Source organism: Vipera berus (assembly GCF_964194415.1).
Source record: "Vipera berus genome assembly, chromosome: 11".
In the NCBI taxonomy this organism is placed as follows: Eukaryota; Metazoa; Chordata; class Lepidosauria; order Squamata; family Viperidae; genus Vipera; species Vipera berus.
Window position 1 is genome coordinate 16,723,761 of NC_138214.1, and position 143,132 is coordinate 16,866,892.

The window sequence follows — 143,132 nt, forward strand, 5'->3', positions numbered from 1 at the left end:
TAAGTACTCTGCCTCAGTTTCCCAACCTCCTTTTTTAAAACAAGCCAGTTCCCTGGTAACCAGAATCCGTTTGCCCATTACTCTCGGTTCATTCGCTGTTTCAGACGTATTGTCTTATTTATTTATTCCTATAGAAAGAAATATTGCTTCAGTCTGAAGACATCAAGTTGGGGAAACCTGTTGAGAATCATGGCTCAATTGTTGTTCCCGTTTCAGATCTGCAAGCTACCACACAGTAGTAGTTGGCAATTGGCACGCAATCCTGAAATTACAGACACTCATACCTAGCAGAATAACAGAGTTGGAAGGGACCTCGGAGGTCTTCTAGTCCAACCCCTTCCTCAAGCAGGAGATGCTGTGCCACATCAGAGTTGTCCAATTGGTTGTCCAGTCTCTTCTTAAAAACCTTCAGTGTTGGGCCACCCACAACTTCTGGAGGCCAGTTGTTCCACTGGCTAATTATCCTCACTGTCAGGAAATTGCTCCTTGGTTCTAGGTTGCTTCTCTCCTTGATGAGTTTCCATCCGTTGCTTCTTGTCCTGCCTTCAGCTGCTTTGGAGAATAGTTTGACTCCCTCTTCTTTGGGGCAGCCCCCTTAGATATTGGCTGTAATGGTTTACTCAGCAGAAGGCTGGTGTCTTCACCACAATTTTGCTTCTATCACTGAAGTTCAAGCAAAGCTACGGGCGTATAGGGGATCAAAGGTAGGAAAGAGCTGAACATTATTCATTTAGGACTGAGGACACACTTCATGCCCACAATCCAGTACAGAAATGCATTCATTACTTCTGATACAGGTAATAGCAACAGCCTTTAGACTTATACACCTCCTCACAGTGCTTTACAGCCCTTCCTAAAGCGGTTTACAGAGTCAGCATGTTGCCTCCAACAATCTGGCTCCTCCTTTTTACCCACCTGGGAAGGATGGAGCTTACGAACACAATTGGGACTAGAAAGGTCATTGTTAAATGGTGAGGCATCCCATGACCGCACCAATTTTTATGACCTTTTTGATCACAGTTAAAAGAATCGCCAGTCATTAAGTGAGACATCATGAGATTCTGATTCGCAACCTTTCCCGCTGGCTTCCCCAGTGACTTTGCGTATGGGGAAGCCAGCTGGGACGGTTGCAAATGAAGGTCACGTGATCCCAAGACGCTGCAACCGCCATAAACGCGCCACAGTTGCCAAGCACCGGAGCGCACAATCCTGGGGGCTGGGGGGACGGCCGCTGGGACAAGGTGGGTCTGAGGTCGCTCTTTTTCAGTGCTGTCATAAGTTCAAACGGTCACTAAACAAACAGCTGTAAATTGAGGACTACCTGTTGTTTCCATATGCTCAAACCAGATTTCATTCATTCCGTTCATGAACAACAAAACTACAGATCGTTTGTAACATTTATGAGGTCAACTGTAATGCTAAACAAGTCATTCATTTCAAGTGTTTGGATGGCCACAGATAAACTATGGATTAGTCCTCAGAAGTAATCCATTGTGAAATAAGGGAAAGAAAATAATGTGTTTTTTTCCTCTTCTCTACCGTTAAAAAGTTGTGCTGGTTGTTGGTATGGGGAAAGAGGGAGGGAGGGAGGAGGAAGGAAGGGAGGGAGGGAGGGAGGGAGGGAGGAAGAAGAAGGAAGGAAAGAAGGAAGGGAGGGAGGAAAGAAGGAAGTAAGTTTTTCTCTTCTACTCTTAGAAAGTTGTGCTGGTTGTTGATATGGTGAAAGAAGAAGCCAGAAGTTTCTTCTGCAGCAGGAACTGATTGTCCAGTGGCGAGACCACCAACCATCTCTCCTCTTGTCTGGCCAGTTCCATAACCATGATTAGACATTTATATGTGCGGCTATTTTTTGCCTTTAAGGGCCATGCATAAACATACATTTGGCACCTGAACGTTAGAGAAGATCGTTGTCTGACATATGGGGAAAGAAGCAAGATGATGACTGAAGCCAAATTGGAGGGGGACAGATACAGGTATTCATTCACCTGTTTGTCTGGTGCAGGTGAAGAAGCTGAAAATAATCCTGAGAATGAAGGCACCCTTTTTCTTTTGACCCTCTTGGTCATCATCTACTGCAGGGGTCTCCAAACCTGGCAACTGTAAGGCTTGTGGACTTCAACTCCCAGAATTCCATGCTGGCTGGGGAATTCTGGGAGTTGAAGTCCACAAGTCTTAAAGTTGCCAGGTTTGGAGACCCCTGGTCTAGCGAAAGGGCTTAAATCCCCAAATCCCCAGCCATCCTAGTCTCATTTCTGGAAAGGGATTCTTTCACTACCACCCCAACAGGCCCACATGGCTTTTCTTGGCCCAGCCCAAACGGCCACTCCGAAATCCATCAGAGCATGGTGGCGGTTTTGCCTTTCGAAGACAAGGCTTGCTTCAGCCTCCTTTTCAGTTCTTGCATGTTGGGCGATTTGGGTCGGACGAGATGGAGGCCCCTCCGTTTCTCCCCGTTGCAATTCCCGATGATCCGACTCAGCTCCTGGCACAGCTGCTGAAAAGCCTCGTGCACCCCTTCGCAGTTCTCCCGCGCGGAGACCTCCGAGTACGGGCAGCCCAGCTCGTTGGCAAGTTGGTGGCCTTCCTTTGTGGACACCTGCCTGGCCCGGAGCAGGTCGCCTTTGTTGGCCATCAGCAGCAAAGGGATGTTGGCGTTGGGGTGAATCTTCCGGATGTGCTGGTGCAGCGGGCGGATGACGCGGTAGCTTTCATAGTCCGTGATGGAGTAGACGAAGACGAAGCCGTCAGCCCAATAAATGGACCGGTTTATCTGCTCCTGGCAACAGATGGCGTCATTCTCATCCTGTCATCGAAAAGCAGGGGGGAAGAGTTAAGTTCCACTTGACAAAAGATCAAAAGCAGACTCACACATTGAGCTAGGCCAGAGGTTGTTAAAGACACCAATTGCTGAGTTAGTACAGATAGTCCTCCACTTACAACAGTCCATTTGGTAACCGTTCAAAGTTACAACGGCCCTGAAAAATGCGACTTAGTACCGTTTTTCACACTGACGATCATTCCAGCATGCACGGTATCACCTGATCAAAATTCAGATGCTTGGCAACTGGCTCCTCTTTAGGATGGGATCCCAGGATCATGTGGTCCCCCTTTGCAACCTTCTGACAAGTCAATGGGGAAGTCAGATTCACTTAACAACCGGGTTACTACCTTATCAAATGCAATGATTCACTTAACAACTGTGGGAAGAAAGATGACAAAATGGGGCAAAACTCACTTCACCAATGTCTCACTTAACCACAGGAAATTTGGGCTCAATTGTGGCCGTAAGTCAAAGACAACCTGTATCACACAGTAATCCGCAAACTATGGTTGACAACCACAACTCACAGAACAAACTTAAGCCACAGGAAACAAATCACAGCGTAGAGCAGGGGGCCTTCAAACTCGGGCCTTTTATGACTTGTGAACTTCAACTCCCAGAATTCCTCAGCCAGACACGCTGGCTCAGGAATTCTGGGAGTTGAAGTCCACAAGTCATAAAAGGGCCAAGGTTTCCCACCCCTGACCTAGCTCAAATATCTTTCCTCTGACAGCTGTGAGAATCTATGTGCTGAGAGTTTATCCTATTCCCACAAAGTTCAGATTATGCTTTGACCACATTTGACTTGGGTTTTTTAAAAAAAAATTTCTCAGCTTTATATTTTTAACCCTATAGTCAACGGCAGCCCCTAAGGCAGTGTTTCTCAACCTTGGCAACTTCGAATCGTGTGGATTGCAGCCAGACCAGTTGCAGTCCTCTGAAACTCAGATGCTGAGTCAACATCTACAGCAGGGGCCTTCAAACTTGGCCCTTTGATGACTTGTGGACTTCAACTGAGGAATTCTGGGAGTTGAAATCCACAAGTCATCAAAGGCCCAAGTGAGGAGGTTAAATCAATGGCGACAGGAAGCATCAACCTGGGTGGAAGCTCAAACAGGGGAGTGATGAGCTTGCTAAACAATTCAAAATGTCACCAAGGCAAGATCTCTTTCCAGCCTGCCATCAGACTCAATCTAAACACTTTGTGTAATCTCACAAACTCATAGGCCGGAAGGGACCTTGGAGGTCTTCTAGTCCAACCCCCTGGCCAAGGCAGGAAACCTTATTTTATCCCGGAGAAATGGCTGTTCAATCTTTTCCTGAAAATCTCCCGTGATGCAGCACCCACAGCTCCCACCTAATTGGTCTCTTTGATAGGCTAGCCCAGGGGTCTTCAAACCTGGCCCTTTGATGACTTGTGGACTTCAACTCCCAGAATTCCTCAGCCAGCGGCTGAGGAATTCTGGGAGTTGAAGTCCACAAATCATCAAAGGGCCAGGTTTGAAGACCCCTGGGCTAGACATACCTGGGTCCCTTAACTGTTCATTATACGGTTTAGCCTCCAGCCCCCCCCCCCCCGATCATCTATGTTGCTCTACAGGTAGTCCTCATCTTATGACCACAGCTGAGCCCAAAGCGTCTGTTACTAAGTGAGACATTTGTTCATTCTTCCTCTTTGACAATGTTGGTATTTCTACCTTAATTATCGTTGTGTTTTGTTCTTTTTCTTTTATTATTATTAATTTTTTAAAAAAAAATGTTTTAAGAAGTGGTGGGAGAGACCTGCTGCTGATTTTTAGAGCTGATTTCTCTATTTCTTCCTGGCAAACTAGGGCTGAAACTGGGTTTCTCTGGGACATGCAACTACCTGCTTGCAAAACCCTTGCCTGCAAATTATTGTTTTCAACAGAGCTGAAAACAGCCTGACAGGTGAGGCTCAGCTTACCTGCCGGGGACTCCTTTGCAAAAGGACAAGATGCCCATTTGCTTAATCCATAAATCATGGCTCTAAAAGCTTCAATATCAAGAAAGAGGCACAAGGTAAGAGGCTCACAAGCACTTCCCACCATGGTCTACCCCTTTTTTTCCCTTCTTTGAAATCAGCAATTATGCCATTATCCCTGCTACTGAAAATTAATCTTGGGACGGAGCCAGTTACGATGCTGGAATTGGGTGGCCTAGAAATTTGGAATGTAAATCAACAAATAAATAAATCTTTCACTGCATGGGTACAAGCCAAGTTCACATCCAGCATCAAGCCCTAACAAAGATCCTTCCTTCTTCTCCTCTTCCCTTCCTTCTTTCCTCTTTTGCATTGTTTCCCCAACCGGGATGTATGGTCCAGATTTCAGGGATGTCCATAGGACTGGGTCAGAAAGGTCAAGATGGTGGTCACGATGCTGGAGAGACAGTTCTGCCCATATTCAAGGGCATCACAGAGAGCTTTCACTGCAGCTTTGTGGCCACGACAGGTAAGTCCTTGAATTACGACCACAATTGAGCTCAGAATTTATGTTGCTAAGTGAGAAATTTGTTAAGTGAATTCTGCCCTTTTATGACTTTTCCTGCCACATTTGTTAAGTGAATCACTGCAGTTGCTAAATTAGTAACACAGTTGTTAAGCGAATCTGGATTCCCCCTGGACTTTGCTTGTCAGAAAGGTCGCAAAAGGGGACCACGTGACCCACCCACCCCCCCGGGACGCTGTGACCGTCATAAATATGAAGCGTCTGTCAAGCATCCAAATGTAAATCACATGACCATGGGGATGCTGCAGTGGTCATAAGTGTGAAAACCGGTCATAACTCAACATTTTTCAGCACTGTTGTAACTTTGCTCACTAAATGAACTGTTGTTGAGGACACCCTGTATTTTGACCACATCCTGTGGATACCTTGGCTGCATTTCTTAAGAGATCAAATTTTATTTGGAATAACTCTTTATACCTCCAGAGAAACAAACGGGGTATCCTGGACTTGTAAGGAAATCTGCTCTCCATCAATGGTGAATTTTCTGGAGTATAAAGCACCTAAGGAAAAAAAAAAAGAAAAGTAAGAAGATAATTAATAGATCGGAGATAGCATGCATTTATTTGACTTTCTGCCAGTTTTGCCCCAAAGAGTCCCCTCACTTTTCTTGGTTCTAATGCAAGAACGTTGGGAGTCGGGAAGCACATTGGTTTAATACGTCATTATTAATTATTATTGTATAATTATTAATGTGGTATTATTAATACATTATTATTAATATAGGTAGGCCTCGACTTACGATCACAATGATGAGCCCAAAATTACCGTTGCTCAGCACGAGAGTTGAGTTTTGCCCCGTTTTATGACCTTTCTTGCCAGAGTTGTTAAGTGAGTCACTGCAATTGTTAAGTGAATCTGGCTTCACGTGACCTTGGGACATTGCGACCGTCAAAAGAATGAGTCAGTTGCCGAGCGCCCGAATTTTGATCGCGTGACCCTGGGGATGCGGCCGCGGTCATAAGTGTGGAAAATGGTCATAAGTCCCTTTTTTTTCTGCACCGTTGTAACTTGGGTCACTAAATGAACGGTTGTTGTAAGTACTAGTGGTAGTAATTTTCCCTTCCCGATATTTTCTCCTAAACCCAGTCTGAATCTCCTTCCAGGGAATTTCAGTCCGTAATTCAGGTCCTGCCTTGGGGTTGGAGAGCACAACCCAACCCCAGCCACTGTCTGAGTATCTTTTAAACTTCTTTTTAATTTGTTTCCTTTTCACACTGGACCAATTATTATTTTTAACTTAAACTTATTCCTGCCACAGCCTGACTATCTTTGCCCCAGGAGAGCCAAAGAGGCTTTTTCCTACCAAAATCAGCCAACCAGACTCTGATTTTGGCTGCTTAACTAATTTATCATCACGAAACTTTTTATGGATGACCGTGCAAATGTTTTAACTCCAGTCAGTCTACTGTTGCTAACAATAAAATACCCAAAAGCAGAGCGGGGGGGAGGGGGGAGTATTTGAATGATGACATTTCATAAAGTGAAACTAGGTAAAAGGTTTTTAGAGATGCTGTTATGAAATATTAAATAAGCCAGAGTGTAGACTTTTACCCAACTGCGTTAAAAGACAGTTTCCAGTCTGATTTAGGGAGCTTCCTGCAGGAATATGACAAACTGTGGACTTCAACTCCCAGAATTCCCCAGCCAACATGGCTGTCTGGGGGAATCTGGGAGTTTTTTATTTTAATTCCATTTATATCCCGCCCTTCTCCGAAGACTCAGGGCGGCTTACAAGCTTAGCAGTAGCCTTCATTCTATGTATATGCCTGCTTATTAGGGCTTTCGGGGGGGCCCACGTGGCATTATTACAAAGTCAGCTTAATTGCCCCCAACAATCTGGGTCCTCATTTTACCTACCTCAGAAGGATGGAAGGCTGAGTCAACCTTGAGCCTGGTGGGACTCGAACCTGCACTAATTGCAGGCAGCTGGTGTTACCTAGGGAGGCATTAGCCCACTGCTCCACCAAGGCCCAAGAGTTGAGGTCCACAATGGCTGGCTGGGGAATTCTGGGAGTTGAGGTCCACAATGGCTGGCTGGGGAATTCTGGGAGTTGAGGTCCACAATGGCTGGCTAGGGAATTCTGGGAGTTGAGATCCACACATAGCTGGCTGGGGAATGTTGGGAGTTGAGATCCACACATAGCTGGCTGGGGAATTCTGGGAGTTGAGGTCCACAATGGCTGGCTGGGGGATTCTGGGAGTTGAGGTCCACACATGGCTGGGATTCTGGGAATTGAGGTCCACACATCTGAAAGTCACCAAAGCTGAGAAACACTGATCTAAACTCAAGTCCTTAAAAACTAACTGAAGTCTTTGCAAAACTGGGTTGCGCAAACTGCCTCTATTGTGGTTTGTTGAAAAATCTCTGCTCAACTGGGTGGCCAGGAATGGGAACAAATGCACCGAAATGTTTAGAGGGAGGCAACCTCTGGAGCCGAGTTTCCATTGTGTCACAAGGCCATGCCAAAAATACTCATGATAAAGAGCTTCGCACAAGAGCCTCTGTGTGTAGAACGCACCGCCCGGCAAAATTGCAGTTCGGCTAACTAACTTTGAAAGATCCCATCCAGTGGTTCCTAGATCACATCTGCCAGCACCTTTTGAACCCTGGGAAGTAATCCATCTGGTCCTGGTGATTTCAACTTATTTAGAATGGGTGTAGGAAGTCCTCAACTTACGGCCATTCATTTAGTGACTGTTCAGAGTTACAACGGCACCAGAAAAAGGGACTTACGATCATTGCAGCATGTCCCACGGTCACCTGATCAAAATTCGGATATTTGGCAACTGGTTCGTACTTATGACGGTTGCCGCATCCCGGGGTCACACGATCCCCTTTTGCGACCTTCTGACAAGCAAAGCCAATGGGGAAGCTGGATTCGCTTAACAGCCATGGTGCTCACTTATGAACTGCAGTGATTCACTTTACCACCGTGGCAAGAAAGGTCGTAAGAGCAGGAGAAATTTTGGGCTTGCTGTGGTCCTAACTTGAGGACTACTGAAGGTATTCTGTCCGTTCTACGCTGGCTGGGGAATTCTGGGAGTTGAAGTCCACTCCCTCTTAAAGTTACCAGGGTTGAGAAACTAGGAGTGACCTGGGCACTTTGTGCCCCCCCCCCCAGCCACATTCGACCCTTGGGCTGTCCGTGTCCAGCCTGTGTGAGGTCACTCAGAAATTAGAAGTCAACTGTAAATACGTAGCTGAGGAATTCTGGGAGCTGAAGTCCACAAGTCTTAAAGTTGTCAAGGTTACAGACCCCTCAGCTAGTGTAAACATCTGTCAGCCCTTGGAGACAGATGAAAAACAGAGCAGGTCTTCTGCACCCTTAATAGTTGCTAAGAGCGGAAACTTCAACAGACACAAGGATGTTAGGCAGCCCTAAAATAAATAGGTTCTGGGGCAGCATGGTTAAAAAAAAAATCACGCCCACAGTATGGTATTCCTTTGCATCAAAGTAATCTAAAAGATCACAATTAGAAGCAGAATTTCTGTTGCTAAGCAAGTCTGATCTTAAGATGTTACACAGATGTTACACAAATCACAGCAGTTGTAAAGGGAATCACACAGTCGAGCAGATCCAGCTTCCGGCAACCTCCCCTTCTCGGAAGGAGGCTACCATAAATACAGGCCTGAATTTTGATGGTGTGACCGTAAGGGTGCTTGTAAGGACCAGTTAGTTCCAAGTCACACTTTTGTCAGTGCCACTGTAACATCCAACGGTCTAAAACGAATGGTTGTAAGCGGAGGACTGCATACATTTTGATGGGAGTCCCTATGCCAATTTCCTATGTCAGTTTCAACCAGTGGTGGGATTCAGCCAATTCTCACCACTTTGGCAGAACCGGTAGCTAATTTTTTGTTGCCTGGGCCCAGAATGGACTTCCAGAAGCGGCATCCACAACAGAGAACCGGTTGTTCACATATCTGATCCCACCACTGGTTTCAATCCATAGGCCCCAGGGAATGCTGCGGATCCCCACCTGCTGGAGGTGAAACCATGGGATCAGCGGTGGGATTCAAATATGTGAACAACCAGTTCTCCACTTCCGGAAGTCCGTTCTGGGCCCGGGCAACAAAAAAAGTAGCTACCGGTTCTGCCGAACTGGTGTGAACTGGCTGAATCCCACCACTGCATGGGATGAGCAGTGAAGGCAGGGGGGGTCTTCAAACTTGGCCCTTTTATGACTAGTGGACTTCAACTCCCAGAATTCCTCAGGCTGGTTGGCTGAGGAATTCTGGGAGTTGAAGTCCACAAGTCATAAAAGGGCCAAGTTTGAAGACCCCTGAGTTAAGGGAACTAGTTATTTCTAGCCTAACAAAGGGAAAGATTAGGAGTGATGTGATAGCTGTCTTCCAGTACTTAAGGGGCTGTAATAGAGAAGAGGGGGTCCACCTGTTCTCCAAAGCACCTGAGAGTAGGACAAGAAGTACCGGGTGAAAGACCATTAAAAAGAGACCTAACCTAGAAGTAAAGTAAAATAACTAACATTCCCATTTACTATAGAATCGTTCCTCAACCTCAGCAACTTTAAGATGGGGAATTCTGGGAGTTGACATCCACCCATCTTTAAGTTGCTGAGGTTGAGAAACATTGCCTTAAGGTAGTGGTGAAAGCAGTTGCCTTTTTTTCAGATTTACATTGAAGACTGAAGGCCTCTTCCAGCTGTGTTTGTGTAAGCTGCAAAACACTTCTCCCCAATCCTCTCTGAGTGGTGCGTTTTCCTCAAGTATTTTCTGACTGCGAACAGTTTTACAGATCTTCGTTCTTAACGTTGAATTTACAAGCATTAACAAGCAATTACTTTACTCTTAGGAAAGCTGGATTTTTCTATTGCAAGAAGATCAAGCTGTTGCTTACTGCCCAGAGATACACAGATTGGATTTGGGGCAATTCAGATGACAAAAAAAACCCCTTCCCTCTTAAAACCCAGAGCCCACCCACCCACCCCCCTTCTCCCCTTTTCATACCACTAGAAGCAAACAGAAGCCTCTCTTTGAAGCTGCTCTTTTGAACAGGGCTTTCAGTCCCATTCTCCGGCCGGAAAGCCGAACAGAGATGGCCTCTGTTTGTTCAGTGGGTGCATGGCAGGATCGTTTCATCTTTTCTTTTTCTTTTTCTTTTTTTATTAAAACTGGGTCTGGGGAAAGTCATCTCTCAGCTCCCTCCCCATGGAGGCGATGCTGGCTTTAAAAAACCAGGTCCCTCCTCTACGGAGGGAACAGGCTGTAAATCACAGAGCTTTGATTTACGACCATCATTGCTTGAAGCGATGATCGATGATCGGAAAGCAGAATAATTTGAAAATGGGATCTCTGGATCCAGTCAGACACAGACCCCATAGGTTGCCATCAAACCCCACAAGGCAGCAGCCGTACCCGTGTTGGCTTCGTAGTCGCCGATGAACCTCTTGGTGAGAAACCGCACAACAAGGGCTGCAAAACAAGAGAAAAGGCAGAGATGTTTAATGGGCCCAGAAACTGCCACGGCAGGAAAAAAAAGGGGCAATTAAATGTGCCCCTTCTGCCTCGTTATCCCATGAACCTCATTATTCATGTGTGTGTGGGCAGCTGATTCAGTAGATTGTCCCACCGTTTCGCAAATGCAAACATTAAGATGCCTGTTCTTATAAACCATCCATGGCATATTTAAAAAGAAAAACTTAATTAGGATTATTTAGAACTCTTATATCGATCAGGAGCCAGCCTTGCAGGGAAAGTAAGCAAAAAAAAAAAATGTCAAGATGGTGGAATTGAAGCCCCACCCATTGTTCTGTGTACAGGTAGTCCTTGACTTACGGCCACAATTGAGCCCAAAATTTCTGTTGCTAAGTGAAACAGTTAAGTGAGTTTTGCCCCGTTTTACGACCTTTCTTGCCACAGTTGTTCAGTGAATCCCTGCAGTCATTAAGTTCCCTCTTGACTTTGCTTGTCAGAAGGTCGCAAAAGGTGTTCACAGGATCCCTCCCGTGACTGTCATAAATATGAGTCACTTGCCAAGTATCTGAATTTTGCTCATGAGACCAGGGGGATGCTGCAACGGTCATAAGTATGGAAAATGGTCCTTACTCACTTTTTCCAGCGCCATTGTAACTTCGAACAGACTACCTGTATTTTACACGTGTTCTAGCTTCAGTCGCACCACTGTGATGGCCATCTTGACTTTTTTGACCTGCCCTGCAACACCCCTGAAATCATGCCACACCAGCCAGCACATAGTTAACCAGATCTATGCTCTCTGTGGCACACAATGGATGCTCTCTAAGGCCTACATTACACCATGCACATTCCTGCAGATCTGAGTTGTAATACAACACACACATTGTATTCAACAGAATAAAAATAGTTCGGGATTGAACTGTGGAGTCCTTCAGCTTGAGAATGAGAGAGAGAATGGAAAAAAAAAATGAGAGAATGAGAGAGAATAAGAGAGAGGGAAGGAGAGAGAGAGAAAGAATGAGAGAGGGGGAATCAGAGAGAATAAGAAAATGAGAGAGAGAGAGAAGCAGCTTCTATGGCTAAGGGGAGACTAAAATTTACCCACTTCTGCTTTCTAGCCAGCATCTTCACCGCTACACCAACTAAATTCTCCTGCATTTTTTTTAAACAGATGCAAAAGTAAAACGCTATGGCCAAGAGCAGCATGACCATTTTTACAGGCAGTCCTCAACATACATCCAAAATGGAGTCTTCCCATTACAGTCAAATGTTGTAACAGTCGTAAAATAGTTTGGTCATGTGACTTAGCTGATTTTACAACCCTTTTTGCAGTGGTCATTAAAACCAAGCTGTGTTGCTGAGTGCTTGAAGTTCAGCCATAATGGCTGCGGAGTCTTAAGTCGCCCTTCTGAGTCGTAAGTCCCCCTTTTTGGGGTGGTTGTGATTTTGAATGGTCACTACACAATCCGTCATAAGCTGAGGACTTCCTGTACATCCTTAAAAGGTACCATAACTGGTAAATATAATAAAATATAGGGAATCCTCAACTCATGACCACAGTTGAGCCCAAAATTTCTGCTGCTAAGTGAAACATTTGGTAAGTGAGTTTTGCCTTATTTTACGACCTACCTTGCCACAGTTGTTCAGTGAATCATGGCAGGTCTTAAGTTAGTAGCACGGTTATTAAGTGAATCTGTCTTCCCCATTGACTTGCTTGTCAGAAGGTTGCCAAAGGGATCACATCACCCGAAGACACTGCGACCGTCACAAATATGAGTCAGTTGCCAAGTGTCTGAATTTTGATATTATGATCTTGGGGATGCTGTAATGCTTGTAAGCGTGAAAAAGGACCGTAAGTTACTTTTTTCAGTGACGTCATAACTTTAAACGATTACTAAACAAGCTATTGTAAGTCACAGACTACCTGTAGCTGCAAACCTACATACATCCTAGCCCAAGGGTGGGGAACCTTGGCTCTTTTATGACTTGTGGACTTCAACTCCCAGAATTCCTGAGCCAGCATGGGGGAACTATGGCCCCCTCATGACTCGTGGACTTCAACTCCCAGAATTCCTGAGCCAACATGGGGGAACTATGGCCCCCCTCATGACTCGTGGACTTCAACTCCCAGAATTCCTGAGCCAACATGGGGGAACTATGGCCCCCCTCATGACTCGTGGACTTCAACTCCCAGAATTCCTGAGCCAGCATGGGGGAACTATGGCCCCCTTGATGACTTGTGGACTTCAACTCCCAGAATTCTGTTGAAGTCCACAAGTCATAAAAGAGCCAAGGTTGCCTACCCCTGTCCTACACCAAAAAAAAGCAGAATTATTTTTTTTTTTTTGGGGGGGGGGGAAGACTCTAATGCCGGGAAAGATAAAAAGTAAGGGAAGAATGGAATGAACAGCCATTAAATGGATGGGCTCCTCTGGAGCAACAACACGTCCATCATTCAAAGACCTGAAGGACCAGGCTGGACACAGATGCACATGGAGAACGTCCATTGATGTGGTCACTCAGAGTCGACACTGACTTGGCGGCACAAACGCAGTAACCCACCAATCAATTTTAGAAGATCCGTGATTAAATAATTGAGTAGCGGGACTTGCAATACGGGTAGTCCTCAGCTTACAACAGTTTTGTTTAGTGACCATTCAAAGATACAATTGCACTGAAAAAAGGGCCTTTTCACACCCATAACCATTGCAGCATCTCCATGGTCACGTGATCAGAATGCAGGCACTTTGTTACTAACCTAAGAACAGTGATTCACTTAACAACTGTGGCAAGAAAGGTCATAAAATAGGGCAAAATCCACTTAACGACTGTCTCACTTACTAACAGAAATTTTGGGCTCTATTGTGGTTGTAATTTGAGGACTACCTGTACAGAAAGGTTTAAAATGCGACTTTAAATCCCCTCTGTAAAAATGAGCAAACGTAATTATGGTTTTTTCATGACATAAAAGAAGGCAGGGATTATGTGACTCTGGTTGCCTATTTTGACTTTTTTTAATCCCTTCCTCCTTTTCCTTCCCCATCTCTTTCCCCTTCTCCTCCTCCTTTTCCATCCCCTTTTTCCTCCTCCTCCTCCTCCTCCTTCCCCATCCCCTTCCCCTTTTTCTTCTTCTTCCCCATCCCCTTCCCCTCCTTTTTCTTCTTCCCCATCCCCTTCCCCTCCTCCTTTTCCCCATCCCCATCCCCTTCTTCTTCTTCCCCATCCCTTTCTCCTCTTTTCCCCAACCCCATCCCCTTCCCCTCCTTTTTCTTCTTCCCCATCCCCTTCCCCTTTTTCTTCTTCTTCCCCATCCCCTTCTTGTTCTTCTTCCCCATCCCCTCCTCCTACTCCTTTTTCTTCTTCTTCCCCATCCCTTTCTCTGTTCCCCATCCCCTTCCCCTCCTTTTTCTTCTTCCCCATCCCCTTCCCCTCCTCCTTCCCCCATCCCCTTCTCCTCCTCCTCCTCCTCCTTCTTCCCCTCCTCCTTCCCTTCTTCCATCTCCTTCTCCTTCCCATTATCTCTTTTCATCAAACTAAACATCTCCCCGACATTTCACCTCTGCCTGAAGTTCCATCCCCGTTAAGGAATGCAGGGGGTCCCTTGAACCCCTGGCCAAAGGCTCTCGGGGAAGATGCCTTTACAATTACACAGGCAGCCCCAGCAAAACCCACAGTCCCATCGGAGCGTCCCATCCCAGTCGGGGGCCACTGGATGTTACTGGAGGTTAGGCCAGGAGAGCCTTGTGCTATAAATTTCCTATTGCAGTTTTCACGCTTTGAAAAGGCCCCCATTTTTTTTTATTATTTTTGCCTGGCTTTCTCACATTCTTTCACGGGGTGGCTGGGAAAGGGTGAGCCTCCCCCACGGTGAGGTGTCACCCTCGTCACAACTCATTGTACTTCCTTGACTAAATGGAATTTCTTCCAGCAGAGTTTTGTTTTTCTTTTGTTTTTTTCTTTTCTGCCCAGCTTATTCCTTTGAGGAAATGGGTCACGTGAGAACCACGCAGTTCAAGCAAAAGCCAAGCCAGAAACAGACCAGCTCCAGTTTCATACCACTTTTGTGTGGGTGGGTAGAGAGAGGTGAAACCATCTGGTGGAAGCCCAGTCTACATGGGAAGATCCAGGCACGCGTACAAAGCTTCAGAAACATGATGTTCCCTTCACTTTGCTTGTGTGAAAGATTATGACGTTCCCTGGGAAGAAGAAGGGAGGAAGAAGGGGGCGGTTAACCCTTAAGCCCCCCCCCCAATTTTCCCATGCAACTGCTCCCAACCGGAAATGTAGCTTGTCTGGATAAACGTTCCTCAACCTTGGTATCTTTAAGGTGAGTGGACTTCAAGTCCCAGAATTCCCCAGCCAACATGCTGGCTAAGGAATTCTGGGAACTGAAATTCACCCATTTTAAAGTTGCTAGGCGTGAGCTTAAATGGACTCCAGAAGATGGTAGAGGACAGGAAGGCCTGGAGGAATGTTGTCCACGGGGTCGCGATGGGTCGGACACAACTTCGCAACTAACAAAAACAACAACAACAACAACAACAGTAGAGACACACTGGTTTAGATCTCCTGCCAGACTCTGAGATCAGAACAAAACTCCAGTAATAAACTGGCTGGGAAAACAGACTCTTAAAAGGGATTCTAGCAGTTAAAAATCAGCCTGCATGGAAGGATCTGTGACCTTTACCTGGTCTCTTTGTCGCATTCCCACATAAACCACACATCCCTTGGCAAATGGGAATGCATGAGCTACCTCTAGTGAGGTTTATCACAGGGACACCTTGGTTAATGAGTTTTGTTTTCCCCAGATTACATTCCCAAAGTATCCAAGAAGCCCTGCCAAGATGACCAGTCATGAAGACCAAACTGGCCACCTCAGACCTGGATTGGGGAATGTGGCCACCTCAGACATGGATTGGGGAATGTTCATGGTTCACACCAGATGAAGGTAAATCCTGGTGTCTATGGAGATTCTCCACCATCCAGGTCATGCTTGTTCCAAAGCTGCTTTTCCAAAAGGTAACTGGACTTTCTTAACCTTTTCTTTAAAAACATTTCACTTTTCATCCAAGAAACATCTTCCGTTTGAACTCAGTTAGAAATTCAGTTAGAACTGAAGAAGCTTCCTGGATGAGAAGCTAAAGGTTTTCAAAGAAAAACCCCCCAAGAAAATCCACTTGTCTTTTGGAAAAGCACTTTTGGGGTAGATCCTGTTGATTGCTGAGGGAAGCTGGTGTCCTGTTTTAAGGAGGACTTTGAAAGTCTGTCAAAGTCCAGATCTAGGCTCCAAAAGAAGACCAAGAAGAAAGAGCAGAACAAGGCAAGGCCTTGTCTTCCCTACAGGTAGCAGCGCCTGGGGATCAGATGGAGAAATCTCATAACCCACTTGGTCACTCTCTTCCCCACTCTGGCAAGAAATCCAGCACGCCTTTTAAAATGACAGTAACAATCCATGTTTGTATTTGTTCTTCTGAAAGATCCCGACACTGACCTCTGTCTTCTTGGTCAGAGATATTTAAGGGCCCTTCTTCCCAAGATCTCAGGACACAATGCAGAATTCTTCACCCTGAGCAAGGTGAAAACTCTCCACTTCGTGAAACGCTCTGTGGATGTTGAGACAGCTTTTCCACCATTGCTACTTGTGCCCACCACCTGCCCAAAGGAGCGGTTTGAGGAATCTGGCCCAAACAGACCTTCTCCCTTTGGTGCCTGCTGGACTTTCCTACCTTTCACCAGTCACTTTTTCTTCCTTAATCAGTAGATCACTTCCTCGGGCATGGCCATCATATGCCCTGGTAGCCAATCCGCAGCTTGGAAATTGGGAGCCCTGGGTCCCTCCTAACCTACTGCCAACGTGCTAAAGTTCACCAATTAACATGCACAATTTCTGCACGCAGGGGTCCCTTTTCTCACTTCCAGAGAACTCTCAAGAGGCCTGCGTTTCTGGTGGTCAGCCGTACTAGGTAAACCAGATAGTATACACAGCCAGATAATGTCATCCTACTTGCAAGAGAATCTACACCACCTAGCTAGAAAATCTAGCTCAGGGGTAGGCAACCTTGGCTCTTTTATGACTCGTGGACTTCAACTCCCAGAATTCCTCAGCCAGCCACGCTGAGGGGAAAGGGAGAGGTTTCCAAGCTGAGCCAGGCTGGCTCAGGAATTCTGGGAGTTGAAGTCCACAAGTCACAAAAGAGCCAAGGTTGCCTACCCCTGGTCTAGCTAGAGAAAGCTAGAGAATCTAGCAAGTCTGCAAGTATAAAATCTTCCCCTGTCTCCTTTACAGCTTGAGACACTATGCAGGGTCTCTTCTGAATCTCCTTCTCCCCCCCCCATTATCCAGCTGTGGGCTCTGCTGTCTCTTATCTCACCCTTCCCTAGTCAGCATCTCCTCATCTTGTCACCCAAGGTCTTTCCCGCATACCGTATCACTGGTTCAACGGTTGCCCCAACACTTTGGTTGCTGATTCTCAGTTGGCATCTTCTAAGATGAGGCAATGTGGAGTAAGATTAAGCGATGACCTGGTACCGCAGAGGCCAGGTCCAAACTTACCTTCAGCCACAGGACCTACTTTAGACCAGTAATGCACTGCCTCTCAGCCCAGCCTACCTCTCAGGGTTGCTATTGGGGAAATGGGAGGAGGAGACCCAACTTGCATCACCTTCCATTTCCAGAACAGAAGCAGGACAGCAACTTAACTGATGAACCGATAAGTAAGCCAGACGTTGGGGGGTTGTGGCAGCAAAAGTATTGCCAGCAGAAAGATGCAGGATGAATTTTGCATCAGAAATTGGGACTGGGTTTCACATAACATAAAAGAACAGAGTTGGAAGGGACCTTGGAGGTCTTCTAGGTCTGCTCAAGCTGAAGAGCCTGTAACATTTTAGACAAGCGGCTTTTCCAGTCTCTTCATGTTTAAAGCATTTCTCACACTGCCATTATTTCAGCCCTGGGAAACAAGTTACTTGCACGCTGATTTCTCGCTGTAAGTGACCTAAAACAATTTGCGCTCTATAAATCAATGTTGCCAATCTGAGCAATGTCTTTAAACGGGTGGACCTCAACTCCCAGAATTCCCCAGCCAATAGGCTGGGGAATTCTGGGAGTTGAAGTCCATCCCTCTTAACATTGCTGAGGTTGGAAACGCTGCCATCAATTGTCTCTCAAGGGACCAATTAAAGGAGCAAAAAAAAAAAAAAAAAGAAAATGTTCTTTCCGTGCTCTTTTTAAAACAACCTTGCCCTTCACTGTGCAGGCCGGGAAACTCAGCACATGATCCAGGTCCATCTGCTCAAAAGTAAAAAAATAAAGTGCTTCAAATGGGGGTGCTGGTGGGGGATGGGCCCAGAATCCGGGCAAAGGTCCAATTATCATCTTCCACAGTTACTTTCTAGCACTGCAATCAAAAATGGATATATATATATATATTTGCCATGTCTGCCATTATGCAGCTGGACAGGAGCTAAGCAGTTCAGCCATCCCATGATAGAATACAGAATAACAAAGTTGGAAGGGAGGTCCTCCAGTCCATCCCCCTGCTCAAGCAGGAGACCCCCCCTATCATTTCAGACAGATGGTTGTCCAATCTCTTCGTAAAAGCCTCCAACGATGGAGCATCCACAAGTTCTGGAGGCAAGCAGTTCCACTGGTTAATGGCTCCTATTGTTACGAATTTTCTCCTTAGTTCTAGCTTGCTTCTCTCCTTGATTAGTTTCCATCTATCGCTTCTTGTCCTGCCTTCTGGTGCTTTAAAGAATAGGTTGACCCCCTCTTCTTTGGGGCAGCCCTTCAAATATTGGAAGAGTGCTGTCATCTCACCCCTAGTCCTTCTCTTCATTAGATTAGACCAGGGGTAGGCAACCTTGGCTCTTTGATGACTCGTGGACTTCAACTCCCAGAATGCCTGAGCCAGCATGGCTCAGCTTGGAAACCTCTCCCTTTCCCCTCAGCGTGGCTGGCTCAGGCATTCTGGGAGTTGAAGTCCACGAGTCATCAAAGAGCCAAGGTTGCCTACCCCTGGATTAGACCTTACCCAGTTCCCACAACCGTTCATCGTATGTTTTATCTCCCAATCCCCTGATCACCGTTGTTGCTCTTTTCTGCATTCGTCTCTAGAGTCTCACCTCTTTTTCCAACAAGTAGTTGGAAGGCCAGAGGATCCTCTGCCAGGCTAGAAGCGATGCCAAGCTTTTGCTCGGAGGAATCCTAAAAGACTTCCATGTGCCTGCCGGTCAAAGCCGGCTGACTCACCGATTCAGACAGATTTTGCTCTACCCCAAAGTCTGCTTCCTTCTGAGTGCCTTCGGCTTGAAACGATTTACAAATATGTCAAGGGGGTCTTTCCTTTTTAGAAGCACGCTTGCTGTTCGCATCCTTTCCCCAAGCAAGAATTACTGCTGCTTTTACACAGAATGGGGGCAAACTGTTTTCTCCCAAAATGAAAGCATCTGACAGATTCTTTTCATGAATGGATGCACATGAGTTTGTTTTAGTGACCCTCTGAAGTCATGAAAAAAAGTGACTCGCGATCGTTTTTCACACTTACAACTGTTGCAGCATCCCCATGGTTACAGGGTGAAAAATCATGGGTTCTTGGCTTCTGACTTGTATTTACGTCGGTTGCAGTGTCCTGGGATTAAGGGATCAGCTTTTGCAACCTTCTGACAAGCAAGTGGGGGAAGCCAGATTCACTTAACTGCCACGTTCCTAACTTAACACCTGCAGTGATTCACTTAACAACTGTGGCCAGAAAGGTCATCAAATGGGGCGAAGCTCACTTAACAACTGTTTCGCTTAGCAACAAAAAATGTGGGCTCAGTTGTGACGGTAAGTCGAGGACTACTAGAATGAGTAAGGAGGAACGAGAGGCAAAGTAAGCCGTCTTTGGAGCTTGGAGGGCTGTTTCTCTGAATTTCCTTTTGCTGCTTTTAACCTGAATGTGTACTTTGTCCTGAGTTACTATGGTGACTAAGGGGACCTACAAGCTGACCGGAAAAAAGAAACAAAATGCAAAATCACAAGGCTTGCCCACTACCCAGTTACAGGAATTGGGTATGTCTAGGCCAGGGGTAGGCAAACTTGGCTCTTTTATGACTTGTGGACTTCAACTCCCAGAATTCCTGAGCCAGTTGGCCTAGTCCAATGAAAAGAAGGACTAGGGTGGCATGATAGCAGTCTTCCAATATTTGAGAGGCTCCTACAAGGACAAGGGGCACAGCAAAAAGTCACTTATGACCATTTTTTCACACTTACGACCACTGCAGCCTCCCCATGGTCATGTGATTTACATTTGAAGGCTTTGACCACCGGTTCATCTTTATGACGCCGAGCGTCCCAAGGTCACGTGATCCTCTTTGGATACCTTCTGACAAGGAAAGTGGATGGGAAAGCCGGTTTCACTTCACAACCGTGTTACTAATTTAAAAAAAAAAACTGCAGCGATTCACTGAACAAAGGTAGCAAAGAGATGGGACCAAAACTCACTTAACAAATGTCTCACTTAGCAACAATAAATTCCGGGCTCAATTGTGGTCGAGGACTTCTTATATTTTCCAAAGCACAAAAAAAAGGAAAGATGAGAAGAAATGGCTGGAAACTAACCAAGGAGTGAAGCAACCTAAAACTAAAGAGAAATTTCCTAAGGGTGAGGACAATTAACCAGTGGAACAGCCGGCCTCCAGAAGTTGTGGGTGCTCCATCACTGGAGGCTTTCGAGAAGAGACCGGACAGCCATTTGTCTGAAATGCTGTAGGGTCTCCTGCTCAAGCAGGGGGGCTGGACTAGACGACCTCCAAGGTCCCTTCCAAGTCTACGTTCTACGAGAAGGATCACTCAGGTCTCGCCACCGTCTGACCAACCATCAGCCCTCCTTTGCAGCTTCAGCCTGTGGTCAATCAAGCCGCAGGGCAGGGCGGCTCCATCTCATTGTCCACCCTGGGGACTTCTCACTGACCAGTCCGGGACAATGACCTTCTGGAGAAACCCAGCCGTGCCTCTTCCAAACCTGACCTTTCTCCTGCTCGCCCTGCCCCAGATGGCGCTTCTTTCACTGGAAACGCAAAAAAAACCCCCCAAAACCTTCGCTGTCCCTCAAAAGCAGGGGTCTTCAAACTTGGCCCTTTGATGACTTGTGGACTTCAACACCCAGAATTCCTCAGCCAGCATGGCTGGCTGAGGAATTCTGGGAGTTGAAGTCCACAAGTCATCAAAGGGCCAAGTTTGAAGACCCCTGCTCAAAAGGAAGGCGAGCTCCGGAATCCCATCAAACATTAACAGAGAAGCGGCTGAAAGCGCAGCGGGTGGAAAGAAGGGAGAGGTGGAGGAGCGGGGAGGGAAGGAAAGCACCCCCACCCCACTTCTTGGCCAGGGGGTGGGAATGCAGAGAGGGGGTGGTGGTGGTGGGGGGACTCCCCCAGGCACTTACCGGTCTTTCCCACGCCGCTTCCCCCCAGGACCACCAGCTTGATGATTTTGTTGGGCGCGCACTCCAGGAGCGGGTATTCCGGGATGGGCAGCAGGAGGAAATTCATGGGGTACTGGGACATAGTAACCCAATCGGGCAGGCCAGAGGGAGAGGGAGAGGAGGGAGCCCAGGAAAGACCCCCAGGCGCTGGCGGGAGAGTCCCGGGAAAGGGGGGGCAGCCTCAAGGGGACTTCGGGCTTCCCTGCTGCCCTGCGGCCCGGCATGGTCAGGCAAGCGGCATCGCCGTAGGAAGGACCCCGGCCGGGCAGCCCCTTCCCCAAAGCTGCTGCTCCGGCCAGCAGGGGAAAGTTTGCAGCGCTGCGGACTCCAGGGAAAGCTGATCGCCGCCGCTCCGCAGCCAATCAAACCGGCCGGGCCGGCATTCCAGCAAAGCGGGGGGGGCGGAGTGGGGGGGGGCAGACGGACCGGGCCTCCTGCTCGCTCGCTCGCCCACCCAGCCCTGCCTCCGGCTCGGCTCGGCTCGGCTCGGCAGCTCCCGGCTTTGCGGACGGCGCCTCGGAGGGGAGGCGGAGGAGGCGGCGGCGTCCCTGGACCTGGGACGGGCAGGGAGGGTATGGCTTGCTTGGGGAGGGGGGAGTGGGGGGGGGGCTGTCGCAGATGAAAAGCCCCCGCTGGCACCTCTGCAGGGGAGGGGGTCCAGTAAGCCCCCCACCACCACCGCCCGTAAGCCCAGGTCCCGGTTGCAAACGCCCCTTCCTCTTTCCCTGCGAGGGACGGGCTGAAGGAGGGGTCGTGGAGTAGAAGGTCACACCCACACCCACCCATTGCCTTGCCCCTCCATAGACAGACAGAGACAGACACACAGACACAGACACAGACACACACACAACACACACACACGCACGCACGCACGCACTTGCCCCTCCAGAGCAGTGTTCCTCACCCTGAGCAACTTTGAAGCCGGATGGACTTCAGCTCCCAGAATTCCCCAGCCAGCACAGATGACTCATGAATTCTGGGAGTTGAAGTCTAGATATTATTATTATTATTATTATTATTATTATTATTATTATTATTATTATTATTATTATTATTATTATTATTATTATTATTATTATTATTATTATTATTTATTTATTTATTTATTTGATTTGTATACCGCCCTTCTCCCCAAGGACTCAGGGCGGTGAACAGTGACATAAATATCAAAAATGTACAAATACAGAAATTGAAAATAAGTTAAACCCTAATGCCTTAATATATCTTAATATAAGGATGAGGAACACTGCGGCAGGGACACCATCCAGAAGAAGCCTCTTGGAGGGGAAGGGAAAGGTCTTCCCAAAAACCCAGAAAGTCCAGTTGCCTCCTGAAAAAAGCACCTTTGGGACTGCAGCCGGGAGTAAGTAACTCCGCTTCAGAGGGGTGGGGGTGGTGGGGGATCTGGGAAAAGGGGGTCTGATTAGGCTCTGCCACTCTTGAAGACACTGAGGAATCTTGTAAGGAGGTCTCTCCGAAACCATGACCCAACCGATCACGTCGTCTAGTATACAGGCAGTCCTTGACTTACATCAATTCATTTAGTGACCATTGTAAAATGGCACTGAAGAAAGAGACTTATGACTGCTTTTCACACTTATGACCGTTGCAGCATCCCCATGGTCATACGATCAAAATTCAGATGTTTGGCAACTGACTCACATTTATGACCGGCGCAGTGTCCCCCGGGGGGGGTCACATGATCCCCTTTTGCGACCTTCGGACGAGCAAAGTCAATGGGGAAGCCAGATTCACTTAGCAACCGCGTTACTAACTTAGCAGCTGCAGTGATTCACTTAACAACTGTGGCAAGAAAGGACGTAAAATGGGGCAAAACTCACGGAATAATTGTCTTGCTTAGCAACAGAAATGCTGAGCTCAATTGTCATAAGTCGAGGGATATCTCTATTATATCATTTTAAAAGACTGAAAGTTGCTATGAAGCTCCAAGCTTACACAGTAATATTTATTTATTAAATGTATATGCTGCCCATCTTGTGATTCAAGGCGACTCTGGGAGGCTTACAGTGTAAGTATCAAGAACCGTGGAGAACAGAATATAAAGGAAAGCTCTAAAAGGAAAATGATTTTGTTGCTGGAATTCTTTCAGTCCCATCACTCACCTCATTAAGCTTCCTTAATGAGAATTTTCTGAAAATCAGGCTTGGAAAGGAACCACTTTCAAATTAGGGTAGCTGCTAAAAAGCCAGAGAGCAAGGGACAAAATGTGTATTGTGAGCAGACAACACAAAGTACTTTGAGTTAAGTCCTTGTATCTGACATCAAACGTGAAAGGCTAGAGTTTGCATTGTGCTACAATGACCCACATTTTGTCTCTTTCATACCATTGTAATTTCTACCATCTGCCTATTCTATTTCTGTGCTCAGCCCTCAAGGCACCCTTCAGATAAACACCACAACAAAAGTGGGCGCTTTGCAACAGAGCAGGCCGAAATTTCATGTTGGTTAACCGATTTACTCCATTTATATGCTTGCCCTCCTGCAGTTAACTTCGGTTTAAAAATGATTCCAAACATCAGCTCTGCACAATTAACTTCAGGTTAAAAATAGATAAACCAAGACATAGCAGAAACAAATACATCCCAGGACAAACACAGTCATTGTCAATCCTTATACAACACACTCATCTACACCTCTGTCCAAGGTAAAGTCAGGTTTTAAAACCTTGAAGGATAACAAGATTTTAATTAACTTCCTAATTAAAATTTAAAGTGTAAAGTTTCAAATATTGCTTGGGATAACGAATGTGGAGCGTACGCACTGAGAGGGTCAATTTGCTCTAGTGGTTAAATGCCAGGCTAAAAACCAGGAGACGGTGAGTCTTCCCTTAGGCATGAAGCTGGTTGGGGTACTTTGGGCCAATCACCAGGAGACAGAGAGTTCTAGTCCCACCTTAGGCATGAAGCAGCTGGGTGACCTTAAGACCTCATTCTCTCTCAACACAACCCACCTGGCAGGGTTGTGGTTGTGAGGAAATTAAGAAGACGAAGTATTACCGGTAGTTATGTTTGTTACTTTGAGTTATTTATAAAGTAATAAAGGTAGGATAAATAAATACCGGTACTGAAGACCTGAAGACCTGAAGACTTGGCTCTTTGAGCTCTCTGACCCAGGCTGAGAATTTTAACTGGGGTTTTATTTTCAGGGATAATTTAATCTTTTATTTGTCTTTTAACTTGTATTTTGTATTGGTATGATTTTAAAATGCCCTGTAAACCGCCCTGAGTCCTCCGGGAAAGGGCGGTATATAAATCTAATAAAATAAAATAAATAAATAAATAAATAAATCTAATAAATCTAGCTCTGAAGACACTGTAGGAGAGAGAGATTGGAAGATACTCTATCTGGTAGCACTTTTTCCAATAAGCACAGTCAAGAGATTCATAGAAAAGATGGATTTGGGGAAAGATTTGAAGTGGCAACTCTCTTGCAGGTGTCTGGAGAGGAATTTCCAAGTGTCAGGGATAGCAAAGAAACAAAAATCAGCTTCAAAGTGAACAGGTGGCCTAAACAGATTAGACAGAACACACACCAATCTTTCCCCTTGGTAAGACATTGTTGACACAATCTGAAGAAAGAGTTTGAAGAAGGTCAGAGAGATAAGAAGACTTGCTAGACAGTAGTTCCTTTACAAGAGATTGTTTCTTCAGAGGCAGGAGAGAGTTCAGGGACCCTTATCTTGTTTGCTTACATATTGCAAGACCATCCGGAGGTGACTTTCTTGATTTATCTCACCTTTCCCTTTGACAGCCAGGTGCTAATCTCTCACAAATATTCCCGGAGAGGAACAGGACTGGCAAGCATTCCCAGAGAAGTGAGGGAACTTCTTAATTTAGGTCAACGATTCTCAACCTTGGGAACTTTTAAGACATGTGAACTTCAAGCCCCCAAATTCTCAGCAATATCTAAGCTGGCTGTGGAATTCTGGGAGTTGGAGTCCATATGCCTGGAAAACCCTGATCTAGATTGGCTACACATTAGTTTGTTCAGACCACCGTAGTGTCCTGGCTCACATACCTAATTCTAAACCGTAAACCATTACGCAAGCTTTGACCCTCTTCTGATCTTTTCCAAGTCACAGATTTGATGAAATAGCTTTGAGGGAGCCCGGCGGTTTAGAAACATGAAATATAAACAAACTAATCAGTAGTGTGGGTGCAGCTCACTTCAAAATGGGAGGATTTAAACTGGGAGGAGGCGGCGGAAAGAGAGCCGATGGGAAGCTGGGTTGTGTGTGAGGCTGATACAGGGTGTTTCTTTTGACTGCACCCATTTTTAAGATGGGTGAACTTCAGTTCCCAGGATTCTCTAGCTAGCATGCTTGAGAAACACAAGCAAGGGAACTCAGGCTGGGTCCTGAAATGGAGAGGAGAATTACGAAATGGAGTGGAACGAATTCTCCCGAAACTTTTTGAGTTGTGAAATTCATGAGAAAATGGATAATGGTGAGGAGCAGGGGCAAGAAAATATCGCCTCGATTTCTGCTGCTCCTTAAGGAGAATAACAGAATAGAATAACAGTTGGAAGGGTCCCTGGGAGGTCTCCTAGGCCAGGGGTAGGCAACCTTGGCTCTTTTATGACTGGTGGACTTCAACTCCCAGAATTCCTGAACCAGCCATGCTGAGGGGAAAGGGAGAGGTTTCCAAGCTGAGCCATGCTGGGTCAGGAATTCTGGGAGTTGAAGTCCACGAGTCATAAAAGAGCCAAGGTTGCCTACCCCTGTCCTAGTCCAACCCCCTGCTCAGGTACTACTCAGGTATTAATGATACTGCAAACTATTTAAACCTAGGAAGGAGGATGTTCATTCAAGTCAGAAGAGTAGACTCAGCAACTAGAACAGGGATGTCCAACCTTGGCAACTTGGCTGCTTGAGGAATTCTGGGAGGTGGCATCCACAAGTTGCCAAGGTCATCCTAAACTAGAGCCTTCAGCTCCAGGGCTGAATATTACTTTGAAGTGCTCAGCGTCTCCCGAGCACCAGGGCTTCACCGGCCAGATAAAAATTGCTCCACAGTTCATCCTTCCCAGGTTCTAGAGCACTGTGGCTCAACCTTGGCAATTTTAATGTTACTGAAATATATGCTCCAGAGAATTCTGGGAGTTGCAGTCCACCCACCTTAAAGCATGCTGGCCAGGGAATTTTGGAAACCAAAGTCTATACGTCCTCAAGTTGCCACGGTTGAAAAGATCAGATGTTAAGGACCCATCAGGTTTGCTGGAACCTTCAAATTACAGGTAATGCCCAACTTCCTTTGGTGACTTCAAATTTACAACAATGACCCAACGGATCACAAGTTGTCCACTATACAGATAGTCCTTAACTTCAACAGTTCACACAGTGACCATTCAAAGTTACAGTGGCACTGAAAAAAGTGGCTTATGGCCATTTTTCACTTACAACTCTTGCAGCATCCTCAGGGTCACACACTGAAGATTTAGACACTTGGCAACTGACTCATATTTTTGAGGGTTGCAGCGTCCAGTGTCCATTAAGCACTCAATGGGGAGGCCAGAATCACTTTACAATCCTCTTAACTCACTTAACGGCTGCAGTGATTCACTTACCAAGTGAAGGTTATAAACCGGGACAAAATTTACTTGATTGTTTTTCAGACTTACGATCCTTGCAGCGTCCCTGTGGTCACCTGATCAAAATTCAGACGCTGGCACAAATGGCTCATATTTATGACGGTCGCAGCGTCCTGGGCTCACGTGACCCCCTTTTGGGACCTCCTGAGAAGCAAAGTCCACGGGGAAGCCAGGTTCACTGAACAGCCGTGTTGCTAACTTAACAACCGCAGTGATTCCCTTAACAACTGGGTCAAGAAAGGTTGTAAAATGGGGCAAAATGTACTTCGCCACTTACTTGTCTCACTTAATAACAGAAATCTTGGACTCGATGGTGGTCGTTCAGGACTACCTGCAATCCCTCTAAGCACGAGACTTTCCGAAAAACTGGGGGGGGGGCCGCGGGAAAAGCCTCCCCGAGGCTCCCCCGCCCGGACCTTTTGCAACCCGCCTCCCCCCTTGCAGGAATCGCAGCCCCCTCCCCGCTTTCCCGCCCCGTTTTGCACCAGTCGCGCCTCGCGCTGGGCGAGCCCGGAAAGGGGCGGAACGGAGGACGGGCGGAACTTTCCTTCCGAGGCTGCGCGGGCAGGCCGGAGCCGAGCGCGAGTGACACGCCGCCGCCGCCGCCTCCTCCTGCTGCTGCTGCTGCTCCAGCCGGAGCGCTTTCTCGGTGGCGCCAGCTGCGGCGGCGGCGGCGGCTCCGGCGGCGGCGGCGCTCCCTCGGGCGGCGGGCGGCCAACATGGCGGCGAGGACGGGCTGCGGGTGGCCGCGCGGATGGCAACGCTGATGACCGTCCGGAGACTCGCCTCCATCTGTACCATGGTGAGTGGGGCGGGGGACGCCCCGCAGCATCCCCCCCACACCCCGCGGGGCTTCCCTTTTTTGGGGGGAGGGGAGAGGGAAATGAGGAGGGGTCTTTGCCCGGGCGAGGAGGAGGCAGGCGGGAAGCCTCTCCCCTGGGCCGGTTCTGGGGGCAGCGCTCTGAGCACGTGCAGAGGGCTTTCTCCCGCAGGAGAGAAGGGGGAGGAAAAGCCGCCCCTTTGGCAAGGAAGCCTTTAAGGAACGGGGGGGGGGGAACGGAGCTGCCTTTTGGGGGGTGGGTCTTTTTTTCTCCTCTGTTTTTATTTATGGGTTAAAGGCACATCGCGGGCCCACCCCCCGGGCCTTGTGACCCTGCGGGGTGCCTGGAATTCCATAGACAAAGCCCATCATCCACACCCTCTGCCCATGCGGGGGTGGCTCAGGAGAAGCCTCACACACACACACACACACACACTCCCGCTGCTCCCTCTATCCCAGGGGTAGGCAACCTCGGCTCTTTTATGACTCATGGACTTCAACTCCCAGAATTCCTGAGCCAGCTTGGCTGGCTCAGGAATTCTGGGAGTTGAAGTCCATGAGTCATAAAAGAGCCAAGGTTGCCTACCCCTGCTCTATCCGGACCTTCCTGGAATCCAAATGTCCGGGCAGAGTTTCTCTTTCCTGCTCCTTTTTTCCCCCAGATAAGGATTCAAAAACACCCACCCCGTTTGGGGCCACTTCTGGACCCTTTCCCTGCCCCTGTTCACTAAGATGGGGCATTTTTTTAATTCCATTTATATTTGTTCGTCCATCACTTTTTATGATGGTATGTTTATGACAGGTGTTCTTGAGACTGCATACTCCTTTGTTTTTCTCTTTTCTGTAGCGAGACGTGTATGCAACGGTTCTGTCTTAATGCATCAGGCCTTGGATTCTAACCTTATTAACACGCAACTAAACAGCTAAAAAGAGCTGTCATGAGAGAGAAAAAATGAGGGGAGAGTGCATTCTACGTTTACACACGATGCAAAAAGGGCTCTCCCTCCATTCCTTAATAAGGTTTTAGTTGATTTTTATTCCGCTTTTTTTGTTTATAAGTAATGCAAGGCAGTGATCGTCCCGAATACACTTCCTCCTGTTTTTTGCGCAACAGCCTTGGGTTGGGCTGAGACTTGACTTTCCCCCCTACTTTCTTGTTCCTCTTTGGCCCCTTCTGCTTCAGCTGCTTTAGTTATTTTTCTCCTTGGTGTGTTTTGTCACAGAAAACGAACTTCCGGGTGGAAGTGGCGTGAAATGCATGCACGCATTGTGAGGGGCACAGATGGGTCATGCATGCATGTGCTGTGTGGACCCGAGTAGCCTGTTGGGGAATGCGTGACAAAGGGCAGCTTCCCAGAGTTCAGTTAATTAAAGTGAATAGGATATTATTTCCACATTTTTAATGTAATTTCATGTCATATTTTCCTGCATAGAAGTGGCCCAGATAGGTGAAATAAGAAACGATACAGGTAGTCCTCAGCTTATGACCACAATCAAGCCCAACATTTCTGTTGTTAAGTAAGACATTTGTTAAGTGAGTTTTGTCCCATTTTATCTTTCTCGCCACAGTTCTTAAGTGAATCACTGCAGTTGATAGGTTAGTAACACGGTTGTTAAATGAAACTGGCTTCCCCATTGATTTTGCCTGTCAGCAGATTGTAGTTGGGGATCACATGACCTTGGGACACAGCAACAGTCATAAATACGAACCACTTGCCAAACATCTCAGTTTTGATCGCACGATCATGGGGATGCTACAAAGGTCATAAGTGTGAAAAACGGTCATGTAACCTTTTTCAGTGCCGTAACTTTGCATGGTCACTAAATGAACTGTTGTAAGTTGAGGACTACCTGTATTTAACAATATGGAGAGATTAAAATGCCTATAAATAGTAATAATATATTAAATGTATATGCCACCCGACTCTCAGTAACTGTGGGTAGTTGTTATATGTCGAAGCCTTGAGAAGATGTTTTGGCCCCCTTTGACTCCTTCATTTTTATTGAGCCAGGAAATTGCGTTAGATCAGGGGTGTCAAACTCGCAACGTCACATGATGTGTTGCGACGTATCACTACTTTTTTCCCATTGCTGGCAACGAGGTGGGTGCGGTTTCGCTATGTTGCATCTGGCCTGTGGGCCGGCATTTTGACAGCCCTGCGTTAGATGCTCTTATAAAGTGGTGTATCCTTAAAGTAACACAATGGTGTGTTGCAGTGCAGGTCATTTCCAGCCAGCAAACATGAGATTTCTCCCTCTCACAGTTGTCAAGAGCAGAAAGGAAGGCAGACTTCTGCAAATGAGGTCCTTTCCCCATGGAGCTCTTGCAAGCAATTCCTTCTCTCCTGCAGGATTTATGCTTGTACAGCATTTCAATTTCAGCAACGACTATCTAGAATTCTCATTGCTTTCTCTTGGGGAAGATTTCTTGACATTTTGTATATTTCATCTTTTAGCTTCCTTCTATCATCATGAAACTCGTCATGGGATAGTTTTGGCTTGCAGGAGGGAATGCAATTGAAACTTCATCCAGATGAGAACTGTGCCTTGTGGTTGAGAATAATCTGTTAATCTGATTGGGAATACACAACTGAGTGATTTGCATTCTCCCTGAATGCCTCTGTTGTTGATTTGCGTCTCCCAGCACTACAGCTGCTGGAAATTGTGTTCAAAAAAATACCTGGAAGGAATGTGTTGTACAACGGTGCCCTTAAGACTGAGGGATGGCGTTGAGATGTCAGCAATGTGGCATTTTGTTAAACCGCAATTGTGTCAGTGGTTGGGCGTATCATTTAACAGTGTTGGCTTGTTTATCAACAGGGATCTAAAGGAAACTGATTTTGCCTCCATTAAACGGGATCTGTTTACATGCTTTATTGCGGCTGATGTGGCTGAGGGCTTGGAAACTACATCTGTAGCTCAAACCCTTGCCAGGAGCTAGATGTTTGGATCGCGTAACGTCCTCTCAGGCATGTTATGATGTTGGCTCCTTATTTCCAGTTTGTGAAGTTTTGGTATTCGTGCTGAAGGCATTAAATGGTGCCATTGTGACTGCAGGTTTGCCTTCATAATCCGGGCCTGCTTATGGTCAAAGACCACTTTCCAAGTGGCTGGAGATTCCCAGCCATCCAGGTCATGGTTGTCCCAAAGGTGCATTTTCAAAAGAGAAGGCTCTGTCTCTGGTGGGCCAGACAGTGGAACATTAGAAGCTTCTTGGATGAGAAGCAAAACGTCTTCAAGGAAAAACAGAGAAAGTCCAGCTGCCTTTTCAAAATGCACCTTTGGGATCAGTTTCTTAGGTTGGGTGTCTCCCAAATCCTTTGAATCGTCTCCCACATAACAAAGTTTCCAATTTTTCTTTGCCAGCTAGTTGTACTATATCAGCGATTCTCAAATCTTAACCGGTTTAAGATTTATGGACTTCAACTCCCAGAATACTCCAGCCAGCAATCTTGTGACTGGGGGTATTTTGGGGAGTTGAAGTCCATGTAATTTTAAATGGCTACAGTTGAGAAACACTGCTGTATTAAGCTTTTAAATAGGCTGTTTAATGCAATTGTCCTTCTTGTTCTGCTGATCACTTAGGTGTCTAATTTTGTGGTTTGATTTTTATGTTTAAAAGTGATCTGTTTTTGAGGGGTTTTGCTCTGAAAAATGGGCTAAAAACAACAACATGGGAATAACGATAATGTACAGGCATTTCCCATCTTATCTTCTCCCTGGATGCTTGAGCTCATATATTTTGAATCATGTTTTCTCCTAGGCCAGTGGTGTCAAACTGCCGGCCGGTGGGCCAGACACGTCATCAGGAAACCGCAACCACCCCATTGCCGGCAATGGAGAAAAGGCTCCGATATGTCGCGCAATGCCACATGACGTTGCAAGTTTGACATGTCTGTCCTAGGCAAATTAAAACCCTTTCTGAGATTAATCAAGTCTAATCAGTTTGTCTCCTTATACCTCAAAGGGTTTACCTCCTCCCCATATCCAAGAAGGCCATTGGCATTAAGTTCATGCCCAGATAGTTCCAATTTCTCCTGCCAAACCACACCTCGCTCTGCAGAGATCTGTGGTGTTTATGGCCATTTACCCATTAAGAGATTTGGACGGTGTGTGTCAATCTTGGCAATTTTAAGATAGGTGGACGTGGCTGTCTGGGGAATTCTGGGAGTTGAAGTCCACCTTTCTTAAAGTTACCGAGGTTGAAAAACCCTAGTCTTGGATGAAAACATGCTCAGTGGAGGAAAAGCAACCACTTGACCTTTCCAGGGCAGCCTCTTTGTCCATCAGTATTTATTTATTCATCTCATTGTGTTAGTTTCTAATGCATTAACATGAATAAGGCACTTGTAGCAGTTTTGGTCCATGGGGGAAAATAAACAGTCCGTAAGTAGATAATACAAGTGAAACTTGAAAAATTAGAATATTGTGCAAAAGTTCATTTATTTCAGTAATGCAACTTAAAAGGGGAAACTTAATATATGAGATAGACTCATTACATGCAAAGCAAGGTAGTTCAAGCCGTGATTTGTCATAATTGTGATGATTATGGTGTACAGCTCATGAAAACCCCAAATCCACAATCTCAGAAAATTAGAATATTGTGAAAAGGGGCAATATTCTAGGCTCAAAGTGTCCCACTCTAATCAGCTAATTAAGCCATAACACCTGCAAAGGGTTCCTGAACCTTTAAATCAGGGGTGTCAAACTTAATTTCATGGAGGGCCGCATCAGCATTGCAGTTGCCCTCAGGGGGCCAGGTGGGTATGGCCTGGGTGGGCGTGGCTAGAGTGTGTATGGCCTACTGGGTGGGCATGGCCAGCTCTACATCATTCGCCTCAAGGGTGCCTATGGGGGCCTGGGCAGGAGCGGGACAAATCTGAGGGTCTCTGGTAGAAAGAGGGTCTCTGGCCCAGGGCCAAGGCAGTGGGGGCCGTTCCCTCACTGTTTCCAGGATGGCTTCGCGGGCCCCATGAAACCACTTTGCGGGCCGGATCTGGCCCCCGGGCCTTGTGTTTGACATGTCTGCTTTAAATGGTCTCTCAGTCTGGTTCAGTAGGAATCACAGTCATGGGAAAGACTGCTGACCTGACAGTTGTGCAGAAAACCATCATTGACACCCTCCATAAGGAGGGAAAGCCTCAAAAGGTAATTGCAAAAGAAGTTGGATGTTCCCAAAGTGCTGTATCAAAGCACATTAATAGAAAGTTATGTGGAAGGGAAAAGTGTGGAAGAAAAAGGTGCACAAGCAGCAGGGATGACCGCAGCCTGGAGAGGATTGTCAGGAAAAGGCCATTGAAAAGTGTTGGGGACTTTCACAAGGAGTGGACTGAGGCTGGAGTCAGTGCATTAAGAGCCACCACACACAGACGGATCCTGGACATGGGCTTCAAATGTCGTATTCCTCTTGTCAAGCCGCTCCTGAACAACAAACAACGTCAGAAGCGTCTTACCTGGGCTAAAGAAAAACAGACCTGGTCTGTTGCTCAGTGGTCCAAAGTCCTCTTTTCTGACGAGAGCAACTTTTGCATCTCATTTGGAAACCAAGGACCCAGAGTCTGGAGGAAGAATGGAGAGGCACACACTGCAAGATGCTTGAAGTCCAGTGTGAAGTTTCCACAGTCTGTGTTGATTTGGGGAGCCATGTCATCTGCTGGTGTTGCTCCACTGTGCTTCATTAAGTCCAGGGTCAACGCAGCCGTCTACCAGGAGATTTTGGAGCACTTCATGCTTCCTTCCACAGACGAGCTTTATGGGGATGCTGACTTCATTTTCCAGCAGGACTTCGCACCTGCCCACACTGCCCAAAGCACCAAAACCTGGTTCAGTGACCTTGGGATTACTGTGCTTGATTGGCCAGCAAACTCGCCTGACCTGAACCCCATAGAGAATCTATGGGGCATTGCCAAGAGACAGATGAGAGACATGAGACCGAACAATGCAGAAAAGCTGAAGGCCGCTATTGAAGCATCCTGGTCTTCCATAACACCTCAGCAGTGCCACAGGCTGATAGCTTCCATGCCACGCCGCTTTGAGGCAGTAATTGCTGCAAAAGGGGCCCAAACCAAGTACTGAGTACATATACATGCTTATACTTTTCAGAGGTCCGATATTGTTCTATGTACACTCCTTGTTTTATTGATTGCATGTAATATTCTAATTTTCTGAGATTGTGGATTTGGGGTTTTCATGAGCTGTAAGCCATAATCATCACAATTATGACAAATCACGGCTTGAACTATCTTGCTTTGCATGTAATGAGTCTATCTCATATATTAGTTTCCCTTTTAAGTTGCATTACTGAAATAAATGAACTTTTGCATGATATTCTAATTTTTGGAGTTTCACCTGTATTTACACAAAAACTACGGTACCAAAATGACATTGAAGCATGTCTCCTTTGGAATCCTCCAGAATCCTCTGTCAGCCTAGATGTTAATTCGGGGGTGGGGGAGGATGGGGCAGAAGAGGGGTAGGCAACCTCGGCTCTTTTATGACTCATGGACAGAGCCGAGGTTGCCTACCCCTGGGGCAGAAGAAAGAAAAAGCTGTTTACGGGTAGTCCTCAACTTACAATCAGTCATTTAGCAACCATTCGAATTTATAACGGATGTAGTACTTGGTTAGTACTTACGATCTGGATTCAGAGTTCTGACAGTCGGGCACTGACCCCACTCCTTGTGGTCACATGACTGCAGTTTCGGTAATCAGGCACCATTTATGGCTGTTTGCAGCATTCCACAGTCACACAACCTCTTCTGTTTATGACAGTTTTGCCAAAAGCCAGTGTTTACTTCCAGTTTTCGGCAAAACTAGCCCATAGCAAACCATGGGATTGCTTGATTGGGGTGTCTGCTTAATGAACCCCACAAAAAAGATCCCAAAATCAGGTTGGTAACATGACTGACCTGCATTATGTGATGAGTAGGCTCCATTACTGTCGCAATTCAAGGATTACCTGTACTTTGATCCTAAATTCCAGCTGAATATTAGATGAAAACTTTTAAAAACTCAGTGCAGTTCAACAGCAGAGCCTCAGACCAGGGGAGATGGAAGATTCTCTTTGTAGGAGGTGAATTCTGGGAGTTGAAGTCCACAGGGGCTTGGAAGGCCTCTGTCTGCTTTTATTTGGATTCCTGGACCCCCTAAAGCAGGGGTAGGCAACCTCGGCTCTTTTATGACTCATGGACTTCAACTCCCAGAATTCCTGAGTCAGCATAGCCGAGGTTGCCTACCCCTGCCCTAAAGTCTCCTTCCAATTTTCTGATTCTGTGTATACTGAAGTGAACAGCATCTAATATCAACTGTGTCTTAAGGTCCCCCATCTCTGTCTTAAAACCATAGACTTCAAGGCTTGAATATCCCAATCTTAATTTTTGCATTTACTTGCTGCTTCTCCTCCTCTTCCTCCTTTTTTTAAAAAAAACCATTTGAGACCTTCAGTAATTTTGAATTAAGAAATGAAAAAAGGTTGTAAAACTGGGCAAAACTCATTTAACCGATGTTTCATTTAGCAACACAAATTTGGGGCTGAATTGTCATAAGTCGAGGACTGCCTGTACTGTTTGCCATCTGGTTGTAGATTTTACATGAGAGCAAAGCTCTTTTTGGACAAGGAGATTCAGTGTCTGATTTTGGAAACGCTCTGAAGCTGTCCAGTTTTGCATTACTAAGTGCATTTACTTGAGACTTCTTTGTAATGGAGAAGGGGTCCATTTGCACGCTATAATATATAATTTTGGTCTCAGTCCTTTACTCTTCCTGCATATCCACTGTAAGTAGCCCTGTAATTATCTTACCCAAGCAGACTCGCATCTAGATGTAAATAAAAACCTGCCACATCTAAGCTAAATGGGAATTTTAAGAATCGCAACCCCAGAACAATCCGAGGGCAGGTTGAAAAATCTTGCTATCAGAATGCTTCTTCCAAGCTGATGCTGTTCTATTCTTCCAGCTCTTTCTCCAGCTGTGCAACGGGACTTCTTAGAGCTGGTATTTCTTTCTCTGCAAATCCAATTCATGATGCTAAATCACCCAGTTGTTTATTTATTTATTTATTTATTTTTGTAATCCTCCTCCTTTGGCTTGCTTCCACGAAATGTAGGTTTTTGCTGCAGCATGTCGAGAACAAGTATCTCTAGAACATAGATGCAGATTATAAAGGGACTTGTGAATGGTAAATAGGGATGTGTGTGTGTGTGTGTGTGTGTGAGAGAGAGAGAGAGAGAGAGAGAGAGAGAGAGAGAGAGAGAGAGAGAAAGGCTTTAGAATCTAGAGTGCCAAACAATGGTATACATCGGGGGGTCCTCAACCGTGGCAACTTTAAGACTTGTGGACTTCAACTCCCAGAATTCCTCAGCCAGCTCTGGGAGGTAAAGTCCACAAGTCTTAATGTTGCCAAGGTTGAGGGCCCCTGGTATACATGATAGGCATGGTAGCCTGAGATGAGGCTAAGGAACAATGCAGGAAGCAAAGAAATATACTTAAAATGATATTTTTGCTTGGCAGTAAAACATCAGGGTGATGCATTACTTCACCTTTTGCCAAATTTGGTGATGTGAGAAGATGGGGAAGATCTTAAACAGTTAAATCACTCACCTGGACAAGGAGATTGGGGCTTTTACCTGGGTAACTGGCAGTCTGGGAAGACCACACAGGATCCTAGCATTGGAAGGAACCAGCAGATAACCATCCAGTCTGAACTCACCTAACCTATTCCCGGCGGAAATGGAAACGGGATCGAATTAAATAATTAGGAGTTCTTAAAGCACATGCCGTTTTAGGTCAGTTCAATCCAGGATAAGGAAAGGAAAGTTACACTGATGAAAGATTAGAGCAGTCGGATTTTTTTACTTAGAAGAAGAAGAAGAAGAAGAAGAAGAAGAAGAAGAAGAAGAAGAAGAAGAAGAAGAAGAAGAAGAAGAAGAAGAAGAAGAAGAAGAAGAAGAAGAAGTAGTTGGAAGGGACCTTGGAAGTCATCTAGTCCAACCCCCTGCTAAGGCAGGAAACCTTATACCATTTCAGACAAATGGCTGTCCAGCCTTGTATTATTTTTACAAGTAACTCAAGACAGCGAACATATCCAGCAAACCTTCCTCCTCCTATTTTCTCCACCACAACAACCCTGTGAGGTGGGCTTGGCTGAGAGAGAGAGAGAGAGACTGGCCCAAAGTCAACCAGCCGGCTTTTGTGGCTAAGGCAAGACTTGGTCTCCTGCTTTCTAGCCTGGCGCTATAACCACTAGGCCAAACTGGCTTTTTATGTTCCTGCCTCCCCCTTCACCAAGGAGGCTGCTTTCTCTATTTGCCCTCCCCCCCTCCCCCCAATCCTGGCTGCCATATGCACATTTTCATTTTGTTATATTTTATTTATCCAATTTATTTGCCACCTGTCTCGTGGTTCAGGTGTTTACTACCGAGCAAAAATATCATTTTAAGCATGTTTCTTTGCTTCCTGCGTTGTTCCTTAGCCTCATCTCGGGCTACCATCTCCCCTGGCCTAGGGTGACTCTCTTGTTGGCTTCTCTATGACTTTGTCTCCATGACCTACATCAAGAGGGACAATTAACCTTAGAGTAAGCCCTTTGGATGGCAGGGGTTGACTAGGTAGAGTTGGAATTCAGCCATGTTTCTGAACCGTTCATTGATCTTTGATTGCCAGTATGCAGGAGATGTCTTTCTAAGGCGGACACGTCAAACTCGTCACGTGAAGTCGCGCAACGTATCCGGACGGTTTTGCCATTGCCGGCAATGGGGTGGGCACGGCTTCCCCTGTTTTAAGGAGTAGCTGAAGAATAGCCTACCCTGGAGAGTAGCAAGTTCATGACACATCCAGAGACACAACAGACCGCCTCCCGTCTGCATGGCTGCTTTGGTTTTACAGGCATGTAGAGAAATAATTGCCAGCCTTAGCCATTTTAAGATGCATGGACTTCCAATTCCCAGAATACCCCAGTCAGCATTGCTAGCGTTACTGACTGGGGTCTTCTGGGAATTGAAGTCCACAGGATGGAGGAGGAGAAAGCTCTGCTGGATATGTTTGTTATCTTGAGTTATTTGCAAAAAAAAACAAAATAATATTTTACAATTTATGGTTGTATATTTCCATATGTTTTTCAAACTACAATGAAAGGTGCTTTAATTTGTGATTTCCTTGGTTTTGGCTTCTCAGAATGCCACAGTGTTGTGGTTTAGATTAAAGCAGTTATCAAATAGTCGCTCATTCTGTTTTTTTCCAAGCCATTCGATGACTTACTTCAAAACTTTGACCTTTTTAAGGCTCATTGCCAAAATAAACACACATCCAATTGCAGTTTGACATTTCTTAGAATTGTTATTTTTATCGAAGGGAGTAATTCTGCGTTTGAGATTTTGCTGGACAGAAAGGAGGGCGTAAAGGCCAAGGCTGATAAATTACTTCACAATTGACAGAAGGAGAACAAGTAATAAAATTAAATAAAATTCAAATCTTAACCCAAGCTGAAGTTTATCATTTTAATCCTCTCTCTGGTTTACAGGATTTGATGAGAATTCCTGCCTGCTGGTGAAGTGCAAAATACAGCACTGCCACAACTTACTTGCTTCTACACAAACCTTGCAGGTGTCGTGCAAAAAAACAAAAAATCTGTTCCTCTGTAGCTTTTCTACTTTCCAGCTTTGTGTTTTTTTTAATCTCAGTTAGAGAGCAGACGTTGGATACTGTGGTTGGCCCACTAGTTTTACACTCAAGCAATGTCTCAACCTTGGCAAGTTTAAGAGATATAGACTTCAACTCCCAGAAGGCTGGGGAATTCTGGGAGTTGAAGTCCATATGTCTTAAAGTTGCCATGGTTGAGAAACACTGCACAAGAGTCTCTGATGATATAGTAGAAGAGTGCTTTGTAATTTCCGCAGTGGTGTTCAGGTAAGCACTTGGGACTTGACTCACTTCAGTGCAATTGGTGTTAATCCATCATTTTTCAAGCTTGGTGGTGTGCATGAAAGAATATTGTTTGCATCTGTCACGAAGTAAGCAGTACATAGTCAATTGTCAAGTTCTGTAGGTAACCACCAGATTATATCCTGGGTATGTGCTAGTCCACAGGTCTGCAACTCGTGGCTCCAGAGCCGCATGCAGCTCTTTCAGCCTTCTCCTGCGGCTCCCAGTCCTCTGCCATGTGCAGTCCCCCCCCCAAAAAAAAGTGGGACTAAAAAAGTTCAACCAATCAATTCAAATATGCAGGGTAGGTGCATATCTCACCTTGGCTCCATTCTTCAGTCAAACCCTGTTCTGCACATGCGTGCATGTATGCACATGTGCACACATTTTTTGCGGCTCCCAGATTTTCCTTTTGTGAGGGAACCGGTTCTGAGTGGCTCTTTTACTGTTTCAGGTTGCTGACCCCTGTCTGTTTGTTGGTTTTTGTTTTCTAATCTTCCCATCTCATAACTTTTCTGCTGTAGTAAGGATACTACTTGGTGCTTGTCGTAGAAAAAATTGGCAGGCGTTCTCTAGCAAGCGAATGAATGGATTTGGGTGACAATCAGTTAATAGGGATGTATAAAGATAAGTCGTTCCTTGACAAAACGATGCTTCAGCATCCCTTCACGGGTACCATCTTGTATGTAATATTTTTCACGATTTCGTATTTTGTTGCTTTAATGTAGATAGTCTTTGACTTAACAAGAGTTTGTTTAGTGACAATTTGAAGTTACAATAGCCCTGGAAAATGTGACTTACGACCATTTTCCACATACGACTGTTGTTGCAGCATCCCCATGATCACGTGATCAAAATTCAGATGCTTGACAACTGACTCATATTTATGACGGTTGCAGAATCCCAAGGTCATCTGATCACCTTTTGTGACCGTCCCATGAGCAAAGTTGATGAGGAAGCCAGATTTACTTAAATACGTTACTGACTGAACAATCGGAACAATTCACTTAGCAATTGTATCAAGAAAGATCATAAAATGGGACAAAACTCACTTAGCTGTGACAATTGGGGTCAGTTGTGGCCAGCAATAGCACAATAGAAGAGAGCTGGAAGGGACTGTTCTGTCCCAGCCTACGTGAGTCCTTGTTCTGCTCACAAGGAGAAACCCCTCTTCCAAGAAACAGGCAGGAACCGCAAGAAAAAACCAACCCCTTTTATTATTCACAGACCTGAGTCAATGTCTAAGGCAAACAAACACAGTCCACAGAAACTCGATCCTCAGCATGAACAGTTGCCTTCGGCAACCAGCACCTGTCACATCATCCCTTTTATAATTCAGCCAAGGCGTGGCTTCCTAATGCCTTCTCCTTTGCCTTTGGAGCCGCCCCATTGCACTCCTCTGTCCTACTCGCTTCTCTTGCCTGCACTTTCTTGCATCCTGGATTTGTCCCAACTCTGCTTCATCACTGTCCAGCTCAAGCTCCTAGCACAGCTGTGTCTCAGCCTGAGTGTGAGTAGAGGGGCCAGGCTCCTCGTCTGACTGTAAGTCTTGGAGCATCTCAGAGCCTTCCTCTGACTCTGATGTCACTCCAGGTCCCTCCTCCTCCTCCTCCTCCTCTGATTCCTCAGACTCAGCTGCCGGATCCATTGGCTGGCGAGGAATCACAGCAGGGACCTTGGAGGTCTTCTAGTCCAGCCCCCACCCACCCCACTTGAACAAGAGAACCTATACCAGTCAACCTATACTGGTATACCTATACCAGCCGAAGATTACCTGAATTAAGACAGATACCTATTTGGAATGCCTGCATTCTGATAATCCAATTGTTAATTGAACTGATTGGAAGCTAAGTTTGCAGAAATTCTTATTTTTCTGACTTAGTTGAAACTGGTTTGGGCGGGTTGCTAAGATGTGGCTTCTGGGCTGCTGCCCGGAGAGGGCCTGCTTGCCTGTTTTGAGTTCACCCCTGTGCCAGAAGTAGATGGGGACGTGGGTATTTTCTCTGGGCTGCTTCCAGTCGTAAGTGATCATGATCAGGCCAGGGTTAGAAGCAGTGCTTTTAAAAGAGAAGCTTTTTGCGTTGTTGTTAAACTCATCCCGCCTTTCCAAGCATGACAAACAACACTGCAGTGGGTGAGCTTGGCCAAGGTATTAGTCAGTATCTCATCTCCTTGCAAATACGCTTAGATGTAGCCTGTTATGTAGGTGAGCAAAGGCTGATCCACACCAGATACAGGCAAAGAGCTTTGAGTGTTGATGTTTCATATAAAAGAGCGACCCCCAACCTTTCTTGGCAACAGGGACCAGTTCCGTGGAAGACCCTTTTTACACAGACCGTGGTGGTGGTTTTGGCTTCACTCGCCTGCCACTCACCTCCAGATGTGCTAACCAGTTCCTAATAGGCCACAGACTAGTATCAGTCCATGGCCTGGGGCAAGGGTAGGCAACCTCGGCTCTTTTATGACTCATGGACTCAAGGTGGCTCAGGAATTCTGGGAGTTGAAGTCCATGAGTCATAAAAGAGCCGAGGTTGCCTACCCCTGGCCTGGGGGTTGGGGACCTCCGATATAAAGCCTCGGTGTCCGACCTTTTGGCTTACCTGGGCCTCATTCAATGAAGAGCAATTGTCTTCAGCTGCATATAAACTATATAATATAGTTATTGTACATATAAACATCACTAAAAATTGCATAATTTACATTCTTGTAGGGCTGCACTACTAGCTGTCCAGGGCCGCATGCCATCTGTGAGTCATGGGTTGGACACACGTGGTATAAAGTATTCAATTCTGCATTGTAGTTTGCTCATTTGGTGGCTGCTCTGTTTGCCCTCAGCATAGCCATAGCACTTAGACTTATATACCACTTCACAGTGCTTTACAGCCCTCTCTAAGTGATTTACAGAATCAGTTTATTGCCCCCAACAATCTGGGTCTTCATTTTACTAACCTCAGAAGGATGGAAGGCTGAGTCAACCTCGAGCCCGTCAGGATCGAACTCCTGGCAGTGGGCAGTGAATTTGCCTGCAATTCTGCATTCCGACCACTGCACCATCCTGGCTTATTTCCTGCGATCTTTGTCTCAAACACGAAAGTGCTTAGGGGCGGTCTGACTTTAGGCAGGCTTTGATTTTATATAGGTAGTCTTCAACTTACGGTCGCAATTGGGAAAACTTCCATCGCTAATCAGGGTGGTTGTTAAGCGAGGCACGCCTGATTTTACAACCTTTTTTTTTTGCCACGGTTGTTCAGTGAATCACTTCAGTTGTTAAGTGGATCGTGCAATTAAGCGAAATTGGCTTCCCTTTGTTGACTTTGCATTGTGGAAGTCAGCTGGGAAGGTCACAAACTGCAGCCATGTGGCCCTGGGATGCTGCAGTTGTCATACATACTTACATACATACATACATACATACATACATACATACATACATACATACCTGTTGCCAAGTGCCTGCGTTTGGATCCCGTGGCCATGGAGATGCTGCAGTGCTGAAAAGGGTGAGGACCTCTCCTTAGTCACTTGTTTCGTTGCCTCCGAAGCTTCAGAAATGACTGATTCGAGCCATGTTGTTAGTCAGTGACTGCTTGTAGTTACTTTAACTCAGCTGCCCACTTCAGCCATCCTGAGATTATCTCTTCTACCTTTGGATTCTTTTCTGAGACATTCCCTTTGACTCCGCGTCCTTCCCTTCCCGTTTTTATCCCAGCTAAATTGAACGCCTTCGCCGTGACTCTTTTTTCTCACTTCCTTGTCTATTCCTCCTCGGCTTTCCCAGACTTCCACTTCTGTCTTTTAAAGCGCAGTTCAGACGGTCATTTTGCTGTTTTCATTTGTTTTCTTCACAGGCCACCTTGATCCTGTTAGTATGGGGTTCCTTCTCTGGAAATGCTATCATATCATTAACATAACATAGCACTTTTTATTTGGATCGTAGACCAGCATAGGATGACAGAAAATGACAGAGATACAAAGATTATAGTGAGTCATTTCAGCAGTAAAAGTTGGTGTGGCGTTAACATACTACAGCTCTGTGCATAGAGTTGCAGTACTACTACGAAGCTACCTGAAAGATAAAATGCAGACTGTAAAATCCAACATTATTCTTAACATTTCTCCTCCTCTAGCTGCTTTTATATTGTATTCGGACACAAACTACAGATATTAATGACTTCATTTGCCCCTAAGATCTTTAATCGCTTTATCTCTACCTTTTGAAGAGTTTTTCCTTTCCAGCTATGCTGCTGGTCCCTTGTCCTGCGTCCTTTACCAAAAACATCCTTTCAGAAATAGTATGTATTTTTGCTGCGGTGGCTGAGGTCTCTGCTTTGTCTTCAAACTCCTTGGCTTTGATCAAAGTTAAAGGTCTCCATCTCTTAGTACAGGGGTCTTCAAACTTGGTCCTTTTATGACTTGTGGACTTCAACTCCCAGAATTCCTCAGCCAGTCAAGCTGGCTGAGGAATTCTGGGAGTTGACGTCCACAAGTCATAAAAGGGCCAAGTTTGAAGACCTCTGTCTTAGTAGATGGTTTTCGCCCTGTCCCTCACGTTGTGTGTTCGAATGCTCTTTAACCCCTGTTTCGATGTCCCTCAGGGTTTTTTTTTCTTTCTTTCTTGTTTTCCCCCCTATTTATGCTTCACCATGCTTTGCAATTTATATATTAGTGAGGCAGTCTTTACGTACCGTAGTTTTCCTTTCTGGTGTCTGTCCTTTCCTAACCTGTGGTCTTCTGGATATGTTAAGATAAAGGAGTTAGGTGGCTGAACTAATGGGAGCTATTATTCAGCATATTGGATCAGAGGAAGCCAGTATAATCCCGTGTCTGCCTCTGGTAGATCCAGCCTTCCATTCATTAATCTCCACGTCTGCTAGTTACATCGCCATTCTCAATGTAGGTATAATTCCACCTTAACGGTTGAGTTCCATTTTTTCCTTTTGTTCATTTGTCTTCTTTGTCAAGCACAGATTCATGCAGTGATTACCTTCCATCTCATCTTTTGGTTTTTCATCAGTCTTCATTCTTTGCTTTATCTAGAAGTCTATCATTAAAATACTTCTGCTCCCTGATGGTTGGCCTCTGACATTATTTCTCCGATTGCTTAAAGGACAGCCTGGCTTTGAAGCCTTCCGAAAGCCGTGTTCCTCGTTATTTCTGGTTGCCATTTATATATAACCTATTCTCCAAAGCACCTGAAGGCCAGGCAAGGAATAAAGGATGGAAAGTGATTGAGGAGAGATTCAACCTAGAAACAAGGAGAAATTTTCTGACCGTGAGAACAGTCAACCAGGGGAACAGCTTTGCCTTCAGAAGTTGTGGCAGCTTCGTCACTGGAAGCTTTCAAGAAGACACTGGACTGCCATCTGTCAGAAATGGTGTAGTAGGGTCTCCTGCTTGAGCAGGGGGTTGGACTAGATGACCTACAAGGTCCCTTCCAACTCTGTTGTTCTTACATTCCACCTTTAAATCCCATCCTCAGCTGTCTAAAGGTCTTCTTCTCTCTGATACTCTCCCTCCTTTCCCTCTTGCTGTTCCCACCATTTCTTTCCAGATATGGTCTTCTATATCCTTTCCGTGTGGCCTGCCTGGGGTTTAATTCCTTTCACCTCATCTTCCTGTTCAACCAAGATTACAGATATGTAGCATAATTTGCTTAAAAGTATTTTCCCCTCCCCGATTCCCTGTCTCCTTTTCAGCTTGTAATAAAGAGCTTTGCACGCTGAAGATGTGGTAAGAGTAATCATTGTTCTTGCAGCTGCTTTGGCATGGACGTAATTGTTAGCTGTGGGACTGGAGAGTGTCAGGATTATATCAGAGTAAACAGATTTCTTATCTCTTCGTTTGAAAAAGCTTCACAGAAATGCAGCCAGTTTATCAGACTTGCTAAGCATATTCTAATTCTAATTTTTTTTTATACGGGTGGGTTATCTGGCATTAATCCCGATGCAAAAGATTTTCAAAGAAAGAAGATTGAGCAGTTTGAAGTGAAAAGGGCGTGATTTCTAGCCTTTGATTTACAGTTTTAATAATGCTTGCAGATAAATGGGTAATAATAATACATGTATTTCATTCTGGTATAATACCTGTCAGGCCGGTTTTATAATTAAAACAATATAAAACAAGTTACACTGTAAGTCTTCAAACCAACCCCCAAAATAAATAGAATTAGCTGCAACCCAGCAGCAGAATTTGCAGGGTCACTGAAGCAGCAACAATGTGCCCAACCGTGTCCGTGAAAGTGTAGCTGCGGGTTGCATATTGAACTGCGTTCAGGAAGAAAATTTACACAGGTCTATTGAGAGCTGCCAAAAACTCTCTGGGCCAGCTGCAACTTCTGAATGCTCTTCAAGGGCAGCCCAACCTAGAATACATCATAGTAATCCAAACACAAATGACTTAAGACATGAGTCGCTGTCAGCAAGCCTCCTGGTCCACAGTTGTTTGCACAAGACAAACGGTACAAAGGTCTTCCTGGCCACGACTGCCACCATTCACGAGTCTTAAGAGGACCCCCATGTTGCATGCCAGCTTCGATTAGGGAAGAACTTGGCGGGTCGAATCCCGAGTGCCGCGTAACAGAGTGAGCGCCTGTTACTCGTCCCAGCTTCTGCCCACCTAGCAGTTCGAAAGCACGTAAAAATGCAAGTAGAAAAATAGGGACCACTCCGGTGGGAAGGTAACAGCGTTCCGTGCACCTTTGGCGTCTAGTCATGCCAGCCACATGACCATGGAGACGTCCTCGGACAAGTGCTGGCTCTTCGCCTTTGAAACTGAGATGAGCACCGGCCCCTAGAGTCGGAAACGACTAGCACGCATGTGCGGGGGAACCTTTACTTTTTACCTTTTTTAAAGATGGAAAACCTCTGGATCTGTGAGGGCTGTAAGATGCACAGCCAAGTTCTCATGCCAGGATTGAATCGCAGCCTCTTCTCCTCCATCCAAACTCGACAGCGTCCAAGGAACCTTGCTAACATGCCTTGATTGTTCCAGGACAGAGATGTATAAATAGGTCTCATATTGTCCTATTGATAATACTTGATCTCACACCAACAGATCCCCTAAGAGCTTCGTGTAGACGTTCGATAGGAGTGCAGAGAATGTGTGGAGCCCTGAGGCACCCTATAAAGCAAAGGGGCTCTGCTCAGTTTTACTCCTGGAGGAAACGGAAATGACGGAACCGGTTCTGTAGAAAGGAGACGCATTGTGGCAGCAGGCCTTTCAGTCCGCTAAGCCAGGGCTTTTCAACCTTTTCACCCATTGTACCACTTTTAGGATATGGCAACATCCGAGGACCCCCAGTCGCCTAGCAAGGTGTCAAAAACTTGATCACCAAAAAAAGGAAAAAAGTGATGAAGTACAGGTAGTCCTCGACTTACAACAGTTTGCTTAGTGAGTGTTTGAAGTTACAATGGCACTGAAAAAAGTGCCCCCCAATCCACAGCTGAGCAACACACCTGCCTGTCCACCTGGCGGTGCTCTTTCTCTTGTCCGAGGTTGAGGATTGGCAGCGGGGGTGGTTTGGGGGGGGTGTTTGGTTTTTATTCCCCCCCCCCCCCGCTGGGTGGTTGCAGCAGGTTTTGGTTACTTCACATGACCCTGAATGTAAATCACAAGGCCCTGGAGATGCTGCAACATTCCACCTGATCGGCGCTTCTTCTGGGCTCAGAAGCGCCAGGATCAATGCCGAGCTCCATCTGGTATAGATTCTGGTAGAGAGTTTGGCTGATTTTGCTTGGCCTCTAGAGGTTTTTTGCTAATATTACCCAGTAAGTTAGTGGGACCTATTTAGGTTATAAATGTTATGTTTGCCTAAGGTATCTATTCTTCCATTTAGTCTTTTCTGGTTTTCTTAACCTTTCTCTAGGACTATTTTTTAAAAAACGTTTCAGGTGTTAAAATGGAACTTTGGCGCATCACAACTATTACTACATATGAGGCTTTGTGTGCATCACCTGGAATGGTATTTTAGGGGAAGAAGATTAAAAAGCAAGCCTTTTACAGTCCAAAACTGACAGGCAAAGAGATGATGTGCCTTAAGCATCTTTACTAGGAAACTTTGTATGTGTGGTACGTAATAAATCTGTTCTTATTTTGCCCATGAATGGATTTCATTGCCCAATAAAAGAATTGTTGCAACAAGCAGGCTATAAAGGATGGAGGAGTACAATATGTCTTCCACAAATCAAATAGAAAAACAGGCTTTAAGCAGCGAGTTGTACTTTTATTACAATATTGTAATAAAATAATGGAGTAAGAAAGAGAGGAGAGAATATATCTGGCTGATTTAATTGAGTTGTTTACCCATAAAAAGACTCTTCTGGAATGGCAAAGAAGGTTCCAATGCAACCTTCTGTATGAAGTGTCCGTCTTAAATCCTCTCCTTGGACCATCGATACACTTGTCAAATAAACTGGTATCACACATTCTTCCCTAGTTAGAGGTTTAGCATTGCTGTTTGTTTTCTTAACAGGCTTGTAGTCCTGGGCTGTTCCTGAAATCTTGTGTTTTCTAGGGGCCCTAGTTGAGGTTCTTCTAAAAGGCATGAAGGATGGCCATCAGGAAGCAGGAAAAAGTTTTTCTCAAGGTCAAGGATGTGATGCTCAGAAAATAAGCTTAGTTGGAAGAAAGAATGGGGTTGCCATGAGGACAAGTGTTGACTAACTCTCAAGGCTTCCCAACATATTGAGACTGCTCACTCTAGCAGAGGAGACCTGACAACACTGGAAGATCTAAGACAAAATAAGAGAGTTAAATTACTGTGGTAATTTAGCTAGTCTTTCTTTCAGGTAAATGTTTATTTGCATCCCAGTCATTATGTTTCTCATGTTATTATCGACAATGTTTTGCCACGGTAGAAGTGCATCAAAAGTTCAGGGGAGACTTCTGCTAAACAGACTTGATGCTGACACAGCATTGAGAGCCGTGGTGGCGCAGTGGTGAGAATGCAGTATTGCAGGCTAACTCGCCGCACACTGCCATCAGTTCGATCCTGACCGGCTCAAGGTTGAGTCAGCCTTCCATCCTTCCAAGGTCAATAAAATGAGGACCTAGATTGTTGGGGGCAACCGGCTGACTCTGTAAACTGCTTGGAGAGTAAAGTAAAGCACTACGAAGCGGTATATAAGTCTAGTGCTATTGCTACATTTCTTGCCTTTCCCATTTCCTTCCTCCCTCCCTCTTTTTCTTCCTACCCAGCTGTGGTGGCGCAGTGTTTAGACTGCAGTGTTAAAGACTAACTCTGTCCACTGCCAGTAGTTCGATCCTGACCGGCTCAAGGTTGGCTCAGCCTTCCATCCTTCTGAGCTTGATAAAATGAGGACCCAGATTGTTAGGGGCCATATGCTGACTCTGCCAACTACTTAGAGAGGGCTGCAAAGCACTGTGAATTGGTATATAAGCATAAGTGCTGTTGCTATTGCTATTGACAGGCGACTCCTGGCCAGCCTTTTTAAATAGAATATAGATATCACTTTTTCTTTTCAGCAGCCCCATTTCTTCTGACTTGCTATGTACAATGCCCAGAAGAAAACTTGGTTTTGTTGAAGGAAGCATAAATAAAGGAAGTGACACAACTGAAGTTCATGTACCTCAGTTTTTGTATTTATTTTATTTATCTGTTTTACTCATTTATAAGCCTGCCTGTCTAATAAGTATATTTCACCGTTAGCTACTGTACACCTTGGGCCCCAATTGCCTTAAAGTAACAGCGCAAAGTGTAGTTAAGGTAAAGGTTCCCCCGCACATGCGTGCTAGTCGTTTCCAACTCTAGGGGCTGGTGCTCATCTCTGTTTCAAAGCCGAAGAGCCAGTGCTTGTCCGAGGACGTCTCCGTGGTCATGTGGCCGGCATGACTAGACGCCAAAGGCGCACGGAACGCTGTTACCTTCCCACCGCAGTGGTCCCTATTTTTCTACTTGCATTTTTACGTGCTTTCGAACTGCTAGGTTGGCAGAAGCTGGGACGTGTAACAGGCGATCAACTCTGTTACGTGGCACTCAGGATTCGACCCGCCAAACTGCCGACCTTCTGATCGACAAGCTCAGCGTCCTAACCCACTGAGCCACCGCATCCCTTTTAAAGTGTACTTACTGACTTGAAATTAGAAAAAGGGGCTTGCACTCCTCTATACATTCATAATCTTTTCTGTATTTTTTTTTAAAAAATGCTTCCCCTCCCAACTTCTCAAGAGGAGAGGGCTCTTTTCTGAAGTTGAAAAGCTCAATCGTGGAAAACTCAGATGTTCTGAAGTGTCACCAGCCAAACACAGGTCTGTCACTTCAAGCCCAGAAAATTCCTTGCTAAGCTTCTGCTTCATGTGTTGTGTTTTAGTATCAATTTAATCCTTGGGGCATTTTCTGAAGCAGACAGCTAAGCCCTGCTTTTTCACTCCCGGGAAGTTGTGCTGATGTTGGAGTCAGCTCTCCTTTGCAGAGGTTGACATGTTATTGATGGCATCTTAAAAGCAATTTCTTTCTTTCTTTCTTTCTTTCTTTCTTTCTTTCTTTCTTTCTTTCTTTCTTTCTTTCTTTCTTTCTTTCTTTCTTTCTTTCTTTCTTTCCACTTAAATGGAAATAGGAGAAACCTTCCCCATCAGTGGTCAGTTGGCTGAGATTCTAAATATTCTTGGAGGGCTTGTTGAAAACCACCCAGTTTATATATTTGGACTTGAAAAGACATCTCTCTGAAAACACAGCTGCTTGAAAAGCTCCTCTATTGTGCAGATTTGGAAAAGAAACCAATTTTTTTTATTCCTTTCTAAGCGGGGAGACTGGTTTTTAAAAGTTCTGAGTTGTGTAAGTCAAGAGGTGAAATGGGGTTTCTAGATAGGGAAATGCATTGGCCGTCCTTGCAAAACCCATTGCAAAACGTTCTCCAGGATGTTTCAGTTTAACAGGTTTTACTTGTTTGTAGCTGAAATGGTTACCTCTTCAGATTCATTCATAGTTTTGAACGGGAGCCTTCAGATCTGAAAGTTTAATTACAAGAAATGGATTCTGCTTTATTAAAGGCCAGTTTCAAAGTGTTTCCTATGAAATTAGGAATTGCAAATGCTCTATAACTATAGCTCTATAGTTACAGCTATTTTATTTTACTCTTTAATTTTCTCACTCTCTCTCTCATCTCCCTTTGCAGTTTGGCTCATGGTCAACTCAACTTCAAAAAAATAGAAGCAATATTAGGAAACGTAAAGGGAGATGTGGCGTAGCAGTAGGAAATCTACTTCAATGGAGGATTGTTTTGTTGATTTCCTAAGGACATTTCATTTTGTGTTGTCCGTGATGTTTCCAGCTTTGTTTATATACTAATTTAAGCAGCATTTTGTGTTTTATTTTTCCTTCTATTAACTTGTGGTCAAAACAATGTACCAAATAGTACAGACGACTGTGTTGCCCAGTGTTTATATGACTTACAGAAACTGCCTCAATGATATTCAGCAAAGAGACCGAATTCTTCAACATTCATTGATATGTAGGCAACTTACAGGCCAGGAAATGAAGGTTGTGTCTGAATGAAAGGCTAAGCTCTGTCTTCCTTCTATTGTAAAGTTTTAGATCAGGGGTCTTCAACCTTGGCCCTTTTATGACTTGTGGACTTCAACTCTCTGAATTCCTTAGCCAGGCACATGTGCCTGGCTGAGGAATTCTGGGAGTTGAAGTCCACAAGTCATAAAAGGGCCAAGTTTGAAGACCCCTGTTTTAGATCCTCCATTCCTCAGGCAGAGACCTTAAAGGTAAAGGTAAAGGTTCCCCCGCACATGCGTGCTAGTCGTTTCCGTTTCTAGGGGCCGGTGCTCATCTCCGTTTCAAAGCCAAAGAGCCAGCGCTTGTCCGAAGACGTCTCCATGGTCATGTGGCCATTATGACTAGACGCCAAAGGTGCACAGAACGCTGTTACCTTCCCACCGTAGTGGTCCCTATTTTTCTACTTGCATTTTTTACGTGCTTTCGAACTGCTAGGTTGGCAGAAGCTGGGACGAGTAACAGGCCCTCACTCTGTTACGCGGCACTCGGGATTCGACCCGCCCAACTGCTGATCTTGTGATCGACAAGCTCAGCATCCTAACCCACTGAGTACACCTCATTTATTCTTCTGTGAGATGCTTCATAGTGAATGGCATTAAATCTAGACCTCTGACAGGGCACCTCCACTAATGGGAGATGTCCAGTAGCAAAAAGGCCAAGGCCACCTTCAGCTACAGGAGTTCACTGAACATTTTTGAACCAGCCCACCTACCCCTGCCTACCCCTGCTCTAGGGAGAAGTGGGAACCTCTCAGTGTTTTGATAGGTTGCAGGTGCACCTTACTAAATGGGAAACTGAAGTGCTGTAGAATAGCAAATTATTAGAGTCCTTTTCTAGTATCTTATATACGGGTGGAATGGTCCCCTCACGGTCTTTTCTTTCCCTCAAATTCGCAAGGCAGCTTTGGAGACCCACCGGGGAGAATTTGAGCGGTGCCCTGTGTTGAGGTGGGGATGAATGCTGCTTTTGTTGGAGCAGGTGATTTCTGTAATGTGGAGTTTGCCTGTTGCAAAAGGGGGATTCTTCTCGCTCAGAGATGGATCGGTAGTCCTCGGCTTACGACCTAGAACCACAATTGACCCCCTCCCCGCCCCCCCAAAATTTCTGTTGCTAAGTGAGACGCTTGTTAAGTGAGTTTTGCCCCATTTTACAGCTTTTCTTTCCATGTGTGTTAAGTGAATCACCGCAGCTGTTAAGGTAGTAACAGGGTTGCTAAGCGAATCTGGCTTCCCCCTCGACTTTGCTGGTCAGAAGGTCTCAAAAGGGGATCACGTGACCCTGGGGCACTGCGACCGTCATAAATATTAGTCAGTTGCCAAGCATCTGAATTCTGATCATGTGGCCGTGGGGATGCTAGTGCAAAGAGCAGCCATAGGTCACTCTTCAGTGCCGTTGTAACCTTGAACGGCCAATAAATGAACTGTTGAAAGTTGAGGACTGACTGTTCCCGCTGTTTTGTCTTCCAGGGAGCCAATGCCTCTGCTTTGGAGAAAGAGATTGGTCCGGATCAATTTCCTATGAATGAACATTACTTCGGCTTGGTTAACGTGAGTGGCTGTTTTGTTCTTCTTGGGGAGATGCCTGTTAATTGTGTCTCCTTTTGTGATCCCTTCTTTTGTGCGGAACTGAACAGCCCTGAGCACCCCTTGTGTTCACTGCCCCTGGAGCCAGTTTGTATCTTGAGCCTCAGAAGCTCTGCTTAAAAAGCTGACCTTTACCGAGTTAAGTAAAGCAAGAGTTAAAACATTTGTTTGCTTGAGGATGTTTCTGAATTGGCTCGATTTGTTAGGAAGAAGCAGCAGAAGCAGGTTGTCCGCATGAGATACAAAACTCCTGAGACAAGTGGGCCACAGAGAAGGGGACTGGCTCAGGAATAGTTTCCTTCCTGCTCTTCAGTCCCCCTTTTATAAAAATAATAATAATAATTAAATAAACCCACAAACATTTGGGCCAGAGCTTGCAAGTATTTGCTCATTGTCAGAGCTTAAATCTGCCCCTAATTCTCTGGAAGGAAACGTAAGGCTTGACCCGGGAGTGGTCAAGCGTGAGTTCCTATCTGAAAACTGAATTGAACTTCCAGATGTGTTGATGGGAGCATCCCAAAAGCGTAGAATTCCATTGGACGGAGCCAGGAGGGGGGCTAGGAAACAGCACAGAGGGCACCCCATAGGAATTGTAATAGGCACAGAGGTCGTGAGGTCATGTCAAAGTCCTCGGCCCTTCTCAGTGTGAGCGATCTTCTCCCTAAATGGAAGTGAAATGGCGGAAGGGCCTGTAACGACCCCGCTAAAGCTACAATACAAACATTTCATCTTGATTCAGCCCAGGGTTGAAGAATACAGTTCCCATACAGCTCCCCAAACATCATTTTGAATGTACAGATGTTAATTTTGTTTATACTAAGAGTTACCACTGTCTTGGCAAGGATGAAGGGAGGTGTTGGAGATGTGGTGGTGGTGGTGATGATGATGATGGTGGTGGTGGTGGTGGTGAGGATATATTCTGAATGTCAAATGATTTCTCCCAGAAGTGATCATCCCATCAGACTCTCTTTTCATTTCTCTGAAATGAAGCAACCTTCAAATGTGACAGATGCAAACATCTGCTTTCAGCTGTGTAAACAGGAAGCACGTAGACACTATCTAACCCGTCCCCAGGGCATTTTTTTCTCCTAAGAGTGCTGGTCACTTCTCTAAATATTCTTGATCTGAACTGACTCTGAAAAGAAGCTCGTTTAACTCTCCTTGGCATCCCGTCAGAGTTCACATCACTCAGAAACGGCACCCTTGCCCTGAGCACCACCCAGTGTTGACAGTCCTAGCCACATAGCCACATAGATTCCTCTGGAGTGGCCTCCAACAGGACATGGTTCCCCTCCCCAATTAACTAGCATTGCTGGCTTGTGAAACGGGTGGGAGGGTGGGCCAGATGGCATTGCAAAGCTTTTTAAAAGTCGGGGTCAGCTGCCTTCACTGAGAGTCAACGAAGGAAATACTTCAGGCATATTGTGGGCGACATGCAGCTGTAGGACAGTTCAGGGTTGAGGAAGTCCTGGCAAAGCTCCCGATCTGGCCTACAGGGCTTGCAACTTGCAAGACAGAGTCCAGGTGGAGATTGCAGAGGGGATACATTCGGAGCAAGTGCGGCAGTTTCAGGTTAAACATAGCATTCCTGAACAAAAATCTCTCATGCTCCCTGCAGCCCTGAAGCCTCAGAAAGATTGTCCTTCCTCAAATGTCTTTTTTGTGAGAATATTGTATAAAGACCTTCAATTTTTATGCTATTTTGCCAGCCTCCTCCCACCCACTTCCTTGCTAGCTAACTTAGAAGAGTTGGAAGGATCTTGGAGGTCTTCTGTTCCAATTGCCTGCTTGAGCAGGAAATCCTCTACCACAGGTGTCCCCAACCTGTGTGCCACGGCCGCAGCCTACTGGCCACAAGGCCGCGGGATAGGCTGGCCAGTGGGCACACACAGACCTACTTGCAGTACCGCCGCAGCCGTGGGGCACAAAAATGGGCCGCCACTGTGCCTCAGGGTGAGAAAAGGGGCCACCACTGCGCTGTGGGGCGTGAAAAGGGACCGCTGCCATGCCGTGGGGCATGAAAACAGGCCACCATCGCACCACAGGGCATGAAAATGGGCCACTGCCACCACACGGGGTGTGAAAATGGACGGCGCTGTGCTGTGCAAGAATGGGGCAGGGCTAGCAAGTATCATGCAACCACTAGCCCCGCCCCGTTTGTGTCACATGCGTGGTTAGGGTTAGGGTAGTTAACCCCATGCACATGCGTGTGTGTAAAATACTTCCCCCTTCCCTTTCCCTCTGGTCCGCCAACTGAGTTCTGCTCTACCAGAACTCTGGCTGGGGAATTCTGGAAGCTGAAGTCCACAAACCTTAAAGTTGTCTACAAGTTGTCCACAAGTCTTAAAGTTGCCAAGGTTGGACACTCCTGCCCTACACTCTTGGTTTTCTTAGTTCTCTTTTACTTGCAGTTGAATAACCATTTTGTCAAGACACACACACACACACACACACACACACACACACACACACACACACTTATCCCAAAGGTGCTTTTTCAAAAGGCAATTGGACTTTCTTGTTTTTCTTTGAAGACGTTTCGTTTCCCATTCAAGAAGCTTCTTCAGCTCTGACTGGATGGTGGGGAACGGCAGGATTTATATTCCTTGCAGACAGCCGGTCATTTGCATTCTTTTAGAGAGTCGTTGGGGCCATTTGGAGGTTTTTCTGTGTCCTCAAGGACACAGGTGACATGAGTGGCACAAATGGGTGTTGAGCTTTCTTGGAATTGCTGAAAGGACTGTGTTGCACCACTCAGGTGACCTTGAGGACAGAGATCAACCTCCAGGTGGCCTCAAAGACTCTCTAAAAGAATGCAAATGATCAGCTTTGTGCAAGGAATATAAATCCTTCCCTTCCCTACTGTCCAGCTGGAGCTGAAGAAGCTTCTCGGATGAGAAGCGTAACACCTTCAAAGAAAAACAAAGTCCAGTTGCCTCTTGAAAAAGCACCTTTGGGACAAGCCATGAGCTGGACGACTGAGAATCTCCATAGACACGCTCTTACTTACTTTTCTTTTTCTCTTCCCTCAGTTTGGAAATACCTGCTACTGTAACTCGGTCCTCCAAGCCCTTTACTTCTGTCGTCCATTTCGGGAAAAGGTTTTGGCCTACAAAGTCCAGGCTCGCAAAAAAGAGACTCTTCTCACATGCTTGTCGGACCTCTTCAACAGCATTGCCACCCAGAAGAAGAAAGTGGGGGTCATCCCCCCCAAGAAGTTCATTTCCCGGCTGAGGAAAGAAAACGGTAAGGAAGCCCCTTGCTTCTCGGAGGTCTTAGGACAACCAAGATGTCGGTTTGTGTGGATTGCGAACAGCTGTGGTTGGAGGCCCTTGGCTGCCTCAGAACTCTGAATTTGTGGGTGCAGAGGAAGGCCCCTTACACAGGTAGACCTCGACATGGATTTGGTGGCTGCTCAAAGTTACAACAGAGGGACGCGGTGGCTCAGTGGGTTAGGACGCTGAGCTTGTCGATCAGAAGGTCGGCAGTTTGGCGGGTCAAATCCCGAGTGCCGCGTAACAGAGTGAGCGCCTGTTACTCGTCCCAGCTTCTGCCAACCTAGCAGTTCGAAAGCACGTAAAAATGCAAGTAGAAAAATAGGGACCACTCCGGTGGGAAGGTAACAGCGTTCCGTGAGCCTTTGGCGTCTAGTCATGCCGGCCACATGACCACGGAGACGTCCTCGGACAAGCGCTGGCTCTTTGGCTTTGAAACGGAGATGAGCACCGGCCGCCTAGAGTCGGAAACGACTAGCACACATGTGCGGGGGAACCTTTGCCTTTTTACAAAGTTACAACAGCACTGGAAAAAGTGACTTAACACCGTTTTTCATACTTACGACAGCTGCAGCATCCCCGTAGTCACACAATCAAACTTCAGACCCTTTCAGGCAACTGATATCTATGACGGTCACAGCGTCCCGGGGTCACGTGGTCCCCTTATGCGACCTCCTGACAAGCGAAATCAATGGGGAAACCAGATTCACTTTACAACCAGGTTACTAGCTTAACAATGATTCACTTAACAACTCGAGCAAGAAAGGTAATAAAATGGGGCAAAACTCACTTAACAACTGTCTCGCTTAGCAACAGAAATTTTGGGCTCAATTGTGGCCGTAAATGGAGGACCACCAGTACTGGACACACATTTCCATTAAGCTCCCTGTCCCACTTAACCTTTTAAAAGATTCTGTTAATTTAAGAATCGAGCTACTCGCAAATAGAGAACCACCATATTGACCCATAGCAAAATCCCCCCCACACACACACACAGATGGTAGTTCAACGTCTGATTAAGGAATGTCTTTTAACTGACTATGCTAACCTTGAGAACTATTTAGTAAGTAAACGAGACTCATATGGTAATCATTTTGTAACTGTCCATCATTTGTTGTCCTTTGCCCCTAACTACAGGTAGTTCTCAATTTAGCAACTTTTCGTTTAGTGACCGTTCAGAGTTACAGCGGCACTGGGGAAAAATTGACTTATACATTTATGACCGTTGCAGCATCCCCATGGTCATGTGATCAGAATTAGTGTGCTTGGCAACTGGCATGTACTTATGACAGTTGCACTGGCAGAGAGTGAGGCGATCGTTTGATTCATAGCGGCATTACATCCATGCTGCGAATATGTTCCCATCTTCTTTTTTAAAAAAACCTATTTTTAACTAAGCACTTTTGCTTATTTTTAATAAAAGCATACCTTGTTGCTTTCCGCCCTTCCTGGTGTCCAAAATCCTGTAACGACTTTAACCACGTTAGGCTGGCAGTCTAATACCTTAATTCCTCTGCTCTTCTTCTTTGTTGTGTGCCTTGTTATCAGAGCTGTTTGACAACTATATGCAGCAGGATGCACACGAATTCCTGAACTATTTGTTGAACACAATTGCGGACTTGCTACAAGAAGAGAAAAAGCAGGAAAAACAGAATGGCAAACTCCAGAACGGAAGCATCGAGAGTGATGAAGGGGAGAAGACCGCGCTCACCTGGGTCCACGAAATCTTCCAGGGAACACTAACAAATGAAACTCGCTGTTTAAACTGTGAAGCTGTAGGTAGCTCTTTACTTTCTCTGAAATTCCTACTTAGCGTGGTTAGTTTCCAGGAGTGTTGACTCCCATCTTCCCGCTCTCAGCATATAAACAGATGAACGCGTCTCTCTTTCAAGTGGCTAAATCCGCATTTAGCTAGAACAGGGGTCTCCAAACGTGGCAACTTTTAAGACTTGTGGACTTTGGGGAGTTGAAAAATCCACAAGGTCTTAAAGATGCCAAATTTGGAGACGCCCTGAGCTAGAAGAATATTTCTCAGCTTTGGCAACAAAGATGTGTGGACTTCCAACACCCACAATGTTTCCTGCCATGACTGGTTTGGTCTGCGTTCAAGAATAGTAGGGCATGAAGTTCATAACTCTAGCCTATTCTTATCTCAGTTCTTGATCTGGCATCTTTTACCAGTGGAGCTCCGGACGGCTCCCGACCTTCGCTCCTTCCGACGTGACCTAAAAACATATTTATTTGAACAAGCCGGCCTGGTCTGATGGGTTTAGGGGTATTTTAACGTTTTGTATTAATCTATTGAATTGGGCTATTGTATTTAATATTTCTTTTAATTTTATATATATTGTATTTTATTGTATTGCCCTGTACACCGCCCTGAGTCCTTCGGGAGAAGGGCGGTATAAAAATTAAATAATAATAATAATAATAATAATAATTATTATTATTATTATTATTATTATTATTATTATTATTATTATTATTATTATTATTATTATTTATTATTATCTTTGATGCTCTCTGAGCTTGGTTGTTTGCTTGCTGATGTTTCATTGCCCAAGTAGGTAACATCATCAGTTTGAGAGAGTTTGCAGCTTGCCCTAGCAATGATGGTAGGTGGTTTTCTCTTTGGTTAGGGCAGATTTTGCATCCTTGAAGTAGTTGCCCGGTTACATTCTTCGCTCTAAAGGTCCTGAGTACATCAGTACTTTGGACCTGAATCTGAAGCTTTGGAGTCGACACAAGACTGGTTTGCATCACCCGAAGGATACCATTTTTCTTGCTCACAATGTGCCAATCCCTCCTTGAGCTGCTTTTTCATCTTTGGGCTTCAAATTGCACATCTCTGCACTGAGCCCATTCATGTGTCCTGCTAAACCAGGCAGTTGGCTTCAAGTGTACCACACCTATGATCTCCAAAACGCCCCAACCTGGAAGCTAGCTAGTTTAGGGCTATGTGCTAATTCTGCCCTCAGCTAGCCAGAGAACATAATATTTATAATGATTATCTTCTTGGGAGGGAGGGTGACATGCAAAATACACCATTATGGGATTCAGTTTCTCAGTTCATAACTTTTATGTTTCTTTTTAGAACATGTCTACACAGCAAAAATGCTGGGGTGGATGGAGTGGGGCCATGTTTCTCAACTTCAGCAACGTTAAGAGGCGTGGCCTTTAGCTCTCAGAATTGTATGCTGTGGAATTCTGGGAGTTGAAGTCCACACATGGCTGGCTGTGGAATTCTGGGAGTTGAAGACCACACATGGTTGGCTGGGGACTTCTGGGAGTTGAGGTCCACACATGGCTGGCTGTGGAATTCTGGGAGTTGAGGTCCACACATGGCTGGCTGGGGAATTCTGGGAGTTGAGGTCCACACATGGCTGGCTGGGGACTTCTGGGAGTTGAGGTCCACACATGGCTGGCTGTGGAATTCTGGGAGTTGAGGTCCACACATGGCTGGCTGGGGAATTCTGGGAGTTGAGGTCCACACATGGCTGGCTGGGGAATTCTGGGAGTTGAGGTCCACACATGGCTGGCTGTGGAATTCTGGGAGTTGAGGTCCACACATGGCTGGCTGGGGAATTCTGGGAGTTGAGGTCCACACATGGCTGGCTGGGGAATTCTGGGAGTTGAGGTCCACACATGGCTGGCTGGGGAATTCTGGGAGTTGAGGTCCACACATGGCTGGCTGGGGAATTCTGGGAGTTGAGGTCCACACATGGCTGGCTGGGGAATTCTGGGAGTTGAGGTCCACACATGGCTGGCTGGGGAATTCTGGGAGTTGAGGTCCACACATGGCTGGCTGGGGAATTCTGGGAGTTGAGGTCCACACATGGCTGGCTGGGGAATTCTGGGAGTTGAGGTCCACACATTTTAATGTTGCTGAGATTAAGAAACACTAAACTAGAATCTGATAATCTATAACCTTTGCCTCCATTTAATAATAGTTGTCACTGATTTTTTTTGGAACCCTACAGATAGTTCTCAATTTACAGCAGTTTGTTTAGTGACCTCACAAGTTACTTATGACCGTTTCTCACACGACAGTTGCAGCATCCCCATGGTCATGTGATCAAAATTCAGGTGCTTGGCAACTGGTTCGTATTTACGACGGTTACTGTCTCCCGGAGTCATCTGATCCATTTTGCGACCTTCTGACAAACAAAGGTCCATGGGGAAGCCAGATTCATTTAACAACCGTGTTACTAACTTAACAACTGCAGCGATTCACTTCACAACTGTGGCAAAAAGGGCTGTAAAATGGGCCAAAATTCACTTAATAACTATCTTGCTTAGCAACGGAAATTGTGGTCATAAGTCGAGGACAAGCCTAAAACCCACTTTCCTAGGAGTAAATGGAGGGAATGTGACTGGCTCGGGATCCCTCACTGAGATAAAAGGTTTGTCAGAGAACACTGCTAGGAATTAGATGCTGTACAGTTGTACATTCTTCATTCTATTTCTTAAACATTTTAAAATCTGCATTTTTTCCCCTCTTCAAGGTGAGCAGCAAAGATGAAGATTTTCTGGACCTGTCGGTTGACGTGGAACAAAATACATCAATCACACACTGCTTGAGGTAACACGTTTCAACAAAAACAGAAAATGCAGCCAGATAAAACAAGGATATTTTATTTAATCCCAAGACACTGAAGCCCGAAGCCAACACTAATACATTAAGTAGCTTCCTAGAGTGTTATTTATTTTGATTTAACTATGTGTATTCTGCCTTTTATCAGACTTCTAGACTGAAAAAAAGGATTCAGGAAGAGTTATTTGCTTGCTTTGGCCATCATGCAGCTGCAAATCCCTGACTTACTGTGCCGTTGTAGATCCCAGTTGTTTGATGTGATAATGATGTGATAATGATGCTATCAAGCGATGTCACAGGCACAAACCCACACACAATAAATTGGCAGCAGCAATTACTTGATTGGAATGTTACTGTTAGCCACCAAAGGGTCCCAATCAAAGTCACCGGAAGGGTCTTTTTCTTAACTGTTACTTCTCTGAATCATTTAGGGATGGGGCCTAAAGGAGACAGGGGAAAAAATAGGAAGAGAGATTAGCTTCAACCGTTAAATTGCCTGTTTTGTGGTGCTGGGTGACAGTTGCCCTTCCCCACTGCAAACAGAGACATCTTTGACCTGAGAGAATCTGTTCACTGCTGGAAAACCTGATCGTTATAGCTTCTGCTCCAATCTTCCATTTTGCAGAGGCTTCAGTAACACCGAGACGCTGTGCAGTGAGTACAAGTACTACTGTGAGCAGTGCCGGAGTAAACAGGAAGCACAAAAGAGGTAAGGCTAAGGTGAATTTTCGTTACATACCTGGGCCCCACCGAGGACTTCGGTTCTAGATCGCCTTAACAGACCGGGCAGGTAGACTCTCCCTTTGTGGTTGAAAGGGATCTTCCTGCGGTTGATGAATGAGACATTTCTAAGGAATTTGTGATTTTTGACGATTAGACAAGCTAGATTACAGAAAGAGGAGAAAAATGAGGGAACTTCAGAGAGAGAGGTTGAAATACATTTGATTCATAACTGTTGTGAAGACGTTCAGAAGCCGCTTCGCTCTACAGGTAGTCCTCAACTTACAGCAATTCCATTTAGTGACTGTTCAAAGTTACAACGGCTCTAAAAAAAGGGACTTATGACCGTTTTTCACACTTACGACCGTTGCAGCATCCCTGGGGGTCACATGATCAAAATTCAGGTGCTGGTGCAACTGGCTCATATTTATGACGGTCACAGTGCCACGAGGTTACGTGATCCCCTTTTGCGACCTCCTGACAAGCAAAGTCAATGGGGGCAGCCAGATTCAGTTAACAACCGGGTTACCAACTTAACAACTGCAGTGATTCATTTTACAACTGTTGCAAAAAAGTTCGTAAAGTGGGGCAAAACTCACTTAACAAATGTCTCGCTTAGCAACAAAAACTTTGGTCTCAATAGTGATTGTAATTCGAGGATTACCTGTATCTTTTTTTCTTTCTATTTTACTTTTCCTCGATGTTTTCCTTACCTTGCAGTTTATGGGTGTTTTTTTTCCCCTTCCTTTCTTTTTAAAATAAATTTGCATAGCCTCCCAACTCACACGTAGGCGACTTCTTCCTCACTATATTAGTTTGTGTTGGTTTTCACCGTCTTGTTGTGTCTTTTTGTAATAAAAAGTAAATAGAAAAACGAATGAGATACTTGTTACAGCTTAATTGAGAGGCATTCAAAAGCATCCGGCCTAATCTCAGAGACGTGAAGATGAGAAGGAAAAGGGGGCTGAATAACTCTTTCCCTGCTCCTGCTCTGCATAATTCTGTTCATTTTTTTATTTTGCATGATTAAATCTGCAGACCAGTAATTCAGTCATTCTGAGCTGCAGGGGGCCCAGGAGCTTTTCAGAGCACTGACATCCAGTGGATCGATAAACTTGTGAATTTCAAGTGTCAAAGGGTGAAATTAATCACACCAAATAAAGAGACAAGCTGAATAATAGCGTAATAAATTCTGTACAGGACCAGATGGTATTTCTTGTGGAATTTGACACTTGTGGGCTTCAAACTTGTGAGTTTTCTTGATGCAGTATGGGTGTGTGGGGGGTGAGGGGGGGGAAAGAAGGGCAGAGGCCCCTAGTTTAGTCTAGGCCAGGGGTAGGCAACCTTGGCTCTGTTATGACTCGTGGACTTCAACTCCCAGAATTCCTCAGCCAGCTTGGCTCAGCTTGGAAACCTCTCCCTTTTCCCTCAGCATGGCTGGCTCAGGAATTCTGGGAGTTGAAGTTCACGAGTCATAAAGCGGCCTAGGCCTAGGCCAGGGGTAGGCAACCTTGGCTCTTTGATGACTCGTGGACTTCAACTCCCAGAATTCCTCAGCCAGCATGGCTCAGCTTGGAAACCTCTCCCTTTTCCCTCAGCATGGCTGGCTCAGGAGTTCTGGGAGTTGAAGTCCACGAGTCATAAAAGAGACAAGGTTGCCTACCCTTGTAGTTAGGCCCCAGATTACAAATCAGGAGACTCTTGAGTTCTAATTCTGCCTTAAGACATGCAAGTTGGCTGGGTGACTCTGGGCCAATCTTTCTAATCCTGCCTTAAGTATAAAAGCCAGCTGATTGGTTTTAGGCAGTCCCTCTCTCAGCCTAGCCCACCCCACAAGGTTATTGTTGTGGGCAAAATAGGAGGAGGAAGGAGCACTAGGAATGTTTGACACCCTGAATTACTTATAAAAATAATAAAGGCTGGATTTTTAAAATCTAGTTAATAAATAAAGGCATTTTTCCTGAATTCTTTGTCAATATTAACCAATTTATAGCTGCCTTGCATTCAGTTGTTGCTTAGTGCTCAGATCAACCCACTGCCAGAAGCTTCAAATCTTTCCTGGGTTTTTTTTTTGGGGGGGGGGGGGCTTGGCCAAAAAAAAGTATATCAAGCACTGTTTTATTCACCCAGGTTATTTTTTTTTACCTCAATAATCTGTCTGGTGATAAAGAGCATAACTTTGTAAGACCTGCTTTTGTTTTCTTTCTCCATTGATCTTAACATTGCTAATCAAGGATGCGCGTGAAAAAACTGCCCATGATTCTCGCTCTGCACTTGAAAAGGTTCAAATACATGGACCAGCTACACAGATACACCAAGCTTTCCTATCGTGTGGTCTTTCCTCTGGAACTTCGACTCTTCAACACGTCAGGAGATGCTACAAACCCAGATCGCATGTATGATCTCGTCGCTGTGGTGGTGCATTGCGGCAGGTAAAATGCCTCCCCAAAATCCTAGGGCAGGGCTAGGCAACCTTGGCTCTTTTATGACTCGTGGACTTCAACTCCCAGAATTCCTGGGCCAGCCATGGCTCAGCTTGGAAACTTCTCCCTTTCTCCTCAGCATGGCTGGCTCAGGAATTCTGGGAGTTGAAGTCCACGAGTCATAAAGCGGCCTAGGGCTAGGCCAGGGGTAGGCAACCTTGGCTCTTTTATGACTCGTGGACTTCAACTCCCAGAATTCCTGGGCCAGCCATGGCTCAGCTTGGAAACCTCTCCCTTTCCCCTCAGCATGGCTGGCTCAGGAATTCTGGGAGTTGAAGTTCACGAGTCATAAAAGAGCCAAGGTGGCCTGCCCCTGCCTTAGGGGATAATAATCAAAGAGACAATTTGTAATTCAGAGCCGAGGGATCCTCTCTGAGCTTGGTGGTTTTCTTGCAGATGTTTCATGACCCAACTAGGTAACATCCTCAGTGCTAGAAAAGAGTGGGCTTTGCAGAGCGGGGAATAGGAGAAGGTAGAAAAACTGTGGGGCCCTTGGTGCGCTCCGAGCTTGCTTGTTTTCTTGCAGACATTTCATTGCCCAAACTAGGTAACCTTATCAGGGCTAGATGGGAATGAGGTTTGCAGACCTGTGGGGTCCTTCATGCTCTCTGAGCTTGGCTGGTTACTTGCAGGCGTTTCATTATCCAAACTAGGTAATATCACTGCTACAGGGACTGGGGTTTGTAGAGTGGAGGAGGAGGAGGAGGAGGAAGAGGAGGAGGAGGAGGAGGAGACCTCTGGGGTCCTTGGTGCTCTCTGAGCTTGGTTTCATTATCCAACTAGATAACCTCATCAGTGCTAGGATTAACCCTGATAATGTTAGCCTAGTTGGCAGTTGAAACACCTGCAAGAAACCTACCAAGCTCAGAGAGCACCAAATTAGAGGTAAGTTACAGCCCCCTGGTGTTTCTTAAGTTGCAGTGAACTTTAGCTTGAACCAATGCTAGTTTGGGGCTGGCATTCCAATTTTGGGAAGAGGTAGATCAGCCGTCAAGATACAAAGGTAACTGCATGCAATTCCAGACAGGGCTATGATTTGTCTCTCATTTCTCTCTTTCCCCCCGCCCCGCAATTAAGTTCCCCCCTTCTGCCTGAGAACCACCTAAGCTAAAATTGCTCTCAATAAGCTGTTGCTCGTTCTTCACAGATCGCTTCGGTCCCTGAATCTCCTTGCCTCTTACGGGATCTTTTACCCTAACCCTCCATTGCAAACCGAACAGGGGAAATCCTCTGCTGTTCCGCACCATTTTTTCCCCTCTCCCATTTCGTTTATTGTCTGGCCTTTGTATAGGTGATCCTTGACTCACAACCACAACCGAGTCCAACATTGCTGCTGTTAAGCAAGACAGTTGCTAATTGAGTTTTGCCCCATTTTATGACTTTTCTTGACACATTTGTTAAGCGAATCCCTGCAGCTGTTAAATTGGTAACACGGTGGTTACCAATCTGGCTTCCCCCCATCGAATTTGCTGGTCAGAAAGTCACAAAAGATGATTCTGGGGACACGGCAACCGTCATAAATACTGGCCAGTTGCCAAGCGTCTGGATTTTGATCACATGATCATGGGGATGCTGCAACAATCAAGCATGAAAAGTGATAAATCACTTTTCCAGTGTGGTTGTAACCTTGAATGGTCAGCAAATGAACTGTTGTAAGTCAAGGATTACCTACATACCTTGCTCCACCAGCTTGTCTGGAATAAGAGTCGGACTTCCTGCTCAAGCAGGGGGTTGGACTAGAAGATCTTCAAGGTGCCTTGCAACTGTTGTTAGACTGCATCCCTGAGATAGCTTTAGTAGAGAAGGATTGTGTTTAAGAGTGTTGATGAGGCCGAAGGTCGCTTATCTGTTGTATGCACACAGGAACCTTTTGCATTTTTTCTCCTTGGGAGTATAATTGATATATAAGCATTTTTTAGAATGTGTATATCAGTTAAACAGATGGATGGGAAAGGTTGCTTTATTTATGGGAATCCAGATGAAAGATACTTCATCTATTGCAGAGGAAAATTGAAACCAGCTTATTATTAGAACAAAGAAGCTCTTAACGCAGGCTGGCCAAATGATTTAAGGGTTTTCTAGAGTGGCACCACTGGGTACCTAAGCTGCGTATTTTCCAAATGTTTATTGAATCCATTAATTTTGGCTTTGTTATCAATGCCTGAGTTGTAAGCCTTCCTAATTCCTTTTTTTGCAGAAGAGGTGTGTAGTATACAATCATTCATTCTCTCTCAAAGGTTCCATCCCAGCCATAGATTGAACTCCCACATCATACGGTGCATGATTTGTGTAACCACAGTTTCCTCACGGAACCATGATTGATGCTGTTCTGTCAGTCATGAAAGCCTGGATTTGCACATGACAGCCTAGCATACAGGTCTGCAACCCGCGGCTCCAGAGCCGCATGCGGCTCTTTCAGCCGTCTCCTGCGGCTCCCAGTCCTCTGCCATGTGCAGTCCCCCCCAAAAAAAGTGGGGCTAAAAAAGTTCAACCAATCAATTCAAATATGCAGGGTAGGTGCATATCTCACCTTGGCTCCACTCTTCAGTCAAACCCTGTTCTGCACATGCGCGCATGTACGCGCATGTGCACACATTTTTTGCGGCTCCCAGATTTTCCTTTTGTGAGGGAACCGGTTCCGAGTGGCTCTTTCACTGTTTCAGGTTGCTGACCCCTGGCCTAGCACAAGCTTTGAAGCTCTCTGCTTAGTGGCTTAGATTGCCACATACATTTTAGGATTAAATTTCAAGATGCAAGTGAGATCTCGTCAGCATATATTACTTTGGCTGGAGACAAGTCTGCTATGCACGGACAGCTTTTGCTTCAATTTATGTTATTTATTCAATTTGTACGGTTTAAATTCATGATTCAGGGTAGCTAACAGTGTTTAAACACAAGGTAAAAAATGTGTACTGAACCTGAGGACTATACAGGCAGTCCTCAAATTACAGCCACAATTGAGCCCAAAATTTCTGTTGCTAAGTGGGACAGCTGTTAAGTGAGTTTTGCCCCATTTGATGACTTTTCTTGCTGCAGTTGTTAAGTGAATCACTGCAGTTGTTAAATTAGTCACACGGTTGTTAAGGGAATCGGCTTCCCCATTGACTTTGCTTGACAGAAGGTCACGAGGTGATCACATGACGCCGGGATACTGCAACCGTCATAAATACGAGGCAGTTGCCAAGCGTCTGCATTCTGATCACATGACCACAGAGATGCTGCAACGGTCCTAAATGTGAAAACTGGTCATAAGCCACTTTATCCAGTGCTGTTGTAATTTTGAACCACATCACTAAGCAAACTCTTGTAAGTCAAGGATTATCTGTAATGAATAGGAATAGAATGGAATGGAATAGAGGAATGAAGAACAGAACAGAATAGAGGAGTGAAGAATAGAGAATAGAATAGAATAGAATAGAATAGAATAGAATAGAATAGAATAGAATAGAATAGAATAGAATAGAATAGAATAGAATAGAATAGAATAGAATATAGAGAGTAGAATAGAAATAGAAATAGAAATAGAAATAGAAATAGAATAGAATAGAATAGAATAGAATAGAATAGAATAGAATAAGAATAAGAATAAGAATAAGAATAAGAATAAGAATTCTTTATTGGCCAAGTGTGATTGGACACACAAGGAATTTGTCTTCAGTGCAGGAGCTCTCAGTGTACACAAAAGGTATAAGTGACAAATCATGATCATAGTCATTGTAAAAATACATTCTTCATAAATCATTAGATACAACACTTAGTGTGTCATAGGATACTAGATAAGCAATCAGCATAAATCATACTAGGAAACTAAATAAAACAATATAAATCGTAAGATACAAGCAACAAAGTTATAGTAATAAGGAGATAGGTAATAGGAAAGATGGGAAGAATAATAGTAATACAGCCTTACTAAGTTTTGACAGTTTTTCCTTATCCAATGGGCAGCGTGGAAGCCACCAGCCTCCTTTGCCCAACCTGTGTGGAGCCCAGGAGTGGAAAGGCAATAAAGAACATCAACATTCAGTCAAGAATTCCTGGTAGGAAAGAGGACCACGAAGCCAGTGCAGAGAGCGGGCCAAAGTTTGGAAAGCTAGATGAGTGTCATGGCCACAGAAGTGGCAAGCCACACCCAGAACCAACATTGCTTCCACCATATTGATGGTCCATGACTTTTATGGAGAGAGGGGTTGTTCTTACTAGCCCTTAAGGAGGAGCTAAGTCTATTCAAGAGACAGTCCTGACTCCCGAATCAATTTTTGAGGTTGGAATATATTTTATTTATAACTGTTGTGAAGACGTTCAGAACCCACTTCGCTACACAGGTAGTCCTCAACTTACAACAGTTCATTTAGTGACTGTTCCAAGTTACAACGGCACTGGAAAAAGTGGCTTATGACCATTTTTCACACTTGCGACCGTTGCAGCATCTTTGTGGTCACAGGATCAAAATCCGGGCACTTGGCAACTGGTTCATACTAGTGACAGTCACGGTGTCCTGTAAACAGCTTTTGCCACCTTCTGACAAGCAAAGTCGATCGTGAAGCCAGAAGGGACCTTGGAGGTCTTCCAATCCACCCCACCCCCCCGCTCACTTAACAAATATCTCACTTAGCAACGTAAATTTGGGGCTCAATTGTGGTCGTACGTCAAGGTCAGCCTGTACTCTTTTCATTGCTTTACCACCCGATGGTGACGCCATCTTGGGATTGTGGGGGAAGCTTCAGGACCAGGAGCCCAAACGGGAGTGGCTTTTGCCCTTAATCAAGTGGAGATGTCTTCACTCTAGTCCTCATCCTCCCTTCCGTCTTGACTAAGGTCAGGGATTCATTCTTCACAAAATCAGCCACAGCTCCCACTGAAATGGATGGGAGAACAACCAGTGTTAATCCCACTTCTGTCAGGGCAGCTTCTGAAGATGAAAAGCCTAGGCCAGGGGTAGGCAACCTTGGCTCTTTTGTGACTCGTGGACTTCAACTCCCAGAATTCCTCAGCCAGCATGGGGTAATCTATGCCCCCCTTCATGACTCGTGGACTTCAACTCCCAGAATTCCTGAACCAGCCTGGCTCAGCTTGGAAACCTCTCCCTTTCCCCTCAGTGTGGCTGGCTGAGGAATTCTGGGAGTTGAAGTCCACGAATCATCAAAGAGCCAAGATTGCCTACCCCTGGCCTAGGAGAACCCTAGCTGGAATCCACGTGTCCGCATCCAGCATTAACCTTCCCTCTCTCCTTGGTTGCAGTGGTCCAAATCGTGGGCATTACATCACCATCGTGAAGAGCCACGGATTTTGGTTGCTCTTTGATGATGACATTGTAGAGGTAGGTTTGGGTCTTGCTCCAGGGCTTTGTATAACTTTGGCTCAAAGCTATTTTTCAGTTTATGCTTTTGTGTCTAAATGTAAATACGAACTCTTCATCATCAATCACGCAACCACAGTTTCAACCCCAGCCCCAATAAATCAATACTAACAGACCTTCGAATGACATCAACGAGGCACAAGGCAACAACAATCCAGTACAGCAGAAGACTCGAGAAGCCTGTTTTCCCTACTGAGGTTGGATGAGGAGCTGTAAAGTAGAATAGAATAGAGCTGGAAGGGACTTTGGAGGTCTTCTAGTCCAGCCCCCTGCTGAAGCAGGAGAACCTATACCATCTCAGACAGGTGAATGTCTAGTCTCTTCTTAAAAACTTCCAGTGGTGGAGCCGCCATGATTTCTGAAGGCAAGCTGTTCCACTGGTTGATTGTCCTCACTGTCAGGAAGTTTCTCCTTAATTCAAGGTTGCTTCTCTCTCTGTTCAGTTTCTAACCATTGTTTCTCATCCTGCCCTCTGGTGCTTTGGTGAACACCGTGGCAGCCCCTCAAATACTGGAACACTCCTATCATGTGTCCCGTTTCTTCTTTAGACTAGCCAAACCCAAGTCCTGCAGCCGTTCTTCATATGTTTTAGTCTCCAGGCCTTGGATTTTCTTAGTTGCTCTTCTCTGAATTTTTTTCCCAAACTCTCAACATCCTTTTTGTCATACGTTGACCAAAATTGGCTGCAGTATTCCAGGTGTGGTCTTGCTAGGGCTTTGTAAAGCGGTACTAGTACTTCACCCGATCTTGATTCTATGCCTCTGTTTATACAGCCCAGGATTGCGTTAGCGTTTTTGGTTGCAATGCTTAGGACAATGTCGGAACAAGATGGTTTCGTAGCAGAGGAGGAGGAGGAGGTCTCTTCCAAGGAGCTCAGAAATTGGATAGAGTTTAGGAAAAGGGCTCCAGGCTATTTAGGATCCCCTAAGCCAGCAACCGTTTCAGAGATTCTCAGGAGATGAATAAGGGAACAGATAAATTATGGAGTGTGGTATAAAGCAACGTTGCTCAGCCTCAGCACCTTCAAGACGTGTCAACTTCAACTCCCAGAATTCCCAGTTTGTGGAAGACTGGTGTAAAGGCCTCACACATGGCATATGGTTTAGTTACTGACCAACAGGATTCTGCCAGGTGATGACCAGCGTAGTCCATCCGCAAGTCCTTGACTTAACAACGGTTCAGTTAATGACCGTTCAAAGTTTACAGTGGCAGTGAGAAAAGTTGCTTATGACCATTTGTCACACAACCTTTGCAGCAGCCCCATGATCACGTAATCAAAATTCAGATGCTTGGCAACCGGTTCATACTTACGACGGTTGCCGTGCCCCGGGGTCATGTGATCCCCTTTTCCGACCTTTTGACAAGCAAAGTCAGTGGGGAAACCGGATTCGCTTAACAACCGTGTAACTAACTTATCAGCTGCAGTGATTCACTTAACAACTGTGGCAAGAAAGGTCAAAAAATGGGGCAAATCTCACTTAATAAATATTTCACCTAACAACATAAATACAGGGCTCAGTTGTGATTGTAAGTGGAGGACTGTCTGTAATTAAACATGGTTTAGCTCGGCTAAATTGTCTGGGCTCAGAAGATAAGAAATTCACTGAAGCTAAAAGTGGCATTTTAGACGCTGCCCATTGGGGTTTTTTTTCCAGACTTGCTGTTTAGACTTAGAACTAGCATACAACCAGTCAGTGACGGAACCGACCACCCTTACCTGTTGAATTTTGCACCACACAAACAACCAGCTACATGATCAACCGACCACAACACCACACAGGTCCTATATAAACAGAAGAAAAAGTCAACAAAAAACTCCTGCTGAAGATGTTACCTAGTCTGGTAATGAAACATCAGGAAAGCAAACATCAAGCTCGGAGGAAGAACCGTTGCCAAAATGCACAACCAGAGATACAAATATTCTCCACAGTTTCTAACTGCAAATTATATTTTTTGTGTTTGTCTTTGACTGACTACACATTCCATCATCCAAATATAACAATAGATGGGATAAATGTTTTCCACAGAGACATGTGAAAGCAAAGGTATACAACATTTCATATTTGAACCAATCAATTCAAGAGATCCTGACTTAGATGAGACAAAAGTAGACTGCTGCACAGTTTGATATTAATCAGAATAGAGCTGGAGGGGACCTTGGAGGTCTTCTAGTCCAGCCCCCTGCTCAAGCAGGAGAGGCTATACCATCTCAGACAAGCGTCTGTCCAGTCTCTTCTTAAAAACCTCCAGTGATGGAGCGCCCACAACTTCTGGAGGCAACTTCTGTTTCACTGATTCATTGTCCTCATTGTTAGGAAATTTCTCCTTAGTTCTAGGTTGCTTCTCTCCTTGATTAGTTTCCATCCATTGTTTCTTGTCTTGCCTTCTGGTGCTTTGGAGAATAAGTTGACCACCCTCTTTGTGGCAGCCCCTCAAATACTGGAATATTGTTATCATGTCACCTCTGCCTCTTCTTTTCTCTAGACTGGCCATGCCCAGTTCCTGCAGCCGTCCTTCATGTTTTTGTCTCTTCATCTTGTTATGAAGACTTAACTTTTTTTTTTACAATACAGTTTTCAGTTTTGCAGCCTTGCTTGTAGAAATGGGTAGCTAAATAAAATGAGTTAGCTAAATCACCATCTCGCTCGGTCCTCTGCCCACCTGGTGGGTCCTTAAAGCTTTACCAGACTCCATAAATTTTAAACACTTCTCGATTGGAAGCAGCTATATTAGACTGGCCCCCGCCTTGAAAGTCGCACGCACAGAAGCATCGTAAGGTGCTTTGCAGCCTGATTTAATTTGTCTTAACTGCTATGATTAGTGAGTTGGGAAGGAAAACAAGGACCCCTTTTGCTTTGCAGGGCTGCGAGCGAAGGGTTTTTTCCTCAGGTCTGGAGAAAAAAAAGTGTGAGTGATTCAGTGTTTCCGTTGGATGAAAGCCAGTAACTTTGAGAGCAGTTTTCGGCATTTTGAAGCATTCAGTTGGGGCCCCCGCAGATTTTCAAATTTTTATATGCAGCGTACAAGGTACATAAAAACCTGACAAGAGCTTTGATTGGACTGTGGCGGCCATCACCTAGATATTTTTGAACCAAACCCTGTGAATATTCCTGCTATAAATACTGGCAGTTTTCGACTTAACAACAACTGGGACAAGAATTTCCGTCGCTAAGCGAGATAGCTATTAATTGAGTCACGCCTGACTTTGCAACTTTTTTTTGCTGCAGTTGTTAATCAAATTAATGCGGTCGTTAAGTGAATCGGATGGTAATTAAGTGAATCCGACTTCCCCCATTGACTTTGCTTGTCGGACTTCACTGGCTGGGAAGGTCTCAATTGGCGATCAGATCACACACACACACACACACACACACACACACCAAGACGTAAATGCACAGCGGTTTCTAAGGGCCCAGATTTTGATCACGACTGCTGTAAGGGCGAGGAGCAGTTGTAAGTCATTTGGGGTTGTTGTTTTTAGTGCCGCTGCACTTTGATTCTTAAACAAACGGTTGTAAGTTGAGGACTCTCTGCAAAAATCACCTCTTGAGAATATGGTTTGAATAGCCAAACCCGCTCCCTAGACTGGTGAAAAATGTTGAGCCTGAACTACAGCCGTAAGTCTGCAGTCTTATGTAATAGTCCTCAACTTAACAACAGCTCATTTAGTGACGGTTTTAAGTTACAGCGGCACTGCAAAAAGTGACATGAGCATTTTTCACACTTACGACGGTTGCTGCATCCCCAGGGTCACATGACTAAAATCCAGACACTTGGAAACTGGCTTCTATTTATGACGGTTTGCAGTGTCCCGGGATCAAGTGATCCCCTTTGGCGACCTTCTGAGAAGCAAAGTCAAGGGGGGGACACGGGATCCACTTAACCATCCCGTTACTAAATTAACAATTATGGCCAAAAAAAACCCCTCACAAAATGAGGCAAAACTCCCTTAGCAAATGCCTCATATAGCGACATAAATTTTGGGATCAGTTTTGGTCATAAGTCAAGGACTACCTGTACAGGCCACATCTGGATTTCCACCTCTTCTTTTTCTGTGGAGTCATATAAATGCATTCAGCCCCGCGGACTGCAAGGCCCCGAGTTTAAATTTGCAGAGAAATCATTAACGGCAGCCACGAGAAAGTGGATTGTTTTAATTCATTGATTTGTTGCATATTTAATGTATTTTAAATGCAATATATTTAAAGCAGGAGCCCTTTTTTTTGCCTCTTATGTCCATTTGTTTGCCCAGAGAGGAATATGCCTGCTCTCTCCCTCTCCCTCCCTCTCTCTCTCTCTCTTTCCCTCCCTCCCTCCCTCCCTCCCTCCCTCCCTCTCTCTCTCTCTCTCTCTTTCCCTCCCTCCCTCCCTCCCTCCCTCTCTCCCTGGTTGAGAAGAGGTCCCATGTGCCGAAACGGTCGTGCACCATCCCTTACCTTGTGCTGACTGTCTCCGTGAGGAGAGCCAGGGCCACTGACTTGATTGTCGGGTTGAATTTTAATGAAATGCATAACAGACTAACAGAGTTGGAAGGGACCTTGGAGGTCATCTAGTCCAACCCCCTGCTCAAGCAGGAAACCCTATACCATTTCAAACAAGTAGCTGTCCAGTCTTTTCTTAAAAACTTTCAGTGATGGAGCACCCACAACCTCTGGAGGCAGGCTGTTCCACTGTTCTCATGGTTAGGAAGTTTCTCCTTAGTTTTAGGTTGCTTCTCTCCGTGATTAGTTTCCATCCATTGTTTCTTGTCTTGCCTCCTGGTGCTTTGGAAAATAGGTTGGCCCTCTCTTCTTTGTGGCAGCCCTTCAAAGTATTGGAACCTTGCCAACAGGTCACCCCTAATTCATAGGCTGGAAGACCCCACAATGATAGAGACTGGGGGAAAATGCTTAAGTGAGGGGTCCTTGGTGCTCTCTGAGCCTGGTTGCTTTCTTGCAGACGTTTCATGACCCAAACTAGGCGACATCATCAGTGCTAGAAGGGAGTGGGGTTTGTGGAGGAGAAGGAGGAAGGAGAAGGAGGACTGTGGGGTCCTTGGTGCTCTCTGAGCCTGGTTGCTTTCTTGCAGACGGTTCATGACCCAAACTAGGCGACGTCATCAGTGCTAGTTCTGACGATGTCGCCTAGTTTGGGTCATGAAACGTCTGCAAGAAAACAACCAGGCTCAGAGAGCACCAAGGACCCCTCATTTCAACCCTGAGCTGCAAAGTTTCTCCTTTATCTGCTTAAAATCAGGGTGTGAAAACGCTAGAGCAGAGGAAGCGATTCTGATTCTCTCTCTCCCATTAACCTCTCCATTGTCTTAAATTGTAGAAAATCGATGCTCAAGCAATTGAAGAATTCTACGGATTGACCTCAGACATTTCCAAAAATTCAGAATCCGGATATATCCTTTTCTATCAATCAAGAGACTGAGATGGCGTGTTTTCGAAACATCTTGTGCACATAAGTAGGGATCATGGCTGTGCCCAGAAAGGATGGCAGAACCGATTCCTCCTGGCTGTTGTGGGCAATTTCCAGGAAATCTAAGGAGTGCATTTTCTCCAGGAGAACAGTCCTGAGCAAGAATGCATTTCACTTTGATTTTCTTTCTAGGCTATTTTATACTTGCTAACTTCCAAATTTTTTTTACCTCTACTTGAAACCTGGCTGCTTAAAACTCTTCAAGAACCAAGAAAGTGATTTTTAAAGTAACATTGTAAAATCTGCTCACTGTTTGGTCCTGGCTTAAGACCCTTTTTTGGTTTCCGTTATTGCCATTTTTCTGTATTCTAACAGAACGATTTCGCCTCCGGTTATTTGCTGAATTCCTGTCCTCTTTTGGGACTCAAGCGGAGGAAAGTTCATGTAAGTTGCAGTTTTGGTAATTCAAGACTGCAGCCAGCTTAAATCCTCCCGGAAGTATCGTGGTTTAATTTTTACTTTTTTTTCTATGGGAAAAGGACATTAGGCATTTCTACAGGGTTGAAGATTTTGTTAAAGATGACCCTTTTTATTTCTGATAACACTATTTATTCTACATTCATTCTGCTTTGTCTCTTTCTTAAAAATTTTCCTTGGAAAGTAATTTTTATATGCTTTATAAATCTGTTAATCCTTTGTAAAAAGAGATTTTGACTCAGAACCACAATACTGTAGAAGTCAGAAAAGAAATGAGTGTAAGTGTTGGAGGTCACATCTAGCATATAAACTTTAAAAAAAAAACCAGTTTCTTGGAACTATTCTCTAAGCCAAAAGTGCCCTCTGCTGAAACAGGATCTGTTAAGGGTTCAGTTTTGCATGTAAGAAGCAATTCTCGGCGTGGATTGACATGCTGTAAATGGACATCACCGCTCTAAACTCTTTAAGGTTTAAATAATAATCATGATTTTGGCCTTGGAAAAACAATTCAGGGGAGGGTTAAGGACTTAAACTAAGGTCCATCAATGCCTTGAAAAGAGTTCCTCGTAACTTCATCTCCCCTTGCTCTCCACCTATCATTTTCCAGTCCACATTTATGCTGCTGCTGTTGCTGCTTCAACAGAGAGAAAAATAAGGCAGTATTAGGAAGACTAAGCCACAGTTAGCTTCTGTTTTCCAATGTTTCGTATTATAACTCTAACCCTTTTTAAGAGGGGGGAAATGTGCAATGGAGAAGACTCTGCCAGAATTATTTCGGCTCATAAGAATGTTGAATTGGGCTGTGACCGAAAAACCAGTTTGGGCTGTGGAAACCATTGGCGCCTCTCCCTTTTTACAGCAGCTTCCCAGAATTTCACTTAAGGAGGCATGGTGCCCAGGCCTTCTCGCAATGAACGGGAGCTCATCCCAGCAGCCCTTGACGCGCCTTGATGAACGCATAAGAGTTCTTTGTCAACCCGCACGAACCATCGTAAGAATGGGCTTCCAGTTCGGGAGAACTTTGAAATTATTTCTGCTCGTCCCGAAGCTTTCCTCAGTCACGTTCTGCCGGGAACCGCCAAGAAGAGAATCGACTCAGAAAATTGCAAAAGCTGAACTCCAATCTGGGATTTGAAGGTCAGGCAAAGGGCTACTCCAAAAGGTTTGCCTGGCTTTGTGCCAGCAACAAAAAGTTGTGTTTTCCTTGCTTCCTTGGGTCCATCTCTGTTGGTTGAACTTTTCCATTGGAAAGCTTTCCCTTGCATTGCAAGGATGGGAAAGGGTGTCCATCTCTGCAGCAGCATCCAAGCTTCACAGACAATGTCCAAGAAGAAGGAGGCTCACCGGCGTCTGCCTTAGCCCGCTTCAGAGCATCAGAGGTTGTATCTACAGGTTTCCATGGAGGCTGGGAGAAGCTGGAACTCTTTTTCCAAGAGCAGAAGACCCTCGGTGCGGATACCAAGCTGAGCATCCTGCCCCCCTCCCCCTCCCCAGAGAGTTTATAAGATTGCAGCCATTATAGCAGTGACATTCCATTAGTGACACATAACGTCACCTGTGTGTCTTTGAATAATTCAGATTTCAAGAGTCTCACTACTTCAGGCAGGCAACTGGTGTGGATACGTTCAGTCCCATATGCCAGAGTCCTATTTTCTTCAGAGGTTGTCATCTCTTAACACAAATAGCTGTTGACAACTAGTTGGCAGTTAAGCATTACTTATGCATTGGGTATGAACTTTCGGGTTGAAATCTTCTCCAAGCAAAACCACAAAAGAATCTTAATCCACTTCACCCTGAAGCCCCATCTTGGGTGGGTGGAGCTGACAGGTCCATAGGCAAAGCCCCCCACCCACCCCCCATCGGAAGGCAAGAGCCACCGCCCAGCATAGGAGAATGCTAAGCTTGTATTTTGTATATTTGGTGACAATGTTTTTACGAATAATACCCGACTTGAAAGAGGGAGAGAATATTGAAAAAAATATATATATGTTATAGATTAAAAGTGCACTTTTGCTATAGATTTATAAGGGGATTAAATTGGAAGAGAATGGTGTGATGTGACTTCTGTATAATAAATGACCCTCTGATATCGCCAATAAAGGTCGCGTATGGTGAAATGTCTCAGTCATATGGGTGTGTGGTACTTTTTAAATGTCATTGAAATGCCACATAAAGACATCTGGGTACATTTTTTAATCTGCTTTTCCCCAGTACTCTCAAAGGAACAGTTCCAGACATTGTGTTAGGATGTGGCTTCCTGAACAAACTACAGTTTTATGAGTTCACGTATCACATGAGGGTGTTCAGCCAAAATGGAGCCAATGCCACATGAGTTACGTCGTGGTGTAGCGTGATATAAATTTGACTTCTGTCACTTCCGATTTAAAGTCCTTGAATTCTGGCCACAACTGAGCTGAAAATTTCTATTGCTAAGTGAAACATTTGCTAAGGGAATTGTGCTCCATTTTACAACCTTGTCACAGTTGCAGCAAGTGATTCCCTGCAGTTGTTAAGTTGGTAACACGGTTGTTAAGTGAATCTGGCTTCCCCCATGGACTTTGCGTGTCAGAAGTTCGCAAAAGGAGATCACGTGACCCCGGGACACTGCAACCGGCATAAATACGAGTCAGTTGCTAAAGGTCTGAATTTGAATCTGTGGTCGTGGGGATGCTGCAACAGTTGCTAAGTGAAAAACTCATCAGTCACTTTTTTTCCTTGCTGTTGTAACTGAGTGGTCACTAAGTGAACTGTTGTAAGTTGAGGACTGTCTACATTGTCCAAATCTCGCACGGATGTGGATTTTTCTAAGAGGTGTATCTGAGCCAACTAGCAAGCAGTAGAAGCCGACCTCAACTTCTGTGTGTTTAGCTCTCTTTGTTCTACAGTGGAAAAGATGTATTTCTGTTTTCTTTCATCTGCATAAATGCAGATGAAGTCTGCTTGGAAGGCAGAGTTCATTTGCATTTATGCAATTCTAATGGGAATGCTAGCTTGCCTTGCTGATCCGCTTCAATAATAAATATTCAGAGCACGCTGCAGATGTCCTCAATAATCCTTAGATGTGCCCCAAACCTGGGGTTAGCAAATCCCAGGATGTAAAACCCATCGTGGCCAACACATTGGGAAGGCATTGCTTGTTAGGCCCAGATTTCTGTGGCTCCCTTCTGAAATGCAAGGGAATGTTCTGTCGATGCACATCTGGATCCCAGTTTAAGTGACCAACATGGAGGAGTTGGAAGCTGTCATTCAAAACATGACTTCTTGTAGGTGACAGCCTTTAGACCAGGGATCTGCAACCTTGACAACATTTGAAGACTTGAGGAATTCTGGGAGCTAAAGTCCACAAGTCTTAAAAGTTGTCAAGGTTGCAGACCCCTGCTTGAGGCTACATGGACTGAAGCTTGCATTATCAGAGTCACATCTGGATGGGAGTGAGAAGTACGAGGGTGCCAAGTGTTTATTTTTGGTGATGTGACAGGCTAATAGAAGAGACATTTCCCCATCTACTCTTCTAGAACATAGAATAGGGTTCGAAGAGACCTTGAGAGGTCTTCCTAGTCCAACCCTTGCTCAAACAAGAGACAAATGGCTGTTCAGTCTCTTCCTAAAAACCTCCAGTGATGGAGCACCCACAACTCGAGGAGTCAAGCTGTTCCATTAATTGTTCTCACTGTCAGAAAATTTCTCCTGCTAGGTTGGATCCCTCTTTAACAACCATCCCTCTTTTACTTCTTCTCCTGCCCTCTGTGCTTTAATGCCCCTGAGGTCATCTGCTGTCCTCATTTATCATTGTCTTCTTTCGGACTTTACAAACAAGCTTGGACAGTCACTTGGCTTTTCTTCAAACAATCAATCAAACAAAAAACCTTGCAAGCTGATGTGAGATCCAGAGGCAGTTTCTCAAGTCCAGTTGTCTGTCGTGGATGTTTTTGCCTTGACATTGTCTTTCTAGACAGGACATGTTGCGATACATTCCCATCTACGGAATCCAACAAGATTGACAGGCACATTGACCGCTATGCATATCATGTAGCAGTTTCCAGGACAGAAGATGGAACTTCTTTGTTACTCTTTGCACTAATGTGTGTGGTTTTTTTAATGCAACACCTACGCCAGCCTAGGCTGATCTGCAAAATGCTAAGTTCTCATTAGCACTTGAGCAAAAAAAAAAAAAAACCCACCAGAAATTGCAGTCCTGTAACATATCTGGAAGGGACGCGGTGGCTCAGTGGGTTAGGACGCTGAGCTTGTCGATCAGAAGGTCGGCAGTTTGGCGGGTCGAATCCCGAGTGCCGCGTAACAGAGTGAGCGCCTGTTACTCGTCCCAGCTTCTGCCAACCTAGCAGTTCGAAAGCACGTAAAAATGCAAGTAGAAGAATAGGGACCACTCCGGTGGGAAGGTAACAGCGTTCCGTGCGCCTTTGGCGTCTAGTCATGCCGGCCACATGACCACGGAGACGTCCTCGGACAAGCGCTGGCTCTTCGGCTTTGAAACGGAGATGAGCACCGGCCCCTAGAGTCGGAAACGACTAGCACGCATGTGCAGGGGAACCTTTACCTTTTACCTTAACATATCTGGAGAGCTAGTTTGGTGTTGTGGAGGCACCAAACCAGAAAACTGGATGATCATGAATTCTAATCCTGCCTAAGACGTGAAGCCAGCTGTGTGGCCTTGGGCCAGAGCCCAAGGAGGAAGCAGGCTAGGAGGAAGCAGGCTAGGACAAACCACTTCTGAAATCTTACCAAGGATTGTCCAGGCAGTCACCAAAGGTCAAGACTGACTCAAAGACCCCATTTTTTTTTTAAAAAAAGCAATTTCTGCCAAGCCAGTGACATGGAGATGTTCACGTAGAGAAGGGGGCTGGACTAGGTCTCTTCCAGCCCTTGATTGTATGTACTGTAGTCACCAGGAGTCAAAGCTGACTTGACTGACACTATTTTGATGCTGTGCTTCAAAAATTGGGTTTCACCTCCTGCTACTGCGTGGGACGAGATAAATAACATCTGCCTTGGGTTTGTCCTGGAATCGTGTGAAATGATGGTGAGAACAATTTCTTCCTTGCCGCTGCATTTTTGTAGCAGGAAACAAGGAATGGTTTTCCTGCCTTTCCCAAAGATGCTTAAAGCTGTCTCAAAGCTGCTCACTTCCTACTCTCCATCGTGACATTTCTGTCCAAAGGGTGTGGGGGAGGCATTACTCTCTCTCTCAAAAAAAAAATCTAATGTGGGGCTTTTTTCTTATGTGTTTGAGTAGGCGACGAAGGAAAAAAAGAACCATCTTTGGGATCTGTTTTGAAAATGCTGACAAGTTTATGGAATGTAGAATGTAGCGATGAAGAGCTAAAAATATTAACCACCAATCATCTATTTTTATGGATTTTATTCCCCAAAGCTCTGGTAGCTGGCATACACAATTACTCTAAATTAAAACTGGAGAACTCACTTCTCATAAACACAAAAGACTAATCTGGGTGATTTTTTTAAAGCTTTAATAACATGCTCTCCTTAGACTTCTGGGGTCTGTGAAAAGGAGGAGGGTCCACCTTGCTCTAAGAGAGGGGTCTTCAAACGTGGCCCTTTTATGACTTGTGGACCTCAACTCCCAGAATTCCTCAGCTAGGCATGCCTGGCTGAGGAATTCTGGGAGTTGAAGTCCACAAGTCATAAAACGGTCAAGTTTGAAGACCCCTGCTCTAAGACTTAAGTGGTTGGACTTAACTAAGACTTAAAGAACTACCTGCCTCCAGAAGCAGTGAATGCTCCAACACTGGAGGTTTTTAAGAAGAGACTGGACAACCATTTGTCTGAAATGGTATAGGGTTTTGAGCAGGGGGAGGACTAGATGATCTCCAAAGTCCCTTTCAACATCATCATCATCATCATCATCATCATCATCATCATTATTATTATTATTATTATTATTGTTGTTGTTGTTGTTGTTGTTGTTGTTGTTGTTGTTGTTACAGTATTATATTGTTATTATTATCTGTGTAGTGTGTGTGTCTGTGTATGAAATCTGTTACTAGTACTGGTGGCAAGCTCATTTCATCTGCTCACTCCCCACCACTCCTATTTAAAAAAGGCACCATGTAGCCACTGTTGAGTCAGACATAAAAAGAAGAGGAAAAAATAGCAAGAATCGTGAGTGACAGTCATTAAAAGCTCTGGAACTAAATATATTTTGCTGCAGCAAAAGAAAATAAGTTGCAGGTTTATGAAGTTTTCTAAAAGGATGAGTTGTCGAGAAGCAAGAAGAAAAGAGATGTTAAATCAGCAGTCTTCAGACTTGCCTCCAGAAGCTGTGGGGTGCTCCAACACTGGAAGTTTTTAAGAAGAGACTGGACAACGATTTGTCTGAAATGGTATAGGGTTTCCTGCCTGAGCAGGGGGTTGGACTAGATGACCTCCAAATTCCCTTCCAACTTCTTGTTATTAAAGGTAGAGATGATAGAAATAGAGATAGATAGAATTGTTAGTCAATAGTCTGCCTATTGAAGAGTGTCCTGCAATTTTGTTTTTCTTGATTTCCCCCCCCCCCCGACTAGTTATTAAATCACCCTGTTTCATGTTTCAGATGTGGAGAAAAATTATGACATAGCATGACATGGAATGTCAGTTTCTGAGCACTTAGGATAACATTCAAAGCAAAGTTGTGTCATGTTCCTACAAACTTCTAGAGGCTGCGGGATATTTTTATTGCCCTCTGAAGACAACAGGAAGGTTAAAATACCAGAACAATGTTTCTGTGTGGAATGACAATGCCCGTCTCTGACAAGCTGCTGTTCAAAGTTGACCTCTGGGCTTCCTCACCAGCTGCGTCTCCCTGCTTTGGCCCTTGAAAATCCCTCTGCAAGCACCTGCCTCTTTCAACAGCTGCCTCATCCTGACCTTCCTCTTCCTCCTCCTCCGTCTGGAACCTTCAGGTTTTGTTCTCCTGCTACTGTCAATCTTGCTTAAGCTAAAGAGAACAGGAATGGTAAAGCAACGTATCCGACCATTGGGTAACAATGGGGAACATTTTGGTCACCACGCTATAAAAGAGGTGTTGAGATCCTAAAGAGTGCAAAGAACAGCAACAAAGGTGATTAGGGGGCTGGAGGCTAAAACATATAAAGAACGGTTGCAGGAATTGGATACGTCTCATGTAATGAAAAGAAAGACTAGGGGTGATACAATAGTAGTGTTCCAATATCTCAGGGGCTGCCCCAAAGAAGAGGGAGTCAAGCTATTCTCCAAAGCACCTGAAAGCAGGACAAGAAGCAACGGATGGAAACGAATCAAGGAGAGAACCAACCTGGAACTAAGGAGAAATTTCCTGACAGTGAGAACAATTCATCAGTGGAACTATTTGCCTCCAGAAGTGGTGAATGCTCCAACGCTGGAAGTTTTTATGAAGAGACTGGACAGCCATTTGTCTGAAAAGGTATAGGGTTTCCTGCCTGAGAATCGGGTTGGACTAGATGACCTCCAAGGTCCTTTCCGTTATTCTGTGAACAAGCTGGAGAAGAGCCACTACACCCAGCAAATTCTCCCTTCAAACTCAACAGAGACAGGAAAGCAGTCAAGGGATTAAAGTGTAGAAAGTTTCACGGATGAGTTCAGGGGAATCTCAGCTTTGGAGTAAGAGCTCTCAAACAAGGGCCAAGAAGAAAGAGACTTGCTTTGCAACCTCCTAAAAACATGATTACAGTAGACCAGGGGTGTCCCACCTTTGGCAATTTCAAGACTTGTGGACTTCAAATCCCAGAATTCCCCAGTCCCAACCACTTAACTGCTGGAAATCTACCTACTTGTAAGCAGACTCTCCAAATCCCCATTTATTCTATTTAGCAAACGTTCTTGGTAGCAGGAAAATGGTTCCAAGTATTGGGGGCAGCAAAGGAGGTCCAAAAAAGTCAAGAAGGTGGTTGTGACTGTGTGTTTGAAGTTCACCATTTGTGCAAGACACACATGATAAAGAGGCATGATTTTAATCATGCAGTTATGGTCACCACGTTGATTTTTTGGATACATAGACATATTTATTTATTTTATTTATAAATATAGCCATAGTCTATAAATATAGACATAGCCCTCTTGCAGATGCTCCTGCTTGCAACTAAATAATAGTCCTACACACACACACACAGAGAGAGAGAGAGAGAGAGAGAGAGAGAGAGAGAATTTGTACACTTGATACCTCAAAAAGGCTCAGAAAGAACTTTTTACTTGTTCAAGCTGTCCTTAAAAATAGCAGTTCTATCCCTCTCCCTGTCCCTCTCCTTCTGTTTTTGGAGGTTCCATTTTTGAGTTTTCCATTTCTGAGTTATCCAGGTTTAATGTTCAGAACGTTTGCTAGATGGCAATGATAATTAGAAAGCAAGTGCCAAATTTCCCAAGAGCTGTGTGTTTATGAGGCAAGCTGTGGCTGAAGCAATCTCTGCTTATTGATTGATTGAGCAAGTGAAGGAGTCAGATAATTTGCAATGCGGCCCGGCCATGGGTCTCTTGAAGAAAGAGTCTCATAATCAGCTTTGGGATGTCAGACAATGGCGAGAGAAAGGTCAGGTCCATCTGCAACCTCATGGAACTACTCATGACCATTAGAGATGGGTCTCTGGTTTCTGTCTTGGAAATTAGAAATCATGTTGAAGCAATGCCAAGAGCAGCTGGGGCCAAGGGCTGTGATGTAGTTCCTGCATTCTTCGCTCACGCTTGTATCAGCCCTGCCTCAGCTTGCACTTTTAAGTAAAAAAAAATGACCCTTGGCTCCATTTGTTGCAAAAGGTACGGTTTTATTAGAAGTCAAGTGAATTGCAGTAAAGCAAAGCCAGAACTAGAAATTAGGAGAAATTTTCTGACTGTGAGAACAATCAACCGATGGAACAATTTGCCTTCAGAAGTTGTGAGAGCTTCATCACTGGAGGCTTTCAAGAAGCGACTGGACTGCCATCTGTCAGAAATGGTGTTGGGTCTCCTGCTTAAGCAGGGGGTTGGACTAGATGACCTACAAGTTCCCTTCCAACTCTGTTATTCTATTCTAACTGAAATGTGTGCATCAATTCCCCAAGTGAAAACTTTTCCCCTGCTTAGCCACTTCCCACTGCTGGCCCCTGTCCCATCTTCCAATCCATCTCCAAGAAAATGATTTTGAAATGGCCACTCTGATTGTAGGCCGGCTACAATCTTTGTAAGGTGACCTTGAAAGATGATGTATCATTGGTCTTTAATGCCAGATAAGTTGTCAAGAATGTATAAAAATACTTCAGTTGAATGTGGGAAATGCAAATGTAAAGAAGGGCCCTTTTATCACTTCCGGGTGGACATGTGATAAAGCAAAGAAATATCGGAGGAGGATTCACATCTTAATACAGAAGATTCTCAAAGTGAATATAAAGATAAAGACTGGAACTTTTCTTCTGGGTTTAATGGAAAAAGCCTTGGGGGGGGAATTGGGAACTTTGATCTTTTCTATATGTTGACGGCAGCAAGATTGCTTTACGCACAAAAATGGAAGGACACTCTGATTCCTACCATGGATGAATGGTTGCAAAAGTTGATGGAGTCAGCAGAAAGGGCCAAATTGACTGCTTTGATCAAAGAAAGAAAAAAATACAATTACTTTTGTTTCTACTGGGAAACCGCTTCTGGACTTTGTGCTTGAGGTGGGGAAAAAATGAAACTTTGGGTTTTACCGATTAGATAGACTTATTGTTATAGAAATGGCTAGTTTATACTATTATGTGAAAGTAAAAAGTTGACGTTTGATGTTACTATCTTATTCTACTGCACCAAAGGCAGTCGGAGGTCCATGCCTTTTCTTTCTTTTTTGCCTTTGCCCCAGACTTTTCCCTTCCCTTTTTCCTCCCCTATTCTCCTACTATTTGCTTTTGCATTTTTGCATTATATATTATAAGCTAATAAATAAGCAAAATGCGAGGCTGCCTTGAAAGGCCATCTCAGAGAGGCACTTTCGCTTTTGTAATTTTCTGTCATGGCTGCCGTTCTGCTAAGCTACTCTTTGCAAGTAGCTTTAGTGATGGGGGGGAGGGTGCAGTGGCAAAGGAATAGAGGGGGGACTGGAGGAATCGAAATCAAGTGGTGCCATCCCGTGAGAAGAAGCAGCCGTCTCAAGCTCCACACCAGTGTGGAGCCCGCGAGCGCGCAAAGACAGGGATTGTTTCCCAAATAATTCCTTAGCACTTAATTGGACAGAGACTGATAACCAAGGAATTGGCTGGGAACAAGGGAAAGTTAATTGCATCATTTGCGTGCGAAAACTTCAGATCCAGCTTTGCTTCTCCTCTCATCACTTTGGCTTTAGTAAAGTTTACTTTTGGCTAACAGTGGGCCGGGAGTCTTTCTTTCCTAACTGACCAAGCTGGGACAGTTGATACTTTCACCTCTTCCCCCTCCTTTTCACCCTCCCCTCAGGGTTCATGGCAGACCGGTACCGAACGGCAGGTGTGGGGTGGCAGTTCTGACATTCTGCCCCCCACCCCACCCAAACACACTTAGAGAGAAAAGGATGAATCGGTCCTCAAGCATCCCAACTCCGAAAGCTCTTTTATCCTCCAGGTCAATGTCGGTGACGTGGCTTGTGATGGTGGACTTTACATCCCTTTAGACCAGTGCCAGGGCTTCTGGCCTATGGCAAAATATACAGGTCGTCCTTCACTTACAACAGTTCATTTAGTGACTGAAGTTACAACAGCGCTGAAAAAAGTGACCACTTTTCATACCTACGACCGTTGCAGCATCCCCATGGTTTCATGATCAAAATTCAGATTCTTGGCAACTGGTTCGTATTTATGATGGTTGCAGTGTCCTGTGATTCCCTTTTGCGACCTTCTGACAAGCAAAGTCAGTAGGAAAGCCAGACTCACTTAAGAACCGTATTACTGACTTAACAAGTTGCAGTGATTCACTTAACAACTGTGGCAAAAAGGTCAGAAAATCGGGCAAAACTCACTTAACAAGTGTCTCGCTTAGCGACATAAATTTTGGACTCAGTTGTGGTCATAAAGGGAGGACTACCTGTACATTTGCCACCGTTTTAAGGACAATTTGAAGGGCGAAGCACAATTATCTGTTTAACAGACATGTACATTTATTTAATTGACTAAGCCATCTGTTCCCCAATGAAATTAGCCTAAACATCATCACCAGACTATCATCATCCACATAATATCGTTGTAAAATACAATCGGATTTATGGTGATAATTGATTCAAAATAAGTTCCTTTTCCAAGTGCAATGGTGATGGTTAAAATTGTTAGCGTTATTATAAAGGACAATAGCAAAGTTCTAACAATGTTCTATCACCATCAGTGGAGAATGCGGCAAGGGCGAAGAAGGTTATTTTGGGGCAGGAACAGCACGAACTGCAGGTAAGCAATGAACCACTGTTCCTCTGCATGTTTATTGTACTGCGACCAGGGTCATCCAGGAGGTGGTGGTCCCCAAAAGTCCAAATAGCAGCTGTCACCACCATCTCGACTGTTTTGACTTTGTTCTGCAGACGCCACTTGCCCTGAATCTGTAGCCAACAGAGGTCCCTTTGAACATCTCCAAGAGAAGAGGACGTCTGACTTGCAGGGAATAATAATAATAACAACAACAACTTTGCAAAACACATCAAGAAATTGCAGCTTTTTGCAATAACTCCAGCAAAGCTACAAAAAACTGCGCTACTCGGCACATCTTACATTTTAAGCAGATAGCTGGTTGATACCTAGGATGCTGGCAGCAACCCGTGTCAACCATTAGTGCCAGTCAATTTGAGTGTTCAGTTGACTGAGTTTCATGTTTTATGAATAAAAGAATAATAATAATAATAATAATAATAATAATAATAATAATAATAATAATAATAATAATAATAATAATAATAATAATAATAAAAGTTGGAAGGGACCTTGGAGGTCATCTAGTCCAACCCCCTGCTCAGGCAGGAAACCCTATACCATTTCAGACAAATGGCTGCCCAGTCTCTTCTTAAAAACCTCCAGTGTTGGAGCATTCACCACTTCTGGAGGCAGGTTGTTCCACTGGTTAATTGTTCTCACTGTCAGGAAGTTTCTCCTTAGTTCTAGGTTGCTTCTATCTTTGATTAGTTTCCATCCATAGTTTCTTGTCCTGCCTTCAGGTGCTTTGGAGAATAGCTTGACTCCCTCTTTTTTCTGGCAACCCCTGAGATATTGGAAGACTGCTATCATGTCCCCCCTCGTCCTTCTCTTCGTTAAACTAGACAGACCCATTTCCAGCAACCATTAGTATGGTGAGTTTATATAGTTTATTTTACTTTTATTCCTATTTTAACGTAATTGCTATGCTATTCTAGGCTGGTCTATGAGCGAGATAAAATTAATTAATAATATGGTTTGGTATGGTTTTTTTCCATGTCTGTAATAATTTTCCTCCTCAGTTAAATTACCAATTATAATTCAGTGGCAAGTTTTCAACAGGTTGCAGGGATCATACAATTTTCTCTCTCTTTTCCCTCTCTCTTTTGCTGGGCGTGGCCATATAAAGTAACATATAACCTTAAAAGTTATTCAGGTACAGGGTGAAGACAACAGAAGAAGTCAAAAGGAAATAGAAGAACCAAGGAAAAACCCAGTGCCAAAGTCCATATTGAATTGTACATAAAATCTAGGTCACTCTTTGGAATTCTACACCCAGTGCAGTTCCAAACAGGATAATGTCTTAATAATTAAAAGGGGATACACGGATTTAAAAAAATAACAAGAAGGTCCTGGATAAAGTTCCTATACTGGATTTACAAAAGAGGCTTATTAAAGCTTTGAATAATTTTGTGAGAAGAGATAAAGAGAAAAAAATGAAAAGAAATCAAATTCCAGGACATTGTTTGAAGGGATTAAAGGTCAAGATCATTAAAAGGAAGGAATATAAAGCTGATTTAGTTGATTAGAATTAAAATAGATATGTTGTTATTTCTAGTAAACCTTCATGAATTTTTCCTGACAGGAGATCTTGTAATTGAAGAGGTGTTTACTTATTAAAATTGTTTATAGTGGTTACAATAAAGGAGAAAGCCATGTCTTTATACATTTGTTTACTAAATTTTTACTTTTCTATATTTTTTTCTTTTCTATTCTGTTTTTCTTTTTATCCTTTTACTTTTTTTGTTTTGTTTTTTTTATTTTTATGATTGTAATTTTTAATCAGTTACTATTAAACAAAAAGGGACGTGGTGGCTCAGTGGGTTAGGAGGCTGAGCTTGTCGATCAGAAGGTTGGCAGTTTGGAGGATCGAATCCTGAGTGCCGCATAACAGAGTGAGCGCCTGTTACTCGTCCCAGCTTCTGCCAACCTAGCAGTTCGAAAGCACGTAAAAATGCAAGTAGAAAAATAGGGACCACGACGGTGGGAAGGTAACAGCGTTCCGTGCGCCTTTGGCGTCCAGTCATGCTGGCCACATGACCACGGAGGCGTCCTCGGACAAGCGCTGGCTCTTCGGCTTTGAAATGGAGATGAGCACCGGCCCCTAGAGTCGGAAACGACTAGCACGCCTGTGCGGGGGAACCTTTACCTTTTATTAAACAAAATAAAGCTCCATTCCAAGTATGGATGGGAATATCCACCCTCTAGCTATTCTCTGGATACTTCAAATATTCAACTACATTTTTCACTAAATATCACTCTAAATATTGCATCGATTCCTCCTCGCCATCTAACTGGAAATCTTGAAAGAATTTTGCCTGGAATCCGGCCACTTTCTAACTTGAGCTCCATGAGAATTGGTGAAAATAGCCTTCGCATCACTCAGTGGAATATTATCCCCTAACAACCTTCGAGAGTAGTGGCTGCTCCATCACTGAAGGTTTTAAAAAATAGACTGGACCACTATTTGACTGAGATGGTATAATTTTTCCCACCCTGAGCAGAGGGTTGGACTAGAAGACCTCCAAGGTCCCTCCCTGCCCTATGATTCTATGTTCTTTTTATTTTCTTCACTAAGTCTGTTGCCTCCGCTGGAGTCAAGAGGTAAAGAGCAAAATCATCCAATGCCTTTGTGGAGACGCCCAAAGAAGGACCACTTTGGGCGGCATGTCATAGTTCATCTTCGCCTCCAACAGAATCGTGCCTGATGAGTCAGTGACTGAACAGAGGCAATTACGTTGCTATGGCAATCATCCATTGTGATCTCCTTGGAAAGAGAGAGAGAGAGAGAGAGAGAGAGAGAGAGAGAGAGAGAGAGAGAGAGAGAGAGAGAGAGAGAGAGAGAGAGAGAGAGAGAGAAATATTACAGTGCTACGCATCTGGTTCCTCATGATAAGGGGTAAATGACTCCCAAAGGGGCTTGAATGTCTGAGATGGGAAATGTAATGGGATAAAATTAATTCACAGGGATTGTTTCAGCCCAATTCCCTCTTCACTTTGCAATTCCAGTAACGGCATTAGCCATGAATCAAATGCTGTGTGATTCGGTTTCTCTCTATCTCCACATTTGAATGATGCTGTTTGGTTTTGCCTTTGATTTTCTAAGCATCCTATTTAAATTTAGCCCTAATTCAGATTCATTGAGCAACTTGCTGCTTCCCCCCCCCCCGCCTCTCATTTGTACAATGAAAAAGATTCCATGCAAAATCTTAGCCGCCCTGGAACTGTCCATAAGCAGTTTCCAATGAGCACTTTGCCAAAGATTTTACAAAATTTTATTCCTTCAGTTGCAAAATTAAAAATAGCGTTTAGTCTTTCATGGATGTTGGATCAACCACGGTTGGTCCGGTTTTGAATCTATTCGCTGGATGTATCCCATCCAGCTTGCATGTCTCAAAGGTGCTTTGTTCTTGTTTTTCTTTGAAGATGTTTCGCTTCTCATCCAAGAAGCTTCAACCATGACCTGGATGATCCTCCATAGACCTCCAGCTTGCACGATATTCAAGATATTAAGGGATTTTTTGCAGCTAACATTTGGCACTGTAATTGTAAAGCAAACTTTCAGCGAAGGGGAATGATCAACTTGCTTTTTTATGTAACGACATAAATATCCACAGAACTGAAGTAAACCTTCTGATCAGCTGGAACTGATGTTTTCTGCCATGTTCGTCAGAGTGCCAGTTGCCCTTCCAGGATAGTCCACTCTTTCGAATATTCGGTCCTTGCTGGGCTACTCATGTTGCCATGGTTTTTTTTGTTAAATTTCTCCAGATCTTAAGGTTTCTCTGACTCTATTAATAACTCCCTCGTGTTTCTTAGTAACCTTGTCAGTTTACAGCAGGGGTGTCACACTCGCAACGTCACGTGACGTGTCGCGTCGTATCGTGACTTTTTCTCCATTGCTGGCAATGGGGTGGTTTGCGGTTTCGGCATGACGCATCCAGCCTGCGGGCTGGCAGTTTGACACCCCTGGTTTACAGTAATTCATCACTTTTATTTGCTTCTAAAGAAAGATCAGCAACAGTTGTGCATTGGGATTCCCTCCCTCCCTCCCTCCCTCCTTCCTTCCTTCCTTCCTTCCTTCCTTCCTTCCTTCCTTCCTTCCTTCCTTTCTTCCTTCCTTCCTTCCTTCCATACAGGGACTTTGCCACTCAGTTTTAGTTCATTGACCGCCAGGAGGCACCATGTGGAATGAAAACACTACTCGGGATATGCAGTGCCATTGAATCTCCAAGGATGGTCTTCAAGGCTTCTGGGAGGTTGATGGTCCCACTTATCACGAGCTGACCTCTGGAAGACCTTATCATATTTAACAGTTCCCGGTTTATTTAATTCCTTTGATTGTTCTGTTTTCTTTATTATATTATTTCTAGTGTGGGGCCGTTAAATGTGGCGGTCTTCCCTCCTGCTGCCTACACATTTTAGAAAGTGTGAGCCAGCTTGGATGAGAAGCCAGATACACTCCTTAAAACACATCCACACATAACATTAAGTCCACCTACTGCTTTACCCAGATTTTTTTTTTTTTTTTTTTGAGGCTGGCAGACACCTTTTATGGTAGCTGTCAGAGAACACGTTTAATTGACTATCTCGAATGCAAAAAAATGCAAATACTAAACTGCTGTATGAGCAACAGGAATCTGAGGGCATAACTTTCCATCCAGAAGTAGGTAAAATCACCTTATACCGAACAGGTTATTTGAGAATTTCTTCTCTGTCCGTCCCCATCGGGTGCTGTTCCTCAGGACCTCTCTTCACCCGAAGAGAGATTTTTATCTTATTTGAAAATTCCAAGAATTTTGGTTCCCAATTCCTCACCTTCAAGAGGTGGACAATACTGACCCTCACTGATTATACAGTAGGCCTTCCGTAACAAATCATCTCTTTACTTCTGACAGAGGTCTTCAGTCCACTGAGCACGCAAAACAGTTACAGAAATGCAGAAATACAGAATAACAGAGTTGGAAGGGACCTTGGAGGTCTTCTAGTCCAACCCCCTGCTCAAGCAGGAGACCCTGGACCATTTCAGAAATGCGGCTGTCCAGTCTCTTTGTCAACGCTGCTAACATCGGATGTTTTCGCTTTGACAACATATGGAGATGCCGCCATTTCCCTTCTTATGTTTTACTCTTAGAATTAGAGTTAGAATTAGATGATACTGGGGGGGAGGAAGGAGGAATGTGGTGGGAGTTAGTTAGACATAACAATACTAGTGTGTGAACCAAGGTTACTGAAAGAAGAGATGATAAGAATTGGCGGGTTGGAGAACTGGAGGGAAAGCCTGCATTTCAAACTAATTGGAGAATGTGATTTATGACTGTAAATTAAAGGAGGGAATTGTGCTTTGATAGTATGTGCTCAGGGGAAGGGAATTCAGATTTTGGCTTCGACTCTGTAAGTGCCGAAGTTATGCTTCTCGAATAAAGATTCTTTAAGGTAAACTGCCTCAAAGTTCTTTGAAGAGTTTCATCTGTCGGAACCATGACACTCTTCTTGAAAACCTCCAGTGATGGAGCAACCCACAACTTCTGGAGACAAGCCGTTCCAATGGTTAATTGTCCTCATGGTTAGGAAGTTACTCCTTAATTCCAGGTTTCTTCTCTACTTGATTAGTTTCTTGTCCTGCCTTCACGTGCTTTGGAAAATAGGTTGACCCCCTCTTCTTTGTGGCAGCCCCACAAATATTGGAACACTGCTATCACGTCAGCCCAGTCCTTCTTTTCACTAGACTAGACATACCCGGTTCCTGCAACCTGCAATGCTACTATACATTGTAGTGTTGCAATATACAATACTTACGATCACTCGTGATTTCATTGCTACTTGTAAGGTGAAATCCTCCTTCTTGTCAGATGCTTAGAAGTAACTTATTTCAGTCCATATTCAAATCTGTCTCCAGGAGTCTGGATTCAAAATTGCATGTGATGGTACACAAAAGTGTATGTCTAACAGCTAGTTAGCCTGTCATTTTCTGTCTTCTGAATTCTTTAAATATTGGATATGCAGAACTGCTTATGCACTGTGCTATCTTTGAGAGAAAACGCAGAACCGATGTCAACGCTGCTAGCATCGGATGCTCTTGCTTTGACAACAGATGGAAATGCAGCCATTTTCCCTCTATTGCTTTTAGAGTTAGTTGATGCTGGGAGGGGGAATGTGAATGAGTGTCCAGCTAGTCATAACAATAATAACTCAGCCATGGGAACCCAAGGTCATTGGGCCCAGAGTTGATAGTTTTGGTGGGCTGGAGAGCTGGGGAGAAAGCCTGAGCTTCAAGCTAATTGGGGAATGTGATTTGTGACTGTTTATTGGAGGAGGGAAGTGAAGGATGAAAGGTTTAAAAGGCATGAGAAGTATGGATGGATGATGGATGATGTCAACAGTTGTCCTTGCCTTGTTTTTTCATTCATAACTTTTTCAATGCTGCACATCACAATCACTTGGAGGAGGAGGAGCATAAACATTTCGAATTAGTATTTTTAAAAATTGAGACCTTTCCAATATTTCCTTGCTTCTTCTTTCTGAAGGAATTTAGGAAGGATCTGCAGAGCACTGTCTAACACTCTTAAAAGGTAAAGGTAAAGGTTCCCCCGCACACGCGTGCTAGTCATTTCCGACTCTAGGGGCCGGTGCTCATCTCTGTTTCAAAGCCGAAGAGCCAGCGCTTGTCCGAGGACGTCTCCGTGGTCATGTGGCCGGCATGACTAGACGCCAAAGGCGCACGGAACGCTGTTACCTTCCCACTGTAGTGGTCCCTATTTTTCTACTTGCATTTTTACATGCTTTCGAACTGCTAGGTTGGCAGAAGCTGGGACGAGTAACAGGCGCTCACTCTACTACGCGGCACTCGGGATTCGACCCGCCAAACTGCCGACCTTCTGATCGACAAGCTCAGCGTCCTAACCCACTGAGCCACTGCGTCCCTTTTCTAACATTCTTATGTACCAATAAAAGATATGCTTGGATGTTGGAAGATTCTCATGAATTCCAGCCAAGAGCAAGAAGTGTAAATAACTTGGGTAATTTATTGCAGGTGGTCCTCAACTTACGATCGCAATCAAGCCCAAAATTTCTGTTGTTGAGACATTTGTTAAGCGAGTTTTGCCCCATTTTGCAACCTTTCTTGCCTCCGTTGTTAAGTGAATCGCTGCAGTTGTTAAGTTAGTCACAAGGTTGTCAAGTGAATCCGGCTTCCCCAATGACTTTGCTCATCAGAAAGTTGCAAAAGGGGATCACGTGACCCCGGGACGCTGTGACCATTATGTAAATATGAATCAGATGAGAAGTGTCTGAATTTTGATCACATGACCATGGGAATGCTGCAACGGTCATAAGTGTGAAAAATGGTCACAAGTCACTTTTTTTCCAGTGCTGTTGTAACTTTGAAGCACTGTAAGTTGAGGACTACCTGTGAAGCCTTTGCCCTCCTTTGTTGTTAGTTGCGAAGTCGTGTCCGACCCATCGCGACCCCATGGACAATGTTCCTCTGGACGTTCCTTTGCCCTCCTAAGACCCTCTATTCCCACTATAGATTTAGGAATATAAGCTTGTTTGACGCCAACGTGCCTAAACTGAAAGGGCCTGAGGCTGGCGGAGGCCAAGAGCCCGCCCGGTCGTTCTTCTGGAAATTCCTCCATTGGGTGCACCCAAGAAGCTCCTAATCCCGCTGTGAAAGGTTACCATTTTCTTCCATGTTTGCTTCCAGGCAACTGATATTTAAAGGATGCTGTCTGGGATTCTAGAAAATGAAGACAGCCATCCAAGTGTTGGGGTTCGGTTGCTTTTCATGACTTTGTTTTATTGATAAGGTCTCAAGGCTAATCAATCAATAAGCTACCATTATTACTGCTTCACGGCTTGATGGGGAGAGGTCTGCCTGTGAGTAACAGCTGCTCTGAACTCCTGTAAGCTCCTGTTGTGGTGTCATCACTGAAGGTGTCCAATCATGTCGTCTTCTGTTGGCATCTTTTTGTTGTTGTTGTTGTTTTTACTACTTGTGACTTTTCCAGCAGTGGTCTTCCCTTGTGACTCTTGCCTTCAAACTATCTATCTAAGGTATTAAACTTTAGTTTCATTACTCACACTGCCAGTGTACAGATCATTCTCGACTTACAACAGTTCATTTCGTGACCGTTCAAAGTTACAACAGCACTGAAAAAAGTGACCCATTTTTCCCGCTTATGACCGCTGCAGTGTCCCTGTGGCCACGTGATTTACATTCAGATGCTTGACAAAGGACTCACATTTATGACGTTTGCCGTCTCCCGGGATCATGTGATCCCCTTTTGCGGCCTTCTGACAAGCAAAGTCAATGGGGAAGCCAGATTCATTTAACAACCATGTTACTAATTTAATAACTGCAGTGATTCGCTTAACAAATGAGGGAAGAAAAGTCATAAAATGGGGGCAAAACTCACTTAACAACTTAGCAACATAAATTCTGGGCTCAGTTGTGGTCAAAAGTTGAGGACTCTTTGTACAGACTGATTTCAGTTCATCAGCTATTGTCCACGATTGTTGCTGTCCAAGGTACCTTCAACCGTTGGAAGGCTTGAATTTTTCTTCACTCAGCCTTTCATAGCCATGAAATTATAATTTGGGAAATCATAGTCTCTTGACAATGTATACCATTGTTGTTAGGATGTGATCTTTACACTTCAATATTTTGCCTGTATCGGTCAAGATTTGTTTAACTTGTACATATTTCAATGTTGTATTTTATATTTTAAATGTTATATCATATAGTATGCCTTATTTTAATGGTGATGCTGCTGACAAGAATAAACAAACATTCAGAAGCAGAATGAGGTGAACTGATTCCAATCCATTAATCATGTTCCAGATCAACAGTTCTCCCTTTCTGGTGACTGGATCTGCACAGAGCCTGCCAGGAAGAAATTTAGTGAGCCGTTTCCCTTGCAACTCCCTTCTCGGTGATCTCCAGCAGAGGACTGTGTATTTTTACAGCAGCCACAATCTGGGTCAGGATTTTCAAGTGCCAGTAGTGTCTCCCTTTCTTGGTCAGCCACTGGGTGTGTAATGTCTGGTTTCTTTGCATTAAAGTGTACAATATACATCACATATATATACACAATATCTTACCACATATAGATTGAGAGGTGGAATACTTCTCCATCCTCCCAAAAATATTTTCTTCGCCAATTCTTTCCCATGCCACAAGTTTATTCAAATTGAGGGCGAAGGTTCGTTCTCCAAGCTTGTAAGTTGGCTTCTGAATGTTTCGTTACCAGTCAGCAGAGTTTAGGGGATGTCAGCGTCACTGTTCTGCTTATAAAGGCTCAAATGATTAAGTTCAAATTATTTGTCTGGAGGAGAGGAAATGATTCCACGAAGAATATAGTTTTACTACATCTCTGCCTTTGGGGTCCCACAGACATGCTGCAAGAAGCGATCATTACCTTGCCTCAAAATTACTTTTTCTTGCCTGGGAATTTTATAGCTTGACGCACCTGCACTTCCCGTGGGGTTTCCTTGGAGTCAGCTGATGTGGGGAGGGAGCCAAACAAGAGGCAAAATCTCCTTTCGCCACTGAAGGCTGGCAGCAGCTTCCTCCTTTTGCAACAACCCCCGTCCTCTCGGATCCCGTCCCAAGAGAGCCGCCCAAGATTGGCCATAAGCTATGCCATTGCTTAAACAAACAAACAAGGCTTCTCTTGCGGATCATTCCAGGTTGGCCGGGTTTGGCAAAGTCTTCTCTCCGCCCTCCCCAGAAAGCTAGCCTGAAATAGCTGACCTTGGAGAGGGAGGGGGGGAGGGGCGCGTCCCAGCCAGTTTATGAATGAAATTCCAGAGGGCCGGGCGGGGCTTGGCGGGCGCGCTTCTTACGCCGGAGCATCTGGGTACACCTAAGAGGGGCGGGGAGGGGCGGGCGGGGGGGGGGAGCGCGCAAGACGCCCTGTTGTTATTCTGATCACGGGCGCCTCTGATTCACAGCCCGGGAGCCGGTCATGAATAGAAGCGGAGACTTTTGACGTCAGAGGGGAGATTTATCAGCAGAGCCGTAGGGCGAAGGATAGTCAGAGCTGCGGGCTGCCCGCCATCCGCCAGCCTCGCTGGCCAGCATGCTCGCCCGGGAAGGACGCGCAGGTTGCGCCCCGGACTGAACCAGCGGGGCGCGGAGAAGCAAGACGGACCCTAGATTGTCCGACGCCTCGCAACCCCAGGTAAAAAAAAGCGTTTCCCCCCCCCGCCCCTCCAGACCCAAAGGAGCCCTTCCAAGCGGCCGTCCCCGGGCTACTAGTTTGGCATCCCTGCGCAAAAGCGCAACCGGCTGGAGGGCCATTTCCCTTGCGCGCCGGCGGAGGACCGGCCCTTGCCCGGTCCGGTACTTTGGCTAGTGGGTCGAGGGGGAGAGTGCAGGGCAGAGGGGAAGGGTGGCGTTTTATCTGCCCCTCCAGCAGCAGCCCAGCCAAAGCCTCCTCACCACCCCACCCCACCCCACCCTCCAGCGGTTTTCTCCGCCCGTCTGCGGGGTCTTGCGCGAGCGTCCTGGTCCCGGGCCGTCCCACTCTCAGAAAAAGAAAAAACAGCGGGAGACTTCTGGGCTATTTCGGATGGCGTGGAAGGGGGGAGGGGGCGGTAAAGACCCTGAAATGGGGCGCGGGTCCTTATTGGCACGGACGGAGAAAGAGCAGCGCGTCTCCTTCCCAGCGGCGCGGAGGGCGGGTGGCTTGTCGGGGCAGGAAACCTGGTTTGACATGGGTTTGTTGCAGCAGCTGAGATTCAGGCGGGTTAAGAGACGGCAGCCACAGTTGGGGAGCAGACGCGGCGCTTTCCGTACCGTAGATAGGAAGGGAGGAGAGCCGATGCTTTACAGCGACCTCCAACCGCTATAACCGTAGCGAGGACAGACTTTGAGGCACGATGGGAGGGGGGGGGCTCTCTCCAGCCCCTGGGAAGCCCCAGCTTTAGATTCAAGAAACTGAATCCAAGATCCAAAGCTCCGAACTCGGGAGAAAGCGAGTCAGGCGATCTGGGCCATTGCGGGATGCCTGGTCTCCCCTTTGGCTGCAGCTGAAAACGGAGGTGCTGATGATGTCACCGCCTCTGCATCCTGCGGGGGAGGGGAAATACCTGCTCACCCACTCTCCACAAGTGTTGCACTGGGTAGCCCATCCTCCTCGGCGGCAGGCCTGTAGTGATCCAACACTTCTGGGGAGCGGGAGAGGGGGGTGATGGTGGTCGGTGGAGGGGGGGGAAGCCCAGGGAGAAGGGAACAGGGAAAGGAGGAGAAGTCGTCCCCAGTGCAAAATTTACCTTCTGCTGAAAGAAAAGGGAGCGGATCAAATTGTAAAAAAACGGGCTCGTTAAGGACCCCCCACCCACCCAACCCACCCACCCAGAATCTGGAAGGCAAAAGATTCAAAGGAAGAGAAGGGGCTGAAGGGGAGGGGAGGAGGGGGGGGTTAACAGAATAACAGAGTTGGAAGGGACCTTGGAGGTCTTCTAGTCTAACCCTCTCCCCCCTCCGCCCGCGCGCGCTCAAGCAAGAGGCGGCTTCGGCCACCCATTGCAGGCCATTCCGGAGGGGAACCGTCCCGGGGACGAGGTGCAGAGAGGCAGGAGATGGCCGGGCCGTTTAGGCACCTTCCTTCCCTTCTCCCTGGCTGACTCTCCCGCCCTTCTTCCTCCCGCAGCGATGTTCCCCATCCCGGCCGCCGCCGCCGCCGCCGCCATGGAGGAGCAGTTCCGCCAGCAGCAGCAGGAGCAGCAGCAGCAGCGGCTCCTGGTGCTCTTCAACGCCTCTTCGTGGCCTCTGGCCAGCCTCTGGCCGCCCACTCACCTCGCCGCCGTCGCCAGCCCCGCCGTCGACCTGTCGCCCGGCGCCACGGCCAGCGCGGCGGGGGAAGGGGCCGGGCCGGGCGGCGAGGCGGCCGCCGTCGCGGTGAGCCCCTGGGACATCGCGCTGTGCGCCGCCGGGACGGTGATGGCCGGCGAGAACGCGCTGGTGCTGGCCGTGCTCTTCTACGCGCCGGGCCTGCGGGCGCCGCCCTTCCTGCTGATCGGCAGCCTGGCGCTGGCGGACCTGCTGGCCGGGCTGGGGCTGGTGGTCAACTTCGGCGTGCAGTACCTGCTGCCGCCGCCCAGCGAGGCGGCCAGGCTGAGCGCGGCCGGGCTGCTGCTGGCCGCCTTCTCGGCCTCGGTCTGCAGCCTGCTGGCCATCACCGTGGACCGCTACCTGTCGCTCTCCAACGCGCTCACCTACCACTCGGAGCGCACGCGGACCTTCACCGCCGCCGCGCTGCTGCTGCTCTGGCTGGCCTGCCTGGCCGTCGGGCTCCTCCCGCTGCTGGGCTGGAACTGCCTGCGCCGGCCCGGGACCTGCAGCGTCCTGCGGCCGGTCACCCGGGACAACGCCGCCGTGCTGGCCGTGGCTTTCCTGCTCCTCCTCGCCCTGATGCTGCAGCTCTACGGGCAGATCTGCCGCATCGCCTGCCGGCACGCCCAGCAGATCGCCGTCCAGCAGCAGTTCATCGCCAGCGCGCAGGCCACCTCCACGCGCAAGGGACTCTCCACGCTCTCGCTCATCCTGGGCACCTTCGCCCTCTGCTGGGTGCCCTTTGCCGTCTACTCCCTGGTGGCCGACGCCTCCTACCCGGCGGTCTACACCTACGCCTTGGCCCTGCCGGCCGCCTGCCACTCGCTCCTCAACCCGATCGTTTATGCTTTCCGCAACCCCGAGATCCAGAAGTCTCTGTGGCTGGCTTGCTGCGGCTGCATCCCGGCCGGCTTCTCCTCCCGACCCAGGACATCCAGCGACGTGTAGAGGCGGGCTGGGCCAGAGGCGGCTGGAAATCAACGCCACCACCACCAGCCCCGTCGCCACACCCGTTGACTCCTGGATTCTCGGCTTCCCGATTCTCCCGCAGGAGGAAAGAAAGGAAACCCGGCGCAGAACCACAGCCACAGCCAACTTTCCGAGGAACGAAACTCGAGGTCGAGGGAAAGGCAATTCCCGAGGGTTACTTTCTTATATCTGAGTTTGCTCGGACAGACGCAAGAGGCGTCCGACTTTGGAGGGGGCGGCAATTTGGCCAAAGCGCCGTCCCCGACGGATTCGGTGGAGAGTAATTGCAAAATGTGGGGTCTTTGACCTTAAGACCTTTTCTTGATTCGTTCTACAGTCCCTTCGCCTTTGGTGTAAAACCTGGATCTCAGGAGGGGGTGGGGAGGAGGGTCCCAAATGGATCCCGAATTGGTTTTTTAAATGATATTTTATTGGCGGGACCGGGTCATTAACAGGTCCTGTGAGACCAGCCTTCAAGATAGGAAGTTGAGGGGAGGAAGGCAATAGAGGAGGTGGGAGAAGGATGGGTGGTGGGGTTTTGCCCCTCTTTCAAATAAGCACAGTTTTAGGGGCTGGTGTGTGTGTGTGTGTGTGGTTTGTGGGCGAAAATGAGGTCCAAGCAGTCGAGCATCTGCGTTTTGACGACTTGAGCTGGAATTTAAATGCACACGCCATAGCACGGAATATCGCCGTGGGAAAAGCGTAAGGTAGGCCGTTTATCAGGGACGTCCCATTTATTTATATTTATATTTTTTTTTATTCCAATCAGATTTTTCTCTGCTATGCAATATCCAAACCACAGTTGAAAACACACGCACGCACGCACGCACACACGAACACACACACATACGCACGCAGCCCACACGCAAGACACGCGAGGACCCCCTACCCAGTCCTGATGGGTTGACTCGAGCCAGCCAAAATGGCTTCTCGCCACCCCAGTTCAGCACCTCCAGCGTCGGACAGCTCCCCGGAAGCAGCCGGCCTTCCAAGGCGCCCCTGAGACGCCCCCCAGCCGAGGAGTTTTTCGGAGGGGGAGAAACGTGTCTTGCGCATGTCAGGTAGAACGCGTGACAGACAAGAGAGGAAACCTTCCCATCCTTCAGCGTTGCCTGTTTATTCTCCACCCCCTCAAGCAGGTTGTGTAATTCGTGGGTTGGGGGGGGAGGTCTGTTGAAGGACTCCTCCCCCCATTTCCAGCAGTGCAACCCACTGAGCGATCTACAGGCCTAAAAGCACTTTAAATTCGTAAAGTCTCACTGTGTGTGACTAAGGCAACCCCCTTTGTCTTTGAAGGTGACTCTTGAAATAAGGAGAGGGGGGGGCGAAGTAGGCTGACATACAATGAGCTTACAATGACGGAGAACACGGAAACCACAGGTAGTAGATACGATTTTTGAACTCTTCCCCTTTTGCTGTTCTGATTCAAGGGAAATCAATTCCTCTTTTAAACGGTCCGTTTTATTAAGTCCCAGCTTTATTGAGCGGACGCCCTGCAGGGACCTTCAACTTAGCCAGCATGTTCTGTCGGTATAAATGTATGTGCGTAACACATCCCAAGAGCTTGTTTTGCTCAAGTCTATTTTCTCTGGGATGTGAAACTAGCAAATTGCCCTTTGCCTTTGGTTTTATTTTGACTAAGGAAAGGGATGCACTGCGGCCACTGGACTGCTGAGTAAAAGAAGGGAGAGAGGTTAATGGCCCAAGGAAAAAGCTGAGCTTTCAGACTTTTGAAACCTAAGCAAAAGGAATTTAAAGTGAACTGAGCATGCTCAGTCGCGGTGGAGTGCTGTATATGGGTTGCGGAAGGGAGGGGTGGGGGCCCTGCGGAAAAAGAACATCTGGCTGGGATGTCCCACCAAAGCATTCTTGCTGAACGGGACGGTCTTCTCTTCGCTGCCACTAGACTGTCTTTGATTTGTTGAATTGACCTGTTGGATTTATATCACAACTTTTGCGGCCTTGTAGGGGGCAGCCAGGGAGGCTGAGCGGAGGAGGTAGGACGCCTGCAACATGATGCACAATAGCCCATGTGCAACGACACAGACACAGCTGCTCTTTCTCCCCTCCTCCCTCTTAGGAAAGACTGCCCCTACTTCAAAGTCAAGCACTTTTCCTTGACCTCTTGCTCTCCGAAAGCCTTGGACCACAATTCCCATCAGGTCTAGCCAGCACTGAGGTTAGAGGAGTTGTAGCCCAACACCTGTAGAAGGCACCCAGTTGGAAAAGTTAAGGGTTATTTCCCCCCCCCCCCAAAAGTAAAGAAACAGCAAACTGAAGTTGAATTCTATCATAGAGGCAGACCTTTAATGCTTTATCTTGTGTGTTTGTGTGTATTTTTGAAAGGAGGTCTATTTTGCATATGTCAGTGATCCACCCATACAGTGGGGTTCAAAACCCGATCAGCTTCCCTTCCCTCTTTCTCTTTCTTGTCACTCTCCTCTCCCCAGTTTGTCCGGCATCTCTTGAGGATTTTGAGAGGTGACTATCCCAGACATCTGGAGAGAAAGAGAAAGCTGCGACATCATTTGCATACAAGCATACCACCTTACGGGAAGTTGGAGAGGAGAGGGACGCTACCTTAACGAATCCCTCAAGAGGTCCAGACTTCTGAAAAGATTGGGTGGAAGAATGTTACTCCCCATTGTATCCTGGAGAGGCCAAGCTGCAGGCATGTTAATGCACCCTCCCCACCCACACCCACCCACCCTACCCGCTTCAGTTCTCCTTGTTGAAGGGAGAGGTGCACTTGGATTCGCCAAAGGGATCCGAACTGCACCACTTGCTAGCTACCATTCCATGCGGGTTCACCCAAGCCCTTGCAATGCACTTTATGGACTATTGGGGTGGGGTGGGGGGAGAGTGAGAGGAAAGACACGAGAAATCAATGCTCTTCATTGCACTGCAACTCTATGGTGTATATTATTATACCTTCGTCTGTTGAGAGTAAATTATTTTTATTACTGCACATACAATGTTTGTGATTTGTCCAGGAATATTTAAAAGTTATTTTGACAAATAAAATTGAAAAAGAGAGATTAAATTCTGGGGCATTGTCCCCAAAATGTGCCAAAAGGATGTTTGGTTGTTGTCTCTTTTAGATATGCACTCTCACTGATGGCAAAAGTCCTGGTGTGATGACCCAGGGCACAGCACCAAGGCAATGCAGTCAGCTGGCAAACCAAACTGCCCTTTAATTGCTCTAAATTTTCCCCAAGTGCTCCCACATTTCTGGCAAGCCTCCAAACAAAGAAAGACACACACACATTCAGCCGCCTCTGGCTGCAAGCAGTTCCACACACAGTCTGATTAGAAGAGTAATTTACTCAAGGCCATGGAGATAACAAGAAATGACACTTACATCCAAAATCTAACGAGTCTGGGGAAATACAAGCTTGCCTGAGCAGTTTCAGAAGAGAAGCCAAAATACAATCCGAGGTCTTTGAACATCCAAGCAATGTTGTCAGTCAGTCCAATGGTCAGAGTTTCTGGGTTTCCAAGCAGAAATCACAACAAAAAACAAGAGATCAGCAACAACACACAAAACTCCAAGGAACCAGCGTTTGTTCCCGACAAATGCCTCTCCCCACAGTCTCAGTCTCCAGGTGGCCTTGTGGAGAGGGGTGGGACGCTCTCCTCCCGAGTAGTTAAGCCTGCCTGCATTGTTCTCTCCTTCTCTCCACTCTCCGTGCTCTAGGACAGGGCTTTTCAACCTTTTCACCCATGTACCACTTTTAGGATATGGCAACATCCGAGGACCACCAGTCGCCTAGCAAGGTGTCAAAAACTTGATGACCAAAAAACAAAAAAGGAAAAAAGTGATGAAGTACAGGTAGTCCTCTACTTACAACAGTTCGCTTAGTGACTGTTCGAACTTACAATGGCACTGAAAAAAATGCCCCCCCAAGCCACAGCCGAGCAAGACACCCACCTGCCCGCCCAGTGGCGCTCTTCCTCCTGTCCGAGGTTTTCATTGTTGTGACATTTCTGTTGAGGATTGATAGTGGGGGTGGGGTGGGGGGTGTTTGGTTTTTATTTCCCCCCCCCCTCTGCTGGGATGTTGCAGCAGGTTTTGGTCACTTCACATGACCCTGGGACACTGGCAGTCATAAATATGAATCAGTTGCCAAGCATCTGAATGTAAATCAGAAGACCCTGGAGATGCTGCAACATTCCAGCTGATCGGCGCTTCTTCTGGGCTCAGAAGTGCCAGGACCAGCGCTGAGCTCCAGCTGGAAAGCCGTGATGATCCTGGCACTTCCACTGAACCCCGACAGCCCTGCAGCTCCAGCCGTCTCTTGCTCAGGCTTGTGCGGTGCTGCCACCGGTTCAGCTCATTCCCCTCCCCCGCTACCCCTTTTTTAGGATGGTCGCGTACCACCTGCCAGGTGCCAGTGTACCACAGGTGGTGCCCGTACCACTGGTTGAAAAGTCCTGCTCTAGGATCAGGAGGGGGTGGCCCTTGCTCATCGCCTGAGCTCTGTCTCTCCTGTTCATCCTGTCCCAATCCTGAAGGGCCCTGGCCTGCCTCGGCCTGCTCTTCCCCACGTTCCTCTGAAGCTACAGACACCTCTCCCTCGACCTCCCGAGGGTCCCGTTGCAGCTCATTTTCCTCAGCAGATTCAAGCTCCGACGGAGGCATGAGACCTGGTTGTGTTCAGACTTTGGTGCTCTCTGAGCTTGCTTGTTTTCTCACAGATGTTCCATTGCCCAACTAGGTAACCTCATCAGTGCAATCAGGAGTACTGATGAGGTTACCTAGTTGGGCAATGAAACAGCTGCAAGAAAACCATCCAACTCAGAGAGCACCAAGGACCCCACAGTTCAGCCTTCAGCTACAAGTCTTCTCTTCTCTTCTATTTGGACATCATGCTGCTCAACCAACTAGCCAACCACATTTTTGGCATGCTTGGCATGCTATGGTGACCAAGGAAATGGGATTATTAGCGGCATTGTGTAAAGTTGGCCTTGGGTATTGAGATGTTGCTATTTGACCACTATTTCAGACTTGCTTCCTGTTCTAAAAGCTGGCACAGGATCTGATCTATACACCAGGGGTCCTCAACCCCTGAGCCACAGACCAGTACCGGTCCGTGGCCTGTTAGGAACTGGGCCACAGAGCTGGAGGTGAGCTAACCACCCAAGAAAGCAGAACTTTTCAGACAATGCCTGTTTCAAGAGTTCTGCTTCCTTGGGTGGTTAGCTGAGGTGGGTCCTTACAGAAACTGTGCATATATAGGATCCAGGTTGTGTTCTCCATCTCCCCCCCCCTCCTCCTCCTGGTCCTTGGGGAAAATTGCCTTCCACAAAGCTGGTCCCTGGTGCCAAAAAAGGCTGGCAACCGCCCCGAGTCCCTCGGGAGAAGGGCGGTATATAAAAACAAATAAATAAATAAATAAATAAATAAACCTCTGCTGTACAGCATCAGTTTAACCTCCCCAGAGATCTGCAACAGTCCAGCTTATACAATGTATGCCAAAAAAATCCAGGGATTCAGTTAGTGGTGGGATTCAGTCGGTTCGCACCACTTTGGCAGAACTGGTAGCTCATTTTTTGTTGCCCGGGCCCAGAACAGACTTCTGGAAGTGCCATCCACACTGAGAAGCAGTTGTTCAGAGATTTGAATCCCACCACTGGATTCAGTCATGTGGCCACAACTCACCTCTTGACATTCTTTGCCACCCCCACACCGATGCCCTGAACCTCAGAATGTTCCAAGATCAAAAGAGCCATTCTTGGCATGGAATAAAAGAGAAATTTCCATCTGTTTCGCTCCAAGTACTAGTTCAGACTCATTAGTTTTGTCTGAACCTCTGAACAAAATGGGCCAGTCTTGTGCGATTTATCCCATAAAATCTCCCCCCCCCCCACTTCATAAGATGTTCTAGATATTGCTTGGCAAGCTGGAATTGAGTTCTTTGCCAAAATATATTTGCTTCCATTCCTGGTGGTGCTTCTAGCTGAAACTGGAAAACAAAAGAGGAGGAGCTTCAGGGGAAGTGTTGCCATAGCAGATGAGCAGATGGCAGAGAACCTCTTTGGGATCTGTTGCGCTGGAGACACGATTATGACTCACCAACAGCAGTTGGACCATACCTGCTGGAGACCTTTGCTCCAAGTGTCAACCATCCCCCCTCAGTCATCTAAGAAAGGCTTCCGGCCAAGGTTATACTTTACTGAAGCTTAGGTGGTTATAGAAGGAGCTTCAGTTTTTCCCGTGCAAACAGTGCAAAGAAAAATTTCCCCTCCCCCACCAGGCAAACCCCCCCACCCCCACCCCCAGTTATCTGCAAATGTCCACTCAGGTGCTTGTGTATTGTTTAGGAAACAGGTTCTCTGTTCCCAGTTCTGCATATCGATAGTTGACTTTGGTTGGCTGAGGCTTCTCATAAGGCTGAGTTGGGCTTCCATTCCCCCTCCCCCTTCATCCTTACCATCCACTCTTTCCCTCTCCCCATTTGCTACTTTCAGGCTGTCAGCTCATGGACAGGTGAGATGCAGCCGTGATGACACCAACTTTCCTCCCTGAGCTGCTGTTCCATTTCCTGTTAAGATCCTTACCCAAAATGATGCAAGGACTTTCTCTGCATTGTAGCCAGCCAGCATCCTCGGGATGATTTGGGTAGAGATTGAGCCCCAGGGGCAGATATGGTAAGATGGTCCTAGGATGATGGGCAAGATAATCCAGAGGTCCAGCCATTGTTGCAATGCAGGCTATGAAGCCTGTTGTCATTACTGTCATTGGGCCATCGAAATGTTTGGATGACTCTGCAAGAGTTTAAGGGACGCGGTGGCTCAGTGGGTTAGGACGCTGAGCTTGTCGATCAGAAGTTCAGCAGTTGGGCAGGTCGAATCCCGAGTGCCGCGTAGCAGAGTGAGCGCCTGTTACTCGTCCCAGCTTCTGCCAACCTAGCAGTTCGAAAGCATGTAAAAATGCAAGTAGAAAAATAGGGACCACTACAGTGGGAAGGTAACAGCGTTCCGTGCGCCTTTGGCGTCTAGTCATGCTGGCCACATGACCACGGAGACGTCCTCGGACAAGCGCTGGCTCTTCGGCTTTGAAACAGAGATGAGCACCGGCCCCTAGAGTTGGAAGCGACTAGCACGCATGTGCAGGGGAACCTTTACCTTTACCTACTTACAAGAGTTTAAGTCACTAGAGGAGAAATCATGATCACACACTTAGGTTGTCCATGCTAAGCCTTACTAGTCCATACTCAACACAACCTGGGGAGAAGCTCAATTTTCAGAAGCTTTTCCTCTTCCACTGTTCCTGCTTGTATCTCCTTTTCAATTGGTGGATGATGTTCCTCAACCTCTCATAAGGCATCGTCACCACTTCCTCCCCATCTTGACTTTTCACGTCCTGTTCGGACACCTACCAAGTTTCAGTAAACCAGCGAAATCAGAAAGCCAACTCATTTTTCCTTCTACTCCTCCTGCCCCTCCTCTTCCTCTTCCTCCTTCTCCTGCCCCTCCTCTCTCTGTCTCTCGCACCCAGAGCCTGATTTTCATTGCAAAAAAAACCAAACACCCCAGGGAGATCAACAACCACAGGAGAAAAAAAATACTCTTAAAATTTTAATTTCCTTTATTGTTATTGTTACCAACATGCATAAAGTGTCAACAGTTTGGATTTATTGTGCACAACATTTCCTGGGGAGAAAATAATGAAAAGAAACGTAATTGTTTAACTAGCAGCTTTCGGCTGTTGGAATAGGGTTTCGGCTGTTTGTTTTTCTACAGGCAGGAAAAGAAAAATAAGAATCCATCTGAAACCATACAGTTTGGTCCTGTTTGGTCAGTATCGAGGCAGGCAGAACCCATGAGGCTGGGAACACACGCCTTACGGATAGCAAAACTCTGTACAGTAGAGAGATACAAGTGGCAAACATCTACTGATTTACTGACGATATGCACGTAGTTAGAACAGCACTCCAGTAAATGGCAGACAGCACTTTGAGCTACTGCAATTCGTCAGCTTTAGAATAGTGTGAAATCAAATACTTAGAAGCAATGTGCAAACCTCCACGTGGCAAGTTATACCCGTTTCCCACCACTCAGTTCCTTTGAAGAGAAATCAAATATAAAATAACTTTCTTCTTTAAAAAAAAAAGTACTATAATCCATGACACAAGCAGAAGAAATATGGACTCGGCTCACTTGCTTTGTGGGTCTCACGATCATCCACGCTGAAAGTAGATTTCAGCAGCGGTTTAAATATTTTAAAAATAAAATGGAGAACTCCATATTTCAGGTCAGCAAACTATGAGATAATAGATACATTAGATCTTGATGTCCTACCCCAGGGGTCCCCAAACCTTGGTCTGTGGACTGGTACCGGGCCGCGGCATGCCAGTAACTGGTTCGTACAAACAAGCAAAGCCCCATCCGTGGGATACAGGCAACACACAAAACCAGGCCCCCTCCGGTCCGTGGAAAAACCTCTCTCCACAGAACCGATCCCTGGTGCCCAAAAGGTTGGGGACCTCTGTCCTACCCCATGTAGGAGATACCTGGTTGATCATCGCTGGAAATCAATGAAGTCAAAGTGGGAGAACCTGGAGGCCTGAGATGTTGTTGAACTTCACATCTTCCTTTGGACTCAGTGTTTCTCAGCCTAGGGAAGTTTAGGAAGTGGGGACTTCAACTCCCAGAATTCCAGGAGTTGAAGTCCACCCATCTTACACTTGCCCAAATTGGGAATCACTGCTCTGATGGAAAGAACAGATCTATAAGCTTGGATACGCTGGACTTTCTCAGAGTCTTTCGAAGTTCAGGAAGTTAGAATAAGCAGAAGCGCCCTTGTATCATTTTTGGTTACACATCAGTTTTTTATTTCTCAAAACAAGAGTGGAAACGTCAGTCGGGATTTCCCTGGGAGCTCAGCTCTTCCTTCCTTCAAAGAAACTCAGCCACCCCATAGCCCCAAATGGCCACTAATATCTTGCCAATGAAATTTGGTTATTTTGCCACCAAATCTTGGCATTGGTATTTCAAGCCTTTGAGGGTTTTGGAAAGCAAGAAATACCTCCCTTTTGGAGTGGCTTTTAAAGGCTCTCCATTCACCTGCCCCTTCCAAATGTATACCTGGCTCCTGATCCTTCCTGTGAAGCCATTATCACTCTGGCAATATCAGCTAAGACTTTCAGCTAGTTGTAGAACCTGATTGTAGACCCCTATCCTAAGACTCCATGCAACCTGAGTAATATCATACTAAAGAACAAGGAGAAACTCAAATACTTTGGCCACCTAATGAGAAGGAAGAACTCACTGGAGAAGAGCCTAATGCTGGGAAAGGTTGAGGGCAAGAGAAGAAGGGGACGACAGAGAATGAGGTGGCTGGATGGAGTCACTGAAGCAGTAGGCGTGGACTTCAGAAGATGGTAGAGGACAGGAAGGCCTGGAGGAACGTTGTCCATGGGGTCGCGACTTCGCAACTAACAAAAAGAACAAGGAAGATACCTTGATCATTAATAGTTTAGTTGATCCATTTTACCCAAAATGTTAGAATGTGGACACGTAACCACTATATCCTGTTATTAGATGAGCATGTAGCAAAGAACAACTTCTGATGTTTTCCAAAGACCACTTGACCAATCACCACATCAAATGTCTCCATGGCTTTTCCACTGTGTCCCAGGCTGGGACATTTTGCAGCTTGTGGCTGCTTCACTTTGTGCAATCCTTTTGCTCCCAAAAAAGTGCCCTTGTGACTTTATCAAGAAGTTCCCATAAGTGAACTGCATTGAAGTACCTGCTGAGCAGCCCAAGACTTTGGGCCAGCAAGGTTCAACCCACATGTCAGGGAAAACAGTTAAGATCCAGATGTGGAAAGGATGGATCCATCCATCCATCCATCCATCCATCCATCTCTGCAGAAAGAGGAAGGCAACCTCTTCAAGTTGCTCTGCCTTAAGGAAGAGGTTCAAAACTAGGTGCATTATAAGCAGCAGCCTGCAACTGGGCTCCTAACATCAGCTGATTTTCAAAATCTAGGACAACACCAGGCATCTCTATCCAGATGTGATTCCCCCGTCCTTCTCTCCTCCAAACAATATTCCCAGCAGTTCAGAGAACAGGCGTGTGCTGGTTGGAGACCTGAAGCCCTCTGAGTCCTCCTCCCTAGAGCCAAAGGGTGGTGGGACCTATCAGAAAATCAAACTGGAAGAGCTTGGATGCAGGATCCAGCAATGCTCCCACCAATGGCTGGTTGGTTGCTTCGCTACTTCTCAACCAACCATCGAAGCTCAGCTTGTGTTAGAGGAGAAATGCCTAAGACCAGCGCAGGCCTTTCCTGAAATTGCTGATCATTTTAAATGTGGCAGATGGGGAAAGAAATCTGATAATGTTACTTCATCTCAGTCCAAGTATATTTAAATCAAATGTAAAAAAAAAATCTCATCCAATCCATCTGACTGTGCCCTTGATCCTCTCCCCCTTTCTTCTCCTCCCAGATCCTAACTTGTGTATCGCTAAAGATAATTCTCTTGGGTCTCCCTCTTCTATAAGGAGCTTAAGGCAATCGCGGGGAGGGGAAAGGGAAGGAGTGATGTCACACGTGTGATGACATCCTTGTGCAAATGACATCACAATAGCACAGCATTATTGTGGTTTGTACTAGACACCCAGGCTAAGAATCAGGGCAACATAGAAAATGCTATTTTTGATAGAACATCTGTTTCTTTGGCACCAATTGCTCAGGTCAAAGATCCTGCATTTCTCTTGAACCCGCATCCTAAGCTCACCACTGCCTCCATCTGAGGAGCTGCAGGGAAATAATTCCCTTTGCTTGAGCTTTATTCCTCCTCCCAGCTGCCCCCCCTCCTTGCCAGGGAGGACCCCGAGCTTAGCGATTCTTCCTTTCCCTTTCACACAGTTCTTCTCATTTATCATCTCTGCTCTAAATTTAGCCCAGGACTGCCAACATTTTCTTTGTTCCTGCCAGGGAAAAATAATGACGTGGGGGGGGGGGAATGACAATAAAACAACATGTAATCAGAGAACTAAATCTGCAAAAAGACAGGGTCAATAATCTTTGTTTTCAGTTGTGCGTTTTTAATCTCTGAGGACAAAGCCTCCTGCTCTTCTCTGGTAGAGCCGAAGTCCCCGGCAGAAGTTGCAGCCCACGGACTACACTGGATTGGGAAAAACTGCAAAAGGGACTATTGCAAACATTGAAGCCAGCCTCCAATAACCGTCTTCCCATTTTGAGGCAGGCAGACCATCTGTTTAGCAAGCGCTTCAAGTTACGACGGCATGGGGAAAAATATTTACAACCAGCCCTCACACTTATGACCATCATAGCATCCCCACAGTCACGTGATGAACATTTGGAGGCTTGGCAACTGGCAGGTGTCTATGACGGTTGCAGCACCACAAGGTGATCACCATTTCTGACCTTCCCAAACCAGCTCCTGACAAGCAAAGTTGCTTGGGGAAGCCAGATTCTCTTAGCAATGACAGCGAATTACTTAACAGCCATGGCAAAAAAAGGTCATAAAATTGGGCAGAGGCTGAAGTAGAAGCTCCAGTATTTTGGCCACCTAATGAGAAGAGACCCTGATGTTGGGAAAGACGGAAGGCAAAAGGAGAAGGGGGTGGTGGTGGAGGAGGAGGAGATGGTCAGGCAGGGTCACAGATGCAATGAACATGAATTTGGGCAAGCTCTGGGAGGCAGTGGAGGACGGGCAGCCTGGCGTCCTATGGTCCACGGGGACGTGAAGAGTCGGACATGGCTTAGCAACTGAACAACTGAACCTCAGAATTCTCTTGCTCCGGTCTCTTCCTGTCTGTTGTCCTGATGTGTTGAAGAGCACCCCCTCCCCCAAAAAACCCCTTTGTCTCTTCCACGATTGCTAGGAACTAGCTCCTTATTTTTCCCAAGTCAGCCTTAACAAGGATGGTTCACCTGCCTGCCATTTTCTCAGCTCTCCTTCCTCCACCTGGAGGTTTCATTTGTTAAAATAATTTCCACCTAGTGGGCCTATTAGGCGGCACACATTAATTTAAAATCCAATCAAAAATTAGGACAGCCATAAAAAGCAACGATGTATTCATGCCAGATGCCTAAATTAGTAGCTGAATTGATTTGTTTTCTGAGTGTGCACAATTTGTTCAGCTATAAACTGATGGAGTGGCCTGGGCTCCTTCCAACGCTTATGCACATTCCCACATCAACCCTAATCAACTGATAAGCCTCACCTTGTACAAAACCAGCTAGTAGAATAAGGGGATTGATACAAAATCAGCCAACACAGCAGAACTAAAGAAAACTGCCTTAGCCAATTAATTAAAACTCAAGTGTCAAAAAGAAGGGTGATATTTTCCCAGTTTTTGTGGTAATGCAAAGAAGTCCCTTTCTTATAGCACAATAGCAATAGCACTTAGACTTATACACTATCTCACAGTGCTTTACAGCCCTCCCTAAGCGGTTTACAGAGTCAGCCTATGGCCCCCAACAATCTGGGCCCTCATTTTACTGAACTTGGAAGGATGGAAGGCTGAGTCCACCTTGAGCTGGTCAGGACTCAATCAATCAGAATAGTTGGAAGGGACCTTGGAGGTCTTCTAGTCCAACCCCCTGCTAAAGCAGGAGACCCTATACCAGGGGTCTTCAAACTTGGCCCTTTTATGACTTGTGGACTTCAACTCCCAGAATTCCTCAGCCAGGCACGCTGAGGAATTCTGGGAGTTGAAGTCCACAAGTCATAAAAGGGCCAAGTTTGAAAACCCCTGCCCTATACCATTTCAATCTCACTACTTAGGTTGGAAGAGCTAGGTTTTTAAAGAGTCAGATGTAATTATTTGTTCCTAAGAGCACTCAATTTGTTTTTGTTTTTTTGATTTTGGCATAATAATTATATCACTTCCCACGAAGACAGTCCTGGAAGTGACAGTTTGATAGAGGCGGCTATCAAACCACAAAGACTGGAAAAAGGTGACATCTGGTGTCATCAGGAAATGGTGACAACTTAAAACTGAAAGTGATCATCCATTTGTGGAGGCTTAAGTGGGACTAAGGACTAGAATATAAGCCCCGTTTGAAAGCTTGGGCGGTCTTCAGCTATTGTGGCTATGAAGCCCTGAGTGTGTTGCTTCCTGGTCTGAAGGGGCAAATCCAGACACCTCATCCATTTGATTGGAAGTATTTGACTCTAATATTTGACCGGGAAGTAATTCAATGGTATTGCATCTCCAAACTGAATCACTGAAGCAAACCAGATTACTTCAAAATTTGAAGATTCAATGGATATTTTGAGCGTGAGAAAACGAGCCTTATCTCCATTGGTTTGAAAATCCAATTCAAATTATTAAACTAAATAAAATTACATGGATTTGCTAACCTGAGTTAAAGGTGAAATTGAGCACAGTGAAAAAATTAATCAGTTGAATGGTTTCCCTCCAGAAGTTGTGGGTGCTCCATCACTGGAGTTTTTAAAGAAGAGATTGGACAGCCATTTGTCTGAAATGCTACATGGTCTCCTGCTTGGACTAGAACAGGAGTCTGCAACCTTGACAACATGTAAGACTTGTGGACTTCAGTTCCCAGAATTCCTGGGAGCTGAAGTCCACAAGTCTTACATGTTGTCAAGGTTGCAGACACCTGGACTAGAAGACCTCCAGAGTCCCTTCCAACTCTGTTATTCTGTTAAGTCTGACTAATATCCCCAATTTAAATTTGATTAAGGGTTCCAAATCTCCATTCCTTTATTTGCTTCTATTTGGGGTATTTAAGAGGGGAAAAAAAGAAGAAGAAGAAGGATTAGCCAAATTCAGAGGCAGAAAAACGAGAGAAGCGCTGCTGGCTTCAACAGCCGTGCAGCAAAGGAGACAGCCTGCGGTTACGTAATGGATTCATTTTTCATCCAGTTACCAGAGGGAAAGAACGTGAGCTACTATGAAGGAGAAGGAGAAGAAAAATTAAAGTTCCATATTGCAAACTGGACTTCAGAAGGATACTGTCTTCAAAAAGTAATCTTGTTTAATCCAGCAAGCAGATGCTATTCAGCCAAGCTAGATGTCAACGCTGCTAACATCGGATGTTCTTGCTTCCAACTGAACTAAATTAATCAGTTATAGTTGGAAAGCGTATTTTAATGAAGAGGGGGGGAGGAAGGGAGGGATCATTTAAGTAATCACTTTGGTCATGCCACTTATGATTCCCTCTAGGGCTTTAACTACTGAAAGTTTGTGGAACATTGGTTAGCATCCTTTCGGGAGTGAAAATAGGGGACTGGAACTGAATAATTAGCAGGAATCTTTTAAGGAGTCCCATGTTTCATAGAGTAGAATAGAGTTGGAAGGCACCTTGGAGGTCTTCTAGTCCAGCCCCCTGCTCAAGCAGGAGAACCTATACCCGTGGTGGCAAACCTATGGTATGCATGCCACAGGTGGCACGCAGAGCCCTCTCTGTGGGCACGGGTGCCGTCGCCCCAGTCCTAGGCCTTCAGCTGGGTTTTATAAAACCTTTTCGCTTTAGGTCTCCGCTGCTGTGTGCAAAAAAAAAAGGTTCAATCAATCAATCAATTTCAACTTCTCACAGGAAAAAAAAGATCTCACAAAGTTGGAATTGATTAATTGAACTTTTTAGTCCCACCAAGTCTGCCGTTACCACTGCAGCCACACCCACCCAATGGGTCACACCCACCCAATTGACCACACCCAGCCAATGGGCCACGCCCACCCAATTGACCACACCCAGCCAATGGGTCACGCCCACCCAGCACCTGACAATACATAAGTGGGTTTTGGGTTGCAGTTTGGGCACTCAGTCTCTAAAAGATTCGCCATCACTGACCTATACCATCTGACAGGTGATTGTCCACTCTCTTCTTAAAAATATCCAGTGATGTTAAGCTGCTAAGCTGTTCCACGGGTTGATTGTCCTCACTGTCAGGAAGTTTCTCCTTAATTCCAGCTTGCTTCTCTCTTTGATAAGTTTCCAACCTTTGTTTCTCGTCCTTCCCTCTGGTGCTCTGGTGAACAACCTGGCCCCCTCATGAACAATCCCAAACTCAGGAATGTCATTTAGCAATATTAATCTCTACATGGCTCACTCAGTCTTCAAATACCTGCAGATTGATTCCTTCCTTCCTTCCTTCCTTCCTTCCTTCCTTCCTTCCTTCCTTCCTTCCTTCCTTCCTTCCTTCCTTCCTTCCTTCCTTCCTGCAAACTCTGCCAGTTCCAGATCCAGCAGAAATCACTTACACCGGAGAGGGGGAAGAGAGTAAAAAAGTCAAGACGGCAGCCATGGATGAATGTTCGCAGCCAACACCTGACTTTTATGACACAACCAACATACCCAGAATGTCCTAGAATTGCATTTTATTGGGTGATGATCACCTCTGGTCCTTGAGGTTACCCAAGAACACACAGCTCTCTTTCAAAGCATTCCAGCCCTCTGTAGCAATAGGATTTACTTATATACCACTCCACAGTGCTTTACAGCCCACTTTAAGTGGTTTTCGGAGTCAGCATATTGCTACCCTCCCTCCCAACAATATGGCTCTCCATTTTACTGACCTTACATAAGGATGGAAGGCTGAGTCAACCTTAAGCCGGTCAGGATCGAACTCTTGGCAGTGGGCAGAGTCAGCCTGCAATGCTGCATTCTAACCGTTGCGCCACCACGGCACTATAGCTACTGATCCACTCTTGAAATATACACTACAGTAAGCACTACATTGCAGGATCTGGGGATTTTGTCAGAACATTGAAAACAGTGCTGTGGTGCCATAATGCTGTTTTTACCATTCCCCTCCCCCTCTTTGATCACCCCTGAAGATCCTTCTGCTGCAGATCTCCTTGGCCACTGGACCACTTAACGTGGACCCTCTGGAGAATCTTAACTAGACAAAATTATGGAGGAGCGGTTGAATTGCATGCATCCTTGTCCAAACGTATTGCTTCTCAAAAGAGCAACACACCCACAATCCAATCTTTTTGCATGCAGTTTTTTGCAACAACCTGATTAAATTTGGTCTCAAGCGGTCTCATCTCCGCTGGTCTTGGCAGTTCCGGCAAGGAAAGGAAGAACACAGTCCTTGGAGCCATTTTCCTTCCTGCCAAACGTTTTTGCCAGCCAAATCTTGCAGAGTTCTGACTCCAGCCTCCCCAGCCTGATTGGTTTTGAAATAATATTTTTCTTTTCTTCACTTTTGCTCTGGGTCCCATGGAGTTGTTAGTAATTAATCAGTACAAAACTGGCTCTCTGATATGTATATTATTTTCTCTTTTGTGAGCATCTTATACAAGTCAGCAGAGATTTAAAAAGAAGTGGGAATCAAGCTATCATTTTAAATAAACTTTCTCTCTTTTTCTTTTTATATAGATACAGATATATTTAAAGCCCACTATATAAACACTGTACAATATGAAATAATTACAAATTAACTCTGTTAAGCTACATAATCCCACACAAGTTATGACTTGATAATTAATCACACAATATGCATAGCTTGGGCCTCCTTGCTAACATGGCTTCTTCTGGGTCAGCTACACTAGCCCACTTGCCCAGCCATTCCTACTAACTGTCCGGTATTATTGTCTAGTTATCTCTCATTTAAAACCCAGAGGAGTCTCAAACTGCTAACAACCTTTATACCTCCAACTAACGTCACACCTTGCTGGGTTATTTCCTACGTCGGACCTATCTTAATGTTATAAATACAGACGGTCCTTGACTTACGGCCACAATTGTGCCCAAAATTCCCACTGTTAAGTTAGAGTTTGTCAAGTGAGTTTTTCCCCATGTGACCTTTCTTTCCACAGTTGTTAAGTGAATCACGGCAGTTGATAAGTTAGTCACCTGGTTGTTAACTGAATCTGGCTTCCCCATCGACTTTGCTTGTCAGAAGGTCGCAAAAGGGGATCACACGATTCCTCGGGACACGGCGACCGTCATAAATATGAGTCAGTTGCCAAGCGTCTGAATTTTGATCACGTGACCACGGGGATGCTGCAAAGGTCGTAAGTGTGAAAAATGGTCCCTTTGTAACTTTGAATGGTTCACTAAATGAACTGTTGTAAGTCAAGGATGACCTGTAATGATCTAGTTCACTGCGGATCTGACATCTGGACTCAAGAATCTGCCTGGTACTAAATCAGAATTTCTCAGCCTTGGCAACATGAAGAGTTGTGGACTTCAGTTGCCCAGCCAGCCTGCAGATGCAGCAACTGAGGCTTGGATGTTCTACAGGTAAAACCAATCCTTTGTCCCTCTCTATCCAATCTTCTGCCATCTTCTCTGTCCAACCTTGTACCTTGACAATGAAGAAAGCGAGGACGGAAAGTCACTTCTGCTCATCGTGGGCTCCACTGCTTTCTGGTGAAGCCGACCTGAAGACTGATGGGGAGCAGATTGGATGGAGAAGATGGCAGTGATCCGTGATGCAGAGAGGGCTGATCCTGCTAAGGGCACCTCTGGGGCTGGATAGATCTGCCAATATGAAAACAGGAGGACAGCAGAACCTATTTATGGTGGGGCTAGCAGGTCAGAGGCTTTCAGCTGCATAAGACATCACACCCAGTAGAAAGCCCTGCTGCAATTTCATTGATGCTCTCGGGGATCCGTAAGGAATGGAAGGGGTGTAGCTGAACAGAGTGTAAGAATCCTGGATCCAATTCTGACCCGGGAAAAAGCTGTACGTCATAATGTCAACAAACGATGCACAGATTCATAAGATGTTTAGAAATTTTGATCATCCTTGAAGGCTTTGAAGGCCAAAGAACCAAGCCAACGAGGGGAAATATGACTCAGTCCAACTCTGGCTTTGAGACCTTTGGCAATCACACCACCCCCACACACCCATCTGGGACCCCACTCTGAATCTTAAAATGTTTGCTTTTCAGCCAGGGGATGTGAAAGAGGAACCTCTGGAGCCTCAAAAACCCATGCCCAAACCCCAATTCCATTCGTAACTAACCAAGCATTAAAATGCACCATTCCAGCACACAAAGAACCTCAGCTGGAAATCCCTACAGTTGTCCTTGACTTACAACAGTTTACTGACCATTCAAAGTTACGACGGCATTTAAAAATAATGACTTATGACCATTTTTCACACTTATGACCGTTGCAGCATTCCCATGGTCATGTGATCAAATTCAGACACTTGGCAACTGACTCATATTTATGTCGGTCGCCGTGTCCCCTGGGGTCACGTGATCGCCTTTTGAGACCTTCTGACGAGCAAAATCAATGAGGGAAGCCAGGTTCACTTAACAACCATGTCACTAATTTAAGAACTGCGATGATTCGCTTAACAGCTGGAGGAAGAAAGGTCATAAAATGGTCGCTTAACCCATGTTCCACTTAGCAACATACAAGTTTGGGCTCAAATGTGGTCTTAAGTCAAGGGCTACCTGAACCCCCTCCCTTCTGCCTGACGACGTGATGTGCCCCAAATCTAGGCATATTTTCCACAATGCTCCTTTCAAGAGAGCTGAAGCTCTGTGTATACATCTGTTCCCTGAAGGACAGTCCTCGCTTTGCAACTGTTCATTTAGTGACTGTTCGAAGTGACAACAACACTGAAGAAAGTGTCTCACGACTGTTTTTCACTCCTGTGATCCTTGCAGCATCCCCCCCGTGGTCACGTGGTCAAAATTTAGACGCTGGGCCACTGACTCCTATTTATAGTAGTGGCCAAAATTGTGGAAACCTTTTGGGAAAAGTGTATTTTCGAGGTTTCATGGCTAATAACAGCACTTTTTTTGTAGTACCGTAAAATTATATATTAAAGGAAAGATAATTTAATCAAGAATGTAATGCAACAAAGATAATCGTTCAATTATCTGTACTGTATTCTATGAAAAGTTATAGCCAAATAGCCAGAAAAAGGAAGCACAACTTGCTTAGGTTGATATCAGATAGCTTTCCGTCATCTGATTGTAGCCAATGAGCACAAAGATTTAGAGAGCCAATCGGGTGTCATCTTGTTTTGGCAATGAGCCAATCAGATCACAACAGGATTTGGTTCTTGATGTCCTGTATTGAAGCCGAGAGGAGAATATTTGTCAGTGTGTCATGTGATCGCTATCAAGTTGGTTGGAGTTTTTTTGTGTTCTTTCATTGAGTGAGCTTGTAAAACGTAAAAAAAATTAAAGTAATAGTGCAAAGAGTTGACCAGACGCCCAGAAAGCGATGTAAAATAGTATTATTAAGTGAACAAGGCTACAGATATAAAGAAATTAGAAGAAAAATTAGTGGAAACTTAAACCAAAGTTGGCATTTCTACTGTGCACTTATCCCAAAAGGTTTCCACAGTTTTGGCCGCTACTGTATGACGGTTGCCCGGGGTCATGTGATCCCCTTTAGCGACCTTCTGATGAGCAAAAGTAATGGGGAAGCCAGATTCAGTTAACAACCATGTTATTAACTAAGTGCAGTGATTCACTTAGCGACCGTGACAAGAAAGCTGGTAAAATGGGGCAAAATTCGCTTAACAACTGTCTCCCCTAGCAACAGACATTTGGGACTCAATTGTTGTCATAAGTCAAGAACTGCCTGCACAAGCTACATGGACCCCACCTCCCTGCAAGGCATGTGGAGAGTTTTCTTGGAGAAAAGGCGACAGCCTCAGAATGATCGGATGTCCATTAACGTAATTTCAGTTGTTCTCCCTTGGTTGACAAAGGCAAACCAACTTAGGGAAGGTGTAGCATACCAAAAAAAAAAAAATTGCATATGCCAAAAATTGAGAGAGAGACATTGTCCTTAACACGTCTCAGCAGTGGAAACACTTTAGTTTATCTTGATTGTCAAAACTGGATCTCAGCGCTCGCTCAAATTAAACCCAAAAGCTGTGAAAAACAATGAATCTGGGGGCAGTTTACAGCCTCACGCTCACCCAATTAAAAAAAACAATTAGGTGATCTACAAAATACAAAAAAAAAAATCCAAAAAGATATAAAAGAAAAACACAAAACACAAAGCAATCAGAACATTAAAAATGGGTGGTTATTTTTTGTTACACTTTTTTAATGTTCTGACTGCTTTGTGTTTTGTGGTTTTTTTTCCCCTATTTTGTATTTTAGTTTTGTATTTTGTATTTTAACTTTATTCTGAATAAAATAAAAAATATAAGTAAAAAAAATAGGTGATCTTAGGAGAGAGGAATTGGCACTTGTATTCATTCACTGCCAAATACTGATATATTTTTAAAAATTACCATTATAATCCTATGTACATTTAGCGAGTGTAAGCCCAACGAAACTCAATCAGGGCTTACTTCCAAATAGGCACAACTACAAAATTAGGTACTTATGAAAGGTGTGTGAATATCAACTTACTTTGGTGGGAAATTTTAATTTTCAAGGCTGCTCAAGGATTTTAGGATGATTAAATCAGGAAAAAGTACACCATTAGCATCTTTCTGGAAAGAAAGGTGCACTTTAAACCATCATGCTCTGTTGGTGATGGTTGACATTTTTATCTTATTTGGTTATATCAACTCAAAAACCAGAATTTTCCGGTTATTATTTTGCAAACATTTTTTTCTGGATACACAAGTCATTTTACAGCAATTCTGTTTGTAGTTCTTCGCAATTAGGGGGGAAAAGTGGGGGGGGGAGAGGAGAAGGAGATGGAGCATTTTCTCCATGGCAATACTGAGAAAAAAAATAGCTATAGATCAGAATGCAAAATAACTCAGCAAATTAATTGTTGGCCAGGTTCTGCCGATGCCTTGGAGACTTGAAACTCTTATGGTTAGAAACATTCGTGGCTCACTATCCACACGGTCACCTGGGTGAAAAATGATTAAAGTAGGAGGGAAAAAATACTCCATCTTCCCACTAAGTAGAGTCAGAATATTCTTCTGGAGAACAGGGGATTTATGTTTTCTACAAGTAGAGTCAAAAGATCTTGCAATGCTGAATCACCTCCCCCAATGGCTGCCGATGTGGGATTTGTTCTCAAACTCCCTTGATCACATCTGAACTGGGATTGTCCTTTGTCCAGCTACTGCCTTCTCTTGCTGAGCTTATTTTTTTAGGCTTGTCCCGACTTACGTCATTTAGAAAAAAAGATCCTTAACTGCCAACAGTAGCAAGGCTCAAGCTCTTCCTACTGGCCATAATATGGCTTGCAAAATAAACTGTGGCTTATAGAATCCTATGCCGTTAGGTTGTTTCCCCGAGGTGAGGTCCTAAGGATGTGTGGATTCAGGCTCTCGTAAGCTGCGGCTAGCACAGCCAAGGACTTTGCAGGCTGGGGATTAGGGTTGTGATCAGCAGGTTGGGGAAGTGTGAAATCTACTGTCGTCCTGTTTTTCCCCTTCCCTTGCAAAGTGCTAGTAATTTGTCCCAGTCAATTTGCTTTCTGGAACTCGGTTGAAAGTGCTAGAAGCAATGGAGACAAACTCAGGAACGATTTACACCCTTCTAACTTTGGAAACCACATTGTTGGGTTTTCCCGTGCTCTCTGATGAATGGGTCTCTCTAGAAAGGGCATTTGCTTCAATTTATCCCCTTAAGTGTCTCTCAGTGAGGGCTCTCTAAATCTCTCAGGCCCAGGCTGAAATCTTGAGTGGGAATGAATTTCATGGCTGCAAAGGCACCCCCACACACACCCCGCACCGGTATGGTTTAAGGGGAAGGGAAGGCTGCTCCATTTTTCCAGCATGTTGGGGGGGAAAAAATCAGATGCCATTTTCACCAGTGGGAAAACTCGAGAGGAAGCTGGTCTTCTCCTCCCCCACCCCAGCCCAACCGTGCGTTTCGAAAAAATAAGGATCCGCAATGCCCGTCCGCCCACAAAGAGGCCACCTTAAAACATTGTCAACAACACAACATGGCACAAAAGCAAAGCTCCTGAAGACTGAGCTGCTCGGAGCAGCTGTGATTTACCTGCCAGGACGCCTGAGTCGCCTAGGCCCTGTGGCAGACAGGTAGCAGGGGAAAACCCGGGAGGCCTGCCCCTCCCACCTCTCCTGCTCCAAAGGCAGCCCACCGCCCCATTCTTTAATCGGACCACTCGTTCTCATCCAGCTCCGAGTCGTCGTCTGATTCGCTGTATTCCACAGCAATCCTTCGGGAGAGGATCGTGGCCACATCGTTCCCCACTGGCTCTTTTTTGGCTTCCTGTTCCCACTGCTCTTGGACTTTGCGCAGCTGGATTCCTGGGGAGGGGAAAAAGGAAGGGTTTTTTCCTCCAGGTCAGCCTAAGGAAGCGGATGCTTGGCACAAGCTGAGGTCTTGGACCGGCTTTGTCCCTTCTGGGTGTGATGCTTTTGGTCTAACGCAGGGGTCTCCTAGCGTGGCAACCTTAAGACTTCTGGACTCCAACGCTCCCAGCTTGAGTGCCGGCGCTGAAGGTGGATCCGCTTACCAACCCTACCCAAGGATGCTGGGACCCTCCACACGGCAAAGCGAAGGAGGGAATTGTGAGCTTCTACTTCAGGAAGAGAGGGCATCTGGTCTCTGCCAGCAGCAGCTTGCCACGGCCAACTCACTGTGGAACAAGTCACCGTGGCCAGTTTGCCACGAAATAACTCACCGCAGGAAAAGAATTACACTGATATCCAAGAAATGGTGAAACAGAATCATGAAAGAAAGGATGCCAAAGGAGAGACAAAATGAAATATGAATGATAAAAATTAAAATAATGTTTTAATTATTTTAAATAATTAAATTGAATGGTTAAATTGCCCTGTGGTGAGTTGTCTCACGGCAAGTTGGCAATAGCGAGACTTCACAGTGCTTTACAGCCCCTCTCTGAGCAGTTTACAGACTCAGCCTATTGTCCCCAACAATCCGGGTCCTCATTTTACCGACCTCAGAAGGATGGAAGGCTGAGACAACCTTTGAGCCCGTCAGGATCGAACTGCTGGCAGTGGGCAGTGAGTTTGCCTACAATTCTGCATTCTGACCACTGTGCCACTATGGCCATGGTGAATTGACCATGGCAAGATGACCCTGGTGAGCTGGGCATTGCAGGTTGTCCCACTCTGCCCTTTGGTTTGGGGGACAGGGTGATGTTCTCCTAATTTTGCTTCCTTTGCCAACTGCCTCCTGGCAGAAAGCCAGGGCCACTAAAGTCCATCAGCTCCAGCTCTGCAGGTGTGTCCCAACCGTAGGCAAAGCCAAGGCATTTACTCACCCCGGCGGATGGCAGCAAGCAGATCACTCCTGGCATCGGTCATTGGAATCAGGGGCACCGGCTGCTTCCGGGATTCCACCGTCAGGGCAGGCGGCGAGGCTGAGTGTGCGGGGGAGGCCGAGATGGTGGGGGGCCCGGGGGGCGGAGGGGGAGGTGCAACAGGAGGTCCCATGGGGCCAGCCTGGGGGGGAGAGGCAGAATAGGGGCAGGGCGCAGCAGGGGGAGGGGTGGGCACGTAGGTGGCATGGCTAACGGAAGGGGCCGCGTTGGGCACCATGGCGGAAGGTGCTGAGATGGGGCTGTCGAAGGCGGTTTGAGCCGAGGGGATGACTGGGGGTGGGGGCGGAGGAGCAGGCGGCACAAAATAGTCTGCCATTGGCACTGGTTGAGGACTGCAAAGAAAGACAGAGGGAGAGATTCACTTAACAACTGTGTGACTGATTTGACAACTGCAGTGATTCACTTCACACGTGCCACGAAAAGTCGTAAAATGGGGGCCAAACTCACTTAACAAATGTCTCGCATAGCAACATCAATTTTGGGCTCAATTGTGGTCGTAAATGAGGACTCTCTGCACCTTAGAAGCTCTGCCATTGTTGATGACCTCAAGGAATTTGGTAAGGAAATCTCTCTAAAACGGTGACAACGGGTTGTCCAGCCTAAAGTAGCCTTAGCTGACTAAATTCCTTTCTTCCCTTCGAGTCTTGGATGGCCCATTTCCTTGATTTGGAGAGAAGCTTCTTAAGGCCAGAAGGTTCAAGTTTTCTAAATCTATTGACTGTCCTTTTAAAGCTTTTTGTTTCATGCAACCAATGCATTTTTATTCCCCATAATCAATGAATGCAGATCTGTTCTAATATTTTCTGCTTTTGCCTCTAGGCAAGGAAAATAAAGGTCAAGGCTGTTTCTATGCTCATGTGATCCAAGGACTGTTGCTTATCTTAAAATACGCGGCTGTCTTTTGCTGCGTACAAGGTAATGACCTTAACATGATGTTCTAACCAAAAAAGGCAAGTCTTTTTCCTGCAGGAAGCCATTTCTCTGCAGGCGAAGATCTTTTCCAATTCAAATCTGTGCTTTGCAGTATAATATCTCTTGGCTACCTTTAAATACGATGAGGAATGCTCAAAAGGTTTCCAAGAAAAGATTGGACAGCCATTTGTCCAGGATGGCATACAATCTCCTGCCTTGGCCAGGAGGTTGGACTAGAAGACCTCCAAGGTCCCTTCCAGCGCTAGGATTCTGTGAAATATTCTCTGAAATCCACCATGCATATTTGTCTACTGCAGGGGTCCCCAGTCCCTAGCCCACTATTGGGCCATGGCCTATTTGGAATTGGGCAGCATGAGTGGCTGGCAGGAGCGCGTGTGCACGTACACACAGTTCATCTTGCACAAGTGGCAGGCCGGCCTGCACGCATGCAAGTGCCCACAGGTTGAGCTGTGCACACACAGCCCAATTTGGAATACGACACAGACCAGTAGTGGGCTGCAGCCCTGGGGTTGGGAACCCCTGGTCTACAGCATCAATTCAGGCTGCTCTCCGTGGTCCTGATACTTTTCCCCAAAATATTTACCATTGAATTTCTGTTTTACTTAGAACATAGAATATAGAACATGGAATAATACAATTGGAATGGACCTCAGAGGTCTTGTAGTGCAACTCTCCTGCTTGAGCAGAAGACCCTACACTATTTCAGACAAATGGCTGTCCAGTCTCTTTTTGAAAGCCTCCAGTGATGGAGCAACCACAACTTATGAACGCAAGCTATTCCGTTGGTTGATTGCTCTCACCGTTAGGAAATTCCTCCTTTGTTTTAGGTTGCTTCTCAAATAAACATCAATTTATGTATATTTGGCCATGGCCAATGCTATGCATGTCATTAAGTGTAGCATCAACATGGAAATACAAATGGGTAGGAGCATTGGACTTTTCCCTTTTTATGCCTGCTCACCTTCAAGTCCTGGTGACTACGTAGTGTTTAGGGCAGGGGGAATAGCCTCAAGGACAAAAGGAAGGCTGTCTACCAAGACACTGCTCAGATAAGAGGGGCCTAAACCTGGTCCAAGAAGGTAACTTGAGAAAACATTTCAAACCAGCTCCTCCCTCACTTGCACAGAGATATACGGGGGAGGAAGAACATTCCATTTTGCAAGATTTGGTTACTACAGCTGTACAGCAAAAGTGACTTACATTGCATTTATTAGTTAGGATTTATTAGTCTGGTCTAGGAGTAACATATGAACAACTTTGTGCAGTTGTCGCATCAAGACTTACAAATGGGTTTTGCCATTGGCCAGGGTTTTGCCTAGGGTTGAAAGTGACTGGCCCAAAATCACCCTAGTGATCTGGCCAGAACTAGAAGTCATGATCTCCCAGCTTCTAACCAGGTGCCACAACTGCTACACCAAACTAGTTCTCTTCCTTGACCTTAAGGTGAGATGGTGGTGTTCCTACCACCATACAAGTTCACTTGGACAACTTCCTATAAGATGGAGAGATGATGTACATAAAGATCTCAGGGCCAGCTGGAGTACAACAGAGAAAGGCTGAGGGGAGATATAAACATCTGCTGAAGTGGAGAGCGACACAATCCAGATGAGTAAAAGCAAAAGTGAAGTGAAATCCCAGCTCTTCACAGCCTATTGCTTTCCTATAGTCTTCCTGGTCATGTTTTTTCCCCTCCTTGAATTGACCTGGTCTTAAAGCACAACTGCCAACACTAGCTTATTATGCGAGGCTCAACTTATTATGTGAGGTTCAACTACATTACTGAGGCTTTTAAATCACTAGGGTCTTTAATGGGAAGATTCGCCCTTAGGTCCTACATCCTTGTAATTGTGTCTTGTTTAGCAAGGGAAGCAAACTGCCATGCATTCCCTTAGGTTCACCTTCCTTTTTGGCCTGTGGACATCTTTCTATTGTAAAAAGAAAAGTTTTAATCGGGAAGAAACCAGTAATTGAAATTCTGCTAAGCAAAAGAAAAGGAATAAGTAAGGGGTAATTAGGGAATCCATTTATCGATGCTGACCTGACTACACTGAAAATAAATCAATTAGAAGTGGAAGGACCAGAGAGAAGGCTGCCAGTTAAAGTTGTAGAGTAATAAAACATTAAATTATTTGCAGAATGGCAGACTTTTTAAATTCCATCTAAAGGAATGCAGAAATGCAACACATCACCAGCATTTGCTAGACAGCTCCATGAGAAATTTGTAGATTGGTTTTATTAAAATATAGGTCACTTCCTCAGCCCACCTAAGGAAATAATTCACATTTTAAAAAATTGTTGTGTTCAAATGTCCTGACTCAATCTGCCAATGATACACACATTTTGTAAAACAGTTCATTAAAAAAAACACCTTTAAGATGTAAAAATTCAGATATTGGAGAAAATGGGCATAAAACATACAAAATTAAAGAGAATCATATTGTATAATAAAAAGACTTTCAAAAAAAATGTGCCTGTTCCAAGAAAATAGATAACCTGCATCATGTTCAAACAAAAGCATACAAAAAAATCCCTACTAGGTTTCGTGCCAGGGATTAAATTGATTGGAAACTAAAGGGAACAAATTTACAATAAAAACAATGAGAAATAATGAAACGCAATCATTCTGCTTTGCCTTGGAACACGATAATGCTGATTGAAAGATTCCCCATAGCAACTGCTTCTCAGCTAAGGCATCCCTCCCGTTGTAGTTGTGAAAATCCACATTCTTGTAAATTCGCTCTAGGCCAAAATGTGTTGTTGCACTTCCCAAGATGAAGCCTTCACCCTGGAATATAAACAGGTCCCCGTCTGGAGGCAGGGATCAGAGGAAGCTGGTGGAGAAAATCGCTCCCACGTATTGATTACAGGTAGTCCCTGACTTACAACAGTCCATTTAGTGACTGTTCAAAGTTACAACGGCGCTGAAAAAAATTAACACGTGCTCGGGAAGGACCCTAATCCAGGTCTTCTTTGTGCCAAACAATCTTGGCTGGCTTTGGGTATGGATGCAGAATCCACCCTTTCTTTGGCTGTTGGAAAGGCTTGCCATCCAATGTGTTGATTAGCCAATTAAAAAGGGATTAAGTGTATATCTTGGTACAGGCAGTTCTCGACTTAGAACCACAATTGAGCCCAAAATTTCTGTTGCTAAGTGAGACAGTTGTTAAGTGAATTTTGCCCCATTTTGCGACCTTCCTTGCCACAGTTGTTCAGAGAATCCCTACGGTTGTTAAGTTAGTAACCCGGTTGTTAAATGATTCTGTCTTCCCCGTTGCCAGAACATATGAGTTCTTACCATTTTTCACACTTACGACCGTTGCAGCATCCCCTGGGTCACGTGACCAAAATTCAGATGCTTGGCAACTGACTCATATTTATGACGGTCGCAGTGTCCTGGGGTCATGTGATTGCCTTTTGCAACTTTCTGACAAGCAAAGTCAAGGGGGAAGCCAGATCCCCGTAACAACAACTATGGTATCTCAACAACTATCGTGATTCACTTAACAACAATGGCAAGAAGGGTTGTAAAATGGGGGGGGGGGAAATCACTTAACAATTGTCTCACTTTGCAACAGAAAATTTGGGTTTATTTGTAGACGTAAATTGAGGACTATCTGTACTCTTAACCCTTTATCAAAATATACACATAATCCATTTTTAATTGGCTACTGGATGGTAACCTTTTCCAACAGCCAAAGAAAGGGTGAATTCTGCACTTGTGCAAAAAGCCAACAAGGATTGTTTGGCACTGAGAAGACCTGGATTGGGGCCCTTCCTGAGCACGTGTTAATTTAAAGGGCTAGGGGAAAAAATGGAATGGTTGTTATTGAAGTCGGATGAGAAAAGTGCAGGTCTGAGGATAAACAAACATCAACCACTGCTTATGAGCATAAGATTGGCTACAATTGCTCCAGTTCCTAAAAATCACAGCAAGGGGAAATGCCAACTCTTTCAACAGTTGACCCCAGATGGTATGTCAAAACCCATTAAGGAATGTAACCTCAGTGCCTGGTTTATGTCTATGCTCTCTGAGAAAGGTGTGAAGAAGCCTCCTTGTTGCAGGTGAGCTGGAGGTGGGCTGATGTTATCTCCCCAGTTCCCACAACGGACTTAACACTTGGGGATTGGCTATCCTACATCGGGCAGTCAACTATGGGGTGGGGTCCTGCTTGGGGATACTATAATCCTCTGGGTTGCGCGGGAAATCTCAGATCCTCAGATCTATTATGCCTGCTATCACCTACTCTTAATAAAAGTTCCTGCTTGGAAGAAATTGTTTCCAAGAGTTCTGCTTTCCTAAGATGTAGGCTTGAATTGGGTCCTGACATGGTATTTACATAGAGGACTGAGCCCTGTTGGTGCGACTAGAGAGGTCACCGTGTGTGACCTTTGGCTGGGGACCACTGAAAGATTCCCAGGATTATGGACCAAACAGCGGTCCGGGCTTGCCCTAAGATACGAATCTCCCACTATACCAGTTGGCTGAAATAATGAGCACACCTTCCTATGCTCCTACGCAACAGGTATGATTTAATTTCTCAGGACAGTCAAGAGTTATCTTCCATCAAAGGATACAACTCTAGGCCAGGGCTCTCCAAACCTGTCAACTTGAAGACTTGTGGATTTCAACTTCAACTCCCAGAATTCCCCAACTATGCTGGCTGGGGAGTTCTGGGAGTTGAAATCCACACGTCTTAAAAGTTGCCAAGTTTGAAGGCCCCTGCTTTGGGTGTTATTTTCTAAGGGTGATATCAGGGCATTGAATCTTTATTTGGGGCCCACCCATACATACATACATGCATACATGGCAAAGAAAGGGGTTATAATCTGGCTTCTTCTAGAATAAGTTACATCACATTTCTGTAGTTCTGGAAAGAGGCACTATTCAAGCCGGGAGCATCAGGAGGCACCCAATTCTTCCTGCTTAAGGAGAAAGTCATGACAAACAGACAAAAGAAGGAGGCAGGAATCCATACCCATAGTCCTTGATTATCTGAGGTCTTGGTCCGTTTAACATAGTTTCGGGTGGCTGTGGCACATGGGGCTGCTGTACCCGGTTGAGGCTGTTCTGCCGGCTGCCCACTGCCGAGGGCCTGAAGATCTGATCCTGGACCTGGGTGGCCACCAGCACCACTTCTTTGTTCTCGGTGGCCAGATGTGAGGTTGGGGCCATCATCTGTTGGCCAAGATGGTTAGGACTGGCTGGGTAGGAATGATCAGCTACATCGGATGCGTAAGATCTGTTGCAGACAAAAACACCAAGAGATTGTACCCCTGGAGGGCAGGGACGGGGGGGGGGATGAGCAGAGGAGCCAGTTGATGGGAGGGATCTGATGGTATCTATCACCTCTTGGAACAAAGGGTTTGGGGGAGGAGGAGGAGGAGATGAAAATGAAGGAAGAGATGATGAAGGAGGAGGAAGAAGAAAAGGAGAACAAGATGAAGGTGGAGGTGAAGGAGCAGGAGGAAGGGTGGGAGGGGAAGGTAGAAGAGGAATAGAGGGGCCATAGAGGGAAAGAGAAGGAAAGAGGACAAGGGAAGGAAGAGAAGGGGAAGGGGCAGGTGGGAAGGAGGTGCAAGCACAATTCCACATGTTCCAGTTGGTGCCCTTAAGTGCTCAGCTCAGCGCCACCAGCGCCACCAGCGCCATCCAGCCAAGCCCTCGCCCTGAGGCAGCAGTCCCCGAGCAGCAAATATTGGGATTCTTTTTTTTTTAAAAAAGGCACTGATTTCCCTGACCCTGCAACTGCCCAAAGGACGTGCCCTCCTCCATAAAAGCATCCCCAAAGCCCTCGCAAAGTCAAAGCAAGGGAAAGCCAAAACAACAGAGCAAAGCAAGTCAAGGCAGCCAAAGCAACGGAAGGAGGCCAAGCGAGGTGTGTCATTCACAAAACCTGCCTATTATCTGGGGACAGTGATCCTTCCGATGAAGCCATGTGATATGGGGATGGTGAGAACCTGTTATCCGGCCGGAATTCTTTATCGTAAGCCATCATGTTCCACTCCAGCCGCCGGTTTCGCGCCTTCCGCACTTTCTTCACCTCCCGGGTGGAATCCTCCACCAGTCGCTGCTCCTGGAGGGAGTTGGGTGGGGAAGAAGAAAAAACCCTTCAGCGAAGCCCACTCCCCCCCACCCCTTTAGAGATGGCTCCAAAGAGCTGGGGCAAAGTCCCCTCCATCCCAATTACAAAACAGCTTATTCTACACCTGTGTCGTGATTCAGCGTCAGCCTGTGGTTTCGGCAGCTGAGTCGGACAATTCTGAAGAGGAGGAGGAGGAGGAGGAGGGGTTTGGAGAGCCTTTGGTGTCAGAGGAAGGTTCTGATGCACAGCAGAACTCTCAGCCTGGCCCCTCCCATCTTGTTCCTCCTCAGACTCAGCTGTGTGAGCATGAAGGATTGGAAGAAGACGATCCACAGCTGGCTCTGTTCAGGAACGCTAGGAGCAGGAGGCAATCTAGCAGAACTGAGCAGAGGAAAGCAATGAGGCAACTCGGGAGAAGGCAATGAGAAGCCACACCTTGGGACTGCTGTTAAAAGGGGAATGTGTGGGAGGTGCTGGTTGCTGAAGGCAACCGTTTGAAGAGCTTCTGATAAGTCTTGGTCTGTATTTGTTTAACTTTTGTTTGAACTTTTTCGTTTAGCTTTTGCAAATATTTTTTTTTAATCCCATTTATATCCCGTCCTTCTCCGAAGACTCAGGGCGGCTTACAATCTAAAGCACAAACCAATGTGCTTAGCAATAGCCTTCCTTCTATGTATATGCCTGCTTATTAGGACTTTCGGGGACCCCCAAGCGGCATTATAACAAAGTCAGCTTAATTGCCCCCCAACAATCTGGGTCCTCATTTTACCTACCTTGGAAGGATGGAAGGCTGAGTCAACCTAGAGCCTGGTGGGACTCGAACCTGCACTAATTGCAGGCTGGTTGGATTAGTTCCATCCTATTGTTTATAAAAAGGGGTTGTCCCTGACATTCCAACAGGGCCGGTCGTAGGTTGGAACAGAACAACCTGGCCTTGTTGAAGCAACACATGGGAATCCTCTCCATCCCATCTCACCCCTGCTGTGATTCCCACAATGGCTGCAAAAGTGGATGGATTTAGCAGAGAGGGCTAAATGGACTGCTTTGACTAAAGAAAAGAATACAACCAATTTTGCTTCTGCATGGAAACCACTTCTGGACTTCGGGCTTGAGGTGGGAGGGAAAAAAAGAAACTTTTGATTTTGGGTTTTGCTGATTAGATAGCTGCTGATTAGAACAGCTTCAAAAGCTGACGGAGTTCACAGAGAGGGCTAAATGGACTGCTTTGATTGAAGAGAAGAATACAATTTATTTTGCTCCTGCATGGAAACCACTTCTGGACTTTGTGCTTGAGGTGGGGGGAAAAACCCCAAAACCTTTGGTTTGTTGTTATAGAAATGGCTAGTAAATGTTATCATATAAAAGTTAAAAGTTGAGGTTATATGTTATGATCTTATTCTATTGAACCAAAACAAGCCGTAAGTCAACACTCGTCTTTTTTTCTTTCTTCCTTTTCCTTCCCTATTTTCCTATCATTCCCATTTTTCTTTGTATTTTGGCATTTTATATTTTGATAAACTAATAAAAATTTGCGGCACACCCTTGCTGAGTTACCTATAGAGCTGGACCATACAACTGGATGGGAACGGGAAAGCAAAAGTGAAAGGACACACCTATTTTCTTTGTAAAAAAAGATGAGATTCATAAAATCATAAAGCCGGAAGGGACCTTAAAAGGTTTTCTAGTCCAGCCCCCTGCCCTAAGCAGGAGTCCGTATACCATCCTGGACAAATGGATATCCAACTCTGGGTGGGAAACTGTTCCACTGATTAATTGTTCTCACAATTAATTCTTAATTTTCTCCTTGGTTCCACATAAACCTCTTCCTGTCTTCTATGATTTCTAGATGGAAATTTAGCTGCATCTACAACAACCAGTCCCTGACTTACAGCCGTTCGTTTAGCGACTGTTCTAAGTTACAACGGCACTGGAAGAAGTGAGACTCGGCGACCAGTAATGTATTTACAACAGTTGCAACATCCTGGGATCATGTGACTAGCCACGGGCAACCTTCCCAGCCAGCCTCCGACCGGCCAAATCAATGGGGGGGGGGAGCTGGATTCGCTTAACAACTTTGTGACTCACTTAACAACTGCAGTGATTCGCTTAAACACTGTGGCCGGAAAGGTTGTCAAATCGATCTGCAGAAATCCTCAATCATCCAGGTCATGGTTGTCTCAAAAGGGCTTTTTCAAAAGGCAACTGGACCGTTTTTCCCCCCTCGAGGAAGAATAAGAAGAGGTTTCGCTTCTCATCCGAGAAGCTTCATCGGTTCTGGCAGGATGAGGGAGGGGCTATGGAGGGATTAGTTCATTAGGGTTGTAAAACCAGGGCCATCTCAGTTAACCACCTGAGCCCAACTGTGGAGGTAAGTCAAGGACTACATGGATCACCTGCCACGAACTCCAGGTTCTGCAGCTGTTTTTTTTATTTTACCTTCTGCCTGCGTTTCTCTTTCCTCTTGTCTTCTGTGGCTTGCAGCATCTTCTCTTTCCACAAGTTAAAGAAATACGAGGGGTCGGTGTAGAACTTTAAGCCATCTTTCTTATCATCCCTGGAACAGCAAGCGGGAGGAAAGGAGGGCAAGAAAGAGAGCAAGGAGAAAAGAAAGGGACGGTTGTTGTTTACGACGGGCAGAGCTGCAGCACGATCCACGGTTGGCTTCCTCCTTGCCCCGCGAAGCTCAGTCAAGCGAGGCGGGCAGGGAAACGTATGGAGGAGCGGTTTTAGTTTCAGAACAGCAGGAGGATTTTTGAAAAAAAAGGAAGATTGCAAAAAGAAATGTGCTTCTGCAACGGAACATTTTAATGGTTCACATCTACTCAAAGAGAAATCTTAATATTCCCAGAGCTTGATGTTAAGTAATTCAACTGCTCCAAAGTAAGAGAAACTAAAGAAAAGAGGAGGAGGAGGAGGAAGAGGAGGAGGAGGAGGAGGAGGAAGAGGAGAAAGAGGAGGAGGAGGAGGAGGAGGAGGAGGAAGGAGAAGAGTTGTTGCTGTTGTTAAATCCTTTTCTGGGTTCTTCCCAACAAGATAATAAGGGAAGGGAAGGGAGGGGAGGGGGAAGAGAAGGGAGGAGGAAGAGGAAGAGGAGAATGGTGGAATCCTGCAAGAACATTGAGACGCAGCATCCTGCAAGTCCCACTTTTGTAGAGTTACTGTGTCCTACATGTTGTGCAGAATAAATACTCTCTTGAAACTTGGGGAAGAGCTGAGAGTTGCTCAGTCCAAAAAGAAAGAGTGAGAGACCCGTTTCAATGCAAGAGGCATCCAGCAATATTTCCCCCACCGCTTCCTTAGTTGTAAGGTGCCCAGAGTCACCTCAAAGCTAGATGGGCGGCCTATAAACTTAATAAAGCAAATCAGTCAATCAATCCCCACCCTTGTCATCATCCAAATTATAATTGATAATAAACTTTTGTTACTGTCACCCTCCTTCCACTCTGTGGATCTCCACTGTCGTAAAGACATGCTTCCTCTGGGCACCAACCTCCAGCCTATCCCTGGTCAAATTCCTTCCTTTAAGCCAGGGGTCTCCAACCTGGGCCACTATAAGACTTGTGGACTTCAACTCCCAGAATTGCCCAGCCAGCTGGCTGGGGAATTCTGGGAGTTGAAGTCCACAATTTTGGGAGTTGAAGTCCACAAGTGACCCAGGTTGGAGACCTCTGCTCTAACCCTTAGAATGGATGCAAACCCACCAGCTCTGCCCCTCGCCCACCCTACCTGTATGGAGTGAGGATATTTAAGGGGGGAGGCTTATCACAACGCTGGTACATCTCCATCACAGGATTGGGAATCGAATTGCGGGACACCACCTGCTGGTTCTGGATGGTCGAGCTCTTGAAAGCTTTCCGCATGTTGATATCCTGCAGGGAGACTGGAAGACACAAACCAGGCACGCTTTAGGATAGGCTCGTGACCCTCTCTCATCCACAAAACACACAGACACACTCGTACACACGCACACACATGGCCGCTGGCAAAACCTGCTGGCGCTTTTTCAAAAGGCAACTGGATTTTGTTTTTCCTTGATGACGTTGTGCTACTCATCCAAGAAGCTTCTTCCGTCCGGACTGAATGAGGGAGAATGGAAGGATTTATATTCCTTGCAATCATCTGGTCGTTAGTACTCTCTCTGAGAATCGTTGAGGGTACTTCCACATCCATTTGCACTATTCAGGTGTCTCTGAGGACACACATAAACCTCCAAGTGGCCTCAATGACCCTCAGAAAGAATGCTAACCATCAGATGACTCCAAGGAATACAAATTCTTCCATTCTCCACCATTCAGTCCGAACTGAAGAAGCTTCTTAGATGGAAAATGAAATGTCTTCAAGGAAAAACAAAGTCCAATTGCTTCTTGAAAAAACATCTTTGGGACACCCTGGATGATTGAGAATCTCCATGGACAACCTGCTAGGCAGTTGATGCAAGATGTTGACCCAACTGTCAAATGATTTTAAATGTGATTTTATTAATAACTGTTTTTTAGCCATCAGAGGGTAGGAAGCAGAAAGTCTGTCATAAATAAAAATTATATTGGTATTATGTTGTGTGCTATGCAGAAAGTTAGGGAAAAATAAATCTAAATAGCTTTAAGACTAAATAACTCACTAAAAGTTGGAATGAGGAGAGAGTGGGGTCTGGATTTTGCACACAATCACAGACAATGGGGCCATTCTCTGACTTACAAAGACATTTTGCCAGAAGATAATAAGGAGGCATTGAAGGGGATGTGAGAAGGGATGATATTTGTCAACGGGTGGATGAAATATGACAGAGAGAGAGAGAGAAAGAGAGACAAAGAACGGGCCAAAGAATGGAAATCTATTCAGTCTGACCATCGGTACCTTCTTCCACTGTGGAGTCCAGCTGAGTGACTTTGATCACCAAAAGATCCACTCGTTCCTGCAAGGAATTCATCCGCAAATAAAAGCTATTGGCTTCGTTGAAGAGTTCTCCAAAAATATCTTCGGCGTGTCTGCCTGAAAAGAGGGGTTAAAAGGGAAGCCCGTTGGAGGTCTGCAGAGACAGAGATGGCCTTCAAAAAGTGGTGTTGGGAAACTGGATGGAGAAGCCATCATAAACCACTGGATGCGATGTTCTAGATTAGTGTTTCTCAACCTGGGCGACGTTAAGATGTGTGGACTTCAACTCCCAGAATTCCCCAGCCAGCTTTGCTGGCTGAGGAATTCTGGGAGTTGAAGTCCACACATCTTAACGTCGCCCAGGTTGAGAAACACTGTTCTAGAGGGTAACTATGGCTACTACTGTTCCTAGTTTGGACTAGTGGTCTCTCTAGTCAGCCAATCACATACAGGTAGTCTTCAACTTATGACCACAGTTGAGCCCAAAACTTCTATTGCTAAGCGAGACAGTTGCTTAGTTTTGCCCCCTTTTACCACCATTTGTCCCACAGTTGTTAAGTGAATCATTGCAATTGCTAAGTTAGTAACACGGGTTGTTAAGTGAATCTGGCTTCCCCACTGACTTTGCTTGTCAGAAGGTTGCAAAAGGGGATCACATCACCACTTCCGTGGCCATGTGGCCAGCATGATTATAAGACTGACGTGCAGGGAACGCTGTTACCTTCTCACCCAAGTGGTGCCTATTTATCTACTCGCATTTCCAGCCTCTTTAACTGCTAGGTGGGCAGGAGCTGAGGCAAGTAACAGGGGCTCACCCTGTCACATGGTGGATGGGTCTTGAACTGCTAACCTTCTGGTTGACAAGCCCTGCATCTCAACCACTAGGCCACCGTGTCCCCTTTAGATGGGATAATATCCCAGGGAACATCCCTGCCATTAACCTATTCTCTCTAGAGATGGATTCTCTTCTGGATATCAATGTTTCAAAAGCAGACAGGACCCCTCCCTTTTTGCACTCTGCTGTGGAAAAAGCCACATGAACCAGCCTTGAACACCAGCTGACCTTCAAATGCTCCTGTTGGCTTTGCAGATAATTAATCAAATCAGGCAGGCAAGATAAGCTCAGCAGAAGAAAAGGCTCCATCCCTAACCAATGTAAGCAACTCAGGTTGGGTTCTGGTTTTTTGACCCCTTGGATGGACCTACTGGGACAATTTCCAGTCCTTGGGAAAACGCAAAACTCTAACGTGATGACCTGCTTTGTTGGTCACCTGACTTTGCCCAAGGAAGGGGATCAAAATAATGTAGAGCACTGAAGAAGGGTGCAAAACAGATTTTTTCCCCCAAAACCAAATTAGACGTGAAATAATTGTGACTTGCTACGTCTCAAAGCCTGCACACACTCATTCCCCAATGTTGGGAAAAAGGCAAATGATGCTATTTGTACTTTGCAAATAATATTAAGCAGCCATGTTTTCATAGTCCGTCTTAAAATGGGTTCAGACTGCTGAGAATTTTTGATAAGTATTTCCAGTTCTTCTGATAAAAATGTTACAAACCCAACTTTATTGTTTTTCCCTGTATGTTTTAGCCTCCATTTACACTAAATTAAATTTAGATTTGTGGGTCTCGGAGGACGTGCGAAACCTGCCCACTTACTGAGGCTTCCCAACTGTTTAATGATGGCAGCCAAAGTGCTGTTGGTCACGCACTCCAACTCGCTGGTCACCCCATCAGGAAGGGCCCCCCGGCAAAGATGGCGGGGCTCGATATTGCGCTTCACCAACGGCATCTTGGCGAGGGGTCAGTGGACCAAGCCTGCGATAAAGAGAAGAGAGAAAGTTTCATTTCCTTTCGGGATGTTCCTCCCAAGGGGTCTTCAGAAGGCACTGAACTGTGCAGAAGTTGCGGGCTCCTTGGTGCTTCTGACTTCATTTGCCAGAAGCCAACTGCAAAACCAGAAAAGGCAATCAATCCCATGACCCCAGATGCTGCAACCATCGTGATCACGATCATATCATGATCGTATGACACCTTGGGGATGCTACAATGGTGGTAAGTGTGAAAAACGGTCATAAGTTACTTTTTCCAGTGCCGTGGTAACTTTGAACAATCACTCAATGAACGGTCATAAGTTGAGTACTCTCTGTGCATGGAAAGAAGGGAGCCACCATATAACTAGAGAGAAGGAGAGAATAAAATATAAGTGCATTTTTATCTGCTGAAAAGAAAACCAGAAGCTGCCTCCTCATCTCTTTTTTTCTTTTCTTTGTTGCTTCTTACTTATTCGCTTATCTCTTTAAATTTCCATTGTTTTTACTCTGTAAAGTAACTCTTCCATTAACATTCATTGAAAAATAAATGAGACCATGGATCAAACTCAGAACCGTAAACTGAAAGGATGGACCTTCCCCATCTTCCCAACCTTCCCCCAGCCAGCAATCCTCAGGGATTAATTTTTGAATTTAATTCATTTAAATTTTAAAATGTAAATGCACATTTTTTTAAAAAAAAATTTTTTTCCCTAGCCTCAGCTGCAGAAAGAGCTGAAAACTCTGCCCGGTCCATCTATGGAGGGATACTTGGCTGTTAAACAAATAGAGCCTCCCACAGACTCAGTGCATTTATTTTATGGTTCCAGGCAGTGCACAGGAATTGGGGAGGAAGCCTGTGTGCTCAGCAACATCATTTTGCCTTCAGTGTTTTGTGGGCACTATGGACTCGGAGTTTGGCAAAAAATGGGCCCTGGGGATTGGGAGGAAAGCTGCCGCCTCTGTGTTGCCATTCTGTTAAATTCTGGCAACTGTCAATCCCTAGAGATTTGGAGAAGAATCTTTCCACCAGATCGCAAGAACATGAATGGTGAGACAGGGAGATCCAAACTGATTGGTAGCTTCACATTGCAATGAACAAGGACATACGTTCAATTTTGCTGCTATTAAGATTGTTGGATGAGCAGGTATAAAAACAGCCAGGGAAATGATTGAAGTCTGGGAAATGGGCCCCTTGTCAGTTAGCATGAGTGCTGATTTACCACCAGCTTATGAAGTCCTTAGGTGGCGAGGGCTTGGCAGCACCAGGAAACAATAGCCAATGACTTAATAGCCAGCCATCAACACCCCAATCAACAATAAAAAAAGCCATGCAACGGGCAGTATATAAATACCACATATAGAACAACCCAAAGCGCACATTTTGGTGAGAGAAGTTCCCTGAGGACGGGCTCCAGCACAAGTCTGAAAGCTCAGAAGACTAAACGTCTGGTCCTGGGGACCGACCCAGATTGGATCCTGCAATATTACCTGGGATAGGTATGTTTGCCTTCATTCGGAAGAACCTTTCCAGCCTCAGCTATGAGTTCTGGGGTTAAATACAGGTAGTCTTTGACTTATGACCATACCTGAGCCCAAAATTTCCATTGCTAAATGCGGTTGTTAAGTAAATCTGGCTTCTCTGTTGGTTTTGCTTGTCAGAAAATTTCAAAAAGCAATCACATAACCATGGGACATTGCAGCCATCATAAATACAGGCCAGTTGCCGAGCGTCTGAATCACATGGTCCTGGGGATGCTGCAACGGTCATAAGTGCGAAAAACAATCACAAGTCACCTTTTTTAAATGCCGTTGCAATTTTGAACAGTCACTAAATGAATGGTTGTAATTCAAGGGCTACCTGTACCAATATCCATTGCTGGTCAAAGAGTGAAACTGGTGGAGGAGAAAAGAATCCAAAATCTTCTGGCTTCTGTTTTTCTACCTTATTTTCAGGCTGCTTAAGAGAATAAACAAGGACATGCATTCAGTTTTGCAGCTACTAAGATTGTTGGCCAAGCAGGTACAAAGATAGCCAGGGATTAATTGAAGCCTGGGAAATAGGCCCCTTGTCAGTCAACAAGAGTGCTGATTTATCACCTGCTTACCAGGTACTTAAGAGCCAAGGAACTGGTAGCACATGGAAACAACAGCCAATGACTTGACAGCCGGCCACCAACACCCCATTCAACAACTAAAAACCCACACACAACCAGGCACCACATAAATATGACACATGAAATAGCCCAAAGCACATATTCTGGTAGAGAGAAGTTTCCTGAGGATGGGCTCCAGCAACCTGGATCCTGCTTAAGAGCATCTTTCAAATTTCTCTTGATGGGTCTTTTTGAGTTGACTATCACCGGAGTTAGCAGAAGGTGCCACTGTTGGTGCTAATGCATCTGTCAGACCCTCCTTTCCTCACTCCAGGGCCTCTTGGCTGCCCATGCCATCCAAACTAGGGGGGAAATAATTGGGAACAGGCTCCTCCTGTATTTTCTTGGGATTCAGTGGAAGGGAGGTTATGCAAAGAAAGACAGAACCCTGGTCAACTTGCCACCGAATACCAAGAAGGTCACCCTTTGCCCATAAAGATTTCATCCAGATAATCTTGCCATTTAAAAGAAGCGCTGAAGGCACGCTCTCTTTCGTCACTGATGAAGTGGTAGAAAGATGGCAGAAAGATTTTTGTGCCTGAAACTTTCATAAGCAGAACACTGACGCCGACATCCCCTAAACTGTGCTGAAGATGTTACCTAGCCTTGTAACGAAACGTTCGGAAACCGATGAACCATCACCCTCATCCTACACCTCAGCTTTGGACATTCGCCACTATTGCAAATGCTGATCTTCCATGGACCTTCTGATGATGCTGATTTGGGAGAAAAGATTTCCAATGTGAAGGGTCCTTGCTGCTCTCTGAATTTGGTTGCTTTGTTTGTAGATGTTGCATTACCCAAATTAGGTAACATCCTTCGCACTGACTGTTAGCACAACAGCACTGATGATGTTACCTAGTTTGGGTAATAAAATGTCTGCAAGAAAACAGCCAAGCTCAAAGAGGGCCCTTCATTTTAACCCTAAGCTACAAATATTCTCCTCTATTGATTTGTTTTGGAAGGAAACTCTTCCTAGATCCCTTCTCACGGCTCTTCTCGTGTCCTACCAACTGACGGTCTTCTGGATTCCAAAGATGGCTACCAGGCCCCAGAGGGACGGGGAGAGGCTGCATTTAACAGCCCACTTGAAAGGAACAGCTGAAAAGAGCTGAAACAGCTGCCAATTGACAGGCAAGCAAATGCCTTTTTCTGCCTTCACAGGGTCAACTTGCAGTCCAAAAAGAAGAAAAGAACTGGACGCACCAGAAACGACCAACAAAATGAACTCTGAGCTCCATCCTGTCCCAACGGAACTCTGCAGAAAAGACCTTGAGAATTTTGACCCAAGAGATTTCATGACCACATGGAAAGACCATTTCCTTCTTCTCACATCTATTCATTAAGCAGCCAGAGAAGGAAACCAGCTTCTTGGTAGTGACTGATGGAGTTGAATGCAGAGCTACCCAGCTGTGCCTCATTGAAATGCTTGTCTTTGCAACCTTTGCAACCAGAAAGCTGCATTAGGCACGCTGAAACTCAGAGCTATTTAGTTCTGCCAATAGCGAAGCATAGAAAGGAGAGCAAAACGATCCTGGCTTACTCTGAAGCTTAGGAGACCTCATAGCTGATGCTTGTGGTCTTTCCTCGGGATGTTACAGAAGCCCACCAGCGTAAAGGATACCCTGATTACAACATAAAACAGCAGAACTTCAATGGTTTCAATGTTAACCAGTTGTCAACTCTACAAATGAGCATGGCTGCATCCATTTTTCCTACTCATTTTTGGTTGCCACATAGAATGGAGGGAGGGGGGTTGCTCAGGTGCTTTGCTAGTCTAAATAATCTTTTGTCCCATGGGAACCAAGGTCATCGGCTGCTCCTGACACTGCTGGGCATTGCGTAAAGAGCCTGCCAGGAAGATGTATTGGGGAACGTAGTTGCTTGCATAGTTTTAGGGGAGGGATTTTTTAACTTTGTATTGGGGAATTGTTACGTGTGTCTCCAGACTTGGTTTAATGTCATGGTTCCGACAGACAGAGACGAATAAAGCAGAACCCCAAGGCTTGTAAATTCCTCAAAGAATATGTTTTATTAGTTGCAAAGTATCAGCACGTCAAAAGTGAAACCAAGTCTGGAGACTCATGTACAGGCAGTCCTCGAGTTGTGAAGTAATGGAGACTGTTAAGAGAGATGGGCCCAGCATGAGTCTGGAAGCTCAGAAGACTAAACCTCTAGTTCTGGTGACCGAGCCAGATTGGATCCTGCAACAATATCCTGGGACATGTATATTTTGTAATGGAGACTGCCCATTATGATTTTAAGTTGTGACGGTCATAAAACAGGCTAGTCATGTGACCAACTCAATTTTACGAGTTTTAAGTGAACACCGCGATTGTAAAGGGATCACCACAGTCATTAAGTAAATGCTGCATTTGTTAAGCAAATCCATGGTTTGCTATAGGCCAGTTTCACTGTAAACGGGAAATAGATGCTGGGTTTTGGCAAAATTGTCATAAAACACAATCATGGGACACACTGCAAATGGCCGTGAATGCAGCCCAGTTGCTGAAGGCCTGAAGTGTGGCCAACGACAGTGGGAGGGTGCTGACCACTGGAACTTTCAATCTGGATTGTGTCAGGCCCAAATAACCAGGAACAGGAGCTGAGTTCAAAGCCCTCCATTTATTACACGCTTCCTACACCCAAGAATGATTGGTTCAAAATTGGGAAAGGAGTCCGGCAAGGCTGTATACGGTCACCCTGCCTATTTAACTTATATGCAGAGCACATCATGAGAAAGGCAGAGCTCGATGAATCAAAAGTTGGAATTAAGATTGCCGGAAGAAATATCAACAACCTAAGATATGCAGATGATACCACTCTAATGGCAGAAAGTGAAGAAGAACTAAAGAGCTGGTCAGTCCTAGAGGAGATCAACCCTGACTGCTCTTTAGAAGGCCAGATCCTGAAGCTAAAACTCAAACACTTTGGCCACCTAATGAGAAGGAAGGACTGACTGGAGAAGAGCCTAACGCTGGGAAAGATGGAGGGCAAGAGAAGAAAGGGACGACAGAGAACGAGGCGTCTGGATGGAGTCACTGAAGCAGTAGGCGTGAGCTTAAATGGACTCCAGAAGATGGTAGAGGACAGGAAGGCCTGGAGGAACGTTGTCCATAGGGTCGCGATGGGTCGGACACGACTTCGCAGCTAACAACAACACCCAAGAATCTCATTTACTAATGGTCAAGGCAAATTGGCACTAGATAAGAGTTCACAGAATTCGAGGGGGGGGCAGGACTTAGGTCTCTAGTGGGCTTGAAGAGACTCCAAACCATTGACTTATGACCGTTTTTTCACAGATACGACCTTTGCAGCATCCCCATGATCATGTGATCAAAATTTAGATGCTTGGCAACTGGAATGCCTAGTTTGTGACAGACGCAGTGTCCTGGGATCAGTGGTGGGATTCAGCCAGTTCGCACCAGTTCGGCAGAACCAGTAGCTAATTTATTGTTGACCAGGCCTAGAATGGACTTCTGGAAACAGCATCCACACAGAGAACCGGTTGTTCACATATTTGAATCCCACCACTGCCTGGGATCATGTGATCACCTTTTGCAACCTTCTGACGAGCGAAGTCAATGGGGAAGCCAGATTCACTTAACAACCTTGTTACTAACTTAACAACGGCAGTGATTCATTTAACTGTAGCCAGAAAGCTTGAAAGGGACCTTGGAGGTCTTTTAGCCCAATCTTCTGCTCAAGCAGGAGACTCATATATACTATTTTGGACAAGTGGCTGTCTTCTTGATAACCTCCACTGATGGAGCATTCAATACCTCCTGTATGTAGTGAAGCCCACAAGTCAGGACCTTCCTGTCTCCTGCAACTACTCTTCATAAGGGAGGCAGCTTTTGAAGGTAGATCATATCTAAGAGTTCTCGCCTCCATAAATTGGTCTTACTCCTTGCCCAAGTTACTTCATGCCATGGGAGTGAATTGAAGGGGGGGCGGGGAGGAACATCTTGGGATCGATTCTGAAAAACTACAGTTATTGAGAAGAGTTTGGCCTGACTCTGTTTAGCTAATAACCTTCAGCAAAAAATTTTGAAGAACCTTCTCAATGCAAACGTCAATCCAGTGGGATGCTAATCCATGGCTGTCTGCTGACAAACATCTAAATTTAATAGTTTCCTAGGAAATCTTCACATCTGGACCTTTAGCAGCAAAGACCTGGAGGGTTTCCTCCTCACCCAGCAATTCATCATTGGGGGTTTACCTTGAAGGTCTCTTTAGCAAGTCTGCATTGGAAATTGCACATTATGGAACGGCTGATTAATCAACACCTGGAGCTGCTACATTAAATGCAGCCATTTGGATGAACAGGGGAAGAACTGGGAAAGGTAACATGGAGTCAGCATCAATGAATTCACATCACTCCCACCGCAGAGCATAAACAAGGATGCGAGAAGAGAACTATACAATGATTTTTCTATTAGCAATCGTCCTACACAGCATTCTGGCTAATGCATTAAATGAAGAAGGAGAGGAAGAAGGTTAGAGATGGAGAGAAGAGCCACATCTGTACTAAAACAGATTTAGCTCTTTAGGCCCAGAGATCATAGAAAGCAGCATGAGCAAACAGATCTTAAAAGGCAGGAAAATAAGTAAGGATTTGCAGATCAGGTAATGACCTGGCGTGAAGGAATCAGGTTCCATAGCAGATGGAGATGGCCAGGCTGAGCTGGAGAGACGGGTCAAAGGTGTCATAACTCACCAGTCCCTGCATACCTGCAGGAGATCTAACTCCAGCCCACTCTGAATGCCTTTCTCATCTCCCGCTCATTTCCCTTGACCGCTAGTTGGTCAGATTCTTAGAGAGAGCTTAAGCTTGCAATAAACCTTTGTACTCATTTGAACTGCCTGAATCCCAATTTCCCCAGTGCCTGACAGCAGAGCTCACATTTTGCAATAGAAACAGAGAAAAAAGCATATGGGCACGATGCTATGTCAAGTGCCCTTTAGAGTTTGCAAAAGGTTGCAAAAACCTAAGTTTTTAGTGTTCTCTGAGCTTGACGGTTTGCTTGCAGATATTTTATGACGCATCATCATAAAACATCAGTACTAGTAGGTGTTGGGTTTGCTCCCTGATTACGTACAGTAGTTTTGCCCTGCCCGTTTTGGTGGGAGTGTGGCTCCCTCCTTGGTAGGTTATTGTTTTCTGCTTCGCTATTTGTCTGGTGTTAATCCTTGCTTATCTGGATGTTGGCGGCTGGAGGGGATGTGTTCTATTCTTTTTGTTTCCTCCCTAGGTTTTATTATTATCTCGTTTGAATGCTGCGCAAATGCAGTTTATCCCTATGTGTCTACTGATGAACGATTTGTCTGAACGCGAAGCTTCCAGGAATTCGATCTTGGGGTTTTTTTGGATTGGACTTGGTTTAGGCGGCTCACAGTTTCCCAGCTGAAACTGTGGTTGAGTTTTGTTCATTGTGTTGTGAGAAGAAAGAGGGAAATGTCTTCTGAGAGACAGCTGATTTGCTAGTCTAGTCTAGCCGCTAGTAGGTTAGCAGATGTGTTTTAATAAAAAAATACCTTCCTGTGAGAGATTGCAAGGGAGGCAGAAAAAAGAATGGAGAGGAAATGAGATATAAATATCCAAGAGATAGCTGGGAGGCCTGCAAGTAGCTTATCTTGAAACGAGAACTTAGTCCAAGCGGTCAGAGACCTTGTAGAAAAGGTTTCACATCATCTAAAGAGGCTCTGCCTTTAACGAACCTACAGGTAGTTCCGAGTCTACAACTGAGTCCCAAACTTCTGTTGCTAAGTAAGACAGCTGTTAAGTGAGTTTTGCCCCATTTTATAACCTTTCATGTCACAGCTGTTAACTCGATCACTGCAGTTGTTGGTAATGTGATTGTGTGAAGTGAATCTGGCTCCCCCACTGACTTTGCTCGTCAGAAGATTACA

The 143,132-nt window shown here is 45.5% G+C and overlaps 4 protein-coding genes across 9 annotated transcripts; 2 read left to right on the forward strand and 2 right to left on the reverse strand.

Moving 5' to 3' along the window:
• Nucleotides 1-1,390: 1,390 nt before the first annotated feature.
• LOC308673338 (ras-like protein family member 11A-like) lies at nucleotides 1,391-27,157 on the reverse strand. 4 transcript variants are annotated; one of them, XR_014027628.1, is made up of 6 exons: nucleotides 21,211-21,648; nucleotides 14,843-14,982; nucleotides 10,727-10,783; nucleotides 5,767-5,849; nucleotides 2,196-2,803; nucleotides 1,391-2,072 (listed from the first exon to the last, which is right to left on the reverse strand). XR_014027628.1 is itself a non-coding variant. In XM_081336952.1 (5 exons), the coding sequence occupies exons 2-5, from the start codon at nucleotides 14,937-14,939 to the stop codon at nucleotides 2,336-2,338; spliced, it is 705 nt and encodes a 234-aa protein (XP_081193078.1). In that variant the 5' UTR covers nucleotides 14,940-14,982; nucleotides 27,137-27,157; the 3' UTR covers nucleotides 1,391-2,335. The 4 variants fall into 4 exon arrangements, 3 of the variants coding, with proteins under 3 accessions (XP_081193078.1, XP_081193076.1, XP_081193077.1); XM_081336952.1 differs by lacking the exon at nucleotides 21,211-21,648 and adding an exon at nucleotides 27,137-27,157 and having other exon boundaries at nucleotides 1,391-2,803; XM_081336950.1 differs by having other exon boundaries at nucleotides 1,391-2,803.
• A 369-nt stretch (nucleotides 27,158-27,526) lies between these two features.
• LOC308673199 (ubiquitin carboxyl-terminal hydrolase 12-like) lies at nucleotides 27,527-74,149 on the forward strand. Of its 3 annotated transcripts, none has more exons than XM_081336698.1 (9): nucleotides 27,527-27,661; nucleotides 51,584-51,664; nucleotides 54,733-54,946; nucleotides 56,524-56,750; nucleotides 59,481-59,557; nucleotides 60,195-60,278; nucleotides 62,524-62,721; nucleotides 68,011-68,089; nucleotides 73,442-74,149. In XM_081336698.1, the coding sequence occupies exons 1-9, from the start codon at nucleotides 27,614-27,616 to the stop codon at nucleotides 73,541-73,543; spliced, it is 1,110 nt and encodes a 369-aa protein (XP_081192824.1). In that variant the 5' UTR covers nucleotides 27,527-27,613; the 3' UTR covers nucleotides 73,544-74,149. The 3 variants fall into 3 exon arrangements, with proteins under 3 accessions (XP_081192824.1, XP_081192826.1, XP_081192825.1); XM_081336699.1 differs by lacking the exon at nucleotides 27,527-27,661 and adding an exon at nucleotides 48,761-48,862; XM_081336700.1 differs by lacking the exon at nucleotides 68,011-68,089.
• Nucleotides 74,150-97,051: 22,902 nt separating this feature from the next.
• LOC308673305 (G-protein coupled receptor 12-like) lies at nucleotides 97,052-98,179 on the forward strand (the record flags this gene model as incomplete). Its single annotated transcript, XM_081336882.1, has 1 exon — nucleotides 97,052-98,179. One exon carries the CDS (start codon nucleotides 97,052-97,054, stop codon nucleotides 98,177-98,179), a length of 1,128 nt encoding a protein of 375 aa, XP_081193008.1.
• Nucleotides 98,180-120,166: 21,987 nt separating this feature from the next.
• On the reverse strand, nucleotides 120,167-135,044 carry LOC308673339 (actin-binding protein WASF3-like; the record flags this gene model as incomplete). Its single annotated transcript, XM_081336953.1, has 8 exons — nucleotides 120,167-120,324; nucleotides 121,305-121,696; nucleotides 127,274-127,537; nucleotides 128,187-128,371; nucleotides 130,817-130,934; nucleotides 132,107-132,260; nucleotides 133,235-133,369; nucleotides 134,912-135,044. 8 exons carry the CDS (start codon nucleotides 135,042-135,044, stop codon nucleotides 120,167-120,169), a joined length of 1,539 nt encoding a protein of 512 aa, XP_081193079.1.
• Nucleotides 135,045-143,132: the final 8,088 nt, after the last annotated feature.

Bases quoted from the DNA above. Each gene is read 5' to 3' on its own strand.
- LOC308673338 (XM_081336950.1), bottom strand. From the start codon at position 21,473: ATGCCGGGCCGCAGGGCAGCAGGGAAGCCCGAAGTCCCCTTGAGGCTG. The intron at 14,983-21,210 runs GTAAGTGCCTGG...TCTTCTTCCCAG, and splicing joins AAGCGGCGTGGGAAAGACCG to GGAACGTCATAATCTTTCAC. The intron at 10,784-14,842 runs GTATGAAACTGG...CTTGTTTTGCAG, and splicing joins TACCCACCCACACAAAAGTG to CCCTTGTTGTGCGGTTTCTC.
- LOC308673199 (XM_081336698.1), top strand. From the start codon at position 27,614: ATGGCAACGCTGATGACCGTCCGGAGACTCGCCTCCATCTGTACCATG. The intron at 27,662-51,583 runs GTGAGTGGGGCG...TTTGTCTTCCAG, and splicing joins TCGCCTCCATCTGTACCATG to GGAGCCAATGCCTCTGCTTT. The intron at 51,665-54,732 runs GTGAGTGGCTGT...CTCTTCCCTCAG, and splicing joins ATTACTTCGGCTTGGTTAAC to TTTGGAAATACCTGCTACTG.